At 46.9% G+C, this 112,876-nt stretch overlaps 2 protein-coding genes across 2 annotated transcripts; both read right to left on the bottom strand.

Moving 5' to 3' along the window:
* Window positions 1–23,670: 23,670 nt before the first annotated feature.
* On the bottom strand, window positions 23,671–42,127 carry LOC115127881 (docking protein 3-like). The gene is made up of 4 exons (XM_065019999.1): window positions 41,040–42,127; window positions 40,641–40,845; window positions 39,571–39,671; window positions 23,671–23,790 (listed from the first exon to the last, which is right to left on the bottom strand). Exons 1-4 carry the CDS (start codon window positions 41,094–41,096, stop codon window positions 23,686–23,688), a joined length of 468 nt encoding a protein of 155 aa, XP_064876071.1. The 5' UTR covers window positions 41,097–42,127; the 3' UTR covers window positions 23,671–23,685.
* A 92-nt stretch (window positions 42,128–42,219) lies between these two features.
* On the bottom strand, window positions 42,220–95,007 carry LOC115126395 (probable ATP-dependent RNA helicase DDX41). Its single transcript, XM_065019998.1, has 17 exons — window positions 94,693–95,007; window positions 94,250–94,348; window positions 93,883–94,033; window positions 93,599–93,673; window positions 90,245–90,305; window positions 88,150–88,286; window positions 86,763–86,835; window positions 84,536–84,689; window positions 83,819–83,955; window positions 83,447–83,609; window positions 70,053–70,184; window positions 69,444–69,515; window positions 49,934–50,030; window positions 49,613–49,762; window positions 48,449–48,520; window positions 44,674–44,784; window positions 42,220–42,774 (listed from the first exon to the last, which is right to left on the bottom strand). Exons 1-17 carry the CDS (start codon window positions 94,717–94,719, stop codon window positions 42,638–42,640), a joined length of 1,848 nt encoding a protein of 615 aa, XP_064876070.1. The 5' UTR covers window positions 94,720–95,007; the 3' UTR covers window positions 42,220–42,637.
* Window positions 95,008–112,876: the final 17,869 nt, after the last annotated feature.

Below are 112,876 nucleotides of genomic sequence, written 5' to 3'. Positions count from 1 at the left end.
AAATCCATATAATATAGTCTACCTACACCATCACAATAAATCCATGTAATATAGTCTACACCATCACAATAAATCCATGTAATATAGTCTACACCATCACAATAAATCCATGTAATATAGTCTACACCATCACAATAAATCCATGTAATATAGTCTACACCATCACAATAAATCCATGTAATATAGTCTACACCATCACAATAAACCCATATAATATAGTCTACACCATCACAATAAATCCATGTAATATAGTCTACACCATCACAATAAATCCATGTAATATAGTCTACCTACACCATCACAATAAATCCATGTAATATAGTCTACACCATCACAATAAATCCATGTAATATAGTCTACACCATCACAATAAACCCATATAATATAGTCTACACCATCACAATAAATCCATGTAATATAGTCTACACCATCACAATAAATCCATGTAATATAGTCTACACCATCACAATAAATCCATGTAATATAGTCTACACCATCACAATAAATCCATGTAATATAGTCTACACCATCACCATAAATCCATGTAATATAGTCTACCTACACCATCACAATAAATCCATGTAATATAGTCTACACCATCACAATAAATCCATGTAATATAGTCTACACCATCACAATAAATCCATGTAATATAGTCTACACCATCACAATAAATCCATGTAATATAGTCTACACCATCACCATAAATCCATGTAATATAGCCTACACCATCACAATAAATCCATGTAATATAGTCTACACCATCACAATAAACCCATATAATATAGTCTACACCATCACAATAAATCCATGTAATATAGTCTACCTACACCATCACAATAAATCCATGTAATATAGTCTACACCATCACAATAAATCCATGTAATATAGTCTACCTACACCATCACAATAAATCCATGTAATATAGTCTACACCATCACAATAAATCCATGTAATATAGTCTACCTACACCATCACAATAAATCCATGTAATATAGTCTACCTACACCATCACAATAAATCCATGTAATATAGTCTACACCATCACAATAAATCCATGTAATATAGTCTACACCATCACAATAAATCCATGTAATATAGTCTACCTACACCATCACAATAAATCCATGTAATATAGCCTACACCATCACAATAAATCCATGTAATATAGTCTACACCATCACAATAAATCCATGTAATATAGTCTACCTACACCATCACAATAAATCAATGTAATATAGTCTACACCATCACAATAAATCCATGTAATATAGCCTACACCATCACAATAAATCCATGTAATATAGTCTACACCATCACAATAAATCCATGTAATATAGCCTACACCATCACAATAAATCCATGTAATATAGTCTACACCATCACAATAAATCCATGTAATATAGTCTACACCATCACAATAAATCCATGTAATATAGTCTACCTACACCATCACCATAAATCCATGTAATATAGTCTACACCATCACAATAAATCCATGTAATATAGTCTACCTACACCATCACAATAAATCCATGTATTATAGTCTACACCATCACCATAAATCCATGTAATATAGTCTACCTACACCTTCACAATAAATCCATGTAATATAGTCTACACCATCACAATAAATCCATGTAATATAGTCTACCTACACCATCACAATAAATCCATGTAATATAGTCTACACCATCACAATAAATCCATGTAATATAGTCTACCTACACCATCACAATAAATCCATGTAATATAGTCTACCTACACCATCACAATAAATCCATGTAATATAGTCTACACCATCACCATAAATCCATGTAATATAGTCTACCTACACCATCACAATAAACCCATGTAATATAGTCTACACCATCACAATAAATCCATGTAATATAGTCTACACCATCACAATAAATCCATGTAATATAGTCTACCTACACCATCACAATAAATCCATGTAATATAGCCTACACCATCACAATAAATCCATGTAATATAGCCTACACCATCACAATAAATCCATGTAATATAGTCTACCTACACCATCACAATAAATCCATATAATATAGTCTACCTACACCATCACAATAAATCCATGTAATATAGTCTACACCATCACAATAAATCCATGTAATATAGTCTACACCATCACAATAAATCCATGTAATATAGTCTACACCATCACAATAAATCCATGTAATATAGTCTACACCATCACAATAAATCCATGTAATATAGTCTACACCATCACAATAAACCCATATAATATAGTCTACACCATCACAATAAATCCATGTAATATAGTCTACACCATCACAATAAATCCATGTAATATAGTCTACCTACACCATCACAATAAATCCATGTAATATAGTCTACACCATCACAATAAATCCATGTAATATAGTCTACACCATCACAATAAACCCATATAATATAGTCTACACCATCACAATAAATCCATGTAATATAGTCTACACCATCACAATAAATCCATGTAATATAGTCTACACCATCACAATAAATCCATGTAATATAGTCTACACCATCACAATAAATCCATGTAATATAGTCTACACCATCACAATAAATCCATGTAATATAGTCTACCTACACCATCACAATAAATCCATGTAATATAGTCTACACCATCACAATAAATCCATGTAATATAGTCTACACCATCACAATAAACCCATATAATATAGTCTACACCATCACAATAAATCCATGTAATATAGTCTACCTACACCATCACAATAAATCCATGTAATATAGTCTACACCATCACCATAAATCCATGTAATATAGTCTACACCATCACAATAAATCCATGTAATATAGTCTACACCATCACAATAAATCCATGTAATATAGTCTACACCATCACCATAAATCCATGTAATATAGCCTACACCATCACAATAAATCCATGTAATATAGTCTACACCATCACAATAAACCCATATAATATAGTCTACACCATCACAATAAACCCATGTAATATAGTCTACACCATCACAATAAATCCATATAATATAGTCTACACCATCACAATAAATCCATGTAATATAGTCTACACCATCACAATACATCCATGTAATATAGTCTACACCATCACAATAAATCCATGTAATATAGTCTACCTACACCATCACAATAAATCCATGTAATATAGTCTACACCATCACAATAAATCCATGTAATATAGTCTACCTACACCATCACAATAAATCCATGTAATATAGTCTACACCATCACAATAAATCCATGTAATATAGTCTACCTACACCATCACAATAAATCCATGTAATATAGTCTACCTACACCATCACAATAAATCCATGTAATATAGTCTACACCATCACAATAAATCCATGTAATATAGTCTACACCATCACAATAAATCCATGTAATATAGTCTACCTACACCATCACAATAAATCCATGTAATATAGCCTACACCATCACAATAAATCCATGTAATATAGTCTACACCATCACAATAAATCCATGTAATATAGTCTACCTACACCATCACAATAAATCAATGTAATATAGTCTACACCATCACAATAAATCCATGTAATATAGCCTACACCATCACAATAAATCCATGTAATATAGTCTACACCATCACAATAAATCCATGTAATATAGCCTACACCATCACAATAAATCCATGTAATATAGTCTACACCATCACAATAAATCCATGTAATATAGTCTACACCATCACAATAAATCCATGTAATATAGTCTACCTACACCATCACCATAAATCCATGTAATATAGTCTACACCATCACAATAAATCCATGTAATATAGTCTACCTACACACCATCACAATAAATCCATGTATTATAGTCTACACCATCACCATAAATCCATGTAATATAGTCTACCTACACCTTCACAATAAATCCATGTAATATAGTCTACACCATCACAATAAATCCATGTAATATAGTCTACCTACACCATCACAATAAATCCATGTAATATAGTCTACACCATCACAATAAATCCATGTAATATAGTCTACCTACACCATCACAATAAATCCATGTAATATAGTCTACCTACACCATCACAATAAATCCATGTAATATAGTCTACACCATCACCATAAATCCATGTAATATAGTCTACCTACACCATCACAATAAACCCATGTAATATAGTCTACACCATCACAATAAATCCATGTAATATAGTCTACACCATCACAATAAATCCATGTAATATAGTCTACCTACACCATCACAATAAATCCATGTAATATAGTCTACACCATCACAATAAATCCATGTAATATAGTCTACCTACACCATCACAATAAATCCATGTAATATAGTCTACACCATCACAATAAATCCATGTAATATAGTCTACACCATCACAATAAATCCATGTAATATAGTCTACCTACACCATCACAATAAATCCATGTAATATAGTCTACACCTTCACAATAAATCCATGTAATATAGTCTACACCATCACAATAAATCCATGTAATATAGCCTACACCATCACAATAAATCCATGTAATATAGTCTACCTACACCATCACAATAAATCCATGTAATATAGTCTACACCATCACAATAAATCCATGTAATATAGTCTACACCATCACAATAAATCCATGTAATATAGTCTACACCATCACAATAAATCCATGTAATATAGCCTACACCATCACAATAAATCCATGTAATATAGTCTACACCATCACAATAAATCCATGTAATATAGTCTACACCATCACAATAAATCCATGTAATATAGTCTACACCATCACAATAAATCCATGTAATATAGCCTACACCATCACAATAAATCCATGTAATATAGTCTACACCATCACAATAAATCCATGTAATATAGTCTACACCATCACAATAAATCCATGTAATATAGTCTACCTACACCATCACAATAAATCCATGTAATATAGTCTACACCATCACAATAAATCCATGTAATATAGTCTACACCATCACCATAAATCCATGTAATATAGTCTACACCTTCACAATAAATCCATGTAATATAGTCTACACCATCACAATAAATCCATGTAATATAGTCTACCTACACCATCACAATAAATCCATGTAATATAGTCTACACCATCACCATAAATCCATGTAATATAGTCTACCTACACCTTCACAATAAATCCATGTAATATAGTCTACACCATCACAATAAATCCATGTAATATAGTCTACACCATCACAATAAATCCATGTAATATAGTCTACACCATCACAATAAATCCATGTAATATAGTCTACACCATCACAATAAATCCATGTAATATAGTCTACCTACACCATCACAATAAATCCATGTAATATAGTCTACCTACACCATCACAATAAATCCATGTAATATAGTCTACACCATCACCATAAATCCATGTAATATAGTCTACCTACACCATCACAATAAACCCATGTAATATAGTCTACACCATCACAATAAATCCATGTAATATAGTCTACACCATCACAATAAATCCATGTAATATAGTCTACCTACACCATCACAATAAATCCATGTAATATAGTCTACCTACACCATCACAATAAATCCATGTAATATAGTCTACACCTTCACAATAAATCCATGTAATATAGTCTACACCATCACAATAAATCCATATAATATAGTCTACACCATCACAATAAATCCATGTAATATAGTCTACCTACACCATCACAATAAATCCATGTAATATAGTCTACACCATCACAATAAATCCATGTAATATAGTCTACACCATCACAATAAATCCATGTAATATAGTCTACACCATCACAATAAATCCATGTAATATAGTCTACACCATCACAACAAATCCATGTAATATAGTCTACACCATCACAATAAATCCATGTAATATAGTCTACACCATCACAATAAACCCATGTAATATAGTCTACACCATCACAACAAATCCATGTAATATAGTCTACACCATCACAATAAATCCATGTAATATAGTCTACACCATCACAATACATCCATGTAATATAGTCTACACCACCACAATAAATCCATGTTATATAGTCTACACCATCACAATAAATCCATGTAATATAGTCTACCTACACCATCACAATAAATCCATGTAATATAGTCTACCTACACCTTCACAATGAATCCATGTAATATAGTCTACACCATCACAATAAATCCATGTAATATAGTCTACCTATACCATCACAATAAATCCATGTAATATAGTCTACACCATCACAATAAATCCATATAATATAGTCTACCTACACCATCACCATAAATCCATGTAATATAGTCTACACCATCACAATAAATCCATGTAATATAGTCTACACCATCACAATAAATCCATGTAATATAGTCTACACCATCACAATAAATCCATGTAATATAGTCTACACCATCACAATAAATCCATGTAATATAGTCTACACCATCACAATAAATCCATGTAATATAGTCTACACCATCACAATAAATCCATGTAATATAGTCTACCTACACCATCACAATAAACCCATGTAATATAGCCTACACCATCACAATAAATCCATGTAATATAGTCTACACCATCACAATAAACCCATATAATATAGTCTACACCATCACAATGAATCCATGTAATATAGTCTACACCATCACAATAAATCCATGTAATATAGTCTACACCATCACAATAAATCCATGTAATATAGTCTACACCATCACAATAAACCCATGTAATATAGTCTACACCATCACAATAAATCAATGTAATATAGTCTACCTACACCATCACAATAAACCCATGTAATATAGTCTACACCATCACAATAAATCCATGTAATATAGTCTACACCATCACAATAAACCCATGTAATATAGTCTACACCATCACAATAAATCCATGTAATATAGTCTACACCATCACAATAAACCCATGTAATATAGTCTACACCATCACAATGAATCCATGTAATATAGTCTACCTACACCATCACAATAAATCCATGTAATATAGTCTACACCATCACAATAAATCCATGTAATATAGTCTACACCATCACAATAAATCCATGTAATATAGTCTACACCATCACAATAAATCCATGTAATATAGTCTACCTACACCATCACAATAAATCCATGTAATATAGTCTACACCATCACAATAAATCCATGTAATATAGTCTACCTACACCATCACAATAAATCCATGTAATATAGTCTACACCATCACAATAAATCCATGTAATATAGTCTACCTACACCATCAAAATAAATCCATGTAATATAGTCTACACCATCACAATAAATCCATGTAATATAGTCTACACCATCACAATAAATCCATGTAATATAGTCTACCTACACCATCAAAATAAATCCATGTAATATAGTCTACACCATCACAATAAATCCATATAATATAGTCTACACCATCACAATAAATCCATGTAATATAGTCTACCTACACCATCACAATAAATCCATGTAATATAGTCTACACCATCACAATAAATCCATGTAATATAGTCTACCTACACCATCACAATAAATCCATGTAATATAGTCTACACCATCACAATAAATCCATGTAATATAGTCTACACCATCACAATAAATCCATGTAATATAGTCTACCTACACCATCACAATAAATCCATGTAATATAGTCTACACCATCACAATAAATCCATGTAATATAGTCTACACCATCACAATAAATCCATATAATATAGTCTACCTATACCATCACAATAAACCCATGTAATATAGTCTACACCATCACAATAAATCCATATAATATAGTCTACCTACACCATCACAATAAATCCATGTAATATAGTCTACCTACACTATCACAATAAATCCATGTAATATAGTCTACACCTTCACAATAAATCCATGTAATATAGTCTACCTACACTATCACAATAAATCCATGTAATATAGTCTACACCATCACAATAAATCCATGTAATATAGTCTACACCATCACAATGAATCCATGTAATATAGTCTACACCATCACAATAAATCCATGTTATATAGTCTACACCATCACAATAAATCCATGTAATATAGTCTACACCATCACAATAAATCCATGTAATATAGTCTACACCATCACAATAAATCCATGTAATATAGTCTACACCATCACAATAAATCCATGTAATATAGTCTACACCATCACAATAAATCCATGTAATATAGTCTACACCATCACAATAAATCCATGTAATATAGTCTACACCATCACAATAAATCCATGTAATATAGTCTACACCATCACAATAAATCCATATAATATAGTCTACCTACACCATCACAATAAATCCATGTAATATAGTCTACCTACACCATCACAATAAATCCATGTAATATAGTCTACACCATCACAATAAACCCATGTAATATAGTCTACCTACACCATCACAATAAATCCATGTAATATAGTCTACACCATCACAATAAATCCATGTAATATAGTCTACACCATCACAATAAATCCATGTAATATAGTCTACCTACACCATCACAATAAATCCATGTAATATAGTCTACCTACACCTTCACAATGAATCCATGTAATATAGTCTACACCATCACAATAAATCCATGTAATATAGTCTACACCATCACAATAAATCCATGTAATATAGTCTACACCATCACAATAAATCCATATAATATAGTCTACCTACACCATCACCATAAATCCATGTAATATAGTCTACACCATCACAATAAATCCATGTAATATAGTCTACCTACACCATCACAATAAATCCATGTAATATAGCCTACACCATCACAATAAATCCATGTAATATAGTCTACACCATCACAATAAATCCATATAATATAGTCTACCTACACCATCACAATAAATCCATGTAATATAGTCTACCTACACCATCACAATAAACCCATGTAATATAGTCTACACCATCACAATAAAGCCATATAATATAGTCTACACCATCACAATAAACCCATATAATATAGTCTACACCATCACAATGAATCCATGTAATATAGTCTACACCATCACAATAAATCCATGTAATATAGTCTACACCATCACAATAAATCCATGTAATATAGTCTACCTACACCATCACAATAAATCCATGTAATATAGTCTACACCTTCACAATAAATCCATGTAATATAGTCTACCTACACCATCACAATAAATCCATGTAATATAGTCTACACCATCACAATAAATCCATGTAATATAGTCTACACCATCACAATAAATCCATGTAATATAGTCTACACCATCACAATAAATCCATGTAATATAGTCTACACCATCACAATAAATCCATATAATATAGTCTACCTACACCATCACAATAAATCCATGTAATATAGTCTACACCATCACAATAAATCCATGTAATATAGTCTACCTACACCATCACAATAAATCCATGTAATATAGTCTACACCATCACAATAAACCCATGTAATATAGTCTACCTACACCATCACAATAAATCCATGTAATATAGTCTACACCATCACAATAAATCCATGTAATATAGTCTACACCATCACAATAAATCCATGTAATATAGTCTACCTACACCATCACAATAAATCCATGTAATATAGTCTACCTACACCTTCACAATGAATCCATGTAATATAGTCTACACCATCACAATAAATCCATATAATATAGTCTACCTACACCATCACCATAAATCCATGTAATATAGTCTACACCATCACAATAAATCCATGTAATATAGTCTACCTATACCATCACAATAAATCCATGTAATATAGTCTACCTATACCATCACAATAAATCCATGTAATATAGTCTACACCATCACAATAAATCCATGTAATATAGTCTACCTACACCATCACAATAAATCCATGTAATATAGTCTACACCATCACAATAAATCCATGTAATATAGTCTACCTACACCATCACAATAAATCCATGTAATATAGTCTACCTACACCATCACAATAAATCCATGTAATATAGTCTACACCATCACAATAAATCCATGTAATATAGTCTACCTACACCATCACAATAAACCCATGTAATATAGTCTACCTACACCATCACAATAAATCCATGTAATATAGCCTACACCATCACAATAAATCCATGTAATATAGTCTACACCATCACAATAAACCCATATAATATAGTCTACACCATCACAATGAATCCATGTAATATAGTCTACACCATCACAATAAATCCATGTAATAAAGTCTACACCATCACAATAAATCCATGTAATATAGTCTACCTACACCATCACAATAAATCCATGTAATATAGTCTACACCATCACAATAAATCCATGTAATATAGTCTACCTACACCATCACAATAAATCCATGTAATATAGTCTACACCATCACAATAAATCCATGTAATATAGTCTACACCATCACAATAAATCCATGTAATATAGTATACCTACACCATCACCATAAATCCATGTAATATAGTCTACCTATACCATCACAATAAATCCATGTAATATAGTCTACACCATCACAATAAAGCCATATAATATAGTCTACACCATCACAATAAACCCATATAATATAGTCTACACCATCACAATGAATCCATGTAATATAGTCTACACCATCACAATAAATCCATGTAATATAGTCTACACCATCACAATAAATCCATGTAATATAGTCTACCTACACTATCACAATAAATCCATGTAATATAGTCTACACCATCACAATGAATCCATGTAATATAGTCTACACCATCACAATAAATCCATGTAATATAGTCTACACCATCACAATAAATCCATGTAATATAGTCTACACCATCACAATAAATCCATATAATATAGTCTACCTACACCATCACAATAAATCCATGTAATATAGTCTACACCATCACAATAAATCCATGTAATATAGTCTACCTACACCATCACAATAAATCCATGTAATATAGTCTACACCATCACAATAAATCCATGTAATATAGTCTACACCATCACAATAAATCCATGTAATATAGTCTACACCATCACAATAAATCCATGTAATATAGTCTACACCATCACAATAAATCCATGTAATATAGTCTACACCATCACAATAAATCCATGTAATATAGTCTACCTACACCATCACAATAAATCCATGTAATATAGTCTACCTATACCATCACAATAAATCCATGTAATATAGTCTACCTACACCATCACAATAAATCCATGTAATATAGTCTACACCATCACAATAAATCCATGTAATATAGTCTACCTACACCATCACAATAAATCCATGTAATATAGTCTACCTACACCATCACAATAAATCCATGTAATATAGTCTACCTACACCATCACAATAAATCCATGTAATATAGTCTACCTACACCATCACAATAAATCCATGTAATATAGTCTACCTATACCATCACAATGAATCCATGTAATATAGTCTACACCATCACAATAAATCCATGTAATATAGCCTACACCATCACAATAAACCCATGTAATATAGTCTACACCATCACAATAAATCCATGTAATATAGTCTACACCATCACAATAAATCCATGTAATATAGTCTACACCATCACAATAAATCCATGTAATATAGTCTACACCATCACAATAAATCCATGTAATATAGTCTACCTACACCATCACAATAAATCCATGTAATATAGTCTACACCATCACAATAAATCCATGTAATATAGTCTACCTACACCATCACCATAAATCCATGTAATATAGTCTACACCATCACCATAAATCCATGTAATATAGTCTACCTACACCATCACAATAAATCCATGTAATATAGTCTACCTATACCATCACAATGAATCCATGTAATATAGTCTACACCATCACAATAAATCCATGTAATATAGCCTACACCATCACAATAAACCCATGTAATATAGTCTACACCATCACAATAAATCCATGTAATATAGTCTACACCATCACAATAAATCCATGTAATATAGTCTACACCATCACAATAAATCCATGTAATATAGTCTACACCATCACAATAAATCCATGTAATATAGTCTACCTACACCATCACAATAAATCCATGTAATATAGTCTACACCATCACAATAAATCCATGTAATATAGTCTACCTACACCATCACCATAAATCCATGTAATATAGTCTACACCATCACCATAAATCCATGTAATATAGTCTACACCATCACAATAAACCCTTGTAATAGTCTACACCATCACAATAAACCCATGTAATATAGTCTACACCATCACAATAAATCCATGTAATATAGTCTACACCATCACAATAAATCCATGTAATATAGTCTACACCATCACAATAAATCCATGTAATATAGTCTACACCATCACAATAAATCCATGTAATATAGTCTACACCATCACAATAAACCCATATAATATAGTCTACACCATCACAATAAATCCATTTAATATAGTCTACACCATCACAATAAATCCATGTAATATAGTCTACACCATCACAATAAATCCATGTAATATAGTCTACCTACACCATCACAATAAATCCATGTAATATAGCCTACACCATCACAATAAATCCATATAATATAGTCTACCTACACCATCACAATAAATCCATGTAATATAGTCTACACCATCACAATAAACCCATGTAATATAGTCTACCTACACCATCACAATAAATCCATGTAATATAGTCTACACCATCACAATAAATCCATGTAATATAGTCTACCTACACCATCACAATAAATCCATGTAATATAGTCTACACCATCAGAATAAACCCATGTAATATAGTCTACCTACACCATCACAATAAATCCATGTAATATAGTCTACACCATCACAATAAATCCATGTAATATAGTCTACACCATCACAATAAACCCATATAATATAGTCTACACCATCACAATAAATCCATGTAATATAGTCTACACCATCACAATAAATCCATGTAATATAGTCTACACCATCACAATAAATCCATGTAATATAGTCTACCTACACCATCACAATAAATCCATGTAATATAGTCTACCTATACCATCACAATAAATCCATGTAATATAGTCTACCTACACCATCACAATAAATCCATGTAATATAGTCTACACCATCACAATAAATCCATGTAATATAGTCTACCTACACCATCACAATAAATCCATGTAATATAGTCTACCTACACCATCACAATAAATCCATGTAATATAGTCTACCTATACCATCACAATGAATCCATGTAATATAGTCTACACCATCACAATAAATCCATGTAATATAGCCTACACCATCACAATAAATCCATGTAATATAGTCTACACCATCACAATAAATCCATGTAATATAGTCTACACCATCACAATAAATCCATGTAATATAGTCTACACCATCACAATAAATCCATGTAATATAGTCTACCTACACCATCACAATAAATCCATGTAATATAGTCTACCTACACCATCACAATAAATCCATGTAATATAGTCTACCTACACCATCACAATAAATCCATGTAATATAGTCTACAGCATCACAATAAATCCATGTAATATAGTCTACACCATCACAATAAATCCATGTAATATAGTCTACACCATCAAAATAAATCCATGTAATATAGCCTACACCATCACAATAAATCCATATAATATAGTCTACCTACACCATCACAATAAACCCATGTAATATAGTCTACACCATCACAATAAATCCATGTAATATAGTCTACCTACACCATCACAATAAACCCATGTAATATAGTCTACACCATCACCATAAATCCATGTAATATAGTCTACCTACACCATCACAATAAACCCATGTAATATAGTCTACACCATCACAATAAATCCATGTAATATAGTCTACACCATCACAATAAATCCATGTAATATAGTCTACACCATCACAATAAATCCATGTAATATAGTCTACACCTTCACAATAAATCCATGTAATATAGTCTACCTACACCATCACAATAAATCCATGTAATATAGTCTACCTACACCATCACAATAAATCCATGTAATATAGTCTACACCATCACAATAAATCCATGTAATATAGTCTACCTACACCATCACCATAAATCCATGTAATATAGTCTACCTACACCATCACCATAAATCCATGTAATATAGTCTACACCATCACAATAAACCCATGTAATAGTCTACACCATCACAATAAACCCATGTAATATAGTCTACACCATCACAATAAATCAATGTAATATAGTCTACACCATCACAATAAATCCATGTAATATAGTCTACACCATCACAATAAATCCATGTAATATAGTCTACACCATCACAATAAATCCATGTAATATAGTCTACACCATCACAATAAATCCATGTAATATAGTCTACACCATCACAATAAATCCATGTAATATAGTCTACCTACACCATCACAATAAATCCATGTAATATAGTCTACCTACACCTTCACAATAAATCCATGTAATATAGTCTACCTACACCATCACCATAAATCCATGTAATATAGTCTACCTACACCATCACCATAAATCCATGTAATATAGTCTACACCATCACAATAAATCCATGTAATATAGTCTACACCATCACAATAAATCCATGTAATATAGTCTACCTACACCATCACAATAAATCCATGTAATATAGTCTACCTACACCATCACAATAAATCCATGTAATATAGTCTACCTACACCATCACAATAAATCCATGTAATATAGTCTACCTACACCATCACAATAAATCCATGTAATATAGTCTACACCATCACAATAAATCCATGTAATATAGTCTACACCATCACAATAAACCCATATAATATAGTCTACACCATCACAATAAACCCATGTAATATAGTCTACACCATCACAATAAATCCATGTAATATAGTCTACCTATACCATCACAATAAATCCATGTAATATAGTCTACACCATCACAATAAATCCATGTAATATAGTCTACACCATCACAATAAACCCATATAATATAGTCTACCTACACCATCACAATAAATCCATGTAATATAGTCTACACCATCACAATAAACCCATGTAATATAGTCTACACCATCACAATAAATCCATGTAATATAGTCTACACCATCACAATAAACCCATATAATATAGTCTACACCATCACAATGAATCCATGTAATATAGTCTACCTACACCATCACAATAAATCCATGTAATATAGTCTACACCATCACAATAAATCCATGTAATATAGTCTACCTACACCATCACAATAAATCCATGTAATATAGTCTACACCATCACAATAAATCCATGTAATATAGTCTACACCATCACAATAAATCCATGTAATATAGTCTACACCATCACAATAAATCCATGTAATATAGTCTACCTACACCATCACAATAAATCCATGTAATATAGCCTACACCATCACAATAAATCCATGTAATATAGTCTACCTACACCATCACAATAAATCCATGTAATATAGTCTACCTACACCTTCACAATGAATCCATGTAATATAGTCTACACCATCACAATAAATCCATGTAATATAGTCTACACCATCACAATAAATCCATGTAATATAGTCTACACCATCACAATAAATCCATGTAATATAGCCTACCTACACCATCACCATAAATCCATGTAATATAGTCTACCTACACCATCACAATAAATCCATGTAATATAGTCTACACCATCACAATAAATCCATGTAATATAGTCTACACCATCACAATAAATCCATGTAATATAGTCTACACCATCACAATAAACCCATATAATATAGTCTACACCATCACAATGAATCCATGTAATATAGTCTACACCATCACAATAAATCCATGTAATATAGTCTACACCATCACAATAAATCCATGTAATATAGTCTACACCATCACAATAAATCCATGTAATATAGTCTACCTACACCATCACAATAAATCCATGTAATATAGCCTATACCATCACAATAAATCCATGTAATATAGTCTACACCATCACAATAAATCCATATAATATAGTCTACCTACACCATCACAATAAATCCATGTAATATAGTCTACACCATCACAATAAATCCATGTAATATAGTCTACACCATCACAATAAATCCATGTAATATAGTCTACCTACACCATCACAATAAATCCATGTAATATAGTCTACCTACACCTTCACAATAAATCCATGTAATATAGCCTACACCATCACAATAAATCCATGTAATATAGTCTACACCATCACAATAAACCCATATAATATAGTCTACACCATCACAATAAATCCATGTAATATAGTCTACACCATCACAATAAATCCATGTAATATAGTCTACACCATCACAATAAATCCATGTAATATAGTCTACACCATCACAATAAATCCATGTAATATAGTCTACCTACACCATCACAATAAATCCATGTAATATAGTCTACCTACACCATCACAATAAATCCATGTAATATAGTCTACACCATCACAATAAATCCATGTAATATAGTCTACACCATCACAATAAATCCATGTAATATAGTCTACACCATCACAATAAATCCATGTAATATAGTCTACACCATCACAATAAATCCATGTAATATAGCCTACACCATCACAATAAATCCATGTAATATAGTCTACACCATCACAATAAATCCATGTAATATAGTCTACACCATCACAATAAATCCATGTAATATAGCCTCCACCTTCACAATAAATCCATGTAATATAGTCTACACCATCACAATAAATCCATGTAATATAGTCTACACCATCACAATAAATCCATGTAATATAGTCTACCTACACCATCACAATAAATCCATGTAATATAGTCTACCTACACCATCACAATAAATCCATGTAATATAGTCTACCTACACCATCACAATAAATCCATGTAATATAGTCTACACCATCACAATAAATCCATGTAATATAGTCTACCTACACCATCACAATGAATCCATGTAATATAGTCTACACCATCACAATAAATCCATGTAATATAGTCTACACCATCACAATAAATCCATGTAATATAGTCTACACCATCACAATAAATCCATGTAATATAGTCTACACCATCACAATAAATCCATATAATATAGTCTACACCATCACAATAAATCCATGTAATATAGTCTACACCATCACAATAAATCCATGTAATATAGTCTACCTACACCATCACAATAAATCCATGTAATATAGTCTACACCATCACAATAAATCCATGTAATATAGTCTACCTACACCTTCACAATGAATCCATGTAATATAGTCTACACCATCACAATAAATCCATGTAATATTGTCTACCTACACCTTCACAATGAATCGATGTAATATAGTCTACACCATCACAATAAATCCATGTAATATAGTCTACCTACACCATCACAATAAATCCATGTAATATAGTCTACCTACACCATCACAATAAATCCATTTAATATAGTCTACACCATCACAATAAACCCATGTAATATAGTCTACACCATCACAATAAATCCATGTAATATAGTCTACACCATCACAATAAATCCATGTAATATAGTCTACACCATCACAATAAATCCATGTAATATAGTCTACACCTTCACAATAAATCCATGTAATATAGCCTCCCCCTTCACAATAAATCCATGTAATATAGTCTACACCATCACAATAAATCCATGTAATATAGTCTACACCATCACAATAAATCCATGTAATATAGTCTACCTACACCATCACAATAAATCCATGTAATATAGTCTACCTACACCATCACAATAAATCCATGTAATATAGTCTACACCATCACAATAAATCCATGTAATATAGTCTACCTACACCATCACAATAAATCCATGTAATATAGTCTACACCATCACCATAAATCCATGTAATATAGTCTACCTACACCATCACAATAAATCCATGTAATATAGTCTACACCATCACAATAAACCCATGTAATATAGTCTACCTACACCATCACAATAAATCCATGTAATATAGTCTACACCATCACAATAAATCCATGTAATATAGTCTACACCATCACAATAAATCCATGTAATATAGTCTACCTACACCATCACAATAAATCCATGTAATATAGTCTACACCATCACAATAAATCCATGTAATATAGTCTACCTACACCATCACAATAAATCCATGTAATATAGTCTACCTACACCATCACAATAAATCCATGTAATATAGTCTACCTACACCATCACAATAAATCCATGTAATATAGTCTACCTACACCATCACAATAAATCCATGTAATATAGTCTACACCATCACAATAAATCCATGTAATATAGTCTACACCATCACAATAAATCCATGTAATATAGTCTACACCATCACAATAAATCCATGTAATATAGTCTACACCATCACAATAAATCCATGTAATATAGTCTACACCATCACAATAAATCCATGTAATATAGTCTACACCATCACAATAAATCCATGTAATATAGTCTACCTACACCATCACAATAAATCCATGTAATATAGTCTACCTACACCATCACAATAAATCCATGTAATATAGTCTACACCATCACAATAAACCCATTATTTATTTTAGACAGGTCTAAAGAAACATGATATGAAGAAAATGTAGTCTAATTCAGAAGAATAGCATACCGAGTTGTCCTTTGGGTCCTGATCTGGCTATGCCAAATGGCTGTGGGCTACAATAGTTCATTTAGCAGACAAGATCTGCCTAGAATTCCGTGGCATTATTTTATAGTATGAAGAATACAATTGAACAAAGCAGAATTTAAAATAAATATTTTCTTCACGATTCCAGGTAGTGGGCACATGCGGCTATTCTGTGTTGAGCGGTCAACAGAAACGGGTTCTCATATATGCTTGATTTTAGAGTCATTAATGTAACTTTAGTTCTACATTTTTAAAAATGTTTAATACATAATGCTGCAGGATGAGACTGACGGTGATTTGAAAAAAAAGTAGCTTAAGTCATGACCTCTGCTTTGTGTACACACTCCAATAGTCTCTCATTCACAATTTGACAAGCACTTGATAATACCTCGAATTTCACGGCGGCATCCCCCCCCTCTTTCGCGGACGGAGTGATGCACTGCGCCCTTTTCCCGGAGAGTGAAGAGTCTCTCACTCGCATGGCTCTCTGTCACGTGATCGGGTCTTTCTCAACCGCTACAAGTTAACACAGACACATCCGGGATGCAACTGCGTGTGCCCTTATCCAATTCCTCATATTTAAGATATTAGAACTGTCCACGTTTACTTTTCGTCAGCCAACAAGATGAGTAAGGCCTAATGAACAGCAAAAGCACTAGCCTATGTCAATCTACTATCCCCTATAGTACAAAAGTCAACCTATTCTATTCCTTTTATACGCAATGAGGCTGACGCAACAGATCAGAACTTTTAGGCTATTTCTTCACATAAGTGCAGCGATGTGCACACAGCGGCAGGCTATAAACGTCAATGTTCCATTAGCGAGATAACGCCATTATCACCAGCGACCCCTAAAGAGGTTATGTAAACACCATTATCACCAGCGACCCCCTAAAGAGGTTATGTAAACACCATTATCACCAGCGACCCCTAAAGAGGTTATGTAAACACCATTATCACCAGCGACCCCCTAAAGAGGTTATGTAAACACCATTATCACCAGCTGCCCCTAAAGAGGTTATGTAAACACCATTATCACCAGCGACCCCTAAAGAGGTTATGTAAACACCATTATCACCAGCGACCCCCTAAAGAGGTTATGTAAACACCATTATCACCAGCGACCCCTAAAGAGGTTATGTAAACACCATTATCACCAGCGACCCCCTAAAGAGGTTATGTAAACACCATTATCACCAGCGACCCCTAAGGAGGTTATGTAAACACCATTATCACCAGCGACCCCTAAAGAGGTTATGTAAACACCATTATCACCAGCGACCCCTAAAGAGGTTATGTAAACACCATTATCACCAGCGACCCCTAAAGAGGTTATGTAAACACCATTATCACCAGCGACCCCTAAAGAGGTTATGTAAACACCATTATCACCAGCTGCCCCTAAAGAGGTTATGTAAACACCATTATCACCAGCGACCCCTAAGGGGGTTATGTAAACACCATTATCACCAGCTGCCCCTAAAGAGGTTATGTAAACACCATTATCACCAGCGACCCCTAAGGGGGTTATGTAAACACCATTATCACCAGCTGCCCCTAAAGAGGTTATGTAAACACCATTATCACCAGCGACCCCTAAAGAGGTTATGTAAACACCATTATCACCGGCTACCCCTAAAGAGGTTATGTAAACACCATTATCACCAGCGACCCCTAAAGAGGTTATGTAAACACCATTATCACCAGCGACCCCCTAAAGAGGTTATGTAAACACCATTATCACTAGCGACCCCCTAAAGAGGTTATGTAAACACCATTATCACCAGCGACCCCCTAAAGAGGTTATGTAAACACCATTATCACCAGCGACCCCCTAAAGAGGTTATGTAAACACCATTATCACCGGCTACCCCTAAAGAGGTTATGTAAACACCATTATCACCAGCGACCCCCTAAAGAGGTTATGTAAACACCATTATCACCAGCTACCCCTAAAGAGGTTATGTAAACACCATTATCACCAGCGACCCCCTAAAGAGGTTATGTAAACACCATTATCACCAGCGACCCCCTAAAGAGGTTATGTAAACACCATTATCACCAGCGACCCCTAAAGAGGTTATGTAAACACCATTATCACCAGCGACCCCTAAGGAGGTTATGTAAACACCATTATCACCAGCGACCCCCTAAAGAGGTTATGTAAACACCATTATCACCAGCGACCCCTAAAGAGGTTATGTAAACACCATTATCACCAGCGACCCCCTAAAGAGGTTATGTAAACACCATTATCACCAGCGACCCCTAAAGAGGTTATGTAAACACCATTATCACCAGCGACCCCCTAAAGAGGTTATGTAAACACCATTATCACCAGCGACCCCCTAAAGAGGTTATGTAAACACCATTATCACCAGCGACCCCTAAAGAGGTTATGTAAACACCATTATCACCAGCGACCCCCTAAAGAGGTTATGTAAACACCATTATCACCAGCGACCCCCTAAAGAGGTTATGTAAACACCATTATCACCAGCGACCACAAATGCAATTATACATGTAATGCTTTTATTATAAAGGTGCATTTTTATGGTGAAAATGATCTTTCCCCAAACTCGAAACGTGCAGCGTGCTTATATATGCCAGTTCGGCTCTACACCTCTTGTAAAGCAGATTAATGTGCTTCGTTTTAATTGGTTATTTGGGCACTTTAAGTTGTAATACTAACCTTATTAAAACATACATGCCTTTGGGCTAGGCTACATGAGGTGTGATACTAACCTTATAGGACTATGGGCTAGGCTACATGAGGTGTGATACTAACCTTATAGGACTATGGGCTAGGCTACATGAGGTGTGATACTAACCTTATAGGACTATGGGCTAGGCTACATGAGGTGTGATACTAACCTTATAGGACTATGGGCTAGGCTACATGAGGTGTGATACTAACCTTATAGGACTATGGACTAGGCTACATGAGGTGTGATACTAACCTTATAGGCCTATGGGCTAGGCTACATGAGGTGTGATACTATGGTTCGAACAAGTGACAAAAAAGGCATTGTTTCTTATGCTGGGCGTCATTCACAAGTGATAATATATCATAATAATATATCATTAGCCTATCAAGTGGCTAATATTGTCACCCATCAGACTATTCTTGATTTAATCTTGTCTTTACATGTACTAAATAATATATGTGTGACATTTGTTTCAATTTAAAATGGACCCATTATCATGCACCTGTATCAAAACAGGGACAGGGGGAAAAATACATGTCGTCTATGCACTTAAATAGCGAATGGAGGACGCTTTTCCTGTGTTTATTTTCATGCCGGCCAGGTAGGCTGTACACCGGTTGTCAAGAGAAGCAATGTGCTTAATATTAGTAAAGTTGAGAAATAAATATAGTAGGCCATAGCCTATAGAAAGCTGATGGGAACCTCCTCTTTTTAAAAGAGGCCATCACTCTGTTTTCTACCGCAATTGCACAGCCTATAGAAATGTCGCGCAACATGAGCTCATGGGCTCTCACAAAGTGTTTCATTACATTGTCCATTACATTTGCATTGATGCCAGAGTGATTAGAGGGACAATAGAGTGGTGAGAACCAGGCAGTTAGCAAGTTTAGTAGGCTACTAATGACCAGCAGCAGCATCAGAGAAGACTAATTACCAAAGACTAAATGATCTGGGGTGTGGCGGTAATACGGTCAGCCCTAAATCATCCCAAGGGGGTTCGATGGGGTTGAGGTCAGGACTCTTTTGCAGCCCAGTCAAGTTCCTTCACACCGATCTCAACAAACCATGCTGTAGTGTTAAGACTTCCCTTCGCTGGAACTAAGGGGCCTGAACCATGAAAAACAGCCCCAGACCATTTATTCCTCCTCCACCAAACTTTACAGTTGGCACTACGCATTGGGGCAGTTAGCGTTCTCCTGGCATCTGCCAAACCCACATTCATCTGTCATGATTCATCGCTCCAGAGCCCAATGACAGTGAGCTTTACACCACTCCGGCTTGTGTGCGGCAGCTCGACATTGGAAACCAATTTCATGCAGCTCCTGACAAACAGTTCTTGTGCTGATGTTGCTTCCAGAGGCAGTTTGAAAACTCTTAGTTTCAACTGAGGATAGGCAATTTTTACGCGCTTCAGCACTCGGCGGTCTCGTTCTGTGAGCTTGTGTGGCCTACCACTTCGCGGCTGAGCCGTTGTTGCTCCTAGACGTTTCCACTTCACAATGACAGCACTTACAGTTGACCGGGGCAGCTCGAGCAGGGCAGATATTTCTTGTTGGAAAGGTGGCATCCTATGATGGTGCCACGTTGTCACTGAGCTTTTCAGTAAGGGCCATTCTACTGCCAATGTTTGTCTAGGGAGATTGCATGGCGGTGTGCTCATTTGTATACACCTGTCAGCAACGGGTGTGGCTCTAATAGCCAAATCCACATACTGTTGTATAAAGTGTATGGGGCGGCAGCGTAGCCTAGTGGTTAGAGCGTTGGACTAGTAACCGGAAGGTTGCGAGTTCAAACCCCCGAGCTGACAAGGTACAAATCTGTCGTTCTGCCCCTGAACAGGCAGTTAACCCACTGTTCCCAGGCCGTCATTGAAAATAAGAATGTGTTCTTAACTGACTTGCCTGGTTAAATAAAGGTTAAATTTTTTATTTTTTTTAAATACAGTATGGGTGTGTTGGTGTGTCAGTGTGGTTGGGTGGGTGTTAGTGGGTGTGTTGGTGTGTGGGTGTGTTGGTGTGTGGGTGTGTTGGTGTGTGGTTGGGTTGGTGTGTGGTTGGGTGGGTGTGTTGGTGTGGGTGTGTGTCAGTGTGGTTGGGTGGGTGTTAGTGGGTGTGTGGGTGTTAGTGGGTGTGCTGTTGGGTGGTTGTGTTGTTGGGTGGGTGTGGGTTTGTGTTTGGTTGGGTGGGTGTGTTGGTGGGTGGGTGTGTTGGTGGGTGGGTGTGTATTCTATGTACCTGTCTTCCAGGTAGCATACAGCTCATTCTCCTCCATGGGTATCCCCATCCCACCTCCTCTCTCCTTCGCTCTGGTCTCTGCGTGTCCAGGCTCTTTCTGCAGCAGTAGAAAAGGAGGGCGATATGATACTAGAGAATACCACTATTGATGCTAAAACATAATGCTCATATATATGAATGAGAGGCCCAGACACACAGAGTATTGTTCTGATTTCACAGAAGTCTTTGTCAAGTGGCAGAGCATTGTAAACGTTCGATTAAATGATAATTAGTTCTGATCTACGGCCAGTTTTCCTTTATAATCATAATGAATATGATTACATGGAAAGGGGGAGATGACCCTAGATCAGAGATGACTCTAGATCAGAGATGACCCTAGATCAGAGAGGGGAGACAGGCTAGGGGAGGGGAGACAGGCTAGGGGGAGGAGAAGCAGGCTAGGGGGAGGAGAAGCAGGCTAGGGGGAGGAGAAGCAGGCTAGGGGGAGGAGAAGCAGGCTAGGGGGAGGAGAGACAGGCTAGGGGAGGAGAGACAGGCTAGGGGGAGGAGAAGCAGGCTAGGGGGAGGAGAGACAGGCTAGGGGGAGGAGAAGCAGGCTAGGGGGAGGAGAGACAGGCTAGGGGGAGGAGAGACAGGCTAGGGGGAGGAGAGACAGGCTAGGGGGAGGAGAGACAGGCTAGGGGGAGGTGGGACAGGCTAGGGAGGGCAGACAGGCTAGGGGGAGGGCAGACAGGCTAGGGGGAGGAGAGACAGGCTAGGGGGAGGGCAGACAGGCTAGGGGGAGGAGAGACAGGCTAGGGGGAGGAGAGACAGGCTAGGGGAGGGGAGACAGGCTAGGGGAGGGGAGACAGGCTAGGGGGAGACAGGCTAGGGGGAGGGAGACAGGCTAGGGGAGGAGACAGGCTAGGGGAGGAGAAGCAGGCTAGGGGAGGAGAGACAGGCTAGGGGGAGGGGAGACAGGCTAGGGGAGGGAGACAGGGTTTTAGAGGAGGCTAGGGGGAGGAGAGACAGGCTAGGGGGATGGGAGACAGGCTAGGGGAGAGGAGACATGCTAGGGGGAGGAGAGACAGGCTAGGGGGAGGAGAGACAGGCTAGGGGGGAGGAGAGACAGGCTAGGGGGAGGAGAGACAGGCTAGGGGAGGAGAAGCAGGCTAGGGGGAGGAGAAGCAGGCTAGGGGAGGAGAAGCAGGCTAGGGGGAGGAGAGACAGGCTAGGGGGAGGAGAGACAGGCTAGGGGGAGGAGAGACAGGCTAGGGGAGGAGAGACAGGCTAGGGGAGGGAGAAGCAGGCTAGGGGGAGGAGAGACAGGCTAGGGGGAGGAGAGACAGGCTAGGGGGAGGAGAGACAGGCTAGGGGGAGGAGAAGCAGGCTAGGGGGCGGGTAGGGGGCTAGGGGAGGGAGATGTGGCTAGGGGGAGGAGATGTGGCTAGGGGAGGAGAGACAGGCTAGGGGAGGGGAGACAGGGTTTGAGTGGACGCTAGGAGGGGAGACACGCTAGGGTGAGGGAGACAGGCTAGGGGGAGGGGAGACAGGCTAGGGGAGGAGAAACAGGCTAGGGGAGGAGAAACAGGCTAGGGGAGGAGATGTGGCTAGGGGAGGGAGATGTGGCTAGGGGGAGGGAGATATGGCTAGGGGAGGAGAGACAGGCTAGGGGAGGAGAGACAGGCTAGGGGGAGGGGAGACAGGGTTTGAGTGGAAGCTAGGGGAGAAGAGACAGGCTAGGGTGAGGGCGACAGGCTAGGGGAGGGGCGACAGGCTAGGGGGAGGGGCGACAGGCTAGGGGAGGGGAGACAGGCTTGGGGGAGGGGAGACAGGCTAGGGGGAGGGGAGACAGGCTAGGGGGAGGAGACAGGGTTTGAGTGGAAGCTAAGGGGAGGGGAGACAGGCTAGGGGAGGGAGACAGGCTAGGTGGAGGGAGACAGGCTAGGGAGGGGCGACAGGCTAGGGGAGGGGCGACAGGCTAGGGGAGAGACAGGCTAGGGGGAGACAGGCTAGGGGAGGGGAGACAGGCTTGGGGAGGGGAGACAGGCTAGGGGAGGGGAGACAGGCTAGGGGGAGGGGAGACAGGCTAGGGGAGGGGAGACAGGCTAGGGGGGGGAGACAGGCTAGGGGAGGGGAGACAGGCTAGGGGAGGGGAGACAGGCTAGGGGAGGGGAGACAGGCTAGGGGGAGGAGGAGACAGGCTAGGGGGGGGAGACAGGCTAGGGAGGGAGACAGGCTAGGGGAGGGGAGACAGGCTAGGGGAGACAGGCTAGGGAGGGAGACAGGCTAGGGGAGGGGAGACAGGCTAGGGGAGGGAGACAGGCTAGGGGGGGAGACAGGCTTGGGAGGGAGACAGGCTAGGGGAGGGGGAGACAGGCTAGGGGGAGGGAGACAGGCTAGGAGGGCTAGGGGGAGGAGACAGGCTAGGGGGAGGGCGACAGGCTAGGGGAGGGGCGACAGGCTAGGGGGAGGGGAGACAGGCTAGGGGAGAGAGACAGGCTAGGGGAGGGGAGACAGGGTTTGAGTGGAAGCTAAGGGGGAGGGGAGACAGGCTAGGGGAGGGGCGACAGGCTAGGGAGGGGAGACAGGCTAGGGGAGGGGCGACTAGGCTAGGGGAGGGAGACAGGCTAGGGTGAGGGGGAGACAGGCTAGGGTGAGGGGAGACAGGCTAGGGGTGAGGGAGACAGGCTAGGGGAGGGCGACAGGCTAGGGGGAGGGGAGACAGGCTAGGGTGAGGGAGACAGGCTAGGGAGGGCAACAGGCTAGGGGAGGGCGACAGGCTAGGGGAGGGGCGACAGGCTAGGGAGGGCGACAGGCTAGGGGAGGGGCGACAGGCTAGGGGAGGGGCGACAGGCTAGGGCGACAGGCTAGCGGGGAGGGCGACAGGCTAGGGGGAGGGGACAGGCTAGAGGGGAGGGAGACAGGCTTGGGGGAGGGGAGACAGGCTTGGGGGAGGGGAGACAGGCTAGGGAGGGAGACAGGCTAGGGGGAGGGGAGACAGGCTTGGGGGAGGGACAGGCTAGGGGAGGGCGACAGGCTAGGGGGGGAGACAGGCTAGGGTGAGGGGGCGACAGGCTAGGGGAGGGGCGACAGGCTAGGGGAGGGCGACAGGCTAGGGGGAGGGACAGGCTAGGGGAGACAGGCAGGCTAGGGGGAGGAGACAGGCTTGGAGGGAGCGCCAGGCTAGGGGAGGGGAGACAGGCTAGGGGAGGGCGCCAGAGGCTTGGGGAGGGGCGACAGGCTTGGGGAGGGGCGCCAGGCTAGGGGAGGGGCGACAGGCTAGGGGAGACAGGCTAGGGGAGGGGAGACAGGCTAGGGGAGGGGAGACAGGCTAGGGGGGGAGGGGAGACAGGCTAGGGGGAGGGCGCCAGGCTTGGGGGAGGGGGAGACAGGCTTGGGGGAGGCGCCAGGCTAGGGGGAGGAGACAGGCTAGGGGGAGGGCGCCAGGCTAGGGGAGGGGCGCCAGGCTTGGGGGGGAGGGGCGACAGGCTAGGGGAGGGAGACAGGCTAGGGTGAGGGAGACAGGCTAGGGTGAGGGGAGACAGGCTAGGGGAGGGAGACAGGCTAGGGGAGGGGCGACAGGCTAGGGGAGGGCGACAGGCTAGGGGAGGGCGACAGGCTAGGGGAGACAGGCTAGGGGATGGGAGACAGGCTAGGGGAGGAGACAGGCTAGGGGGAGGGGCGACAGGCTAGGGGAGGGGAGACAGGCTAGGGTGAGGAGACAGGCTAGGGGAGGGCGACAGGCTAAGGGAGGGGCGACAGGCTAGGGGAGGGGCGACAGGCTAGGGGAGACAGGCTAGGGGAGGCGACAGGCTAGGGGAGAGACAGGCTAGGGGAGGGGAGACAGGCTAGGGGAGGGGCGACAGGCTAGGGGAGATGCGACAGGCTAGGGGAGGGAGACAGGCTAGGGGAGGGGAGACAGGCTACGGGGAGGAGAGACAGGCTAGGGGGAGAAGAGACAGGCTAGGGGAGAAGAGACAGGCTAGGGGAGGGAGACAGGCTAGGGGAGGGAGACAGGCTAGGGGATGGGAGACAGGCTAGGGGATGGGAGACAGGCTAGGGGATGGGAGACAGGCTAGGGGAGGGGACAGGCTAGGGGGATGGGAGACAGGCTAGGGGAGGGGAGACAGGCTAGGGGAGGGGAACCAGGCTAGGGGGAGGGAGACAGGCTAGGGGAGGGAGAGACAGGCTAGGGGGAGGGGGAGGGAGACGGGAGGGGGAGGGGAGACAGGCTAGGGGGAGGGGAGGGGTTAGACAGGCTAGGGGAGGGGAGGAGACAGGCTAGGGGGGAGACAGGCTAGGGGAGGGGAGACAGGCTAGGGGAGGGAGACAGGCTAGGGGAGGGGAGACAAGCTAGGGGAGGAGATGGGGTTTGAGGTGGCTAGGAGAGGAGACAGGCTAGGGGAGGACAGGCTAGGGGAGATGCGACAGGCTAGGGGAGGGGCGCCAGGCTTGGGGAGGAGACAGGCTTGGGGAGGCGCCAGGCTAGGGGAGGAGACAGGCTTGGGGAGGGGCGCCAGGCTAGGGGAGGGGCGCCAGGCTTGGGGGAGGGGCGACAGGCTAGGGAGGGGAGACAGGCTAGGGTGAGGGAGACAGGCTAGGGTGAGGGGGACAGGCTAGGGGGAGGGAGACAGGCTAGGGGAGGGGCGACAGGCTAGGGGGAGGGGCGACAGGCTAGGGGAGGGGCGACAGGCTAGGGGGACAGGCTAGGGGGATGGGAGACAGGCTAGGGGAGGAGACAGGCTAGGGGGGGAGACAGGCTAGGGGAGGGGAGACAGGCTAGGGGGGAGACAGGCTAGGGGGAGGGGAGACAGGCTAGGGGAGGGGAGACAGGCTAGGGGAGGGGAGACAGGCTAGGGGAGGGGAGACAGGCTAGGGGAGGAGGAGACAGGCTAGGGGAGGAGAGACAGGCTAGGGGGAGGGCGACAGGCTAGGGGGAGGGCGACAGGCTAGGGGAGGGGCGACAGGCTAGGGGAGACAGGCTAGGGGAGGGGAGACAGGCTAGGGGAGGGAGACAGGCTTGGGGAGGGAGACAGGCTTGGGGGAGGGGGAGACAGGCTAGGGGGATGGGGGAGACAGGCTAGGGGATGGGGAGACAGGCTAGGGGGATGGGAGACAGGCTAGGGGAGGGGAGACAGGCTAGGGGATGGGAGACAGGCTAGGGGGAGGGAGACAGGCTAGGGGAGGGGAACCAGGCTAGGGGAGGGAGACAGGCTAGGGGAGGGGAGACAGGCTAGGGGAGGGGAGGGGAGACGGGAGGGGGGGGAGGGGAGACAGGCTAGGGGAGGGGGGGGAGGGGAGACAGGCTAGGGGAGGGGAGGGGGGAGACAGGCTAGGGGAGGGGAGACAGGCTAGGGGGGGGAGACAGGCTAGGGGAGGGAGACAGGCTAGGGGAGGGGAGACAAGCTAGGGGGAGGGAGATGGGGTTTGAGAGGTGGCTAGGAGGGGAGACAGGCTAGGGGGAGATGCGACAGGCTAGGGAGATGCGACAGGCTAGGGGAGGGCGCCAGGCTTGGGGGAGGGGAGACAGGCTTGGGGAGGGCCAGGCTAGGGGAGGGGAGACAGGCTAGGGGGGGGCCAGGCTAGGGGAGAGGCGCCAGGCTTGGGGGAGGGGCGACAGGCTAGGGGAGGGAGACAGGCTAGGGTGAGGGAGACAGGCTAGGGTGAGGGGAGACAGGCTAGGGGGAGGGGAGACAGGCTAGGGGGAGGGGCGACAGGCTAGGGAGGGCGACAGGCTAGGGGAGGGCGACAGGCTAGGGGAGACAGGCTAGGGGATGGGAGACAGGCTAGGGAGGAGACAGGCTAGGGGAGGGAGACAGGCTAGGGGAGGGGGAGACAGGCTAGGGGGAGACAGGCTAGGGGGAGGGGAGACAGGCTAGGGGAGGGAGACAGGCTAGGGGGAGGGGAGACAGGCTAGGGGGAGGGAGACAGGCTAGGGGAGGAGAGACAGGCTAGGGGAGGAGGAGAGACAGGCTAGGGGAGGGGCGACAGGCTAGGGGAGGGGCGACAGGCTAGGGGGAGGGCGACAGGCTAGGGGAGACAGGCTAGGGGGAGGGAGACAGGCTAGGGGGAGGGGAGACAGGCTTGGGGAGGGGAGACAGGCTTGGGGGAGGGGAGACAGGCTTGGGAGGGGCGCCAGGCTAGGGGAGGGAGACAGGCTAGGGGAGGAGACAGGCTAGGGGGAGGGGGGGGAGGGGCCAGGCTAGGGGGAGGGGCGCCAGGCTTGGGGGAGGGCGACAGGCTAGGGGAGGGAGACAGGCTAGGGAGGGAGGAGACAGGCTAGGGTGAGGGGAGACAGGCTAGGGGAGGGCGACAGGCTAGGGGGAGGGGAGACAGGCTAGGGGAGGGAGACAGGCTAGAGGGAGACAGGCTAGGGGAGATGGGGGGAGGGGAGACAGGCTAGGGGAGGGGAGACAGGCTAGGGGGAGGAGAGACAGGCTAGGGGGAGAAGAGACAGGCTAGGGGAGAAGAGACAGGCTAGGGGGAGGGGGGGAGACAGGCTAGGGGAGGGAGACAGGCTAGGGGGATGGGAGACAGGCTAGGGGGATGGGAGACAGGCTAGGGGGATGGGAGACAGGCTAGGGGAGGGAGACAGGCTAGGGGATGGGAGACAGGCTAGGGAGGGGAGACAGGCTAGGGGAGGGGAACCAGGCTAGGGGAGGGGAGACAGGCTAGGGGGAGGGAGACAGGCTAGGGGGGAGGGGGAGGGGAGACGGGGGAGGGGAGAGACAGGCTAGGGGAGGGGGGAGGAGACAGGCTAGGGGAGGGGAGGGGAGACAGGCTAGGGGAGGGGAGACAGGCTAGGGGAGGAGACAGGCTAGGGGGGGAGACAGGCTAGGGGAGAGACAAGCTAGGGGAGGGAGATGGGGTTTGAGAGGTGGCTAGGAGAGGGAGACAGGCTAGGGGAGATCACGACAGGCTAGGGGAGATGACAGGCTAGGGGAGGGAGACAGGCTAGGGGGAGGGATGGGGTTTGAGGGAGGCTAGGGGAGGGGAGACAGGCTAGGGGGATGGGAGACAGGCTAGGGGATGGGAGACAGGCTAGGGGATGGGAGACAGGCTAGGGGGATGGGAGACAGGCTAGGGGATGGGAGACAGGCTAGGGGAGGGAGACAGGCTAGGGGAGGGAACCAGGCTAGGGGGAGGGGAGACAGGCTAGGGGGAGGAGACAGGCTAGGGGGAGGGGAGGGGAGACAGGCTAGGGGAGGGGAGGGGAGACAGGCTAGGGGGAGGGGAGACAGGCTAGGGGAGGGAGACAGGCTAGGGGAGGGAGACAAGCTAGGGGGGGAGATGGGGTTTGAGAGGTGGCTAGGAGAGGGAGACAGGCTAGGGGAGATGCGAAAGGCTAGGGGGAGATGCGACAGGCTAGGGGGAGGGGAGACAGGCTAGGGGAGGGAGATGGGGTTTGAGAGGAGGCTAGGGGAGGGGGAGACAGGCTAGGGGGGGAGATGGGGTTTGAGAGGAGGCTAGGGGAGGGAGACAGGCTAGGGGAGGGAGATGGGGTTTGAGAGGAGGCTAGGGGAGGGGAGACAGGCTAGGGGATGGAGATGGGGTTTGAGAGGAGCCTAGGGAGACTGGGGAGGGGAGACAGGCTTGGGGGAGGAGAGACAGGCTAGGGGGAGAAGAGACAGGCTAGGGGGAGAAGAGACAGGCTAGGGGGAGGGGGGGAGGGGCGCAGGCTTGGGGGAGGGGAGACAGGCTAGGGGAGGAGACAGGCTAGGGGGAGGGGGCTTGGGGGAGACAGGCTAGGGGGGCTAGGGGAGACAGGCTAGGGGAGGGGCGACAGGCTAGGGGGGAGGGGAGACAGGCTAGGGGAGGGCGAGGGGAGGGCGACAGGCTAGGGAGGGACAGGCTGGGGGAGGGGAGGCAGGCTAGGGGGAGACAGGCTAGGGAGGGACAGGCTAGGGGAGGAGACAGGCTAGGGGGAGGGAGACAGGCTTGGGGAGGGAGACAGGCTTGGGGGAGGAGTCAGGCTTGGGGAGGAGACAGGCTTGGGGGAGGAGACAGGCTTGGGGGAGGGACAGGAGGGGAGGGGAGACAGGCTAGGGGGAGGAGACAGGCTAGGGGAGGGGGAGACAGGCTAGGGGGAGGGAGACAGGCTAGGGGAGGACAGGCTAGGGGAGGGGAGACAGGCTAGGGGAGGGGAGACAGGCTAGGGGGACAGGCTAGGGGAGGGAGACAGGCTAGGGGGGACAGGCTAGGGGGAGGAGATGCGGGCTAGGGGAGGGGACAGGCTAGGGTGAGGGAGACAGGCTAGGGGAGGCGCCAGGCTTGGGGGAGGGGCGACAGGCTAGGGGAGGAGACAGGCTAGGGGAGGGAGACAGGCTAGGGTGAGGGGAGACAGGCTAGGGGAGGGCGAGACAGGCTAGGGGGGCGCCAGGGGGAGGAGCGCCAGGCTAGGGGGAGGGGCGCCAGGCTAGGGGAGGAGAGACAGGCTAGGGGGAGGGAGACAGGCTAGGGGGAGACATGCTAGGGGGATGGGAGACAGGCTAGGGGAGGAGAGACAGGCTAGGGGGAGGGGAGACAGGCTAGGGGGAGACAGGGCTTGGGGAGGGGACAGGCTAGGGGGAGGGGAGACAGGCTAGGGGGAGGGGCGCCAGACTAGGGGGAGGGGCAGGCTAGGGGGAGGGGAGACAGGCTAGGGGAGGCTAGGGGGGGGCGACAGGCTAGGGGAGGGGCGACAGGCTAGGGGAGACAGGCTTGGGGAGACAGGCTAGGGGGGGAGACAGGCTTGGGGGAGGGGAGACAGGCTAGGGGGAGGGAGACAGGCTAGGGGAGGGCGAGGAGACAGGGGGAGACAGGCTTGGGGAGGGAGACAGGCTAGGGGAGGGGCGACAGGCTAGGGGAGGGGCGACAGGCTAGGGGAGGGGCGACAGGCTAGGGGGAGACAGGCTAGGGGGAGGGAGACAGGCTTGGGGGAGGGAGACAGGCTAGGGGAGGGGAGACAGGCTTGGGGAGGGAGACAGGCTTGGGGGAGGAGACAGGCTAGGGGGGGGAGACAGGCTAGGGGAGGGAGACAGGCTAGGGGAGGAGGCTAGGGGAGGGGCAGGCTAGGGGAGGGGCGACAGGCTAGGGGAGGGAGACAGGCTAGGGGGAGGGAGACAGGCTAGGGGAGGGGAGACAGGCTAGGGGGAGGGGAGACAGGCTAGGGGAGGGAGACAGGCTAGGGGGAGGGGGAGACAGGCTAGGGGGAGGGGAGACAGGCTAGGGGAGGAGACAGGCTTGGGGGAGAGACAGGCTAGGGGGGGAGACAGGCTAGGGAGGGGAGACAGGCTAGGGGCGCCAGGCTAGGGGAGGAGACAGGCTAGGGGACAGGCTAGGGGAGAGCCAGGCTAGGGGAGGGGCGCCAGGCTAGGGGAGGACAGACAGGCTAGGGGGAGGACAGGCTAGGGGGACAGGGTGAGAGACAGGCTAGGGAGGGAGACAGGCTAGGGGAGAGGGAGACAGGCTAGGGGGAGGGAGACAGGCTAGGGGGAGGAGGAGACAGGCTAGGGGAGGGACAGGCTAGGGGAGGAGACAGGCTAGGGGGAGGGGAGACAGGCTAGGGGGAGGGAGACAGGCTAGGGAGGAGGAGACAGGCTAGGGGGAGGGGCTAGGGGAGACAGGCTAGGGGGAGGGGAGACAGGCTTGGGGGGGGAGAGGCTAGGGGAGACAGGCTAGGGGGAGAGACAGGCTAGGGGGAGGGACAGGCTAGGGGGAGACAGGCTAGGGGAGGAGACAGGCTAGGGGGAGGGACAGGCTAGGGGAGGGAGACAGGCTAGGGGAGGGGGAGACAGGCTAGGGGAGAGACAGGCTAGGGGGAGGGGAGACAGGCTAGGGGGAGGGGAGACAGGCTAGGGGGAGGGAGACAGGCTAGGGGAGGGGAGACAGGCTAGGGGAGGGAGACAGGCTAGGGGAGGGGAGACAGGCTAGGGGGAGGGGGCGACAGGCTAGGGGGAGGGACAGGCTAGGGGGAGGGCTAGGGAGACAGGGCTGGAGGGGGCTAGGGGGGGGAGACAGGCTAGGGGAGGAGAGACAGGCTAGGGGGATGGGAGACAGGCTAGGGGGAGGGGAGAGACAGGCTAGGGGATGGGAGACAGGCTAGGGGAGGGAGACAGGCTAGGGGGAGGGAGACAGGCTAGGGGGAGGGGAGACAGGCTTGGGGGAGGACAGGCTAGGGGGAGGGAGACAGGCTAGGGGGAGGGGCGCCAGACTAGGGGGAGGGCGCCAGGCTAGGGGAGGGGGCGCCAGGGGGAGGGGAGACAGGCTAGGGGGAGGGGGAGACAGGCTAGGGGAGGGAGACAGGCTAGGGGAGACAGGCTTGGGGAGGGAGACAGGCTAGGGGGAGGGAGACAGGCTAGGGGGAGGGGGAGGGGGCTAGGGGGAGACAGGCTAGGGGGAGGGGAGACAGGCTAGGGGAGGGGCGACAGGCTAGGGGAGGGGACAGGCTAGGGGAGGGAGAGACAGGCTAGGGGATGGGAGACAGGCTAGGGGGAGGGGAGACAGGCTAGGGGGAGGGGCGCAGGCTTAGGGGAGGGCGCCAGGCTAGGGAGGGGAGACAGGCTAGGGAGGGGAGACAGGCTAGGGGGAGGGCGACAGGCTAGGGGGAGGGGCGACAGGCTAGGGGGAGGGGCGACAGGCTGGAGGGGAGACAGGCTAGGGGACAGGCTAGGGGAGGAGACAGGCTAGGGGAGGGGAGACAGGCTTGGGGGGGACAGGCTTGGGGGAGGGGAGACAGGCTTGGGGGAGGGAGACAGGCTAGGGGGAGGGGAGACAGGCTAGGGGGGGGGGAGCCAGACTAGGGGGAGGGAGACAGGCTAGGGGAGGGAGACAGGCTAGGGGGAGGGGACAGGCTAGGGGGAGGGAGACAGGCTAGGGGAGGGGAGACAGGCTAGGGGGAGGGGCGACAGGCTAGGGGGAGACAGGCTGAGGGGAGACAGGCTAGGGGAGGGGACAGGCTAGGGGAGGGGGACAGGCTTGGGGGAGGAGACAGGCTAGGGGGAGGGACAGGCTAGGGGGAGGGGACAGGCTAGGGGAGGAGACAGGCTTGGGGAGGGAGTCAGGCTTGGGGGGGGGGAGACAGGCTTGGGGAGGGGAGACAGGCTAGGGGGAGGGGAGGGCTTGGGGGAGGGAGACAGGCTAGGGGGAGGGGACAGGCTAGGGGAGGGGACAGGCTAGGGGGAGGGGAGACTTGGGGGAGGGAGTCAGGCTTGGGGAGGAGACAGGCTAGGGGGAGGACAGGCTAGGGGAGGGGACAGGCTGGGGAGGGGCGACAGGCTAGGGGAGGGGCGACAGGCTAGGGGGAGGGGAGACAGGCTAGGGGAGGGGAGACAGGCTAGGGGGAGGGAGGGAGACAGGCTAGGGGGAGGGGAGACAGGCTAGGGGGAGGGGCGACAGGCTAGGGGGGGCGACAGGCTAGGGGGGGGCGACAGGCTTGGGGGAGGGGCGACAGGCCAGGGAGGGGGAGACAGGCTAGGGGTGAGGAGACAGGCTAGGGGAGGGAGACAGGCTAGGGGAGGGAGACAGGCTAGGGGGGAGACAGGCTAGGGGGAGGGGCGCCAGGCTTGGGGAGGGGAGCCAGGCTAGGGGAGGGGCGCCAGGCTAGGGAGAGGCGCCAGGCTAGGGGGAGGAGCCAGGCTTGGGGGGGGGGGCAGGCTAGGGGAGGGAGACAGGCTAGGGGAGGGCGACAGGCTAGGGGAGGGAGACAGGCTAGGGTTGAGGGGACAGGCTAGGGGGAGGGAGACAGGCTAGGGAGGGATGGAGGGGGAGGGGCGACAGGCTAGGGGGAGGGAGACAGGCTAGGGGAGGGAGACAGGCTAGGGGGGGCGACAGGCTAGGGGGAGGGGCGACAGGCTAGGGAGGAGGCTAGGGAGGGGACAGGCTAGGGAGGGGCTAGGGGGGGGGAGACAGGGGGATAGGGACAGGCTAGGGAGGGGAGGCTAGGGGGAGGGGCGCCAGGCTAGGGGGAGGCGCCAGGGAGACAGGCTTGGGGGAGGGGAGACAGGCTAGGGGGAGGGGGCGCCAGGCTTGGGGGGAGGGCGACAGGCTAGGGGGGAGACAGGCTAGGGGAGGGAGACAGGCTAGGGTGAGGGGAGACAGGCTAGGGGAGGGGACAGGCTAGGGGGGGGGAGACAGGCTAGAGGGGACAGGCTAGGGGGAGGGGAGACAGGCTAGGGGAGGGGACAGGCTAGGGGAGGACAGGCTAGGGGGAGGGGAGACAGGCTAGGGGGGGGACAGGCTAGGGGAGGGGAGACAGGCTAGGGGGGGGAGACAGGCTAGGGGAGGGAGACAGGCTAGGGGGGAGACAGGCTAGGGAGGGGAGACAGGCTAGGGGGACAGGCTAGGAGAGGCACAGGCTAGGGGAGGGGAGACAGGCTAGGGGAGGGAGACAGGCTAGGGGAGGGGAGACAGGCTAGGGGAGGGTGACAGGCTTGGGGGAGGGACAGGCTAGGGGGAGGGGAGACAGGCTAGGGGGAGGGAGACAGGCTAGGGGGAGACAGGCTAGGTGAGGGGACAGGCTAGGGGAGGGGAGGCTAGGGGGGGGCGCCAGGCTAGGGAGGGGCGACCAGGCTTGGGGGAGGGGGCGACAGGCTAGGGGGAGGGAGACAGGCTAGGGAGGGAGACAGGCTAGGGGAGGGAGACAGGCTAGGGGAGGGGCAAGGGGGGACAGGCTAGGGGAGGGGGGACAGGCTAGGGGGAGGGGAGACAGGCTAGGGGAGGGGAGACAGGCTAGGGGGAGGGAGACAGGCTAGGGGGAGGGGCGCCAGGCTAGGGAGGGGCGCCAGGCTTGGGGGAGGGGGAGACAGGCTAGGGAGGGAGACAGGCTAGGGGGAGGGAGACAGGCTAGGGAGGAGACAGGCTAGGGGGAGGGGGAGGGAGACAGGCTAGGGGAGGGAGACAGGATGGGGGAGGGGAGACAGGCTAGGGGAGGGGAGACAGGATGGGGGAGGGGAGACAGGCTAGGGGGAGGGGAGACAGGCTAGGGAGGGGAGACAGGATGGGGGAGGAGAGACAGGCTAGGGGAGGGGAGACAGGCTTGGGGAGGGAGACAGGCTAGGGGAGGGGAGACAGGCTAGGGGGAGGGGAGACAGGCTAGGGGAGGGAGACAGGCTAGGGGGAGGAGATGGGGTTTGAGAGGTGGCTAGGAGAGGGAGACAGGCTAGGGGGGAGATGCGACAGGCTAGGGAGGGAGACAGGCTAGGGGGAGGGAGATGGGGTTTGAGAGGAGGCTAGGGGGAGAAGAGACAGGCTAGGGGAGGGAGATGGGGTTTGAGAGGAGGCTAGGGGGAGGGAGATGGGGTTTGAGAGGAGGCTAGGGAGAGATGGGGTTTGAGAGGAGGCTTGGGGGAGGGGAGACAGGCTTGGGGGAGGGGAGACAGGCTTGGGGGAGGGGACAGGCTTGGGGAGGGGGCTAGGGGAGGGGAGACAGGCTAGGGGGAGGGGCGCCAGGCTAGGGGGGGGCGCCAGGCTAGGGGGAGCGCCAGGCTAGGGGGAGGGAGCGCAGGCTAGGGGGATGGGAGACAGGCTTGGGGAGGGAGACAGGCTAGGGTGAGGGAGACAGGCTAGGGGGAGGGCGACAGGCTAGGGGAGGGGCGCCAGGCTTGGGGGAGGGGCGCCAGGCTTGGGGGAGGGGAGACAGGCTAGGGGAGGGAGACAGGCTAGGGTGAGGGAGACAGGCTAGGGAGAGGAGACAGGCTAGGGGGAGGGAGACAGGCTAGGGGGAGGGGAGACAGGCTAGGGGGAGGGGCGACAGGCTAGGGGGAGGGAGACAGGCTAGGGGAGGGGAGACAGGCTAGGGGGAGGGAGACAGGCTAGGGGGAGGGGAGACAGGCTAGGGGGAGGGAGACAGGCTTGGGGGAGGGGAGACAGGCTAGGGGGAGGAGAGACAGGCTAGGGGGAGGGGAGACAGGCTAGGGGGAGGGAGACAGGCTAGGGGGAGGGGAGACAGGCTAGGGGGAGGGGAGACAGGCTAGGGGAGGGGAGACAGGCTAGGGGGAGGGGAGACAGGCTTTGGGGAGGAGAGACAGGCTAGGGGGAGGGGAGACAGGCTAGGGGAGGGGAAACAGGCTAGGGGAGGGGAGACAGGCTAGGGGAGGGAGATGGGGTTTGAGAGGAGGCTAGGGGAGGGGAGACAGGCTAGGGGGAGGAGAGACAGGCTAGAGGGAGGGAGATGAGGCTGGAGGGAGATGAGGCTAGAGGGAGGGAGATGGGGTTTGAGAGGAGGCTAGGGGGAGGGGAGACAGGCTAGGGGAGGGGAGACAGGCTAGGGGAGGGGAGACAGGCTAGGGGAGGGGAGACAGGCTAGGGGAGGGGAGACAGGTTAGGGGAGGGGAGACAGGTTAGGGAGGGAGACAGGCTGGGGTTCGAGATGGGGTTAGGGGGAGGGGAGACAGGCTAGGGGAGGAGACAGGCTAGGGGAGGGGAGACAGGCTAGGGGAGGGAAATGGGGTTCGAGAGGAGGCTAGGGGGAGGGGAGACAGGCTAGGGGAGGGGAGACAGGCTAGGGGGGGGAGACAGGCTAGGGGGAGGAGAGACAGGCTAGGGGGAGGAGAGACAGGCTAGGGGAGGAGAGACAGGCTAGGGGGAGGAGAGACAGGCTAGGGGGAGGAGAGACAGGCTAGGGGAGGGAGACAGGCTAGGGGGAGGGGAGACAGGCTAGGGGGAGGGGAGACAGGCTAGGGGGAGGAGAGACAGGCTAGGGGAGGGAGATGGGGTTTGAGAGGAGGCTAGGGGAGGGGAGACAGGCTAGGGGAGGGGAGACAGGCTAGGGGGAGGGGAGACAGGCTAGGGGAGGGGAGACAGGCTAGGGAGGGGAGACAGGCTAGGGGAAGGAGATGGGGTTCGAGAGGAGGCTAGGCGGAGGGGAGACAGGCTAGGGGAGGGGAGACAGGCTAGGGGAGGGGAAACAGGCTAGGGGAGACAGGCTAGGGGAGGGGAGACAGGCTAGGGGAGGGGAGACAGGCTAGGGGGGGGGAGACAGGCTAGGGGAGAGGAGACAGGCTAGGGGGAGGGGAGACAGGCTAGGGGGAGAGGAGACATGCTAGGGGGAGGGGAGACAGGGTTTGTGTAAGCAGCAGTAAAGAGAAGGAGAAGTAAGGAGTTGACCAACTGTTACCACCAGGACTACTTCCTCATTGTTGCCAGTGGGTTTGCTTGAAAATGGCTCCCTATTGGCTCCTGCTCAAAATGAGTGAAGTACAATGAATAAGGTGCCCTATAGGGAATAGGGCGCATTTGCTACTAGCCCCTTCTAATGTTGTTTTATGAATACTAGCCCATTATAGTCCCCTCCTCCCTGTGTACCTGGAATGTAGGAGCGACAGAGATAAACACTATTTATATAGTCCCCTGCATATGTACCGGGAAGATAAAAAACATACGGCCCCTACCGGGAAGATAGAAAACATACGACCCCTACCGGGAAGATAGAAAACATACGGCCCCTACCGGGAAGATAAAACACATACGGCCCCTACCGGGAAGATAGAAAACATACGGCCCCTACCGGGAAGATAGAAAACATACGACCCCTACCGGGAAGATAAAAAACACATACGGCCCCTACCGGGAAGATAAAAAACACATACGGCCCCTACCGGGAAGATAAAAAACACATACGGCCCCTACCGGGAAGATAAAACACATACGGCCCCTACCGGGAAGATAAAACACATACGGCCCCTACCGGGAAGATAAAACACATACGGCCCCTACCTGGAAGATAGAAAACATACGGCCCCTACCGGGAAGATAAAAGCCCCCACCCAGTCATGGTAGTTCTCTGACCGGGAAGATAAAACACATACGGTGTTCCTACCGGGAAGATAAAAAGTCACATAGGCAGGTCAAAGGAAGATAAAAAAACATACGGCCCCTAAAGCGGGCAAGATAAAAATAAACACATTTAAACCCCTACCTGGAAGGCTAGTTGGCAGAGAGCCCCCACCCAGTCATGGTAGTTCTCTGAGGCCAGGATGTATCTTCTTTGTGTGGTGTTCAGGTCGAACGCTCTACAGTCTGGAGGCAGGTCAAAGGTCAACAAGTTTATTTTAGGAAAAAAAAGAGAACTAAAGCGGGCAAATAAATGTAATAAACCAACATTTAAACAGCCTTAATAAATCAGGGCTTCAACTGTTTCTCAGATTGCAGAGAGTTTACACTCTCTGAAACACTGAAATTAACAGATTAAGGACCGGTTTCATAAAACAGATTAAGGACTGGTTTCATAGACAGATTAAGGACTGGTTTCATAGACAGATTAAGGACCGGTTTCATAGACAGATTAAGGACCGGTTTCATAGACAGATTAAGGACTGGTTTCATAGACAGATTAAGGACCGGTTTCATAGACAGATTAAGGACTGGTTTCATAGACAGATTAAGGACTGGTTTCATAGACAGATTAAGGACCGGTTTCATAGACAGATTAAGGACCGGTTTCATAGACAGATTAAGGACTGGTTTCATAGACAGATTAAGGACCGGTTTCATAGACAGATTAAGGACCGGTTTCATAGACAGATTAAGGACCGGTTTCATAGACAGATTAAGGACCGGTTTCATAGACAGATTAAGGACTGGTTTCATAGACAGATTAAGGACTGGTTTCATAGACAGATTAAGGACCGGTTTCATAGACAGATTAAGGACTGGTTTCATAGACAGATTAAGGACTGGTTTCATAGACAGATTAAGGACTGGTTTCATAGACAGATTAAGGACCGGTTTCATAGACAGATTAAGGACTGGTTTCATAGACAGATTAAGGACTGGTTTCATAGACAGATTAAGGACTGGTTTCATAGACAGATTAAGGACTGGTTTCATAGACAGATTAAGGACTGGTTTCATAGACAGATTAAGGACTGGTTTCATAGACAGATTAAGGACTGGTTTCATAGACAGATTAAGGACTGGTTTCATAGACAGATTAAGGACTGGTTTCATAGACAGATTAAGCCTAGTACTGGACTAAAACCACTATACCATCGTTAGGTAGTGCTGGAGCAAAGCTCTCCTCTGGGGCCAGGGTAACACTGAGGCAGTCACACAGCTGAACAATCCTCCTACACTGGGTGGATTTGGACTTGGTGGTTGTGTGACCTCCGTCAAGGATGTCGTGGAATTCGACTCGACCGATGCCGAAAATGCTAGTGGGGTAGAGAACGATCCACGTCTTCCTCCACGTTTTCTGTGGTGGACGGACACAGCAGTCATATCACCATGATCTTTAAGCGTTGAAAGAACTTCCATGACAATCAACTTTTGAATTTGTAATCAGACGAGAATAGCCTTCAACATTTCTTCCAAGATTAGTAAAGACTTTTTCATCTATTAGCTCAGTTAAATCCTGCAGATAATACAGCCATCTCCGTAAACACTCACCTTTCCAAACTTGTTTCCCTTAACGTAGAGCATCCCCTCCTTGAAAACAACCTCCATCCTTTCCCTCCGTGTGAAGCAATCAAACAGTTCTTGACCTTCACCCGAGTGTAGCCTACGTCCTCTCTCAAGTCTGTTAGGTTATCCTCTAGTAAAACTCTGTAGTCTTTGTTCTAATTTCTGTTAGTTAGGTTATCCTGTAGTCTTCGTTCTAATTTCTGTTAGTTAGGTTATCCTGTAGTCTTCGTTCTAATTTCTGTTAGTTAGGTTATCCTGTAGTCTTCGTTCTAATTTCTGTTAGTTAGGTTATCCTGTAGTCTTCGTTCTAATTTCTGTTAGTTAGGTTATCCTGTAGTCTTCGTTCTAATTTCTGTTAGTTAGGTTATCCTGTAGTCTTCGTTCTAATTTCTGTTAGTTAGGTTATCCTGTAGTCTTCGTTCTAATTTCTGTTAGTTAGGTTATCCTGTAGTCTTCGTTCTAATTTCTGTTAGTTAGGTTATCCTGTAGTCTTCGTTCTAATTTCTGTTAGTTAGGTTATCCTGTAGTCTTTGTTCTAATTTCTGTTAGTTAGGTTATCCTGTAGTAAAACTCTGTAGTCTTCGTTCTAATTTCTGTTAGTTAGGACTAACCACCAGCACCTCAGAGTTCAGCACCCTCCCCAAGTCTGTGTTAATACGGTCACATCCACCACTACCAACTGACAGTCAAGTCCCTTCCCCCCCTGTCTCTCCGTTGCTCCTGTGTTCCAGTCAACACAGCAGTCTGAGGTGATAGTGAACCTGCATATCAACAGCAGCAAGTGGTCTGAGCTTCCCTTCCTTCCCCTGTACAACACGTCATTTACCAGAGAAAGATACTCTTTTTTTTTCTCTCCATCTGACTTTTTATTATTTAAAAAAAAAAAAAATATTATACATGCATCACCAGAAAGACATGCGAAAAAATAAACAAGTAAACATATTTGATAAATTAAAACAGATCGTACTGAGATGATTAATCTCATTCTTAGTAATTATCTAAAAAATTCTTATCGTGTTCACCGTGGTTACGGAAGACATTCACACTTCCCTTTCTGAGAGTAATTCTATCGAAGACCGTGGTATTTCATCACATATTTCCACAGTCCGAAGTTACTAAATCGTTCCACCGTCCATAAAAATGACCTCCAGTGGAAAGTCCGATGTGGATCGTAAAAATTGATTTTATTAAACGTTGCAGAGAAATGTAAATTAAATGTATAATACAAAAAAAAACAGATAAGAGAAATAAGAGAGTTGCACAAAAATAGTTCAACCTTTTATACATACAGAGCGATTCTGTCTTTATCTTATCAGCCCCAGAGACAAGACAAATACATGTTACTTCCTCAATTCTCTGAGAAACAAGGCCATCACAGCCATCTCACACAGCCATGTCAGTCTCACACAGCCATGTCAGTCTCACACAGCCATGTCAGTCTCACACAGCCATGTATAGCAACCTGCTGGGTCAAAATCTTATGTCAAATACTATTTCCGGACAATCCCAATTGGTCCCCATTGTACCTGGCTAAACAAACCAGGCACAGCATTGAGTAGGTGACAGTATTCCGTGATGTAGATTCAGAAGTCCATGGAGCTGTGTGCCAGGTAGTCTTTCCGTCCGATATTGGTGACCTGTTTGGTCTGCATGGCCTCCAGTTTGGGACAGTCTGTGATACGATGACCAAGACCACCGCAGAATGTACAGCCTCTCTCTCCTGGGGAACAGTAAGCAGGAAAAACCAGCGGGTAGGTTAGAATGGCGGAGGAACCAAGAGATAGATGGCAGACATCTGGGCTACTAAAATCATAGTTACAGCAATATACGCTTTTCATTTTAAATAGTCACTTCTGTGAATGGAAAAGGAGAGATGAGTGACAGAGAAGCAGCAGAAGCGATAGAAATATATGAACAGAAAGAGAAACACAAACAGTTGAAGTCGGGAAGTTCACATCCACTTAGGTTGGAGTCATTACAACTCGTTTTTCAACCACTCCACACATTTCTTGTTAACAAACTATAGTTTTGGCAAGTCGGTTAGAACATCTACTTTGTACATGATACAAGTCATTTCACCATCAATTGTTTACAGATTATTTCTCTTATAATTCACTGTATCACAATTCCAGTGGGCCAGATGTTTACATACACTAAGTTGACTGTGCCTTTAAACAGCTTGGAAAATTCCAGAAAATGATGTCATGGCTTTAGAAGCTTCTGATAGGCTAATTGACATGATTTGAGTCAATTGGAGGTGTACCTGTGGATGTATTTCAAACTCAGTGCCTCTTTGATTGACATCATGGGAGAATCAAAAGAAATCAGCTAAGACCTCAGAACAAAAAATTGTAGACCTCCACAAGTCTGGTTCATCCTTGGGAGCAATTTCCAAACGCCTGAAGGTACCACGTTCATCTGTACAAACAATAGTATGCAAGTATAAACACCATGGGACCACGCAGCTGTCATACCACTCAGGAAGGAGACTGGTTCTGTCTCCTAGAGATGAACGTACTTTGGTGTGAAAAGTGCAAATCAATCCCAGAACAACAGCAAAGGACCTTGTGAAGATGCTGGAGGAAACAGGTACAAAAGTATCTATATCCACAGTAAAACGAGTCCTATATCGACATAACCTGAAAGGCCTCTCAGCAAGGAAGAAGCCACTGCTCCAAAACCGCCATAAAAAAAACTGACTACGGTTTGCAACTGCACATGGGGTCAAAGATCGTACTTCTTGGAGAAATGTCCTCTGGTCTGATGAAACAAAAATAGAACTGTTTGGCCATAATGACCATCGTTGTTTAGAGGAAAAAGGGGGAGGCTTGTAAGCTGAAGAACACCATCCCCACCGTGAAGCATGGGGGTGGCAGCATCATGTTGCGGGGGTGCTTAACAAAATCGATGGCTTCATGAGGTAGGAACATTATGTGGATATATTGAAAGAACATCATAAGACATGAGTCAGGAAGTTAAAGCTTGGTCACAAATGGGTCGTCCAAATGGACAATGACCCCAAGCATACTTCCAAAGTTGTGGCAAAATGGCTTAAGGACAACAAAGTCAAGGTATTGGAGTGGCCATCACAAAGTCCTGACCTTAATTCTATATAAAATTTGTGGTCAGAACTGAAAAAGCATGATCGAGCAAGGAAGCCTACACACCTGACTCAGTTACACCAGCTCTGTCAGGAGGAATGGGCCAAAATTCACCCAACTTATTGTGGGAAGCTTGTGGAAGGCTACCCGAAACGTTTGACCCAAGTTAAACAATTTAAAGGCAATGCTACCAAATACTAATTGAGTGTATGTAAACTTCTGACCCACTGGGAATGTGATGAAAGAAATAAAAGCTGAAATAAATCATTCTCTCTACTATTATTCTGACATTTCACATTCTCAAAATAAAGTGGTGATCCTAACGGACCTAAAACAGGGAATTTTTACTAGGATTAAAAGTCAGGAATTGTGAAAACTGAGTTTAAATGTATTTGGCTGAGGTGTATGTAGACTTCTGACTTCAACTGTATATATGTGCGTGTATATATATATATATAGAGAGAGAGAGAGAAAGGAAGGAGGGAGAGTAAGTAGCAGAAAGAGACAAGGATAGTTACCTCCGATATCCAGCATGGTCTCGTCTCCTGTCTGTAGGACCTGTAGAACAGGAGGGACCTTCTGCTTGGCTTCTATCAGCAGGGCCTTCAGATCCATCAGCACCGACTCATCTACAGGGAGATTTCAGGGTTGTGAACAATGAGAACCAAAAGAAAAGGACTGCTCATCTACAGGGAGATTTCAGGGTTGTGAACAATGAGAACCAAAAGAAAAGGACTGCTCATCTACAGGGAGATTTCAGGGTTGTGAACAATAAGAACCAAAAGAAAAGGACTGCTCATCTACAGGGAGATTTCAGGGTTGTGAACAATGAGAACCAAAAGAAAAGGACTGCTCATCTACAGGGAGATTTCAGGGTTGTGAACAATAAGAACCAAAAGAAAAGGACTGCTCATCTACAGGGAGATTTCAGGGTTGTGAACAATAAGAACCAAAAGAAAAGGACTGCTCATCTACAGGGAGATTTCAGGGTTGTGAACAATGAGAACCAAAAGAAAAGGACTGCTCATCTACAGGGAGATTTCAGGGTTGTGAACAATGAGAACCAAAAGAAAAGGACTGCTCATCTACAGGGAGATTTCAGGGTTGTGAACAATGAGAACCAAAAGAAAAGGACTGCTCATCTACAGGGAGATTTCAGGGTTGTGAACAATGAGAACCAAAAGAAAAGGACTGCTCATCTACAGGGAGATTTCAGGGTTGTGAACAATGAGAACCAAAAGAAAAGGACTGCAATAGCAGGAACTACCTGGACTTATCCAAGCAACAGTTTTATTATCTGTTGCAAATTATTGTGTTTTTTAAAAACATTTTCTGTTAATTAAGTATCTTAATGGAATTACAACCCAGGGCATTAGACAGGTGTTCTCTCTACAGATCTGTTTTAAGGGTCATCTGATACAACAGCCCAGAATACAGACCCCAGAACATGGTAGATGGATACAGACCCCAGAACATGGTTCAACAGTCCAGAATACAGACCCCAGAACATGGTTCAACAGCCATGGATACAGACCCCAGAACATGGTTCAACAATGAGAACCAAAAGAAAAGACTGCTCAGAACATGGTTTCAGCCATGGAACAATAAGAACCAAGAACATGGTTCAACAGCCATGGATACAGACCCCAGAACATGGTTCAACAGCCATGGATACAGACCCCAGAACATGGTTCAACAGCCCAGAATACAGACCCCAGAACATGGTTCAACAGCCATGGATACAGACCCCAGAACATGGTTCAACAGCCCAGAATACAGACCCCAGAACATGGTACATGGATACAGACCCCAGAACATGGTTCAACAGCCATGGATACAGACCCCAGAACATGGTACATGGATACAGACCCCAGAACATGGTTCAACAGCCATGAATACAGACCCCAGAACATGGTACATGGATACAGACCCCTGAACATGGTTCAACAGCCATGGATTTATTACCCCAAACATGGTTTTACAACAGCCATGGATAATTAAGAACATGGTAATGGATACAGACCCAGAACATTAGACATGGATACAGACCCCAGAACATGGTTTATGGATACAGACCCCAGAACATGGTACATGGATACAGACCCCAGAACATGGTACATGGATACAGACCCCAGAACATGGTACATGGATACAGACCCCAGAACATGGTTCAACAGCCATGGATACAGACCCCAGAACATGGTTCAACAGCCATGGATACAGACCCCAGAACATGGTACATGGATACAGACCCCAGAACATGGTTCAACAGCCATGGATACAGACCCCAGAACATGATACATGGATACAGACCCCAGAACATGGTTCAACAGCCATGGATACAGACCCCAGAACATGATACATGGATACAGACCCCAGAACATGATACATGGATACAGACCCCAGAACATGGTACAACAGCCATGGATACAGACCCCAGAACATGGTACAACAGCCATGGATACAGACCCCAGAACATGGTACATGGATACAGACCCCAGAACATGATACATGGATACAGACCCCAGAACATGGTACATGGATACAGACCCCAGAACATGGTTCAACAGCCATGGATACAGACCCCAGAACATGGTTCAACAGCCCAGGATACAGACCCCAGAACATGGTACATGGATACAGACCCCAGAACATGGTACATGGATACAGACCCCAGAACATGGTACATGGATACAGACCCCAGAACATGGTACATGGATACAGACCCCAGAACATGGTACATGGATACAGACCCCAGAACATGATACATGGATATAGACCCCAGAACATGATACATGGATACAGACCCCAGAACATGATACATGGATACAGACCCCAGAACATGGTTCAACAGCCATGGATACAGACCCCAGAACATGGTACATGGATACAGACCCCAGAACATGATTCAACAGCCATGAATACAGACCCCAGAACATGGTACATGGATACAGACCCCAGAACATGGTACATGGATACAGACCCCAGAACATGGTACATGGACACAGACCCCAGAACATGGTACATGGATACAGACCCCAGAACATGATACATGGATACAGACCCCAGAACATGGTACATGGATACAGACCCCAGAACATGGTACATGGATACAGACCCCAGAACATGGTACATGGATACAGACCCCAGAACATGGTACATGGATACAGACCCCAGAACATGGTTCAACAGCCATGGATACAGACCCCAGAACATGGTACATGGATACAGACCCCAGAACATGGTACATGGATACAGACCCCAGAACATGATACATGGATACAGACCCCAGAACATGGTACATGGATACAGACCCCAGAACATGGTTCAACAGCCATGGATACAGACCCCAGAACATGATACATGGATACAGACCCCAGAACATGATTCAACAGCCATGAATACAGACCCCAGAACATGGTACATGGATACAGACCCCAGAACATGGTTCAACAGCCATGGATACAGACCCCAGAACATGGTACATGGATACAGACCCCAGAACATGGTTCAACAGCCATGGATACAGACCCCAGAACATGGTTCAACAGCCATGGATACAGACCCCAGAACATGGTACATGGATACAGACCCCAGAACATGGTACATGGATACAGACCCCCAGAACATGGTACATGGATACAGACCCCAGAACATGGTTCAACAGCCATGGATACAGACCCCAGAACATGATACATGGATACAGACCCCAGAACATGGTACATGGATACAGACCCCAGAACATGGTTCAACAGCCATGGATACAGACCCCAGAACATGATACATGGATACAGACCCCAGAACATGGTACATGGATACAGACCCCAGAACATGGATCAGACAGAACATGGTACATGGATACAGACCCCAGAACATGATACATGGAGCAGACCCCAGAACATGATACATGGATACAGACCCCAGAACATGGTACATGGATACAGACCCCAGAACATGGTACATGGATACAGACCCCAGAACATGGTACATGGATACAGACCCCAGAACATGGTACATGGATACAGACCCCAGAACATGGTTCAACAGCCATGGATACAGACCCCAGAACATGGTACATGGACACAGACCCCAGAACATGGTACATGGATACAGACCCCAGAACATGGTACATGGATACAGACCCCAGAACATGGTACATGGATACAGACCCCAGAACATGGTACATGGACACAGACCCCAGAACATGGTACATGGATACAGACCCCAGAACATGCAACAGAAAACAACATGATGGCTAAATGTTGAGGAATCAGGTGGTGGCTTGTTTCTTACCACAGCCTTTGTTGATGAAAGTGGTGGCGATCCCAGTCTTCCCTGATCGACCGGTTCGACCAATCCTGTGGACTGGAACACACAACAACACACTGTTTTTTTAGTCAGTCGGTGGATGAGTCTGATTATAGAGAGGGAATACATGAGATTTAGGGGTACCAATAACGTGCACTTGAGGGGAGATATGAGCAGATTAACATGAGAAGAAACGGGGTAACATGTACTCTCCCTCCAGGCCAGGTTACTCTCCCTCTAGGCCAGGCCAGGTTACTCTCCCTCTAGGCCAGGCCAGGTTACTCTCCCTCTAGGCCAGGCCAGGTTACTCTCCCTCTAGGCCAGGCCAGGTTACTCTCCCTCTTGGCCAGGCCAGGTTACTCTCCCTCTAGGCCAGGCCAGGTTACTCTCTCTCTTGGCCAGGCCAGGTTACTCTCTCTCTCGGCCAGGCCAGGTTACTCTCTCTCTAGGCCAGGTTACTCTCTCTCTAGGCCAGGCCAGGTTACTCTCCCTCTAGGCCAGGCCAGGTTACTCTCCCTCTAGGCCAGGCCAGGTTACTCTCCCTCTAGGCCAGGCCAGGTTACTCTCCCTCTAGGCCAGGCCAGGTTACTTACTCTCCAGGCCAGGTCTAGGCCAGGCCAGGTTACTCTCCCTCTAGGCCAGGCCAGGTTACTCTCTCTCTAGGCCAGGCCAGGTTACTCTCTCTCTTGGCCAGGCCAGGTTACTCTCTCTCTTGGCCAGGCCAGGTTACTCTCTCTCTAGGCCAGGCCAGGTTACTCTCTCTCTAGGCCAGGTTACTGTCTCTCTGGGCCAGGTTACTCTCTCTCTAGGCCAGGTTACTCTCTCTCTAGACCAGGTTACTCTCTCTCTAGACCAGGTTACTCTCTCTCTAGACCAGGTTACTCTCTCTCTAGGCCAGGTTACTCTCTCTCTAGGCCAGGTTACTCTCTCTCTAGGCCAGGTTACTCTCTCTCTAGGCCAGGTTACTCTCTAGACCAGGTTACTCTGAAACACATTGTGGTAACTGCTGATGAAAAGGGGCTTTGATCAAATCATATTGATTGATTGATTTCTGACTGTAAATTGGTCTGGATAAGATTGTTCTGCTAAATGACCAAAATGTAAGGTAAAAAAAAACCCAGTTGATTAATTGAGATGTAAAGTCTTTACCATAGTTCTCTATCTCCTCTGGCATATCATAGTTGACCACGTGCTGTATAGCAGGGAAGTCCAGACCTTTAGACGCGACATCAGTAGCCACCAACACATCCTTCTTTCCTTCCTTAAAGGCCTCGATGGCCTTGGTACGCTCCTCCTGGTCTGGAAACACATAGCAGAGTGGGAATGAAATAGCCCTATTTAGGTAGTCCCAGCAGGAAGAGAAGGGGTTTTACTCTTACCATTTCCTCCACTCCCTTTCAGCAATAGGGCACATGTTAAGGGCAGGGTGGTTGAGGTAGGAAAACTAAGGGGGGGGGTTAGTGATCTTACCTTTTCCTCCGTGGATAGCCACAGCCTCCACTCCTTTTAGCAGGAGATATTCATGAATGGCGTCCACGTCTGCTTTCTTCTCAGCAAACATCAACACCTGGGTGACAGACAAGAACACTACCATCTTACCATCTGATTAAACACACAACAACACTACCATCTTACCATCTGATTAAACACACAACAACACTACCATCTTACAATCTGATTAAACACACAACAACACTACCATCTTACCATCTGATTAAACACACAACAACACTACCATCTTACCATCTGATTAAACACACAACAACACTACCATCTTACCATCTGATTAAACACACAACAACACTACCATCTTACCATCTGATTAAACACACAACAACACTACCATCTGATTAAACACACAACAACACTACCATCTTACCATCTGATTAAACACACAACACTACCATCTTACCATCTGATTAAACACACAACAACACTACCATCTTACCATCTGATTAAACACACAACACTACCATCTTACCATCTGATTAAACACACAACAACACTACCATCTTACCATCTGATTAAACACACAACAACACTACCATCTTACCATCTGATTAAACACACAACAACACTACCATCTTACCATCTGATTAAACACACAACAACACTACCATCTTACCATCTGATTAAACACACAACAACACTACCATCTTACCATCTGATTAAACACACAACAACACTACCATCTTACCATCTGATTAAACACACAACAACTACCATCTTACCATCTGATTAAACACACAACAACACTACCATCTTACCATCTGATTAAACACACAACAACACTACCATCTTACCATCTGATTAAACACACACAACAACACTACCATCTTACCATCTGATTAAACACACAACAACACTACCATCTTACCATCTGATTAAACACACAACAACACTACCATCTTACCATCTGATTAAACACACAACAACACTACCATCTTACCATCTGATTAAACACACAACAACACTACCATCTTACCATCTGATTAAACACACAACAACACTACCATCTTACCATCTGATTAAACACACAACAACACTACCATCTTACCATCTGATTAAACACACAACAACACTACCATCTTACCATCTGATTAAACACACAACAACACTACCATCTTACCATCTGATTAAACACACAACAACACTACCATCTTACCATCTGAATAAACACACAACAACACTACCATCTTACCATCTGATTAAACACACAACAACACTACCATCTTACCTTCTGAATAAACACACAACAACACTACCATCTGATTAAACACACAACAACACTACCATCTGATTAAACACACAACACTACCATCTTACCATCTGATTAAACACACAACAACACTACCATCTTACCATCTGATTAAACACACAACAACACTACCATCTTACCATCTGATTAAACACACAACAACACTACCATCTTACCTTCTGATTAAACACACAACAACACTACCATCTTACCATCTGATTAAACACACAACAACACTACCATCTTACCATCTGATTAAACACACAACAACACTACCATCTTACCATCTGATTAAACACACAACAACACTACCATCTTACCATCTGATTAAACACACAACAACACTACCATCTTACCATCTGAATAAACAACACACACATTTAGTACATTAACATGGCCTTGTCCTGGGCTAGAGAGGAAACAGAACTAAAGGTCAAACAGGCAGTACTAACTAAAGGTCAAACAGGCAGTACTAACTAAAGGTCAAACAGGCAGTACTAACTAAAGGTCAAACAGGCAGTACTAACTAAAGGTCAAACAGGCAGTACTAACTAAAGGTCAAACAGGCAGTACTAACTAAAGGTCAAACAGGCAGTACTAACTAAAGGTCAAACAGGCAGTACTAACTAAAGGTCAAACAGGCAGTACTAACTAAAGGTCAAACAGGCAGTACTAACTAAAGGTCAAACGGGCAGGACTGGTAACTGACCTCAAACAGGCAGTACTAAAGGTTGACCTAAAGGTCAAACAGGCTTTAGAAACAGAGTACTGTGGTTGACCTAACTAAAGGTCAAACTGTGGTTGACCTAACTTTAAGAGTCAAACAGGCAGTGGTTGACCTCTACCTTTAGAGAGTAAACAGGGTTGACCTCTACCTTTAGAGAGTACTGTGGTTGACCTCTACTTTAGAGAGTACTGTGGTTGACCTCTACCTTTAGAGAGTACTGTGGTTGACCTCTACCTTTAGAGAGTACTGTGGTTGACCTCTACCTTTAGAGAGTACTGTGGTTGACCTCTACCTTTAGAGAGTACTGTGGTTGACCTCTACCTTTAGAGAGTACTGTGGTTGACCTCTACCTTTAGAGAGTACTGTGGTTGACCTCTACCTTTAGAGAGTACTGTGGTTGACCTCTACCTTTAGAGAGTACTGTGGTTGACCTCTACCTTTAGAGAGTACTGTGGTTGACCTCTACCTTTAGAGAGTACTGTGGTTGACCTCTACCTTTAGAGAGTACTGTGTTTGACCTCTACCTTTAGAGAGTACTGTGGTTGACCTCTACCTTTAGAGAGTACTGTGGTTGACCTCTACCTTTAGAGAGTACTGTGGTTGACCTCTACCTTTAGAGAGTACTGTGGTTGACCTCTACCTTTAGAGAGTACTGTGTTTCACCTATCTACTGACTAACCAGCGTGGAAACGGAAAGTTAACTAGTATAGGTCATTACTATGTCATGTGGTAGAGTGAAAACACAGTACTAGACACACAGGCTGGATGCTGTGTGAGAATGGAGGCTACCTGACAGGCACAGCATCACCTCAGCTAGGCTGGATGCTGTGTGGATGGAGGCTACCGTGAGAATGCATCACCTCAGCTAGACTGGATGCTGTGTGAGAATGGAAGCTACCTGACAGGCACAGCATCACCTCAGCTAGGCTGGATGCTGTGTGAGAATGGAGGCTATGCTGTGGCACAGCAGAAGCTAGGCTGGATACTGTGTGAGAATGGAGACACCTAACAGGCACAGCATCACCTCAGCTAGGCTGGATGCTGTGTGAGAATGGAGGCTACCTGACAGGCACAGCATCACCTCAGCTAGGCTGGATGCTGTGTGAGAATGGAGGCTACCCGACAGGCACAGCATCACCTCAGCTAGGCTGGATGCTGTGTGAGAATGGAGGCTACCTGACAGGCACAGCATCACCTCAGCTAGGCTGGATGCTGTGTGAGAATGGAGGCTACCCGATAGGCACAGCATCACCTCAGCTAGGCTGGATGCTGTGTGAGAATACCCGAGGCACAGCATACCTGACTAGGCTGGATGCTGTGTGAGAATGGAGGCTACCTGATCACAGCATCACCTCAGCTAGGCTGGATGCTGTGTGAGAATGGAGGCTACCTGACAGGCACAGCATCACCTCAGCTAGGCTGGATGCTGTGTGAGAATGGAGGCTACCTGACAGGCACAGCATCACCTCAGCTAGGCTGGATGCTGTGTGAGAATGGAGGCTACATTACAGCATCACCTCAGCTAGGCTGGATGCTGTGTGAGAATGGAGGCTACCCGAGGCACAGCATCACCTCAGCTAGGCTGGATGCTGTGTGAGAATGGAGGCTACCCGACAGGCACAGCATCACCTCAGCTAGGCTGGATGCTGTGTGAGAATGGAGGCTACCCGACTGCTAGGCTGGATGCTGTGTGAGAATGGAGGCTACCTGACAGGCACAGCATCACCTCAGCTAGGCTGGATGCTGTGTGATGCTGTGTGAGATGGAGGCTAGACTGACAACCGCCACAACATGACAGACACAGCATCACCTCAGCTAGGCTGGATGCTGTGTGAGAATGGAGGTTACCCGACAGGCAGCATCACCTCAGCTAGGCTGGATGCTGTGTGAGAATGGAGGCTACCTGACAGGCACAGCATCACCTCAGCTAGGCTGGATGCTGTGTGAGAATGGAGGCTACCCGATAGGCACAGCATCACCTCAGCTAGGCTGGATGCTGTGTGAGAATGGAGGCTACCCGACAGGCACAGCATCACCTCAGCTAGGCTGGATGCTGTGTGAGAATGGAGGCTACCCGACAGGCACAGCATCACCTCAGCTAGGCTGGATGCTGTGTGAGAATGGAGGCTACCCGACAGGCACAGCATCACCTCAGCTAGGCTGGATGCTGTGTGAGAATGGAGGCTACCCGACAGGCACAGCATCACCTCAGCTAGGCTGGATGCTGTGTGAGAATGGAGGCTACCCGACAGGCACAGCACCACCTCAGCTAGGCTGGATGCTGTGTGAGAATGGAGGCTACCCGACAGGCACAGCATCACCTCAGCTAGGCTGGATGCTGTGTGAGAATGGAGGCTACCTGACAGGCACAGCATCACCTCAGCTAGGCTGGATGCTGTGTGAGAATGGAGGCTACCTGACAGGCACAGCATCACCTCAGCTAGGCTGGATGCTGTGTGAGAATGGAGGCTACCCGACAGGCACAGCATCACCTCAGCTAGGCTGGATGCTGTGTGAGAATGGAGGAGCTACCTGACAGGCACAGCATCACCTCAGCTAGGCTGGATGCTGTGTGAATGAGGTACCTGAGGCTAGATCTCAGCTTGGATGCTGTGAGAATGACTACCTGAGGAGGCACAGAATCACCTCAGCTAGGCTGGATTTTTAGAATGGAGTTTTCTCCAAGCATCACCTCAGCTAGGCTGGATGCTGTGTGAGAATGGAGGCTACCTGACAGGCTGAGCGTACCGCAAGCTTTGTATTTTCAAAGCCTTTTATATATTTCATTCAGTGTTATGGTCACTTAGCTTTTATGATCCGCGGAAACAACTTTGAAGACAACCGCCACAACATAGACAACCGTCACAACATAGACAACCGCCACAACATAGACAACCGCCACAACATAGACAACCGCCACAACATAGACAACCGCCACAACATAGACAACCGCCACAACATAGACAACCGCCACAACATAGACAACCAGACATAGACAACCACAACATAGACAACCGTTACACAACATAGACAACCGGTTGTTAGACAACCGTCACAACATAGACAACCGTCACAACAAAGACAACCGTCACAACATAGACAACCGTCACAACATAGACAACCGCCACAACATAGACAACCGTCACAACATAGACAACCGCCACAACAAAGACAACCGCCACAACATAGACAGGTTGTCACAACAAAGACAACCGTCAACATAGACAACCGGAGGGGTTGTTACTAAACACAACATAGACAACCGTCATAACAAGGAGACAACCGTCACAACATAGACAACCGCCACAATGTCACAACAAAGACAACCGCCACAACATAGACAACCGCCACAACATAGACAACCGTCACAACATAGACAACCGTCACAACAAAGACAACCGCCACAATGTCACAACAAAGACAACCGCCACAACATAGACAACCGCCACAACATAGACAACCGCCACAACATAGACAACCGCCACAACATAGACAACCGCCACAACAAAGACAAAAGTTTGTGTGAGAAAGCTGCACCATTCGGTCAACAGATCTCAGTGCTAATTATCATCGGATGTATTAGGTTACGAAATCAGACTTTCTGTATATAATGTTAAATGATATGTTAGGGAACTGAACTATTCAGACCATGAATAATCATATTTGTCTTGGTAAAAGTTATTTTATAACATAAGGATGAGAAATTTCATCACCAAAGCGCTTTTTCACCCACTCGGAGAGGGACACCCTACAAAACACAAAGATGTAACTAGAGGTCAGGTTGTTATTAGCCAGAGGAGGGGTTGTTACTAACCGGAGGAGGGGCTGTTACTAACCAGAGGAGGGGGTGTTACTAACCAGAGGAGGAGGGGTTGTTACTAACCAGAGGAGGAGGGGTTGTTACTAACCAGAGGAGGAGGGGTTGTTACTAACCAGAGGAGGAGGGGTTGTTACTAACCAGAGGAGGGGGGTTGTTACTAACCAGAGGAGGAGGGGTTGTTACTAACCAGAGGAGGAGGGGTTGTTACTAACCAGAGGAGGAGGGGTTGTTACTAACCAGAGGAGGAGGGGTTGTTACTAACCAGAGGAGGAGGGGTTGTTACTAACCAGAGGAGGGGTTGTTACTAACCAGAGGAGGGGTTGTTACTAACCAGAGGAGGGGTTGTTACTAACCAGAGGAGGGGTTGTTACTAACCAGAGGAGGAGGGGTTGTTACTAACCAGAGGAGGAGGAGGGGCTTTACTAACCAGAGTTACTAACCAGAGGAGGGGTTGTTACTAACCAGAGGAGGGGTTGTTACTAACCGGAGGAGGAGGGGTTGTTACTAACCAGAGGAGGGGGAGGGGTTGTTACTAACCAGAGAGGAGGGGTTGTTACTAACCGGAGGAGGGGTTGTTACTAACCGGAGGAGGGGTTGTTACTAACCGGAGGAGGGGTTGTTACTAACCAGAGGAGGGGTTGTTACTAACCAGAGGAGGGGTTGTTACTAACCAGAGGAGGGGCTGTTACTAACCAGAGGAGGGGCTGTTACTAACCAGAGGAGGGGGGTGTTAAACCAGAGGAGGGGCTTGTTACTAAGGAGGAGCTGTTACTAACCAGAGGAGGGGCTGTTACTAACCAGAGGAGGGGCTGTTACTAACCAGAGGAGGAGGGGCTGTTACTAACCAGAGGAGGGGCTGTTACTAACCAGAGGAGGGGCTGTTACTAACCGGAGGAGGGGCTGTTACTAACCGGAGGAGGGGCTGTTACTAACCGGAGGAGGGGTTACTAACCGGAGGGGTTGTTACTAACCGGAGGGGTTGTTACTAACCGGAGGGGCTGTTACTAACCAGAGAGGGGCTGTTACTAACCAGAGGAGGGGCTGTTACTAACCAGAGGAGGGGCTGTTACTAACCAGAGGAGGGGCTGTTACTAACCGGAGGAGGGGCTGTTACTAACCGGAGGACTAACCGGAGGAGGGGCTGTTACTAACCAGAGGAGGGGCTGAGGAGGGGCTGTTACTAACCAGAGGAGGGGTTGGGGCTGTTGTTACTAACCGGAGGAGGGGTTGTTACTAACCAGAGGAGGGGTTGTTACTAACCGGAGGAGGGGGTTGTTACTAACCAGAGGAGGGGTTGTTACTAACCAGAGGAGGGGTTGTTACTAACCAGAGGAGGGGTTGTTACTAACCAGAGGGGTTGTTACTAACCAGAGGAGGGGTTGTTACTAACCAGAGGAGGGGTTGTTACTAACCAGAGGAGGGGTTGTTACTAACCAGAGGAGGGGTTGTTACTAACCAGAGGAGGGGTTGTTACTAACCGGAGGAGGGGTTGTTACTAACCGGAGGAGGGGTTGTTACTAACCGGAGGAGGGGGGTTGTTACTAACCAGGAGGAGGGGTTGTTACTAACCGAAGGAGGGGTTGTTACTAACCAGAGGAGAGGAGGGGTTGTTACTAACCAGAGGAGGGGTTGTTACTAACCAGAGGAGGGGTTGTTACTAACCGGAGGAGGGGTTGTTACTAACCAGAGGAGGGGGGTTGTTACTAACCAGAGGAGGAGGGGTTGTTACTAACCAGAGGAGGGGTTGTTAAAAACCAGAGGAGGGGTTGTTACTAACCAGAGGAGGGGTTGTTACTAACCAGAGGAGGGGTTGTTACTAACCAGAGGAGGGGTTGTTACTAACCAGAGGAGGGGTTGTTACTAACCAGAGGAGGGGTTGTTACTAACCAGAGGAGGGGTTGTTACTAACCAGAGGAGGGGGGGTTGTTACTAACCAGAGGAGGGGCTGTTACTAACCAGGAGGGGTTGTTACTAACCAGGGAGGGGTTGTTACTAACCAGAGGAGGGGGGTTGTTACTAACCAGAGGAGGAGGGGTTGTTACTAACCAGAGGAGGAGGGGGGCTGTTACTAACCAGAGGAGGAGGGGTTGTTACTAACCAGAGGAGGGGTTGTTACTAACCAGAGGAGGAGGGGTTGTTACTAACCAGAGGAGGAGGGGTTGTTACTAACCAGAGGAGGGGTTGTTACTAACCAGAGGAGGGGTTGTTACTAACCAGAGGAGGAGGGGTTGTTACTAACCAGAGGAGGAGGGGTTGTTACTAACCAGAGGAGGGGTTGTTACTAACCAGAGGAGGACTAACCAGGAGGAGGGGTTGTTACTAACCAGAGGAGGAGGGGTTGTTACTAACCAGAGGAGGGGTTGTTACTAACCAGAGGAGGAGAGGGGTTGTTACTAACCAGAGGAGGGGTTGTTACTAACCAGAGGAGGGGGGGTTGTTACTAACCAGAGGAGGGGTTGTTACTAACCAGAGGAGGGGTTGTTACTAACCAGAGGAGGGGAGGAGGGGTTGTTACTAACCAGAGGAGGGGTTGTTACTAACCAGAGGAGGGGGTTGTTACTAACCAGAGGAGGGGTTGTTACTAACCAGAGGAGGGGTTGTTACTAACCAGAGGAGGGGGGTTGTTACTAACCAGAGGAGGGGTTGTTACTAACCAGGAGGAGGGGTTGTTACTAACCAGAGAGGAGGGGTTGTTACTAACCAGAGAGGAGGGGTTGTTACTAACCAGAGGAGGGGTTGTTACTAACCAGAGGAGGGGTTGTTACTAACCAGAGGAGGGGTTGTTACTAACCAGGAGGAGGGGGAGGGGTTGTTACTAACCAGAGGAGGGGCTTGTTACTAACCAGAGGAGGGGCTGTTACTAACCAGAGGAGGGGCTAACCAGAGGAGGAGGGGTTGTTACTAACCGGAGGGGTTGTTACTAACCGGAGGGGCTGTTACTAACCAGAGGAGGGGCTGTTACTAACCAGAGGAGGGGCTGTTACTAACCAGAGGAGGGGCTGTTACTAACCGGAGGAGGGGCTGTTACTAACCAGAGGAGGAGGGGTTGTTACTAACCAGGAGGAGGGGTTGTTACTAACCAGAGGGGTTGTTACTAACCAGAGGAGGGGTTGTTACTAACCGGAGGGGTTGTTACTAACCAGAGGAGGGGTTGTTACTAACCAGAGGAGGGGTTGTTACTAACCAGAGGAGGGGTTGTTACTAACCAGAGGAGGGGTTGTTACTAACCAGAGGAGGGGAGGGGGTTGTTACTAACCAGAGGAGGGGGGTTGTTACTAACCAGAGGAGGGGGTTGTTACTAACCAGAGGAGGGGTTGTTACTAACCAGAGGAGGGGTTGTTACTAACCAGAGAGGAGGGGTTGTTACTAACCGGAGGAGGGGTTGTTACTAACCGGAGGAGGGGTTGTTACTAACCGGAGGAGGGGCTGTTACTAACCAGAGGAGGAGGGGTTGTTACTAACCAGAGGAGGGGTTGTTACTAACCAGAGGAGGAGGGGTTGTTACTAACCGGAGGAGGAGGGGTTGTTACTAACCGGAGGAGGAGGGGTTGTTACTAACCGGAGGAGGAGGGGTTGTTACTAACCGGAGGAGGAGGGAGGGTTACTAACCAGAGGAGGGGTTGTTACTAACCAGAGGAGGGGTTGTTACTAACCAGAGGAGGGGGGTTGTTACTAACCAGAGGAGGGGTTGTTACTAACCAGGGAGGGGGCTGTTACTAACCAGAGGAGGGGGGTGTTACTAACCAGAGGAGGGGTTGTTACTAACCAGAGGAGAGGGGTTGTTACTAACCAGAGGAGGAGGGGGGTTGTTACTAACCAGAGGAGGAGGGGTTGTTACTAACCAGAGGAGGGGGGTTGTTACTAACCAGAGGAGGAGGGGTTGTTACTAACCAGAGGAGGGGTTGTTACTAACCAGAGGAGGGGTTGTTACTAACCAGAGGAGGGGGTTGTTAGGGAGGAGGGGGTGTTACTAACCAGAGGCAGAGGAGGGGTTGTTACTAACCAACCAGAGGAGGGGGTTGTTACTAACCAGAGGAGGGGCTGTTACTAACCAGAGGAGGGGCTGTTACTAACCAGGAGGGGTGTTAGGAGGGGGGTTACTAACCAACCAGGAGGGGGGGTTGTTACTAACCAGAGGAGGAGGGGCTGTTACTAACCAGAGGAGGGGTTGTTACTAACCAGAGGAGGGGCTTGTTACTAACCAGGGAGGGGCTGTTACTAACCAGAGGAGGGAGGAGGGGCTGTTACTAACCAGAGGAGGGGTTGTTACTAACCAGAGGAGGGGTTGTTACTAACCAGAGGAGGGGCTGTTACTAAACCAGAGGAGGGGTTGTTACTAACCAGAGGAGGGGTTGTTACTAACCAGAGGAGGGGTTGTTACTAACCAGAGGAGGGGGGTTGTTACTAACCAGAGGAGGGTTGTTACTAACCAGAGGAGGGGTTGTTACTAACCAGAGGAGGGGTTGTTACTAACCAGAGGAGGGGTTGAGGGGTTGTTACTAACCAGAGGAGGAGGGGGGGTTGTTACTAACCAGAGGGAGGGGTTGTTACTAACCAGAGGAGGGGGGTTGTTACTAACCAGAGGAGGAGGGGTTGTTACTAACCAGAGGAGGAGGGGTTGTTACTTGTTACTAACCAGAGGAGGGGTTGTTACTAACCAGAGGAGGAGGGAGGGGTTGTTACTAACCAGAGGAGGGGGGTTGTTACTAACCAGAGGAGGGGCTGTTACTAACCAGGGAGGGGTTGTTACTAACCAGAGGAGAGGGGGGTTGTTACTAACCAGAGGAGGGGTTGTTACTAACCAGAGGAGGGGGGGGTTGTTACTAACCAGAGGAGGGGGGTTGTTACTAACCAGAGGAGGGGGGTTGTTACTAACCAGAGGGGGGGTTGTTACTAACCAGAGGAGGGGTTGTTACTAACCAGAGGAGGGGTTGTTACTAACCAGAGGAGGGGTTGTTACTAACCAGAGGGAGGGGTTGTTACTAACCAGAGGAGGGGTTGTTACTAACCAGAGGAGGAGGGTTTACTAACCAGAGGAGTTACTAACCAGAGGAGGAGGGGTTGTTACTAACCAGAGGAGGGGTTGTTACTAACCAGAGGAGGAGGGGTTGTTACTAACCGGAGGAGGAGGGGTTGTTACTAACCAGTGGAGGGGTTGTTACTAACCAGAGGAGGGGTTGTTACTAACCAGAGGAGGGGTTGTTACTAACCAGAGGAGGGGTTGTTACTAACCAGAGGAGGGGCCAGAGGAGGGGTTGTTACTAACCAGAGGAGGGGGTTGTTACTAACCAGTTGTTACTAACCAGAGGAGGGGCTTGTTACTAACCAGAGGAGGGGTTGTTACTAACCAGAGGAGGGGGGTTGTTACTAACCGGAGGAGGAGGGGTTGTTACTAACCAGAGGAGGAGGGCTGTTACTAACCAGGGAGGGGTTGTTACTAACCAGAGGAGGGGTTGTTACTAACCAGAGGAGGGGTTGTTACTAAACCAGAGGAGGGGTTGTTACTAACCAGAGAGGGGCTGTTACTAACCAGAGGAGGGGTTGTTACTAACCAGAGGAGGGGCTGTTACTAACCAGGAGGGGCTGTTACTAACCGAGGAGGGGTTGTTACTAACCAGAGGAGGGGTTGTTACTAACCAGAGGAGGGGGGGTTGTTACTAACCAGAGGAGGAGGAGGGGTTGTTACTAACCAGAGGAGGGGTTGTTACTAACCAGAGGAGGACTAACCAGGGGTTGTTACTAACCAGAGGAGGGGTTGTTACTAACCAGAGGAGAGGAGGGGTTGTTACTAACCAGAGGAGGGGGGTTGTTACTAACCAGAGGAGGGGTTGTTACTAACCAGAGGAGGGGTTGTTACTAACCAGAGGTTACTAACCAGGAGGGGGGTTGTTACTAACCAGGAGGAGGGGTTGTTACTAACCAGAGGAGGGCTTGTTAGGAGGAGGGGTTGTTACTAACCGGAGGAGGGGTTGTTACTAACCAGGGAGGGGTTGTTACTAACCAGAGGAGGGGTTGTTACTAACCAGAGGAGGGGTTGTTACTAACCAGGAGGAGGGGTTGTTACTAACCAGAGGGGTTGTTACTAACCAGAGGAGGGGTTGTTACTAACCAGAGGAGGGGTTGTTACTAACCAGAGGAGGGGTTGTTACTAACCAGAGGAGGAGGGGTTGTTACTAACCAGAGGAGGAGGGGTTGTTACTAACCAGAGGAGGAGGGGTTGTTACTAACCAGAGGAGGAGGGGTTGTTACTAACCAGAGGAGGGGGTGTTACTAACCAGAGGAGGGGTTGTTACTAACCAGGAGGGGAGGGGTTGTTACTAACCAGAGGAGGGGTTGTTACTAACCAGAGGAGGGGTTGTTACTAACCAGAGGAGGGGCTGTTACTAACCAGAGGAGGGGCTGTTACTAACCAGAGGAGGGGCTGTTACTAACCAGAGGAGGGGCTGTTACTAACCAGAGGAGGGGTTGTTACTAACCAGAGGAGGGGCTGTTACTAACCAGAGGAGGGGTTGTTACTAACCAGAGGAGGGGTTGTTACTAACCAGAGGAGGGGCTGTTACTAACCAGAGGAGGGGTTGTTACTAACCAGAGGAGGGGGGTTGTTACTAACCAGAGGAGGGGTTGTTACTAACCAGAGGAGGGGTTGTTACTAACCAGAGGAGGGGTTGTTACTAACCAGAGGAGGGGTTGTTACTAACCAGAGGAGGGGCTGTTACTAACCAGAGGAGGGGCTGTTACTAACCAGAGGAGGGGCTGTTACTAACCAGAGGAGGGGGGGTTACTAACCAGAGGAGGAGGGAGGGGCTGTTACTAACCAGAGGAGGAGGGGTTGTTACTAACCGGAGGGGTTGTTACTAACCGGAGGAGGGGCTGTTACTAACCGGAGGAGGGGTTGTTACTAACCAGAGGAGGGGGGTTGTTACTAACCAGAGGAGGGGTTGTTACTAACCGGAGGAGGAGGGGTTGTTACTAACCAGAGGAGGGGTTGTTACTAACCAGAGGAGGGGTTGTTACTAACCAGAGGGGTTGTTACTAACCAGAGGAGGGGTTGTTACTAACCAGAGGGGTTGTTACTAACCAGAGGAGGGGTTGTTACTAACCAGAGGAGGGGTTGTTACTAACCAGAGGAGGGGGGTTTACTAACCAGTTTACTAACCAGAGGAGGGGGTTGTTACTGTTACTAACCAGAGGAGGGGTTGTTACTAACCAGAGGAGGGGGTTGTTACTAACCAGAGGAGGAGGAGGGGTTGTTACTAACCAGAGGAGGAGGGGTTGTTACTAACCGAGGGAGGTTACTAACCAGAGGAGGGGTTACTGTTACTAACCAGAGGAGGGGCTGTTACTAACCAGAGGAGGGGCTGTTACTAACCAGAGGAGGGGCTGTTACTAACCAGAGGAGGGGCTGTTACTAACCAGAGGAGGGGCTGTTACTAACCAGAGGAGGGGCTGTTACTAACCAGAGGAGGAGGGGTTGTTACTAACCAGAGGAGGGGTTGTTACTAACCAGAGGAGGGGTTGTTACTAACCAGAGGAGGGGGGGGGGTGTTACTAACCAGAGGAGGGGTTGTTACTAACCAGGAGGGGTTGTTACTAACCAGGGGGGTTGTTACTAACCAGAGGAGGGGTTGTTACTAACCAGAGGAGGGGTTGTTACTAACCAGAGGAGGGGTTTACTAACCAGTTACTAACCAGAGGAGGGGTTGTTACTAACCAGAGGAGGGGTTGTTACTAACCAGAGGAGGGGTTGTTACTAACCAGAGGAGGGGTTGTTACTAACCAGAGGAGGGGTTGTTACTAACCAGAGGGGGGGTTACTAACCAGAGGAGGGGTTGTTACTAACCAGAGGGAGGAGGGGTTGTTACTAACCAGAGGAGGAGGGGTTGAGGAGGGGTTACTAACCAGAGGAGGGGGGTTGTTACTAACCAGAGAGGAGGGGTTGTTACTAACCAGAGGAGGGGTTGTTACTAACCAGAGGAGGGGGGTTGTTACTAACCAGAGGAGGAGGGTTGTTACTAACCAGAGGAGGGGGGTTGTTACTAACCAGAGGAGGGGTTGTTACTAACCAGAGGAGGGGTTGTTACTAACCAGAGGAGGGGGGGTTGTTACTAACCAGAGGAGGAGGGGTTGTTACTAACCAGAGGAGGAGGGGTTGTTACTAACCAGAGGAGGAGGGGTTGTTACTAACCAGAGGAGGGGTTGTTACTAACCAGAGGAGGGGTTGTTACTAACCAGAGGAGGGGGTTGTTACTAACCAGAGGAGGGGTTGTTACTAACCAGAGGAGGAGGGGTTGTTACTAACCGGAGGAGGAGGGGTTGTTACTAACCAGAGGAGGGGTTGTTACTAACCAGAGGAGGGGTTGTTACTAACCAGAGGAGGGGTTGTTACTAACCAGAGGAGGGGTTGTTACTAACCAGAGGAGGGGGGTTGTTACTAACCAGAGGAGGGGCTGTTACTAACCAGAGGAGGGGTTGTTACTAACCAGAGGAGGGGCTGTTACTAACCAGAGGAGGGGCTGTTACTAACCAGAGGAGGGGGGTTGTTACTGTTACTAACCAGAGGAGGGGCTTGTTACTAACCAGAGGAGGAGGGGGCTGTTACTAACCAGAGGAGGGGCTGTTACTAACCAGAGGAGGAGGGGTTGTTACTAACCAGAGGAGGAGGGGTTGTTACTAACCAGAGGAGGGGCTGTTACTAACCAGAGGAGGAGGGGTTGTTACTAACCAGGGGTTGTTACTAACCAGAGGAGGGGCTGTTACTAACCAGAGGAGGGGTTGTTACTAACCAGAGGAGGGGTTACTGTTGTTACTAACCCAGAGAGGAGGGGTTAACCAGAGGAGGGGCTGTTAGAGGAGGGGGGTTGTTACTAACCAGAGGAGGGGGGTTGTTACTAACCAGAGGAGAGGGAGGGCTGTTACTAACCAGGAGGGGTTGTTACTAACCAGAGGAGGGGTTGTTACTAACCAGAGGAGGGGTTGTTACTAACCAGAGAGGGAGGGGCTGTTACTAACCAGAGGAGGGGTTGTTACTAACCAGAGGAGGGGGAGGGGGTTGTTACTAACCAGAGGAGGGGTTGTTACTAACCAGAGGAGGGGTTGTTACTAACCAGAGGAGGGGCTGTTACTAACCAGAGGAGAAGGGGTTGTTACTAACCAGAGGAGGGGTTGTTACTAACCAGAGGAGGGGTTGTTACTAACCAGAGGAGGGGTTGTTACTAACCAGAGGAGGGGTTGTTATTAACCAAATGAGGGGTTGTTACTAAACAGAGGGGTTGTTACTAACCAAATGAGGGGTTGTTACTAAACAGAGGGGCTGTTACTAACCAGAGGAGGGGCTGTTACTAACCAGAGGAGGGGCTGTTACTAACCAGAGGAGGGGCTGTTACTAACCAGAGGAGGGGCTGTTACTAACCAGAGGAGGGGCTGTTACTAACCAGAGGAGGGGCTGTTACTAACCAGAGGAGGGGCTGTTACTAACCAGAGGAGGGGCTGTTACTAACCGGAGGGGTTGTTACTAACCAGAGGAGGGGTTGTTACTAACCAGGGAGGGGTTGTTACTAACCAGAGGAGGGGTTGTTACTAACCAGAGGAGGGGTTGTTACTAACCAGAGGAGGGGTTGTTACTAACCAGAGGAGGGGTTGTTACTAACCAGAGGAGGGGTTGAGGAGGGGTTACTAACCAGAGGAGGGAGGAGGGGTTGTTACTAACCAGAGGAGGAGGGGTTGTTACTAACCGGAGGAGGGGGAGGAGGGGTTGTTACTAACCAGAGGAGGGGTTGTTACTAACCAGAGGAGGGGTTGTTACTAACCAGAGGAGGGGTTGTTACTAACCAGAGGAGGGGTTGTTGTTACTAACCAGGAGGGGTTGTTACTAACCAGGAGGAGGGTTACTAACCAGTTACTAACCAGAGGAGGAGGGGTTGTTACTAACCAGAGGAGGAGGGGTTGTTACTAACCAGAGGAGGGGTTGTTACTAACCAGGAGGAGGGGTTGTTACTAACCAGGAGGAGGGGTTGTTGTTACTAACCAGAGGAGGGGGGGTTGTTACTAACCAGAGGAGGGGTTGTTACTAACCGGAGGAGGGGTTGTTACTAACCGGAGGAGGGGTTGTTACTAACCAGAGGAGGGGCTGTTAGGAGGGGTTGTTACTAACCAGAGGAGGGGCTGTTGTTACTAACCAGAGGAGGGGTTGTTACTAACCAGAGGAGGAGAGGAGGGGGGTTGTTACTAACCAGAGGAGGGGTTGTTACTAACCAGAGGAGGGGTTGTTACTAACCAGAGGAGGGGTTACTAACCAGAGGAGGGGCTGTTACTAACCAGAGGAGGGGTTGTTACTAACCAGAGGAGGGGTTGTTACTAACCAGAGGAGGGGTTGTTACTAACCAGAGGAGGGGTTGTTACTAACCAGAGGAGGGGTTGTTACTAACCAGAGGAGGGGTTGTTACTAACCAGAGGAGGGGTTGTTACTAACCAGAGGGGTTGTTACTAACCAGAGGAGGGGTTGTTACTAACCAGAGGAGGGGTTGTTACTAACCAGAGGAGGGGTTGTTACTAACCAGAGGAGGGGGGTGTTACTAACCAGAGGAGGAGGGGTTGTTACTAACCAGAGGAGGAGGGGTTGTTACTAACCAGAGGAGGAGGGGTTGTTACTAACCAGAGGAGGGGGGTTGTTACTAACCAGAGGAGGGGGGTTGTTACTAACCAGAGGAGGGGTTGTTACTAACCAGAGGAGGGGGGTTGTTACTAACCAGAGGAGGGGTTGTTACTAACCAGAGGAGGGGTTGTTACTAACCAGAGGAGGGGTTGTTACTAACCAGAGAGGAGGGGTTGTTACTAACCAGAGGAGGAGGGGTTGTTACTAACCAGAGGAGGGGTTGTTACTAACCAGAGGAGGGGTTGTTACTAACCAGAGGAGGGGTTACTAACCAGAGGAGGGGGGTGTTACTAACCAGAGGAGGGGGAGGGGTTGTTACTAACCAGAGGAGGGGGGTTGTTACTAACCAGAGGAGGGGGGTTGTTACTAACCAGAGGAGGGGTGTTACTAACCAGAGGAGGGGTTTACTAACCAGAGGAGGGGCTGTTACTAACCAGGGAGGGGCTGTTACTAACCAGAGGAGGGGTTGTTACTAACCAGGAGGAGGGTTGTTACTAACCAGAGGAGGAGGGGTTGTTACTAACCAGAGGAGGGGTTGTTACTAACCAGAGGAGGGGTTGTTACTAACCAGAGGAGGGGTTGTTACTAACCAGAGGAGGGGTTGTTACTAACCAGAGGAGGGGTTGTTACTAACCAGAGGAGGGGTTGTTACTAACCAGAGGAGGGGCTTGTTACTAACCAGAGGAGGGGGGGCTGTTACTAACCAGAGGAGGGGCTGTTACTAACCAGAGGAGGGGGAGTGTTACTAACCAGAGGAGGGGGGGTTGTTACTAACCAGAGGAGGGGCTGTTACTAACCAGAGGAGGGGCTGTTACTAACCAGAGGAGGGGCTGTTACTAACCAGAGGAGGGGCTGTTACTAACCAGAGGAGGGGCTGTTACTAACCAGAGGAGGGGCTTGTTACTAACCAGGGGTTGTTAGGGGACTAACCAGAGGGGGTTGTTACTAACCAGAGGAGGGGGAGGGGTTGTTACTAACCAGAGGAGGGGGGTTGTTACTAACCAGAGGAGGGGTTGTTACTAACCAGAGGAGGGGGTTGTTACTAACCAGAGGGGGGTTGTTACTAACCAGAGGAGGAGGGGTTGTTACTACTAACCAGAGGAGGGGGTTGTTACTAACCAGTTACCAGAGGAGGGGGTTGTTACTAACCAGAGGAGGGGTTGTTACTAACCAGAGGAGGGGTTGTTACTAACCAGAGGAGGGGTTGTTACTAACCAGAGGAGGGGTTACTAACCAGAGGAGGGGCTGTTACTAACCAGAGGAGGGGTTGTTACTAACCAGAGGAGGGGTTGTTACTAACCAGAGGAGGGGTTGTTACTAACCAGAGGAGGGGTTGTTACTAACCAGAGGAGGAGGGGTTGTTACTAACCAGAGGAGGAGGGGTTGTTACTAACCAGAGGAGGGGGGTTGTTACTAACCAGAGGAGGAGGGGTTGTTACTAACCAGAGGAGGAGGGGTTGTTACTAACCAGAGGAGGGGTTGTTACTAACCAGAGGAGGGGTTGTTACTAACCAGAGGAGGGGTTGTTACTAACCAGAGGAGGGGCTGTTACTAACCAGAGGAGGGGTTGTTACTAACCAGAGGAGGGGTTGTTACTAACCGGAGGAGGAGGGGTTGTTACTAACCAGAGGAGGGGTTGTTACTAACCAGAGGAGGGGGTTGTTACTAACCAGAGGAGGGGTTGTTACTAACCAGAGGAGGGGTTGTTACTAACCAGAGGAGGGGTTGTTACTAACCAGAGGAGGGGTTGTTACTAACCAGAGGAGGGGTTGTTACTAACCAGAGGAGGGGTTGTTACTAACCAGAGGAGGGGTTGTTACTAACCAGAGGAGGGGTTGTTACTAACCAGAGGAGGGGTTGTTACTAACCAGAGGAGGAGGGGTTGTTACTAACCAGAGGAGGAGGGGTTGTTACTAACCAGAGGAGGGGTTGTTACTAACCAGAGGAGGGGTTGTTACTAACCAGAGGAGGGGTTGTTACTAACCAGAGGAGGGGCTTGTTACTAACCAGAGGAGGGGTTGTTACTAACCAGAGGAGGGGTTGTTACTAACCAGAGGAGGGGTTGTTACTAACCAGAGGAGGGGTTGTTACTAACCAGAGGAGGGGTTGTTACTAACCAGAGGAGGGGCTTGTTACTAACCAGAGGAGGGGTTGTTACTAACCAGAGGAGGAGGGGTTGTTACTAACCAGAGGAGGAGGGGTTGTTACTAACCAGAGGAGGAGGGGTTGTTACTAACCAGAGGAGGAGGGGTTGTTACTAACCAGAGGGAGGGGTTGTTACTAACCAGAGGAGGGGTTGTTACTAACCAGAGGAGGAGGGGTTGTTACTAACCAGAGGAGGGGGGTTGTTACTAACCAGAGGAGGAGGGTTGTTACTAACCAGAGGAGGGGTTGTTACTAACCAGAGGAGGAGGGGTTGTTACTAACCAGAGGAGGAGGGGGAGGGGTTGTTACTAACCAGAGGAGGGGCTGTTAGGAGGAGGGGCTTTACTAACCAGTTACTAACCAGAGGAGGAGGGGTTGTTACTAACCAGAGGAGGAGGGGTTGTTACTAACCAGAGGAGGAGGGGTTGTTACTAACCAGAGGAGGAGGGGTTGTTACTAACCAGAGGAGGAGGGGTTGTTACTAACCAGAGGAGGAACCAGTTACTAACCAGAGGAGGAGGGGTTGTTACTAACCAGAGGAGGAGGGGTTGTTTACTAACCAGAGGAGGAGAGGAGTTGTTACTAACCAGAGGAGGAGGTTGTTACTAACCAGAGGGGGGGGGTTGTTACTAACCAGAGGAGGGGCTGTTACTAAGCAGAGGAGGAGGGGTTGTTACTAACCAGAGGAGGGGCTGTTACTAAACCAGAGGAGGGGTTGTTACTAACCAGGGAGGGGGGGTTGATACTAACCAGAGGAGGGGCTGTTACTAACCAGAGGAGGGGCTGTTACTAACCAGAGGAGGGGTTGTTACTAACCAGAGGAGGGGTTGTTACTAACCAGAGGGGCTGTTACTAACCGGAGGAGGGGTTGTTACTAACCGGAGGAGGGGTCTTCTGTAGACACTCCAGCAGGTAAACCATCTTAGCCTCTTCCTTCACATACTCCACTTCCTGAAATTCAATCATGTAAAAACAATCCATGTAAGCATTTTAATAGTCATATATATATATATATATATCAAAAAGTCAATTTTGCAGTCAGTGGCAAAAGTACACATAAACCTGCTTTAAAGAAAGTTATTAGTGTGCGTCCCAAATTGTACCCTACTCCCCATATAGTGCACTACTCCCAGACAGGGCACTACTTTAGGCCAGGCAGGGCACTACTTTAGGCCAGGCAGGGCACTACTTTAGGCCAGGCAGGGCACTACTTTAGGCCAGGCGGGGCACTACTTTAGGCCAGGCGGGGCACTACTTTAGGCCAGGCAGGGCACTACTTTAGACCAGACAGGGCACTACTTTAGACCAGACAGGGCACTACTTTAGACCAGACAGGGCACTACTTTAGACCAGACAGGGCACTACTTTAGGCCAGACAGGGCACTACCTAGACCAGGCAGGGCACTACTTTAGACCAGGCAGGGCACTATATAGAGAAGAGGGTGCTACAGTATTTGGGACGGATATTTTTCTGCTGGTGTGTTGTACCTGAATGACGTCCAGGCTGGCAGCGCCGGCCCGGCCCACGTTGATGGTGATGGGTTTGACCAGGGCACTCTTGGCAAAGTTCTGGATCTTCTTGGGCATGGTGGCACTAAACAGAAGAGTTTGTCTCTGGCCCTGCAAATCAAATCAAATCAAATTTGATTCACACGTGCTGAATACAACAGGTATAGACAGAACTTACAGTGTAAAAAATAATAATAAGTAAATAGAAAATAAAAGTAACAAATAATTTTAAGAGCAGCAGTAAAATAACAATAGCGAGGCTATATATAGGGTATTACGGTACAGAGTCAATGTGGAGGCTATATACAGGGTATTACGGTACAGAGTCAATGTGGAGGCTATATACAGGGTGTTACGGTACAGAGTCAATGTGGAGGCTATATACAGGGTGTTACGGTACAGAGTCAATGTGGAGGCTATATACAGGGTGTTACGGTACAGAGTCAATGTGGAGGCTATATACAGGGTGTTACGGTACAGAGTCAATGTGGAGGCTATATACAGGGTGTTACGGTACAGAGTCAATGTGGAGGCTATATACAGGGGGTACCGGTACAGAGTCAATGTGGAGGCTATATACAGGGGGTACCGGTACAGAGTCAATGTGGAGGCTATATACAGGGGTACCAGTACAGAGTCAATGTGGAGGCTATATACAGGGGTACCAGTACAGAGTCAATGTGAGGCTATATACAGGGGGTACCGGTACAGTGTCAATGTGGAGGCTATATACAGGGGGACCCTGGTACAGAGTCAATGTGGAGGCTATATACAGGGGGTACCGGTACAGAGTCAATGTGGAGGCTATATACAGGGGACCGGTACAGAGTCAATGTGGAGGCTATATACAGGGGTACCGGTACAGAGTCAATGTGGAGGCTATATACAGGGGGTACCAGTACAGAGTCAATGTGGAGGCTATATACAGGGGTACCAGTACAGAGTCAATGTGGAGGCTATATACAGGGGTACCGGTACAGAGTCAATGTGGAGGCTATATACAGGGGGTACCAGTACAGAGTCAATGTGGAGGCTATATACAGGGGGTACCAGTACAGAGTCAATGTGGAGGCTATATACAGGGGGTACCCCGGCACAGAGTCAATGTGGAGGCTATATACAGGGGTACCGGTACAGAGTCAATGTGGAGGCTATATACAGGGGTACCGGTACAGAGTCAATGTGGAGGCTATATACAGGGGTACCGGTACAGAGTCAATGTGGAGGCTATATACAGGGGGCACCGGTACAGAGTCAATGTGGAGGCTATATACAGGGGGTTACCGGCACAGAGTCAATGTGGAGGCTATATACAGGGGTACCGGTACAGAGTCAATGTGGAGGCTATATACAGGGGGTACCGGTACAGAGTCAATGTGGAGGCTATATACAGGGGGTACCGGTACAGAGTCAATGTGGAGGCTATATACAGGGGGTACCGGTACAGAGTCATTGTGGAGGCTATATACAGGGGGTACCGGTACAGAGTCAATGTGGAGGCTATATACAGGGGGTACCGGTACAGAGTCAATGTGGAGGCTATATACAGGGGTACCGGTACAGAGTCAATGTGGAGGCTATATACAGGGGGTACCGGTACAGAGGTAATGTGGAGGCTATATACAGGGGGTACCGGTACAGAGGTAATGTGGAGGCTATATACAGGGGTACCGGTACAGAGGTAATGTGGAGGCTATATACAGGGGGGTACCGGTACAGAGTGCAATGTGGAGGCTATATACAGGGGTACCGGTACAGAGTCAATGTGGAGGCTATATACAGGGGCACGGTACAGAGTCAATGTGGAGGCTATATACAGGGGGTACCAGTACAGAGTCAATGTGGAGGCTATATACAGGGGCTACCGGTACAGAGGTAATGTGGAGGCTATATACAGGGGGACCGGTACAGAGTCAATGTGGAGGCTATATACAGGGGGTACTGGTACAGAGTCAATGTGGAGGCTATATACAGGGGTACCAGTACAGAGTCAATGTGGAGGCTATATACAGGGGTACCAGTACAGAGTCAATGTGGAGGCTATATACAGGGGTACCAGTACAGAGTCAATGTGGAGGCTATATACAGGGGGTACCAGTACAGAGTCAATGTGGAGGCTATATACAGGGGTACTGGTACAGAGTCAATGTGGAGGCTATATACAGGGGTACTGGTACAGAGTCAATGTGGAGGCTATATACAGGGGTACTGGTACAGAGTCAATGTGGAGGCTATATACAGGGGGTACCAGTACAGAGTCAATGTGGAGGCTATATACAGGGGGTACCAGTACAGAGTCAATGTGGAGGCTATATACAGGGGTACCCGGTACAGAGTCAATGTGGAGGCTATATACAGGGGGTACCGGTACAGAGTCAATGTGGAGGCTATATACAGGGGGTACCGGTACAGAGTCAATGTGGAGGCTATATACAGGGGGTACCAGTACAGAGTCAATGTGGAGGCTATATACAGGGGGTACCAGTACAGAGTCAATGTGGAGGCTATATACAGGGTATTACGGTACAGAGTCAATGTGGAGGCTATATACAGGGTACTACGGTACAGAGTCAATGTGGAGGCTATATACAGGGTATTACGGTACAGAGTCAATGTGGAGGCTATATACAGGGTATTACGGTACAGAGTCAATGTGGAGGCTATATACAGGGTATTGCAGTACAGAGTCAATGTGGAGGCTATATACAGGGTATTGCAGTACAGAGTCAATGTGGAGGCTATATACAGGGGGTACTGGTACAGAGTCAATGTGGAGGCTATATACAGGGGGTACTGGTACAGAGTCAATGTGGAGGCTATATACAGGGGGTACTGGTACAGAGTCAATGTGGAGGCTATATACAGGGAGTACCAGTACAGAGTCAATGTGGAGGCTATATACAGGGGGTACTGGTACAGAGTCAATGTGGAGGCTATATACAGGGGGTACTGGTACAGAGTCAATGTGGAGGCTATATACAGGGTATTGCAGTACAGAGTCAATGTGGAGGCTATATACAGGGGGTACCTGTACAGAGTCAATGTGGAGGCTATATACAGGGGGTACCAGTACAGAGTCAATGTGGAGGCTATATACAGGGGGTACTGGTACAGAGTCAATGTGGAGGCTATATACAGGGGGTACCAGTACAGAGTCAATGTGGAGGCTATATACAGGGGGTACTGGTACAGAGTCAATGTGGAGGCTATATACAGGGAGTACCAGTACAGAGTCAATGTGGAGGATATATACAGGGGGTACTGGTACAGAGTCAATGTGGAGGCTATATACAGGGGGTACTGGTACAGAGTCAATGTGGAGGCTATATACAGGGGGACCGGTACAGAGTCAATGTGGAGGCTATATACAGGGGGTACTGGTACAGAGTCAATGTGGAGGCTATATACAGGGGGTACTGGTACAGAGTCAATGTGGAGGCTATATACAGGGGGACCGGTACAGAGTCAATGTGGAGGCTATATACAGGGGGTACTGGTACAGAGTCAATGTGGAGGCTATATACAGGGGTTACCGGTACAGAGTCAATGTGGAGGCTATATACAGTGTGTTACGGTACAGAGTCAATGTGGAGGCTCAATGTGGAGGCTATACAGGGTGTTACGGTACAGAGTCAATGTGGAGGCTATATACAGGGTATTACAGTACAGAGTCAATGTGGAGGCTATATACAGGGTGTTACGGCACAGAGTCAATGTGGAGGCTATATACAGGTTACAGCACAGAGTCAATGTGGAGGCTATATACAGGGGGTACCAGTACAGAGTCAATGTGGAGGCTATATACAGGGGGTACCGGTACAGAGTCAATGTGGAGGCTATATACAGGGGGTACCGGTACAGAGTCAATGTGGAGGCTATATACAGGGTGTACCGGTACAGAGTCAATGTGGAGGCTATATACAGGGGGTACTGGTACAGAGTCAATATGGAGGCTATATACAGGGTGTACCAGTACAGAGTCAATGTGGAGGCTATATACAGGGGGTACTGGTACAGAGTCAATATGGAGGCTATATACAGGGGGTACCAGTACAGAGTCAATGTGGAGGCTATATACAGGGTGTTACGGTACAGAGTCAATGTGGAGGCTATATACAGGGGGTACCGGTACAGAGTCAATGTGGAGGCTATATACAGGGTGTACCAGTACAGAGTCAATGTGGAGGCTATATACAGGGGGTACTGGTACAGAGTCAATATGGAGGCTATATACAGGGGGTACCGGTACAGAGTCAATGTGGAGGCTATATACAGGGTGTTACGGTACAGAGTCAATGTGGAGGCTATATACAGGGTGTTACGGTACAGAGTCAATGTGGAGGCTATATACAGGGTGTACCAGTACAGAGTCAATGTGGAGGCTATATACAGGGGGTACTGGTACAGAGTCAATATGGAGCTATATACAGGGGTACCAGTACAGAGTCAATGTGGAGGCTATATACAGGGGTACTGGTACAGAGTCAATGTGGAGGCTATATACAGGGGGACCAGTACAGAGTCAATGTGGAGGCTATATACAGGGGTACTGGTACAGAGTCAATGTGGAGGCTATATACAGGGGGTACTGGTACAGAGTCAATGTGGAGGCTATATACAGGGGGACCGGTACAGAGTCAATGTGGAGGCTATATACAGGGGGTACTGGTACAGAGTCAATGTGGAGGCTATATACAGGGGTTACCGGTACAGAGTCAATGTGGAGGCTATATACAGTGTGTTACGGTACAGAGTCAATGTGGAGGCTATATACAGGGTGTACCGGTACAGAGTCAATGTGGAGGCTATATACAGTGTGTTACGGTACAGAGTCAATGTGGAGGCTATATACAGGGTGTTACGGTACAGAGTCAATGTGGAGGCTATATACAGGGTATTACGGTACAGAGTCAATGTGGAGGCTATATACAGGGTGTTACGGTACAGAGTCAATGTGGAGGCTATATACAGGGTGTTACGGTACAGAGTCAATGTGGAGGCTATATACAGGGGTACTGGTACAGAGTCAATATGTGGAGGCTATATACAGGGGGTACCGGTACAGAGTCAATATGGAGGCTATATACAGGGGGTACCGGTACAGAGTCAATGTGGAGGCTATATACAGGGTGTTACGGTACAGAGTCAATGTGGAGGCTATATACAGGGTGTTACGGTACAGAGTCAATGTGGAGGCTATATACAGGGTGTTACCAGGTACAGAGTCAATGTGGAGGCTATATACAGGGTACCGGTACAGAGTCAATGTGGAGGCTATATACAGGGTGTACCGGTACAGAGTCAATGTGGAAGCTATATACAGGGGGTACTGGTACAGAGTCAATATGGAGGCTATATACAGGGTGTACCGGTACAGAGTCAATGTGGAGGCTATATACAGGGGGTACTGGTACAGAGTCAATATGGAGGCTATATACAGGGGGTACCAGTACAGAGTCAATGTGGAGGCTATATACAGGGTGTTACGGTACAGAGTCAATGTGGAGGCTATATACAGGGGGTACCGGTACAGAGTCAATGTGGAGGCTATATACAGGGTGTACCAGTACAGAGTCAATATGGAGGCTATATACAGGGGGTACCGGTACAGAGTCAATGTGGAGGCTATATACAGGGTGTTACGGTACAGAGTCAATGTGGAGGCTATATACAGGGTGTTACGGTACAGAGTCAATGTGGAGGCTATATACAGGGTATACGGTACAGAGTCAATGTGGAGCTATATACAGGGTGTACCAGTACAGAGTCAATGTGGAGGCTATATACAGGGGGAACCGGTACAGAGTCAATGTGGAGGCTATATACAGGGGGACCGGTACAGAGTCAATGTGGAGGCTATATACAGGGGGTACTGGTACAGAGTCAATGTGGAGGCTATATACAGGGGGTACTGGTACAGAGTCAATGTGGAGGCTATATACAGGGGACCAGTACAGAGTCAATGTGGAGGCTATATACAGGGGTACTGGTACAGAGTCAATGTGGAGGCTATATACAGGGGGTACCGGTACAGAGTCAATGTGGAGGCTATATACAGTGTGTTACGGTACAGAGTCAATGTGGAGGCTATATATATAGGGTGTTACGGTACAGAGTCAATGTGGAGGCTATATACAGGGTATTACAGTACAGAGTCAATGTGGAGGCTATATACAGGGTGTTACGGTACAGAGTCAATGTGGAGGCTATATACAGGGGGTACCAGTACAGAGTCAATGTGGAGGCTATATACAGGGGGTACCAGTACAGAGTCAATGTGGAGGCTATATACAGGGTGTTACGGTACAGAGTCAATGTGGAGGCTATATACAGGGGTACCAGTACAGAGTCAATGTGAGGCTATATACAGGGGGTATTGCAGTACAGAGTCAATGTGGAGGCTATATACAGGGGGTACCGGTACAGAGTCAATGTGGAGGCTATATACAGGGTGTACCGGTACAGAGTCAATGTGGAGGCTATATACAGGGGGTACTGGTACAGAGTCAATATGGAGGCTATATACAGGGGGTACCAGTACAGAGTCAATGTGGAGGCTATATACAGGGTGTTACGGTACAGAGTCAATGTGGAGGCTATATACAGGGTACCGGTACAGAGTCAATGTGGAGGCTATATACAGGGTGTACCAGTACAGAGTCAATATGGAGGCTATATACAGGGGGTACCGGTACAGAGTCAATGTGGAGGCTATATACAGGGTGTTACGGTACAGAGTCAATGTGGAGGCTATATACAGGGTGTTACGGTACAGAGTCAATGTGGAGGCTATATACAGGGTATTACGGTACAGAGTCAATGTGGAGGCTATATACAGGGTGTACCAGTACAGAGTCAATGTGGAGGCTATATACAGGGGGAACCGGTACAGAGTCAATGTGGAGGCTATATACAGGGGGACCGGTACAGAGTCAATGTGGAGGCTATATACAGGGGGTACTGGTACAGAGTCAATGTGGAGGCTATATACAGGGTATTACGGTACAGAGTCAATGTGGAGGCTAAATACAGGAGGTACCAGTACAGAGTCAATGTGGAGGCTATATACAGGGGGTACCGGTACAGAGTCAATGTGGGGGCTATATACAGGGGGTACCGATACAGAGTCAATGTGGAGGCTATATACAGGGTGTTACGGTACAGAGTCAATGTGGAGGCTATATACAGGGTATTACGGTACAGAGTCAATGTGGAGGCTATATACAGGGTGTTACGGTACAGAGTCAATGTGGAGGCTATATACAGGGTATTACGGTACAGAGTCAATGTGGAGGCTATATACAGGGGGACCCGGTACAGAGTCAATGTGGAGGCCAATTTAAGGGGGGTACCAGTACAGAGTCAATGTGGAGGCTATATACAGGGGGGTACAGGTACAGAGTCAATGTGGAGGCTTTATACAGGGGTACCAGTACAGAGTCAATGTGGAGGCTATATACAGGGGGGTACCAGTACAGAGTCAATGTGGAGGCTATATACAGGGGGTACCAGTACAGAGTCAATGTGGAGGCTATATACAGGGGGTACTGGTACAGAGTCAATGTGGAGGCTATATACAGGGTATTGCAGTACAGAGTCAATGTGGAGGCTATATACAGGGGGTACCTGTACAGAGTCAATGTGGAGGCTATATACAGGGGGTACCAGTACAGAGTCAATGTGGAGGCTATATACAGGGTACTGGTACAGAGTCAATGTGGAGGCTATATACAGGGGTACCAGTACAGAGTCAATGTGGAGGCTATATACAGGGGGTACTGGTACAGAGTCAATGTGGAGGCTATATACAGGGAGTACCAGTACAGAGTCAATGTGGAGGATATATACAGGGGGTACTGGTACAGAGTCAATGTGGAGGCTATATACAGGGGGTACTGGTACAGAGTCAATGTGGAGGCTATATACAGGGGGACCGGTACAGAGTCAATGTGGAGGCTATATACAGGGGGTACTGGTACAGAGTCAATGTGGAGGCTATATACAGGGGGTACTGGTACAGAGTCAATGTGGAGGCTATATACAGGGGGACCGGTACAGAGTCAATGTGGAGGCTATATACAGGGGGTACTGGTACAGAGTCAATGTGGAGGCTATATACAGGGGGTACCGGTACAGAGTCAATGTGGAGGCTATATACAGTGTGTTACGGTACAGAGTCAATGTGGAGGCTATATACAGGGTGTTACGGTACAGAGTCAATGTGGAGGCTATATACAGGGTATTACAGTACAGAGTCAATGTGGAGGCTATATACAGGGTGTTACGGTACAGAGTCAATGTGGAGGCTATATACAGGGTATTACAGTACAGAGTCAATGTGGAGGCTATATACAGGGGGTACCAGTACAGAGTCAATGTGGAGGCTATATACAGGGTGTTACCGTACAGAGTCAATGTGGAGGCTATATACAGGGGGTACCGGTACAGAGTCAATGTGGAGGCTATATACAGGGTGTACCGGTACAGAGTCAATGTGGAGGCTATATACAGGGGGTACTGGTACAGAGTCAATATGGAGGCTATATACAGGGTGTACCAGTACAGAGTCAATGTGGAGGCTATATACAGGGGGTACTGGTACAGAGTCAATATGGAGGCTATATACAGGGGGTACCAGTACAGAGTCAATGTGGAGGCTATATACAGGGTGTTACGGTACAGAGTCAATGTGGAGGCTATATACAGGGGGTACCGGTACAGAGTCAATGTGGAGGCTATATACAGGGTGTACCAGTACAGAGTCAATGTGGAGGCTATATACAGGGGTACTGGTACAGAGTCAATGTGGAGGCTATATACAGGGGGTACCGGTACAGAGTCAATGTGGAGGCTATATACAGGGTGTTACGGTACAGAGTCAATGTGGAGGCTATATACAGGGTGTTACGGTACAGAGTCAATGTGGAGGCTATATACAGGGTGTACCAGTACAGAGTCAATGTGGAGGCTATATACAGGGGGTACTGGTACAGAGTCAATATGGAGGCTATATACAGGGGGTACCGGTACAGAGTCAATGTGGAGGCTATATACAGGGGGTACTGGTACAGAGTCAATGTGGAGGCTATATACAGGGGGACCGGTACAGAGTCAATGTGGAGGCTATATACAGGGGTACTGGTACAGAGTCAATGTGGAGGCTATATACAGGGGTACTGGTACAGAGTCAATGTGGAGGCTATATACAGGGGGTACCGGTACAGAGTCAATGTGGAGGCTATATACAGGGGGTACTGGTACAGAGTCAATGTGGAGGCTATATACAGGGGTTACCGGTACAGAGTCAATGTGGAGGCTATATACAGTGTGTTACGGTACAGAGTCAATGTGGAGGCTATATACAGGGTGTACCGGTACAGAGTCAATGTGGAGGCTATATACAGTGTGTTACGGTACAGAGTCAATGTGGAGGCTATATACAGGGTGTTACGGTACAGAGTCAATGTGGAGGCTATATACAGGGTATTACGGTACAGAGTCAATGTGGAGGCTATATACAGGGTGTTACGGTACAGAGTCAATGTGGAGGCTATATACAGGGTGTTACGGTACAGAGTCAATGTGGAGGCTATATACAGGGGGTACTGGTACAGAGTCAATATGGAGGCTATATACAGGGGGTACCGGTACAGAGTCAATATGGAGGCTATATACAGGGGGTACCGGTACAGAGTCAATGTGGAGGCTATATACAGGGTGTTACGGTACAGAGTCAATGTGGAGGCTATATACAGGGTGTTACGGTACAGAGTCAATGTGGAGGCTATATACAGGGTGTTACGGTACAGAGTCAATGTGGAGGCTATATACAGGGGGTACCGGTACAGAGTCAATGTGGAGGCTATATACAGGGTGTACCGGTACAGAGTCAATGTGGAAGCTATATACAGGGGGTACTGGTACAGAGTCAATATGGAGGCTATATACAGGGTGTACCGGTACAGAGTCAATGTGGAGGCTATATACAGGGGGTACTGGTACAGAGTCAATATGGAGGCTATATACAGGGGGTACCAGTACAGAGTCAATGTGGAGGCTATATACAGGGTGTTACGGTACAGAGTCAATGTGGAGGCTATATACAGGGGGTACCGGTACAGAGTCAATGTGGAGGCTATATACAGGGTGTACCAGTACAGAGTCAATATGGAGGCTATATACAGGGGGTACCGGTACAGAGTCAATGTGGAGGCTATATACAGGGTGTTACGGTACAGAGTCAATGTGGAGGCTATATACAGGGTGTTACGGTACAGAGTCAATGTGGAGGCTATATACAGGGTATTACGGTACAGAGTCAATGTGGAGGCTATATACAGGGGTACCAGTACAGAGTCAATGTGGAGGCTATATACAGGGGGAACCGGTACAGAGTCAATGTGGAGGCTATATACAGGGGGACCGGTACAGAGTCAATGTGGAGGCTATATACAGGGGGTACTGGTACAGAGTCAATGTGGAGGCTATATACAGGGGGTACTGGTACAGAGTCAATGTGGAGGCTATATACAGGGGGACCGGTACAGAGTCAATGTGGAGGCTATATACAGGGGGTACTGGTACAGAGTCAATGTGGAGGCTATATACAGGGGGTACCGGTACAGAGTCAATGTGGAGGCTATATACAGTGTGTTACGGTACAGAGTCAATGTGGAGGCTATATACAGGGTGTTACGGTACAGAGTCAATGTGGAGGCTATATACAGGGTATTACAGTACAGAGTCAATGTGGAGGCTATATACAGGGTGTTACGGTACAGAGTCAATGTGGAGGCTATATACAGGGGGTACCAGTACAGAGTCAATGTGGAGGCTATATACAGGGGGTACCAGTACAGAGTCAATGTGGAGGCTATATACAGGGTGTTACGGTACAGAGTCAATGTGGAGGCTATATACAGGGAGTACCAGTACAGAGTCAATGTGGAGGCTATATACAGGGGGTACCGGTACAGAGTCAATGTGGAGGCTATATACAGGGGGTACCGGTACAGAGTCAATGTGGAGGCTATATACAGGGTGTACCGGTACAGAGTCAATGTGGAGGCTATATACAGGGGGTACTGGTACAGAGTCAATATGGAGGCTATATACAGGGGGTACCAGTACAGAGTCAATGTGGAGGCTATATACAGGGTGTTACGGTACAGAGTCAATGTGGAGGCTATATACAGGGTACCGGTACAGAGTCAATGTGGAGGCTATATACAGGGTGTACCAGTACAGAGTCAATATGGAGGCTATATACAGGGGTACCGGTACAGAGTCAATGTGGAGGCTATATACAGGGTGTTACGGTACAGAGTCAATGTGGAGGCTATATACAGGGTGTTACGGTACAGAGTCAATGTGGAGGCTATATACAGGGTATTACGGTACAGAGTCAATGTGGAGGCTATATACAGGAGGTACCAGTACAGAGTCAATGTGGAGGCTATATACAGGGGGAGTACCGGTACAGAGTCAATGTGGAGGCTATATACAGGGGGTACCAGTACAGAGTCAATGTGGAGGCTATATACAGGGGGTACTGGTACAGAGTCAATGTGGAGGCTATATACAGGGTATTACGGGGTACAGAGTCAATGTGGAGGCTAAATACAGGGGGTACCAGTACAGAGTCAATGTGGAGGCTATATACAGGGGGTACTGGTACAGAGTCAATGTGGGGCTATATACAGGGGGTACCATACAGAGTCAATGTGGAGGCTATATACAGGGGGTACGGTACAGAGTCAATGTGGAGGCTATATACAGGGTATTACGGTACAGAGTCAATGTGGAGGCTATATACAGGGGTTACGGTACAGAGTCAATGTGGAGGCTATATACAGGGTATTACGGTACAGAGTCAATGTGGAGGCTATATACAGGGGGTACCGGTACAGAGTCAATGTGGAGGCTATATACAGGGGGTACCAGTACAGAGTCAATGTGGAGGCTATATACAGGGGTACAGGTACAGAGTCAATGTGGAGGCTTTATACAGGGGGTACCAGTACAGAGTCAATGTGGAGGCTATATACAGGGGGTACAGAGTCAATGTGGAGACCAGTACAGAGTCAATGTGGAGGCTATATACAGGGGGTACCAGTACAGAGTCAATGTGGAGGCTATATACAGGGGTACCAGTACAGAGTCAATGTGGAGGCTATATACAGGGGGTACCGGTACAGAGTCAATGTGGAGGCTATATACAGGGGTATTACGGTACAGAGTCAATGTGGAGGCTATATACAGGGGGTACCGATACAGAGTCAATGTGGAGGCTATATCACAGGGGGGGGTACCAGTACAGAGTCAATGTGGAGGCTATATACAGGGGGTTTACCAACTGGTACAGAGTCAATGTGGAGGCTATATACAGGGTAAACCGGTACAGAGTCAATGTTAAGGCTATATACAACTGGTATTAAACCAGTTTATAGTCAATGGAGGTTTATATAACTGGGTTTAAACCAGTATATACCAACTGGTTTAAACCAGTTTACTACACAGGTTTAAACAGTTTATATCCAACTGGTTTAAACTGGGTTTAAATCCAACTGGTTTAAACCAGTTTATATCCAACTGGTTTAAACCAGTTTATATCCAAACCAGTTTATATCCAACTGGATTAAACCAGTTTATATCCAACTGGATTAAACCAGTTTATATCCAACTGGTTTAAACCAGTTTATATCCAACTGGATTAAACCAGTTTATATCCAACTGGTTTAAACCAGTTTATATCCAACTGGTTTAAACCAGTTTAAACCAGTATCCAACTGGATTAAACCAGTTTATATCCAACTGGTTTAAACCAGTTTATATCCAACTGGATTAAACCAGTTTATATCCAACTGGATTAAACCAGTTTATATCCAACTGGATTAAACCAGTTTATATCCAACTGGATTAAACCAGTTTATATCCAACTGGTTTAAACCAGTTTATATCCAACTGGTTTAAACCAGTTTATATCCAACTGGATTAAACCAGTTTATATCCAACTGGTTTAAACCAGTTTATATCCAACTGGATTAAACCAGTTTATATCCAACTGGATTAAACCAGTTTATATCCAACTGGTTTAAACCAGTTTATATCCAACTGGTTTAAACCAGTTTATATCCAACTGGTTTAAACCAGTTTATATCAACTGTTTAAAACTGGATTAAACCGTTTATATCCAACTGGTTTAAACCAGTTTATATCCAACTGGATTAAACCAGTTTATATCCAACTGGATTAAACCAGTTTATATCCAACTGGATTAAACCAGTTTATATCCAACTGGATTAAACCAGTTTATATCCAACTGGATTAAACCAGTTTATATCCAACTGGATTAAACCAGTTTATATCCATACCTTAAAGTAGGAGAAGATAGTTCTGATGTCTTCTTCGAAGCCCATGTCTATCATTCGGTCAGCCTCGTCTAGAGCCAGATAACGGCAGATATCCAGACTGATCATCTTCTTCTGCAACAGGTCCATCAGACGGCCGGGGGTCGCCACCATCATGTGGACACCACTACAAAACACAGAGTTCAACGGGGTCAGAGGTCAAACTGGCCCTCACACAGCTGACTGACTGGCTGACTAGTTGACTGGCTGACTAGCAGCTGACTGGCTAGCTGACTGACTAGTTGACTGACTAGTTGACTGGCTGGCTGACTAGTTGACTGGCTGGCTGACTGGATGGCTGACTGGCTGGCTGGCTGACTGGTTCAGAGTACTTACTGTTTGACCACCTCCATCTGGTCTTTGACAGACATGCCTCCTATACAGAGGACTGATCTCATATGTGGAGCCCCTTCTTCCTCCAGCAGCTTACAGTAGTATTCTATGATGGTGTGGGTCTGTTTAGCCAACTCTCTCTGTAGGGAGAGAGACATCAGAAACATCACAGTAGTATTATATGGTCTGTTTAGCCAACTCTCTCTGTAGGGAGAGAGACATCAGAAACATTACAGTAGTATTATATGGTCTGTTTAGCCAACTCTCTCTGTAGGGAGAGAGACATCAGAAACATTACAGTAGTATTATATGGTCTGTTTAGCCAACTCTCTCTGTAGGGAGAGGAGAGAGACATCAGAATCCAACATAGGTTTGAAACCTCATCGGTCACCAGTCAAATGTATCTTCTATGGAACAGGCAGTCAGGAGCTGATCAGGGTACAGGGCCCTTCACTCTTAAAGAAGGTCCGTCTCTAACCTCTATCATGACATTACAGTGTGAAGGACTTACTGAGGGACAGATGATGAGACCGTAGGGCCCTTCACTCTTACAGAAGGACTTACTGAGGGACAGATGAGACCGTAGGGCCCTTCACTCTTACAGAAGGACTTACTGAGGGACAGATGATGAGACCGTAGGGCCCTTCACTCTTACAGAAGGACTTACTGAGGGACAGATGATGAGACCGTAGGGCCCTTCACTCTTACAGAAGGACTTACTGAGGGACAGATGATGAGACCGTAGGGCCCTTCACTCTTACAGAAGGGCAGTTTCTTCTCTTGCTCCAGAGAGAACATGATGATGGGGAGGGTGAACACCAGAGTCTTCCCTGAACCTGTGAAGGCGATACCGATCATATCCCGGCCTGAGAGACTGAACACACACAGAGAGGAAACCAATCAATCATATCCTGTTGATATAGCCAACCAACCAATCATATCGTATTGATATAGCCAACCAACCAATCACATCATATTGATATAGCCAACCAACCAATCACATCATATTGATATAGGAATCAATCATACTGAGGGAACAACCAATCAGACCGTAGATATAACCAACCAACCAATCACATCATATTGATATAGCCAATCAATCATATCGTATTGATATAGCCAACCAATCACATCATATCGATATAGCCAACCAATCACATCGTATTGATATAGCCAATCATCAAATTGATATAACCAACTCAACCTGTTTAGCCAACCAACCAATCACATCGATCATATCCCAACCAATCAATCAGACTGAAGCACAATCACAGAAGGAAACCAATCAATCATATCCTGTTGATATAGCCAACCAACCAATCACATCGTATTGATATAGCCAATCATCAAATTGATATAACCAACCAATCAATCATATCGTATTGATTTAGCCAACCAACCAATCACATCGTATTGATATAGCCAACCAATCAATCATATCGTATTGATTTAGCCAACCAACCAATCATCAAATTGATATAGCCAACCAACCAATCACATTGTATTGATCCAATCAACCAACCAACCAACCAATCATATTGATATAACCAACCAACCAATCACATCGTATTGATATAACCAACCAACCAATCATATTGATATAACCAACCAATCAATCACATCATATTGATATAACCAACCAACCAATCACATTGTATTGATATAATCAACCAACCAACCAATCACATTGTATTGATATAACCAACCAATCAATCACATCATATTGATATAGCCAACCAACCAATCACATTGTATTGATATAATCAACCAACCAACCAATCACATCGTATTGATATAACCAACCAACCAATCATATCATCATCATCATATTGATATAAATCAATCAACATATTGATATAACAACCAATCAATCATCATATTGATATAACCAACCAACCAATCATATTGATATAACCAACCAACCAATCATATTGATATAACCAACCAACCAATCACATCGTATTGATATAACCAACCAACCAATCACATCATATTGATATAACCAACCAACCAATCACATCATATTGATATAACCAACCAATCAATCACATCATATTGATATAACCAACCAACCAATCACATCATATTGATATAACCAACCAATCAATCATCATATTGATATAACCAACCAATCACATCGTATTGATATAACCAACCAACCAATCACATCATATTGATATAACCAACCAACCAATCACATCATATTGATATAACCAACCAATCACATCAATAACCAACCAACCATCATCATATTGATATAACCAACCAACCAATCACATCATATTGATATAACCAACCAACCAATCACATCATATTGATATAACCAACCAACCAATCACATCATATTGATATAACCAACCAATCACATCATATTGATATAACCAACCAACCAATCACATCATATTGATATAACCAACCAACCAATCACATCATATTGATATAACCAACCAATCAATCACATCATATTGATATAACCAACCAACCAATCATATTGATATAACCAACCAATCATCATATTGATATAACCAACCAACCAATCATATTGATATAACCAACCAATCAATCATTGATATAACCAACCAACCAATCACATCATATTGATATAACCAACCAACCAATCATATCGTATTGATATAACCAACCAACCAATCACATCGTATTGATATAACCAACCAACCAATCACATCGTATTGATATAACCAACCAACCAATCACATCGTATTGATATAACCAACCAACCAATCACATCATATTGATATAACCAACCAACCAATCACATCGTATTGATATAGCCCTTTTTACTATAATTGTTTTAGAGCTTTACAGTAACGGAGCGAGAAGCAACGACAACCAATGAGAAGCCAGTTAAACATCGTATATCTTTGTGCGGCCAGAAATCACGTTGACATCGTAAGGAACTTCATCAGTGGTTAACTGCTGTACTTACATGGTTGGAATTCCCTGGATTTGAATGGGTGTAGGGTGAACAATCCCCTTCTTTTTCAGACCTTTCAAGATGGCTGCAAACACACGGTGAAAGAGGGTTGGGGACTGAGTGACTAGTCAATCATTTTTAACCACTACTCTCTGTGGGAACTTAGTGTGTGTCTGGTGTCTCTCAGCCTGTGGGAACGTAGTGTGTGTGTGTCTGGTGTCTCTCACCCTGTGGGAACGTAGTGTGTGTCTGGTGTCTCTCACTCTGTGGGAATGTAGTGTGTGTGTGTCTGGTGTCTCTCACTCTGTGGGAACGTAGTGTGTGTGTGTCTGGTGTCTCTCACTCTGTGGGAACGTAGTGTGTGTGTGTCTGGTGTCTCTCACTCTGTGGGAACGTAGTGTGTGTGTGTCTGGTGTCTCTCACCCTGTGGGAACGTAGTGTGTGTGTCTGGTGTCTCTCACTCTGTGGGAACGTAGTGTGTGTGTGTCTGGTGTCTCTCACCCTGTGGGAATGTAGTGTGTGTGTGTCTGGTGTCTCTCACCCTGTGGGAACGTAGTGTGTGTGTGTGTCTGGTGTCTCTCACCCTGTGGGAACCTAGTGTGTGTGTGTCTGGTGTCTCTCACCCTGTGGGAACGTAGTGTGTGTGTGTGTCTGTGTGTGTCTGGTGTCTCTCACCCTGTGGGAACGTAGTGTGTGTGTCTGGTGTCTCTCACCCTGTGGGAACCTAGTGTGTGTGTGTGTCTGGTGTCTCTCACCCTGTGGGAACGTAGTGTGTGTGTGTGTGTGTCTGGTGTCTCTCACCCTGTGGGAACGTAGTGTGTGTGTGTCTGTGTGTGTCTGGTGTCTCTCACTCTGTGGGAACGTAGTGTGTGTGTCTGGTGTCTCTCACTCTGTGGGAACTTAGTGTGTGTGGCTGGTGTCTCTCACCCTGTGGGAACGTAGTGTGTGTGTGTCTGGTGTCTCTCACCCTGTGGGAACGTAGTGTGTGTGTCTGGTGTCTCTCACCCTGTGGGAACGTAGTGTGTGTGTCTGGTGTCTCTCACCCTGTGGGAACTTAGTGTGTGTGTCTGGTGTCTCTCACCCTGTGGGAACGTAGTGTGTGTGTCTGGTGTCTCTCACCCTGTGGGAACGTAGTGTGTGTGTGTCTGGTGTCTCTCACCCTGTGGGAACGTAGTGTGTGTGTCTGGTGTCTCTCACCCTGTGGGAACGTAGTGTGTGTGTGTCTGGTGTCTCTCACCCTGTGGGAACGTAGTGTGTGTGTGTCTGGTGTCTCTCACCCTGTGGGAACGTAGTGTGTGTGTCTGGTGTCTCTCACCCTGTGGGAACGTAGTGTGTGTGTGTCTGGTGTCTCTCACCCTGTGGGAACGTAGTGTGTCTGTGTGTGTCTGGTGTCTCTCACCCTGTGGGAACTTCATCTCCCTGAAGCTCTTGATCGGCGGAGGGATACCGTCACCGTCGACCAGGATGTGGTACTTCTTCCTGACGCGGTCGTGTCTCGCAGGGGGCATGTTCAGGATGTACCGTGGAGCCAACCAACTATATAAAACAACAACATTAACGTTATCTTTACTGTAGATTCTACACTGAACAGAAATATAAACACAACATGTAAAGTGTTGGTCTCATGTTTCATGAACTGAAATAAAAAGATACCAGAAATGTTCCATATGCAGATAAAGCTTATTTCTCTCAAACTTTCTGCACAAATTTGTTAACATCCACCTGACAGGTGTGGCATGTCAAAGAAGCTGATTGAACAGCATGATCATCACACAGGTGCACCTTGTGCTGGGGACAGTAAAAGGACACTTTAAAATGTGCAGTTTTGTCACACAGCAGAATGCTGCTGATGGCTCAAGTTTTGAGGGATTGTGCAATTGGCATGATGACTGCAGGAATGTCCAACAGAGCTGCTTCCAGATAATTGAATGTTTATTTCTCTACCATAAGCCGCCTCCAACATCGTTTTAGAGAATTTGGCAGTACGTCCAACCGGCCTCACAACCACAGACCACGTTGTAACCACACCAGTCCAGGACCTTCACAACCTCAGACCACGTTGTAACCACACCAGTCCAGGACCTCCACAACCTCAGACCACGTTGTAACCACACCAGTCCAGGACCTCCACAAACTCAGACCACGTTGTAACCACACCAGTCCAGGACCTCCACAATCTCAGACCACGTTGTAACCACACCAGTCCAGGACCTCCACAACCTCAGACCACGTTGTAACCACACCAGTCCAGGACCTTCACAACCTCAGACCACGTTGTAACCACACCAGTCCAGGACCTTCACAACCTCAGACCACGTTGTAACCACACCAGTCCAGGACCTCCACAAACTCAGACCACGTTGTAACCACACCAGTCCAGGACCTTCACAACCTCAGACCACGTTGTAACCACACCAGTCCAGGACCTTCACAAACTCAGACCACGTTGTAACCACACCAGTCCAGGACCTCCACAACCTCAGACCACGTTGTAACCACACCAGTCCAGGACCTTCACAACCTCAGACCACGTTGTAACCACAGCAGCCCAAGACCTCCACATCTGGGTTCTTCACATATGGGATCGTCAGAGAGGGGAGGGAGGGGTGCTAAAGACTATTTCTGTCAGTAAAAAAAAAAACTCCTTTTGTGTAGAAAAACTCATTCTGATTGGCTGGGCCTGGCTCCCCAGTGGGCGGGACCTGTGACTGGGCCTGGCTCCCCAGTGGGCGGGACCCGTGGCTGGGCCTGGCTCCCCAGTGGGCGGGAACTGTGACTGAGCCTGGCTCCCCAGTGGGCGGGACCTGTGACTGCGCCTGGCTCCCCAGTGGGCGGGACCTGTGACTGCGCCTGGCTCCCCAGTGGGCGGGACCTGTGACTGCGCCTGGCTCCCCAGTGGGCGGGACCTGTGACTGCGCCTGGCTCCCCAGTGGGCGGGACCTGTGACTGCGCCTGGCTCCCCAGTGGGCGGGACCTGTGACTGCGCCTGGCTCCCCAGTGGGCGGGACCTGTGACTGCGCCTGGCTCCCCAGTGGGCGGGACCTGTGACTGCGCCTGGCTCCCCAGTGGGCGGGACCCATGGCTGGGCCTGGCTCCCCAGTGGGCGGGACCCATGGCTGGGCCTGGCTCCCCAGTGGGCGGGACCCATGGCTGGGCCTGGCTCCCCAGTGGGCGGGACCTGTGACTGCGCCCCTACTCTGTCATGTGAAATCCATAGATTAGGGCCTAATTAACGTATTTCAACTGACTGATTTCCTCATATGAACTGTAACTCAGTAAAAATCTTAGAAATGGATCCGTGTTGCGTTTCTATTTTAGTTCGGTATAGAATGTTACCGGATGTACCGCAGAGCAACTGAACTACACATGTTAGGTTATGCTGTATTAACTCATGACAGAAACACATCAGCTTATTGTGGTAGGAACTGTCAAAACGCTGTCATTTACCACAAAGTAACCCCTTATCGGTCACCCTCTAGAATCTGGACTCACACCTTGTTTTGATGGGATCGTCATAGATGATACCTTTGGCCATTTCCTTCACCGACATGAGAGCTGAAAGAGAAATAAACGATTAGAGCTGGACTGGAATAAAAGCCTGCAACACAGCTCGCGTTGTCCACTCTTGAAGTGAATCTGAACTAGAACAACAGTGGCCCATTGACAGTGATAGGGTCAGTATGTACAGTAACATCTCTTCCCTCTACAGGGTCAATATGAACAGTAACATCTCTCACCTCTACAGGGTCAGTATGTACAGTAACATCTCTCACCTCTACAGGGTCAGTATGAACAGTAACATCTCTTCCCTCTACAGGGTCAGTATGTACAGTAACATCTCTTACCTCTACAGGGTCAGTATGTACAGAAACATCTCTCACCTCTACAGGGTCAGTATGAACAGTAACATCTCTCACCTCTACAGGGTCAGTATGTACAGTAACATATCTTACCTCTACAGGGTCAGTATGTACAGTAACATCTCTCACCTCTTACCTCTACAGGGTCAGTATGAACAGTAACATATCTCACCTCTACAGGGTCAGTATGTACAGTAACATCTCTCACCTCTACAGGGTCAGTATGTACAGTAACATCTCTTCCCTCTACAGGGTCAGTATGAACAGTAACATCTCTCACCTCTACAGGGTCAGTATGAACAGTAACATCTCTCACCTCTACAGGGTCAGTATGAACAGTAACATCTCTCACCTCTACAGGGTCAGTATGAACAGTAACATCTCTCACCTCTACAGGGTCAGTATGTACAGTAACATCTCTCACCTCTACAGGGTCAGTATGAACAGTAACATCTCTCACCTCTACAGGGTCAGTATGTACAGTAACATCTCTCACCTCTACAGGGTCAGTATGAACAGTAACATCTCTCACCTCTACAGGGTCAGTATGAACAGTAACATCTCTCACCTCTACAGGGTCAGTATGTACAGTAACATCTCTTCCCTCTACAGGGTCAGTATGAACAGTAACATCTCTCATCTCTCACCTCTACAGGGTCAGTATGAACAGTAACACCTCTCACCTCAGGGTCAGTATGAACAGTAACATCTCTCATCTCTACAGGGTCAGTATGAACAGTAACATCTCTCACCTCTACAGGGTCAGTATAAACAGTAACATCTCTCATCTCTACAGGGTCAGTATGTACAGTAACATCTCTCACCTCTTCCCTCTACAGGGTCAGTATGTACAGTAACATCTCTCATCTCTTCCCTCTACAGGGTCAGTATGTACAGTAACATCTCTCATCTCTTCCCTCTACAGGGTCAGTATGTACAGTAACATCTCTCATCTCTTACCTCTACAGGGTCAGTATGTACAGTAACATCTCTCACCCCTACAGGGTCAGTATGTACAGTAACATCTCTCACCTCTACAGGGTCAGTATGTACAGTAACATCTCTTCCCTCTACAGGGTCAGTATGAACAGTAACATCTCTTCCCTCTACAGGGTCAGTATGTACAGTAACATCTCTCACCTCTACAGGGTCAGTATGTACAGTAACATCTCTCACCTCTTCCCTCTACAGGGTCAGTATGTACAGTAACATCTCTCACCTCTACAGGGTCAGTATGAACAGTAACATCTCTCACCTCTACAGGGTCAGTATGAACAGTAACATCTCACCTCTACAGGGTCAGTATGTACAGTAACATCTCTCATCTCTACAGGGTCAGTATGAACAGTAACATCTCTTCCCTCTACAGGGTCAGTATGTACAGTAACATCTCTCACCTCTACAGGGTCAGTATGAACAGTAACATCTCTCACCTCTACAGGGTCAGTATGAACAGTAACATCTCTTACCTCTTCCCTCTACAGGGTCAGTATGAACAGTAACATCTCTTCCCTCTACAGGGTCAGTATGTACAGTAACATCTCTCATCTCTTCCCTCTACAGGGTCAGTATGTACAGTAACATCTCTCATCTCTTCCCTCTACATGGTCAGTATGTACAGTAACATCTCTCACCTCTACAGGGTCAGTATGAACAGTAACATCTCTCACCTCTACAGGGTCAGTATGTACAGTAACATCTCTCACCTCTACAGGGTCAGTATGTACAGTAACATCTCTCACCTCTACAGGGTCAGTATGAACAGTAACATCTCACCTCTACAGGGTCAGTATGAACAGTAACATCTCTCACCTCTACAGGGTCAGTATGAACAGTAACATCTCTTCCCTCTACAGGGTCAGTATGAACAGTAACATGTCTTACCTCTTCTCTCTACAGGGTCAGTATGAACAGTAACATCTCTTACCTCTTCCCTCTACAGGGTCAGTGTGTACAGTAACATCTCTCACCTCTACAGGGTCAGTATGAACAGTAACATCTCACCTCTACAGGGTCAGTATGTACAGTAACATCTCTCATCTCTACAGGGTCAGTATGAACAGTAACATCTCTTACCTCTTCCCTCTACAGGGTCAGTATGAACAGTAACATCTCTTCCCTCTACAGGGTCAGTATGTACAGTAACATCTCTCATCTCTTCCCTCTACAGGGTCAGTATGTACAGTAACATCTCTCATCTCTTCCCTCTACAGGGTCAGTATGAACAGTAACATCTCTTCCCTCTACAGGGTCAGTGTGTACAGTAACATCTCTCACCTCTACAGGGTCAGTATGAACAGTAACATCTCTCACCTCTACAGGGTCAGTATGAACAGTAACATCTCTCACCTCTACAGGGTCAGTATGAACAGTAACATCTCTTCCCTCTACAGGGTCAGTATGAACAGTAACATCTCTCACCTCTACAGGGTCAGTATGAACAGTAACATCTCTTCCCTCTACAGGGTCAGTATGAACAGTAACATTTCTTACCTCTTCTCTCTACAGGGTCAGTATGAACAGTAACATCTCTTACCTCTTCCCTCTACAGGGTCAGTATGAACAGTAACATCTCTTCCCTCTACAGGGTCAGTATGTACAGTAACATCTCTCATCTCTTCCCTCTACAGGGTCAGTATGTACAGTAACATCTCTCATCTCTTCCCTCTACAGGGTCAGTATGTACAGTAACATCTCTCATCTCTTCCCTCTACAGGGTCAGTATGAACAGTAACATCTCTTACCTCTTCCCTCTACAGGGTCAGTATGAACAGTAACATCTCTCATCTCTCACCTCTACAGGGTCAGTATGAACAGTAACATCTCTCACCTCTACAGGGTCAGTATGAACAGTAACATCTCTCATCTCTCACCTCTACAGGGTCAGTATGTACAGTAACATCTCTCACCTCTACAGGGTCAGTATGTACAGTAACATCTCTTACCTCTTCCCTCTACAGGGTCAGTATGAACAGTAACATCTCTTACCTCTTCCCTCTGCCACACTCTGCAGAATCTTCTGTTCTTCTTTCAGCTGCTTCTCCTTGGCTGACTCTTTACGAGCTGTGGACATAAACACATTTTAGCATTTAAGCAAAAAGACAACTCAAGACATATACATATATACATTTTAGAATCCATAACTGGTTTGACCTTCTGTTTTCTACTACCCATGGACAAAAAAAAAAACATAATTCACCACACTGAACAATGATCATTCCAATGCTAACTGTGAAATGATTAAAAATTCAAACAGCCACTGTACCACTTACCTTCGGCCTTTTCCTTGAGAACCTGGTGTTGATCCAGCAGGGAGACATTAGAGCGTGGTCCCAAACCCTCGTCCTCATCTCTCTGCTCTCCTCCACTATCCTTCTGCTCCTCCTCTACCACCTTCCCTCGCAGACGCAGCATCTTCAGTTGCTGGGGGGCACAGAGTGACAGGGTTGATTGGGAAGGAGAGATGGAGGGAGGAAAGTTATGGGTCATTGTGTTTGGTGGATCTACAGTACAAATCATTCTGACACTGCCCAGTCAAAGCTAATCCATGTCTGTCAGCTGCAGGCTCATATACACACACACACAATCTGACACTTCCAGGGGATGAATAAGAAAGGGAGAGGGAGACTGTGTGCTTACCATTTGATGCTTTCTGATTTTGACAGGTACATATGGGACATAGTCATCCTCTTCAGATGGATGATCTGATCCGGACTTCTCCTCCTCCCCATAGGATCTCTGTGGAAACAAAGTACACCCCAAAAAGTGTTTTACAAAAAGGAAAAGTGAAGTGGTTTATTCAACTGCCTAACAAAACGATTTTCCAGTTTGCAAACAAAATAAAAAGCTACATCAGATGAATAGGGCAAGTTAATTATTGGTATATTTGGCTACTAAAACATTTCGCTACAGTCGCATTAACATCTGCTAACCATGTGTAAGTGACAAATAAAATGTGATTTAAAGGAGCCTAGCGAATATGAATGGGTCAGTTACAACGGGGTCTTTGCTAGCTAGCTAGCAAGCTAGTGTGCTAACAATGCTAGCTAGGTTTGTTTTCCATAAAATTGAACACCACCTACCTTTTTAGTCCGGTGTTCTGTCTCCATTTTATTGTGTTATGTTATGGGTTACTACTGTTGCCTGTTAAATGCTGTTTTTGGACAACTTTATTTCCCCAAAATACATGAAAAATATTGCCCACGTTTGGCGCTGTAAGAAAACACTAAAGACGCAGTTCGATTGTTTCTGTACGGCGAGCAGGAAATGACATTTCGAACCAGCGTGAAAGACGTTTTGGAAAATCTTCGTTTTGGGCAGTTTGACCGCAGAGTTTCTAAATCCAGAGGCGCAATATCGCGAGACTTCCGGGAACAGACCAAACCCCAGGGGGTTTGAGAAGTCAATGAGAGAAGTGAAGAAAAACAAATCCTTAGTTGTTCATTTTCTCGAAACATAAAGACACAACCTATATTTGAGCAAATGTCTTAAATAGGTGAACAATGGTATTACTCCAACGTCGTGAAACTGACACATTTTCAACAACTTTATATTGAAGGAGTACCTTCGTTATGACTGACTGCACGTCCGACAGAGGAAGAAAACTCGGCGGACAATCTGTTTCCCTCCATCCAGCATGTCGTTTTTTCGCCCAACCAAACATGGAGTTTTTGTCTGGAGGTCAATGAGTGTCGAATTTGGTCAACAAAAAAAATGTAATGGCTTATTTGCTACGTGAGGTTGATTTGATCGAATAGACGTTTCGTTAATGCTGAAGTTGTTACGAGTGTACTTGTGAAAAATGATGATGACATTCTGGCAACTTTGAGAGAATAAAAAGCGTTATATCTCCAGACTATGCATGTCATGAGGATAGTAAACGTAGCTTCTCTACATTGAATACAGGCGGTGGACATCACAACCGTCATTCGAATATTCAAAATAAGTTTACAAGAATGATACGTATCCACCACTAGACTGCCCGCCGTGCCGCTTCGTGGACAACGACTCCCATTGTTAGGGCGAAGAGACATCTAATCTTTTCAGTATATCTATAATCTTTGGACCCTGATTTTTATTTAAACAATTTACTTAACCTTTAACTGTGAAGGTCGCCATGACATCACCTACAAGTGTGATTGGGGATTTCTATTGGAGAACAAGTTTTAACCTTAATATCATACTGTACAGTCTTTGGTCTGGCCTTGCCTGACAACTCAAAACGGAGTTCTTCCGGCTGCTCTATGTTAATGTCCATGAGATTGAAGTGCGCGTGTGCAATAACTATATTCTCCCTACCACGCCTAAACAACGCACCTTTGTTAAAACTTTGGCAAAGGGTAAAGTATACAAAACTTAGTCCACTGTGTTCGTAACATATTCTAGTTTTGGGAACAGAAAACTGCATCGAGATCAAATGTTTCATAAATGAGCAGAATGTCGGCCAAAATCCATCTTCTCCCACTGTTGGCCACTGGGCTTCCTCTCATCACCATATTTGGGGGTGAGTGGAGACGCCATCCGGATGCCTCAGATTTATCCATCTGGCTCATTGTTCTATCTGTGGCGTCCCTATAGACCGTAGTTCCTATTAGGGTAGGTATTAACTCCGCCATGTTTCGTTGGACAAAGTCTATGAGGAAAATAAATGGGGTTTTTGAATAAACACTGAAAATAAGAATTGATGTAATAATAAAAAACACAAAGGCATCATTATTTCATAAAGGTCATGTTAACTGACTGCTGAGGTAACTCATTTTATAAAGGTCATGTTAACTGACTGCTGAGGTAACTCATTTCATAAAGGTCATGTTAACTGACTGCTGAGGTAACTCATTTTATAAAGGTCATGTTAACTGACTGCTGAGGTAACTCATTTCATAAAGGTCATGTTAACTGACTGCTGAGGTAACTCATTTCATAAAGGTCATGTTAACTGACTGCTGAGGTAACTCATTTCATAAAGGTCATGTTAACTGACTGCGGAGGTAACTAATTTCATAAAGGTCATGTTAACTGACTGCGGAGGTAACTCATTTCATAAAGGTCATGGGATCAACCAAAAAAAGTTGGAAGTACTACTTTAAAATGGTAGAAGCCCTCAAAAAACAGCCTTATGTTCTCCAGAGGCCTCAATCATTCTATATGGCTGGAGTAAGAAGTCTGGGTTGCGACCCTCGTGACTACACACTGTCGGGAAGACTCGGAGAGCTCGTGTCAGCCAGACCAAGTTTGGCCCGTCCCTGTCTGCTAGTCTGGACTGTAACATGATTACTTTGGTTGGAAATAACCTTTATTGATATTAGGCAATTCTGAAAGGAATTAATTTTTTACATGATGCATCTGTAACAGTGTAACTTTAGACCGTCCCCTCGCCCATACCCGGGCGCGAACCAGGGACCCTCTACACACATCAACAACAGTCACCCCACGAAGCATCGTTACCCATCGCTCCACAAAAGCCGCGGCCCTTGCAGAGCAAAGGGGAACCACTACTTCAAGGTCTCAGAGCGAGTGACGTCACCGATTGAAACGCTATTTAGCGCACACCACCGCTAACTAAGCTAGCCGTTTCACATCCGTTACACATCATATCATGAGACCTTAGCCTTTGGGCTAAAACCACTCCGAAAGCAAAACACCACACTTTATTTTTGTCAAAACTGCGATGTTTTAATCTTTCTGAATGAAAAGGTTTTCACAGTATCAAAAGTGAATAATAATTTTAAAAAATATAGATGACAGAAAAGAAGCCAACATTTAGCTTAGGCCGACATTAATGGTAGTAAACTTCTACATTCCCACACATTTCAGATAATGTCTTCTAGTTGAATATAACCTGGATACAACATTTCAGTTACAAGATTTTCGGGAAGAAAAACAAAAATAAAAAAATATAAAATATGACGGAAACCCTTTAAACATCGAAGCACCACTTCCTTCATCACATCAACTAGCGATTTTCTTGTGATCAGAAAGGGAACTCTTAAGTTCAGGACTGCAGAATCAGATACGGAGTGACAGCAGAGGATCTTGCTGAGTGAGGTGTATGACCTCAGAAGGTCAAGAGTATTGGGCTTCTTTTTTTTTTACCATGGTTATGGTTATTAGGTCATCATTACGGTTGAAATCCTCACCCATCCTCAGAGAGACAGGTCATCATGGTTGAAATCCTCACCCATCCTCAGAGAGACAGGTCATCATGGTTGAAATCCTCACCCATCCTCAGAGAGAGACAGGTCATCATGGTTGAAATCCTCACCCATCCTCAGAGAGAGACAGGTCATCAATATGGTTGAAATCCTCACCTATCCTCAGAGAGAAGGGTCATTATGGTTGAAATCCTCACCCATCCTCAGAGAGAGACAGGTCATCATTATGGTTGAAATCCTCACCCATCCTCAGAGAGAGACAGGTCATCAATATGGTTGAAATCCTCACCTATCCTCAGAGAGAAGGGTCATCATGGTTGAAATCCTCACCCATCCTCAGAGAGAGACAGGTCATCATTATGGTTGAAATCCTCACCCATCCTCAGAGAGAAGGGTCATCATTACGGTTGAAATCCTCACCTATCCTCAGAGAGACAGGTCATCATGGTTGAAATCCTCACCCATCCTCAGAGAGACGGGTCATCATCATGGTTGAAATCCTCACCCATCCTCAGAGAGAAGGGTCATCATTACGGTTGAAATCCTCACCCATCCTCAGAGAGAAGGGTCATCATTACGGTTGAAATCCTCACCCATCCTCAGAGAGACGGGTCATCATCATGGTTGAAATCCTCACCCATCCTCAGAGAGACGGGTCATCATGGTAGATGTGTTTAAACGGCCCTACAATCACTTATTTTATGTACAAACATTGAGATCAGGCGATGATTGAGGACATTTTTCAACTGAAAACAAAACCAGTCGGTTATTATTGGACAAGTCCAAGTCGTCTGTTGTCTTCCGTTGGATACCTAACAATCCTGTATCAGCAGGAGGTGAGTGATCAAAACAACAGTATGAGGCAGCCGTGGGCAACATCCCAAATGGCACCCCCATATAGTGCCCTACCCAATGGGCCCTGGTCAAAAGTAGTGCACTATAACATCGGCAATAGGGTGCCATTTGAGACGCCTGAACTGTTGAGAACATGGCCACAGACCACCATGGGGGAAGATATCAGGTCTGATAGCAGCTCGATCGCCAACAACCAATGGGAGATCAGCTCTGACAGCAGCTAGGTCACCAACAACCAATGGGAGATCATCTCTGATAGCAGCTCGATCACCAACAACCAATGGGAGATCATCTCTGACAGCAGCTCGATCGCCAACAACCAATGGGAGATCAGCTCTGACAGCAGCTCGATCGCCAACAACCAATGGGAGATCAGCTCTGATAGCAGCTAGATCGCCAACAACCAATGGGAGATCATCTCTGATAGCAGCTAGATCACCAACAACCAATGGGAGATCATCTCTGACAGCAGCTAGATCACCAACAACCAATGGGAGATCAGCTCTGATAGCAGCTCGATCGCCAACAACCAATGGGAGATCATCTCTGACAGCAGCTCGATCGCCAACAACCAATGGGAGATCAGCTCTGATAGCAGCTAGGTCACCAACAACCAATGGGAGATCAGCTCTGATAGCAGAATCATCACCAACAACCAATGGGAGATCAGCTCTGATAGCAGCTAGATCGCCAACAACCAATGGGAGATCATCTCTGATAGCAGCTAGATCACCAACAACCAATGGGAGATCATCTCTGATAGCAGCTAGGTCACCAACAACCAATGGGAGATCAGCTCTGATAGCAGCTCGATCGCCAACAACCAATGGGAGATCATCTCTGACAGCAGCTCGATCGCCAACAACCAATGGGAGATCAGCTCTGATAGCAGCTAGGTCACCAACAACCAATGGGAGATCAGCTCTGATAGCAGAATCATCACCAACAACCAATGGGAGATCAGCTCTGATAGCAGAATCATCACCAACAACCAATGGGAGATACACTAAATGGCCAAAGGTATGTGGACACTTCAACACTCCAGCTATTTCAGACACACCGTTGCTAGCAGTTGTATAAAATCGAGCACACAGCTCCATAGACAAACATTGGCAGTAGAATGGCCCCTACTTTAGAGCTCAGTGACATTCAATGTGGCACCGTCATAGGATGCGTCAAATTTCTGCCCTGATAGAGCTTCCCCGGTCAACTGTAAGTGCTGTTATTGTGAAGTGAAAAAGTCTAGGAGCAACAACGGCTTAGCCGCAAAGTGGTAGGCCACACAAGCTCACAGAACGGGACCATCGAGTGCTGAAGTTCGTAGCTCGTAACAGTCGTCTGTCCTCGGTCGCAACACTCACTACCGAGTTCCAAACTGCCTTTGGAAGCAACGTCAGCATAGCGCCCTATGCATAGTGCCAACTGTAAAGTTTGGTGGAGGAGGAATAATGGTCTGGGGCTGTTTTTCATGTTTCGGGCACCTTATGTCCAGTGAAGAGAAATCTTAACGCTACAGCACACAATGACATTCTAGACGATTTTGTGCTTCCAACTTTGTGGCAACAGTTTGAGGAAGGCCATTTCCTGTTTCAGCATGACAATGCCCCCTGTGCACCAAGGGAGGTCCATACAGAAATGGTTAGTCAAGATCGGTGTGGAAGAACTTGACTGGCCTGCAGAGCCTTGACCTCAACCCCACCAAACACCTTTGGGATGAATTGGAACGCCGACTGCGAGCCACGCCTAATCGCCCAACATCAATGCCTGACCTCACCAATGCTCTTGTGGCTGAATGGAAGCAAATCCCCGTAGCAATGTTCCAACATCTAGTGGAAAGCCTTACCAGAAGAGTGGAGGCTGTTATAGCAGCAATTTTCCAACATCTAGTGGAAAGCCTTCCCAGAAGAGTGGAGGCTGTTATAGCAGCAATGTTCCAACATCTAGTGGAAAGCCTTCCCAGAAGAGTAGAGGCTGTTGTAGCAGCAAAGGGGGGGACCAACTCCTTATTAATGCCCATGACCAACCCACACATGGTGGTGTCTATGACAGTATAGATAACCAGTCCACACATGGTGGTGGTGTCTATGACAGTATGGACAACCAGCCCACACATGGTGTCTATGACAGTAGATAACCAGCCCACACATGGTGGTGGTGTCTATGACAGTATGGACAACCAGCCCACACATGGTGGTGGTGTCTATGACAGTATAGATAACCAGCCCACACATGGTGGTGGTGTCTATGACAGTATAGATAACCAGCCCACACATGGTGGTGTCTATGACAGTAGATAACCAGCCCACACATGGTGGTGGTGTCTATGACAGTATGGATAACCAACCCACACATGGTGTTGGTGTCCATGACAGTATAGATAACCAGCCCACACATGGTGTCTATGACAGTATAGATAACCAACCCACACATGGTGTCCATGACAGTATAGATAACCAACCCACACATGGTGTCCATGACAGTATAGATAACCAACCCACACATGGTGTCCATGACAGTATAGATAACCAACCCACACATGGTGTCTATGACAGTATAGATAACCAGCCCACACATGGTGTTGGTGTCCATGACAGTATAGATAACCAACCCACACATGGTGTCTATGACAGTATAGATAACCAGCCCACACATGGTGTCTATGACAGTATAGATAACCAACCCACACATGGTGTCCATGACAGTATAGATAACCAACCCACACATGGTGTCCATGACAGTATAGATAACCAACCCACACATGGTGTCTATGACAGTATAGATAACCAGCCCACACATGGTGTCTATGACAGTATAGATAACCAACCCACACATGGTGTCTATGACAGTATAGATAACCAGCCCACACATGGTGTCCATGACAGTATAGATAACCAACCCACACATGGTGTCCATGACAGTATAGATAACCAGCCCACACATGGTGTCTATGACAGTATGGATAACCAGCCCACAAATGGTGGTGGTGTCAATGACAGTATGGATAACCAGCCCACACATGGTGGTGTCTATGACAGTATGGATAACCAGCCCACACATGGTGGTGTCTATGACAGTATGGATAACCAACCCACACATGGTGGTGTCTATGACAGTACAGATAACCAACCCACACATGGTGTCTATTACAGTACAGATAACCAACCCACACATGGTGTCTATGACAGTACAGATAACCAACCCACACATGGTGTCTATGACAGTATAGATAACCATATTCATCGCCAAACCCACTGGCTCCAGGTCATCTATAAGTCTTTGCTAGGTAAAGCCCCACCTTATCTCAGCTCACTGGTCACCATAGCAACACCCACTCGTAGCACACGCTCCAGCAGGTATATCTCTCTGGTCACCCCCAAAACCAATTCTTCCTTTGGCCGCCTCTCCTTCCAGTTCTCTGCTGCCAATGACTGGAACGAACTGCAAAAATCTCTGAAGCTGGAGACACATATCTCCCTCACTAGCTTTAAACACCAGCTGTCAGAGCAGCTCACAGATCTCTGCACCTGTACATAGCCCATCTGTAAACAGCCCATCTATCTACCTCATCCCCATATTGTATTTATTTATCTTTTTCTGCACCCCGGTATCTGTACTAGCACATTCATCTTCTGCACATCTATCACTCCAGTGTTTAATTGCTATATTGTAATTACTTCGCCGCCATGGCCTATTTATTGCCTTACCTACCTTATCTTACCTCATTTGCACTCACATTTGTTCTACTGTATTATTGATTGTATGTTTGTTTACTCCATGTGTAACTCTGTTGTTGTTGTTTGTGTCACACTGCTTTGCTTTATCTTGGCCAGTTGCAGGTTAAATAAAATGTAAATAAATTAACCCACACATGGTGGTGGTGTCTATGACAGTATACAGTTGAAGTGGGAAGTTTACATACACTGAGGTCGGAGTCATTAAAACTCGTTTTTTCAATCACTCCACAAATTTCTTGTTAACAAACTATAGTTTTGGCAAGTCGGTTAGGACATCTACTTTGTTCATGACACAAGTAATTTTTCCAACAATTGTTTACAGACATTATTTCACTTATAATTCAATGTATCACAATTCCGGTGGGTCAGAAGTGGCTTAAGGACAACAAAGTCAAGGTATTGGAGTGGCCATCACAAAGCCCTGACCTCAATCCTATAGAAAATGTGTGGGCAGAACTGAAAAAGCATGTGCGAGCAAGGAGGCCTACAAACCTGACTCAGTTACACCAGCTCTGTCAGGAGGAATGGGACAAAATTCACCCAACTTATTGTGGGAAGCTTGTGGAAGGCTACCCGAAACGTTTGACCCAAGTTAAACAATGTAAAGGCAATGCTACCAAATACTAATTGAGTGTATGTAAACTTCTGACCCACTGGGAATGTGATGAAAGAAATAAAATCTGAAAGAAATAATTCTCTATACTAATATTCTGACATTTCACATTCTTAAAATAAAGTGGTGATCCAGACTGGCCTAAGACTAGAATTTTTACTTTATTTTAGGATAAAATGTTAGGAATTGTGGAAAACTGAGTTTAAATGTATTTGGCCAAGGTATATGTAAATTTCCGACTTCAATTGTAGATAACCAGCCCACACATGGTGGTGTCTATGACAGTATGGATAACCAGCCCACACATGGTGTCTATGACAGTATAGATAACCAGCCCACACATGGTGTCTATGACAGTATAGATAACCAACCCACACACATGGTGTCTATGACAGTATGGACAACCAGCCCACACATGGTGTCTATGACAGTATGGACAACCAGCCCACACATGGTGTCTATGACAGTATGGACAACCAGCCCACACATGGTGTCTATGACAGTATAGATAACCAACCCACACATGGTGGTGTCTATGACAGTATATAACCAGCCCACACATGGTGGTGTCTATGACAGTATGGATAACCAACCCACACATGGTGGTAGTGTCTATGACAGTAGATAACCAGCCCACACATGGTGGTGTCTATGACAGTATAGATAACCAGCCCACACATGGTGGTGTCTATGACAGTATAGATAACCAGCCCACACATGGTGTCTATGACAGTATAGATAACCAACCCACACATGAGGTCTATGACAGTATAGATAACCAGCCCACACATGGTGGTGTCTATGACAGTATAGATAACCAACCCACACATGGTGGTGTCTATGACAGTATAGATAACCAGCCCACACATGGTGGTGTCTATGACAGTATAGATAACCAGCCCACACATGGTGTCTATGACAGTATATAACCAACCCACACATGGTGTCTATGACAGTATAGATAACCAGCCCACACATGGTGGTGTCTATGACAGTATAGATAACCATCCCACACATGGTGTCTATGACAGTATAGATAACCAACCCTCACATGGTGTATATGACAGTATAGATAACCAACCCACACATGGTGTCTATGACAGTATAGATAACCAGCCCACACATGGTGGTGGTGTCTATGACAGTATAGATAACCACCCCACACATGGTGTCTATGACAGTATGGACAACCAGCCCACACAGGGTGGTGTCTATGACAGTATAGATAACCAACCCACACATGGTGTCTATGACAGTATGGATAACCAACCCACACAGGGTGGTGTCTATGACAGTATGGATAACCAGCCCACACATGGTGTCTATGACAGTATGGATAACCAGACCACACATGGTGTCTATGACAGTATGGATAACCAGCCCACACATGGTGGTGTCTATGACAGTATGGACAACCAGCCCACACATGGTGTCTATGACAGTATAGATAACCAACCCACACACAATGGTGTTGTCTATGACAGTAGATAACCAACCCACACATGGTGGTGGTGTCTATGACAGTAGATAACCAGCCCAAACATGGTGGTGTCTATGACAGTATAGATAACCAACCCACACACAATGGTGTTGTCTATGACAGTAGATAACCAACCCACACATGGTGGTGGTGTCTATGACAGTATGGACAACCAGCCCAAACATGGTGGTGTCTATGACAGTATAGATAACCAGCCCACACATGGTGGTGTCTATGACAGTATAGATAACCAGCCCACACATGGTGGTGTCTATGACAGTATAGATAACCAGCCCACACATGGTAACCAGCCCACACATGGTGTCTATGACAGTATAGATAACCAGCCCACACATGGTGTCTATGACAGTATGGACAACCAGCCCACACATGGTGGTGTCTATGACAGTATGGATAACCAGCCCACATGGTGGTGTCTATGACAGTATAGATAACCAGCCCACACATGGTGTCTATGACAGTATAGATAACCAGCCCACACATGGTGGTGTCTATGACAGTAGGGACAACCAGCCCACACATGGTGTCTATGACAGTATGGATAACCAGCCCACACATGGTGTCTATGACAATATGGATAACCAGCCCACACATGGTGTCTATGACAGTATAGATAACCAGCCCACACATGGTGGTGTCTATGACAGTATGGACAACCAGCCCACACATGGTGGTGTCTATGACAGTATGGATAACCAGCCCACACATGGTGGTGGCTATGACAGTATGGATAACCAGCCCACACATGGTGGCTATGACAGTATAGATAACCAGCCCACACATGGTGTCTATGACAGTATAGATAACCAGCCCACACATGGTGGTGTCTATGACAGTAGATAACCAGCCCACACATGGTGGTGTCTATGACAGTATGGATAACCAGCCCACACATGGTGGTGTCTATGACAGTATAGATAACCAACCCACACATGGTGGTGTCTATGACAGTATGGACAACCAGCCCACACATGGTGGTGTCTATGACAGTAGATAACCAGCCCACACATGGTGTCTATGACAGTATAGATAACCAACCCACACACGATGGTGTTGTCTATGACAGTATGGACAACCAGCCCACACATGGTGTCTATGACAGTATGGACAACCAGCCCACACATGGTGTCTATGACAGTATGGACAACCAGCCCACACATGGTGTCTATGACAGTATAGATAACCAACCCACACATGGTGGTGTCTATGACAGTATATAACCAGCCCACACATGGTGGTGTCTATGACAGTATGGATAACCAACCCACACATGGTGGTAGTGTCTATGACAGTAGATAACCAGCCCACACATGGTGGTGTCTATGACAGTATAGATAACCAGCCCACACATGGTGGTGTCTATGACAGTATAGATAACCAGCCCACACATGGTGTCTATGACAGTATAGATAACCAACCCACACATGAGGTCTATGACAGTATAGATAACCAGCCCACACATGGTGGTGTCTATGACAGTATAGATAACCAACCCACACATGGTGGTGTCTATGACAGTATAGATAACCAGCCCACACATGGTGGTGTCTATGACAGTATAGATAACCAGCCCACACATGGTGTCTATGACAGTATATAACCAACCCACACATGGTGTCTATGACAGTATAGATAACCAGCCCACACATGGTGGTGTCTATGACAGTATAGATAACCATCCCACACATGGTGTCTATGACAGTATAGATAACCAACCCTCACATGGTGTATATGACAGTATAGATAACCAACCCACACATGGTGTCTATGACAGTATAGATAACCAGCCCACACATGGTGGTGGTGTCTATGACAGTATAGATAACCACCCCACACATGGTGTCTATGACAGTATGGACAACCAGCCCACACAGGGTGGTGTCTATGACAGTATAGATAACCAACCCACACATGGTGTCTATGACAGTATGGATAACCAACCCACACAGGGTGGTGTCTATGACAGTATGGATAACCAGCCCACACATGGTGTCTATGACAGTATGGATAACCAGACCACACATGGTGTCTATGACAGTATGGATAACCAGCCCACACATGGTGGTGTCTATGACAGTATGGACAACCAGCCCACACATGGTGTCTATGACAGTATAGATAACCAACCCACACACAATGGTGTTGTCTATGACAGTAGATAACCAACCCACACATGGTGGTGGTGTCTATGACAGTAGATAACCAGCCCAAACATGGTGGTGTCTATGACAGTATAGATAACCAACCCACACACAATGGTGTTGTCTATGACAGTAGATAACCAACCCACACATGGTGGTGGTGTCTATGACAGTATGGACAACCAGCCCAAACATGGTGGTGTCTATGACAGTATAGATAACCAGCCCACACATGGTGGTGTCTATGACAGTATAGATAACCAGCCCACACATGGTGGTGTCTATGACAGTATAGATAACCAGCCCACACATGGTAACCAGCCCACACATGGTGTCTATGACAGTATAGATAACCAGCCCACACATGGTGTCTATGACAGTATGGACAACCAGCCCACACATGGTGGTGTCTATGACAGTATGGATAACCAGCCCACATGGTGGTGTCTATGACAGTATAGATAACCAGCCCACACATGGTGTCTATGACAGTATAGATAACCAGCCCACACATGGTGGTGTCTATGACAGTAGGGACAACCAGCCCACACATGGTGTCTATGACAGTATGGATAACCAGCCCACACATGGTGTCTATGACAGTATGGATAACCAGCCCACACATGGTGTCTATGACAGTATAGATAACCAGCCCACACATGGTGGTGTCTATGACAGTATGGACAACCAGCCCACACATGGTGGTGTCTATGACAGTATGGATAACCAGCCCACACATGGTGGTGGCTATGACAGTATGGATAACCAGCCCACACATGGTGGCTATGACAGTATAGATAACCAGCCCACACATGGTGTCTATGACAGTATAGATAACCAGCCCACACTATGACAGTAGATAACCAGCCCACACATGGTGGTGTCTATGACAGTATGGATAACCAGCCCACACATGGTGGTGTCTATGACAGTATAGATAACCAACCCACACATGGTGGTGTCTATGACAGTATGGACAACCAGCCCACACATGGTGGTGTCTATGACAGTAGATAACCAGCCCACACATGGTGTCTATGACAGTATAGATAACCAACCCACACACGATGGTGTTGTCTATGACAGTAGATAACCAACCCACACATGGTGGTGTCTATGACAGTATGGACAACCAGCCCACACATGGTGGTGTCTATGACAGTAGATAACCAGCCCACACATGGTGTCTATGACAGTATAGACAACCAGCCCACACATGGTGTCTATGACAGTAGATAACCAACCCACACATGGTGGTGTCTATGACAGTAGATAACCAGCCCACACATGGTGGCTATGACAGTATGGACAACCAGCCCACACATGGTGGTGTCTATGACAGTATAGATAACCAGCCCACACATGGTGGTGTCTATGACAGTATAGATAACCAGCCCACACATGGTGTCTATGACAGTATGGATAACCAGCCCACACATGGTGTCTATGACAGTATAGATAACCAACCCACACATGGTGGTGTCTATGACAGTATAGATAACCAGCCCACACATGGTGGTGTCTATGACAGTATAGATAACCAACCCACACATGGTGGTGTCTATGACAGTATGGATAACCAGCCCACACATGGTGGTGTCTAACCAGCCCACACCCATGGTGGTGTCTATGACAGTATAGATAACCAGCCCACACATGGTGTCTATGACAGTATGGATAACCAGCCCACACATGGTGGTGTCTATGACAGTATAGATAACCAGCCCACACATGGTGGTGTCTATGACAGTATGGATAACCAGCCCAGCCCACATGGTGTCTATGACAGTATAGATAACCAGCCCCAGCCCACATGGTGTCTATGACAGTATCCAGCCCACACATGGTGTCTATGACAGTATAGATAACCAGCCCACACATGGTGGTGTCTATGACAGTATAGATAACCAACCCACACATGGTGGTGTCTATGACAGTATAGATAACCAGCCCACACATGGTGGTGTCTATGACAGTATAGATAACCAGCCCACACATGGTGGTGTCTATGACAGTATGATAACCAGCCCACACATGGTGGTGTCTATGACAGTATAACCAGCCCACACATGGTGGTGTCTATGACAGCCCACACATGGTGTCTATGACAGTATGGATAACCAGCCCACACATGGTGGTGTCTATGACAGTAGATAACCAGCCCACACATGGTGGTGGTATCTATGACAGTATAGATAACCAACCCACACGTGGTGGTGTCTATGACAGTATAGATAACCAACCCACACGTGGTGGTGTCTATGACAGTAGATAACCAACCCACACATGGTGGTGTCTATGACAGTATAGATAACCAACCCATAACCAGACCCACACATGGTGGTGTCTATGACAGTATAGATAACCAACCCACACATGGTGGTGTCTATGACAGTAGATAACCAACCCACACATGGTGGCTATGACAGTATGGACAACCAGCCCACACATGGTGGTGTCTATGACAGTATAGATAACCAGCCCACACATGGTGGTGTCTATAGATAACCAGCCCACACATGGTGGTGTCTATGACAGTATAGATAACCAGCCCACACATGGTGGTGTCTATGACAGTATGGATAACCAGCCCACACATGGTGTCTATGACAGTATAACCAACCCACACATGATAACCAGCCCACACATGGTGTCTATGACAGTATGGATAACCAGCCCACACATGGTGGTGTCTATGACAGTATAGATAACCAGCCCACACATGGTGGTGTCTATGACAGTATAGATAACCAGCCCACACATGGTGTCTATGACAGTATAGATAACCAGCCCACACATGGTGGTGTCTATGACAGTATGGACAACCAGCCCACACATGGTGTCTATGACAGTATGGATAACCAGCCCACACATGGTGTCTATGACAGTATGGATAACCAGCCCACACATGGTGTCTATGACAGTATAGATAACCAGCCCACACATGGTGGTGTCTATGACAGTATGGACAACCAGCCCACACATGGTGGTGTCTATGACAGTATGGATAACCAGCCCACACATGGTGGTGTCTATGACAGTATGGATAACCAGCCCACACATGGTGGCTATGACAGTATAGATAACCAGCCCACACATGGTGGCCCACACATGGTGGTGTCTATGACAGTATGGATAACCAGCCCACACATGGTGGTGTCTATGACAGTATAGGATAACCAGCCCACACATGGTGGTGTCTATGACAGTATAGATAACCAGCCCACACATGGTGGTGTCTATGACAGTATGGATAACCAGCCCACACATGGTGGTGTCTATGACAGTATAGATAACCAGCCCACACATGGTGTCTATGACAGTATAGATAACCAGCCCACACATGGTGTCTATGACAGTATAGATAACCAACCCACACATGGTGGTGTCTATGACAGTATGATAACCAGCCCACATGGTGGTGTCATGACAGTATGGATGCCCACACATGTGGTGTCTATGACAGTAGATAACCAGCCCACACATGGTGGTGTCTATGACAGTATAGATAACCAGCCCACACACATGGTGGTGTCTATGACAGTAGATAACCAGCCCACACACGATGGTGGTGTCTATGACAGTATAGATAACCAGCCCACACATGGTGGACAGTAGATAACCAGCCCACACATCTATGACAGTATAGATAACCAACCCACACATGGTGGTGTCTATGACAGTAGATAACCAGCCCACACATGGTGGTGTCTATGACAGTATAGATGGTGGTGTCTAACAGTAGCCCACACATGGTGGTGGTGTCTATGACAGTATAGATAACCAGCCCACACATGGTGGTGGATAACCAGCCCACACATGGTGTCTATGACAGTATGGATAACCAGCCCACACATGGTGGTGGTGTATGACAGTATGGATAACCAGCCCACACATGGTGTCTATGACAGTATGGATAACCAGCCCACACATGGTGTCTATGACAGTATGGATAACCAGCCCACACATGGTGGTGTCTATGACAGTATGGATAACCAGCCCACACATGGTGTGTCTATGACAGTATGGATAACAGTATGGATAACCAGCCCACACATGGTGGTGTCTATGACAGTATATAACCAGCCCACACATGGTGGTGTCTATGACAGTATAGATAACCAGCCCACACATGGTGGTGTCTATGACAGTATAGATAACCAGCCCACACATGGTGGTGTCTATGACAGTGGTGTCTATGAGATAACCAGCCCACACATGGTGGTGTCTATGACAGTATGGATAACCAGCCCACACATGGTGGTGTCTATGACAGTATAGATAACCAGCCCACACATGGTGGTGTCTATGACAGTAGATAACCAGCCCACACATGGTGGTGTCTATGACAGTATAGATAACCAGCCCACACATGGTGGTGGTGTCTATGACAGTATGATAACCAGCCCACACATGGTGGTGTCTATGACAGTATGGATAACCAGCCCACACATGGTGGTGTCTATGACAGTATAGATAACCAGCCCACACATGGTGTCTATGACAGTATAGATAACCAGCCCACACATAGTGGTGTCTATGACAGTATGGATAACCAGCCCACACATGGTGTCTATGGCAGTATAGATAACCAGCCCACACATGGTGTCTATGACAGTATAGATAACCAACCCACACACACAATGGTGGTGTCTATGACAGTAGATAACCAACCCACACATGGTGTCTATGACAGTATAGATAACCAGCCCACACATGGTGGTGTCTATGACAGTATGGATAACCAGCCCACACATGGTGGTGTATGTGACAGTATAGATAACCAACCCACACATGGTGGTGTCTGTGACAGTATAGATAACCAGCCAACACATGGTGGTGTCTATGACAGTATAGATAACCAACCCACACATGGTGGTGTCTATGACAGTATAGATAACCAACCCACACATGGTGGTGTCTATGACAGTATAGATAACCAGCCCACACATGGTGGTGTCTATGACAGTAGATAACCAGCCCACACATGGTGGTGGTGTCTATGACAGTATAGATAACCAACCCACACGTGGTGGTGTCTATGACAGTATAGATAACCAACCCACAGTATAGATAACCAACCCACACATGGTGGTGTCTATGACAGTATAGATAACCAACCCACACGTGGTGGTGTCTATGACAGTATAGATAACCAACCCACACGTGGTGGTGTCTATGACAGTAGATAACCAACCCACACATGGTGGTGTCTATGACAGTATAGATAACCAACCCACACATGGTGGTGTCTATGACAGTAGATAACCAACCCACACATGGTGGTGTCTATGACAGTATAGATAACCAGCCCACATATGGTGGTGTCTATGACAGTATGGATAACCAGCCCACCCATGGTGTCTATGACAGTATGGATAACCAACCCACACATGGTGGTGTCTATGACAGTATGGACAACCAGCCCACACATGGTGTCTATGACAGTATGGATAACCAGCCCACACATGGTGGTGTCTATGACAGTATAGATAACCAACCCACACATGGTGGTGTCTATGACAGTATAGATAACCAGCCCACACATGGTGGTGTCTATGACAGTATAGATAACCAGCCCACACATGGTGGTGTCTATGACAGTATAGATAACCAGCCCACACATGGTGTCTATGACAGTAGATAACCAGCCCACACATGGTGTCTATTACAGTATAGATAACCAGCCCACACATGGTGTCTATGACAGTATGGACAACCAACCCACACATGGTGGTGTCTATGACAGTATAGATAACCAGCCCACACATGGTGGTGTCTATGACAGTATGGACAACCAACCCACACATGGTGGTGTCTATGACAGTAGATAACCAACCCACACATGGTGGTGTCTATGACAGTGTAGATAACCAGCCCACACATGGTGGTGTCTATGACAGTAGATAACCAACCCACACATGGTGGTGTCTATGACAGTAGATAACCAACCCACACATGGTGGTGTCTATGACAGTATGGACAACCAGCCCACACATGGTGTCTATGACAGTATGGATAACCAGCCCACACATGGTGTCTATGACAGTATGGATAACCAGCCCACACATGGTGTCTATGACAGTATGGATAACCAACCCACACATGGTGGTGTCTATGACAGTATGGACAACCAGCCCACACATGGTGTCTATGACAGTATGGATAACCAGCCCACACATGGTGGTGTCTATGACAGTATAGATAACCAACCCACACATGGTGGTGTCTATGACAGTATAGATAACCAGCCCACACATGGTGTCTATGA

Source organism: Oncorhynchus nerka, linkage group LG6 (genome assembly GCF_034236695.1).
Source record: "Oncorhynchus nerka isolate Pitt River linkage group LG6, Oner_Uvic_2.0, whole genome shotgun sequence".
NCBI lineage: Eukaryota > Metazoa > Chordata > Actinopteri > Salmoniformes > Salmonidae > Oncorhynchus > Oncorhynchus nerka.
This window is presented reverse-complemented; position numbering and strand designations above follow the sequence as displayed.

Bases quoted from the DNA above. Each gene is read 5' to 3' on its own strand.
- LOC115127881 (XM_065019999.1), bottom strand. From the start codon at position 41,096: ATGGAGGTTGTTTTCAAGGAGGGGATGCTCTACGTTAAGGGAAACAAG. The intron at 40,846-41,039 runs GTGAGTGTTTAC...CGTCCACCACAG, and splicing joins AGGGAAACAAGTTTGGAAAG to AAAACGTGGAGGAAGACGTG. The intron at 39,672-40,640 runs GTATAGTGGTTT...ACCTGCCTCCAG, and splicing joins TCCAGCACTACCTAACGATG to ACTGTAGAGCGTTCGACCTG.
- LOC115126395 (XM_065019998.1), bottom strand. From the start codon at position 94,719: ATGGAGACAGAACACCGGACTAAAAAG. The intron at 50,031-69,443 runs GTTAGTAACAAC...TCTGTCACCCAG, and splicing joins TACAGAAGACCCCTCCTCCG to GTGTTGATGTTTGCTGAGAA. The intron at 42,775-44,673 runs GTAACTATCCTT...ACTGTTCCCCAG, and splicing joins GACCATGCTGGATATCGGAG to GAGAGAGAGGCTGTACATTC.